Source organism: Salvelinus sp. IW2-2015, linkage group LG4q.1:29 (assembly GCF_002910315.2).
Source record: "Salvelinus sp. IW2-2015 linkage group LG4q.1:29, ASM291031v2, whole genome shotgun sequence".
Classification (NCBI taxonomy): domain Eukaryota; kingdom Metazoa; phylum Chordata; class Actinopteri; order Salmoniformes; family Salmonidae; genus Salvelinus; species Salvelinus sp. IW2-2015.
Genome location: NC_036842.1, coordinates 89,834,718 through 89,978,896, shown reverse-complemented (window position 1 = coordinate 89,978,896; position 144,179 = coordinate 89,834,718). Strand labels below are relative to the sequence as shown.

Here is a 144,179-nt window from a genome sequence, read left to right as displayed (position 1 = left end):
CTCTAGCTTGTCTGTGATCCCTATACATTGCGATGATAGGGAGGAACACGGATAGCCACAGCCGAAGTCCGGTCACTCAATCATTTCAATCTCAAGGGTATGTCCCGGCTTTTTTGGGTCCCCCTCGCCTGACCTCTTCGACCCATTACGTACTCCATGCGGATTACTCGGAGGGGAAAGGAAGCCCAGGGTAGGCGATCCTTCCCACATTCATTCATATTTTACGGCCACTTTCATAGAGGCTTATTAGTCTTATCACTGGCAACCGGTGTCCTTTGAATAAACCTACATGATGGTTACATTTATACAATGGAGAATGAGGGAGAAGGAATAGGGGAAGAGGAGGCCACGGATGCCACTAGTATTAGCTGCTTAGTGCTTGTTCCTGCCTTTGGACCTAAATGGTGTAAAATTGGGGAGGAAAAGGAAAAAAGGGCAGGACAGGCCGGATTTCTCTTTCGGATGGCGTTTTGCACTTTTGCTTAGCAGAAATCTTCTCTTAAACGGTAGCAGGCTCCCTAAAGCTAGGGGGAACGAGACCCTATATTTTTATTTATCAAAAATATGCTAAGGAGGCAAGTGGGAACAGCCAAGCGATACTGTGGAATACATACCTCCAGATGAACTGGTAACAGATTGGTTTCAAGGGGTCCAAGTCGGTCCCCGATTTCCACACGCCACCCCTCCCAACCCCCGTGCTAAACGTTGGTAGTTTGGGGTTAAAACCAGGTTTTACACTGGCCATAAAAAGCACTGGTGAGTCACTGGAATTGTCTAGAAAACAGCCCCAATGGGCGAACTAGTGGTTGGTTACACACAAAATCACAATCAAGGTAAAAAGACAGGCTTTGGCCACCCCCATAAATCACTTAAAACCATTGTTTGGTATTGGGAGTATATGGCTTGAAATATGTCTCTCAGGAGAGATTGGACGACACTCTTGCAACATAACACAAAATAATTTGTGATTCATATCAGGACCAGATATAAAGGATCGAGTAGATAGAAGCTAAACGTAGCGTGTGAATTACTTTGGGCCATATCACGTTTCAGCATGACAGCGGTAAGCAAGACTAGTTGGATTAAGCTTTTGTTCAGTGGCACGGGTTATACATAGAATAGTAAATATAGGGCGGCGATGCAAAGGATTATCGGATATATAAACAGAGGTTCTTCTTTGGTACTGTAGCGCCCAATTTTATTTTATATTCGTAATTGTAACGCTTAATAATTAATAATGAGACTACGCGCACAGTTCAGATCTAATTACTCTGGCGTATATAGTTGCTGCAGGGGGCATGTCATTGGAGTAGCCTATACACCCTATAATTCTGCACTGTTCTAAGCAAGCGCCACCTAAAATTGAACTGCTCTCTCCATTCTGTTATTAAATGTACATCATGATTAGGCTTCAGTATAAACGTCTAGATGGCTAAATGGATGGATACCGGGCATCTGTGTACTTAATGGTCAGACCAGTGTCTGCTAGTACTGCTGAATATAAGAGCACATTGTATGTCTTTGGTGTGAGGGATGATAGTTCAAAGCAGAGGAGCGCTCTCGCTTCTCGGCATAGGTAGTGTCAGCTGTGATGTCCCATTGACATGTTAATTTAATGGTAATTTATTCTAATAGATAATCTGGGTTGATCACAGCAGCCTTTGGCTCTGCTGACTTTGAGGTTTATTCTGAATAGGAGGATAGAGGTTCACAACTTTCTCTCGTTCTCTTCCCCTGCCCCCCCCGCGCTCTCTCTGTTCTCTAGTCAATTCAAAGGGTTTTATTGGCATTGGGAAACATATTGTTTCATTGCCAAAGCAAGTGAAATATATATATATTTTTTAAATGAACAGGTAACATTACACTTCCAAAGGGAATAGGGGGACCAGGATGAATATGTATGAACTTTCCAATTTGTAAGTCGCTCTGGATAAGAGCGTCTGCTAAATGACTTAAAAAAAAAAAAAAAAAAAGAATAGCCATTTCAAATGTCATATTATGGCTATTTATGGTCTGCTGCCCCTCTCTCTTCCCTCTTGCTCTCTCCCCTCTTCACAATCTCTTTCACCATCATAGCCTGGGGCCTTGGCCCAGTAGTCCTACCCCCTGTGGGTGAACTGGGGAGTTTCATCAAAGAGGTTTTGGTGACGCCCATGCTGCATTTTCCCCCCCCCCCCCCCCATGCCCTCCATCAGGCTTTTGTTTGAATAATCCTGGTTCTGGTTCTATATTGAGAAGTCAGGTTTGAAGTGCTGTGTTTATTTTAGGTCATGTTGACTCCAGGGTATCTTTATGAGATATCAGAAGGTAGAGATGGGTCTGTTTTTTATTTATTTAGCCTCATCAGAGTGAGTACTCTGCTGCCTTTGGAGAGAGGGAGCGTCTTACATCGAATGGCTCCAACGCATATAAAGAGTATCTCTCTCTCTCTCTACACAGCGCGGCCTGGTAGGAGAGAGAGCTTCCACACTACAGTAACGGCATAATACAGACACACAACACACACATCCTGTGAGGGAAAGGAGCTGCACTCTGCAGTAGCAGCATAAAACAACATTATGTAGGTCAGAGACGCTGCAGTGTTCCACTTCTGTGTGTTTTTGTGCGCTTGCTCTCTACCAAGCTCTGTGTGCTCCCAGCCCAGAGAAACTGACAGGATGGAACGCCACTGGCGGTCTACTGGGGCGGAAGGATGAGAATGTTCTCCTTCTCGTCTCTAATTTTCTCCCACCATCCCCCCTCCCTCTCGTTCCCTCTCTCGCCCCTCCCTCTCGTTCTCTCTCTCGCCCCCCCTCCCTCTCGTTCTCGTCTCCTCGCCCCCCCTCCTCTCGTTCTCTCTCTCGCCCCCCTCCTCTCGTTCTCTCTCTCGCCCCCCTCCCTCTCGTTCTCTCTCTCGCCCCCTTCCCTCTCGTTTCTCTCTCCGCCCTTCCCTCTCGTTCTCTCTCTCGCCCCTCCCTCTTGTTCTCTCTCTCGCCCCCTCCCTCTCGTTCTCTCTTGCCAACCCCTCTCTCGTTCTCCTCTCTCGCCCCACTCTCTTCGTTTATAATGCTTTTTATGAGTTTTGTTGACTGCACAATTTGGCGGGAACTGTATGGCCTGTCTCTTATACACATCTAGATGTGTATAAGAGACAGACAGGGATATTATTGAGAGGATGAAAGAGGGAACGAGAGGGAGGGGGGGGAGAGAGAGAACGAGAGAGAGGGGGGGGGGGGGGGGGAACGAGAGGGAGGGGGGGCGAGAGAGAGAACGAGAGGGAGGGGGGCGAGAGAGGGAACGAGAGGGAGGGGGGATGGTGGGAGAAAATTAGAGACGAGAAGGAGAACATTCTCATCCTTCCGCCCCAGTAGACCGCCAGTGGCGTTCCATCCTGTCAGTTTCTCTGGGCTGGGAGCACACAGAGCTTGGTAGAGAGCAAGCGCACAAAAACACACAGAAGTGGAACACTGCAGCGTCTCTGACCTACATAATGTTGTTTTATGCTGCTACTGCAGAGTGCAGCTCTCTTTCCCTCACAGGATGTGTGTGTGTGTGTCTGTATTATGCCGTTACTGTAGTGTGGAAGCTCCTCTCTCCTACCCAGGCCGCGCTGTGTAGAGAGAGAGAGAGATACTCTTTATATGCGTTGGAGCCATTCGATGTAAGACGCTCCCTCTCTCCAAAAGGCAGCAGAGTACTCACTCTGATGAGGCTAAATAAATAAAAACAGACCCATCTCTACCTTCTGATATCTCATAAAGATACCCTGGAGTCAACATGACCTAAAATAAACACAGCACTTCAAACCTGACTTCTCAATATAGAACCAGAACCAGGATTATTCAAACAAAAGCGTGAGGGAGGGCGGGGGGGGGGGGGGGGGGTTAAAAAGCAGCATGGGCGTCACCAAAACCTCTTGATGAAACTCCCCAGTTCACCCAACAGGGGGTAGGACTACTGGGCCAAGGCCCCCAGGCTATGATGGTGAAAGAGATTGTGAAGAGGGGGAGAGAGCAAGAGGGAAGAGAGAGGGGCAGCAGACCATAAATAGCCATAATATGACATTTGAAATGGCTATTCTTTTTTTTTTTTTTTTTTTAAGTCATTTAGCAGACGCTCTTATCCAGAGCGACTTACAAATTGGAAAGTTCATACATATTCATCCTGGTCCCCCCTATTCCCTTTGGAAGTGTAATGTTACCTGTTCATTTAAAAAATATATATATATTTCACTTGCTTTGGCAATGTAAACATATGTTTCCCAATGCCAATAAAACCCTTTGAATTGACTAGAGAACAGAGAGAGCGAGGGGGGGCAGGGGAAGAGAACGAGAGAAAGTGTGAACCTCTATCCTCCTATTCAGAATAAACCTCAAAGTCAGCAGAGCCAAAGGGCTGCTGTGATCAACCCAGATTATCTATTAGAATAAATTACCATTAAATTAACATGTCAATGGGACATCACAGCTGACACTACTCTATGCCGAGAAGCGAGAGCGCTCCTCTGCTTTGAACTATTCATCCTCTCACACCAAGACATACAATGTGCTCTATATTCAGCAGTACCTAGCAGACACTGGTCTGACCATTAAGTACACAGATGCCCGGGTATCCATCCATTTAGCCCATCTAGACGTTTATACTGAAGCCTAATCATGATGTACATTTAATAACAGAATGGAGAGAGCAGTTCAATTTTAGGTGGCGCTTGCTTAGAACAGTGCAGAAGACTATATTATTATAGCTCAGAGGTGGGACACAAGATACCTGTGAAAATTCCAGACTGCAACTGAGATTAGGCCTATCCTTACACCACCCCCCCCAGCTCTGAGGCACTGGCACTTCCAGATAGCCCACTCTTCAGACAAAATCCCATCACCAAAGCAGGTTCAACAAACCACATAAAAACCACTTGTTGGTAGATTATGGCTTTGAATCTCTCAGGATTGAGACATCTGGCCATAAAAAAAATATTTTTCACAGACCATAGATAGCAGATGAGCTGTCGTTGTTTTGTCACGTTCACCCGGAGGCTGGGTTACTTTCAGTGGCACATACTAGAATTGGGCGGCATGCAGATTATCATACCGTTTCTGTACTGTACCATTTTTTATTTATTTAACCTTTATTTAACTAGGCAAGTCAGTTACCTGCTTATGGCTGCAGGGGCAGTATTGAGTAGCTTGATGAAAGGTGCACAGAGGTGCCCAGAGTAAACGGCCTGCTCCTCAGTCATAGTTGCTAATATATGCATATTATTCGTATTGGATAGAAAACTTTGAAGTTTCTAAAACTGTTTGAATTATGTCTGCGAGTATAACAGAACTCATATGGCAGGCAAAAACCTGAGAAGAAATCCAACCAGGACAAAATGATTTTGGTCGACTTTCAACTCATCGCCTATTGAAAACACAGTAGGATATGGATCTGTTTGCACTTCCTACGGCTTCCACTATATGTCAACAGTCTGATGTGGAGCTGAATAAGAGGGGAATGAGTCAGTGGTCTGGCAGAGAGCCAGGTCCTGGTCACACGCATTCCACATGATATCGACTTGCGTTCCATTACTTCTATACACAAACGAATTCTCCGGTTGGAACGTTATTGAATATTTATGATAACAAAATCCTAAAGATTGATTCTATACTTAGTTTGACAAGTTTCTTCGACCTGTAATATAACTTTTTGAAGCTTTCGTCCGACGTTCGGCTGGACCTGCACGAGCATTTGGATTTGTGTACTAAACGCGCTAACAAAGGTAGCTACTTGGACATAAATGAATGGACATTACCGAGTGGGAGTCCTGGGAGTGCATTCCGACGAAGATCAGCAAAGGTAAGTGAAAATGTATAATGCTTTTTATGAGTTTTGTTGACTGCACAATTTGGCGGGTAACTGTATGGCTTCCTTTTGTGGCTGAACACTGTTCAAAGATTATTGAATATTGTGCTTTTGCCGTAAAGATTTTTGAAATCTGACACAGCGGTTGCATTAGAACAAGTGTATCTTTAATTCTATGTAAAACATGTATCTTTCATCAAAGTTTATGATGAGTATTTATGTTATTTGACGTGGCTCTCTGCAATTTCTCTGGATATTTTGGAGGCATTTCTGAACATGGCGCCAATGTAAACTGAGGTTTTTGGCTATAAATATGAACTTTATCGAACAAAACATATGTATTGTGTAACATGACGTCCTATGAGTGTCATCTGACGAAGATCATCAAAGGTTACTGATTAATTTTATCTCTATTTCTGCTTTTTGTGACTCCTGTCTTTGGCTGGGAAAATAGCTGGGTTTTTCTGTGACTTGGTGGTGACCTAACATAATCGTTTGTGGTGCTTTGGTGGGATTAACAACAAGATTACCTTTAAAATGGTATAAGATAAACATAAGACTATGTTTGAGGAATTTAATTATGAGATTTGTTTGAATTTGGCGCCCTGCACTTTCACTGGCTGTTGTCATATCATCCCGTTAACGGGATTGCAGCCATAAGAACAAATTCTTATTTACAATGACGGCCTACTAGGGAACAGTGGGTTAAATGCCTTGCTCAGGGGGCAGAATGCCAGATTTTTACCTTGTCAGCTCGGGGGTTTCAATCTAGCAACCTTTTGATACCCCGTATTACCGAAAGTGCAAGGGGCACTATTTAAAAAATATATATATATATTATAATGTAGGCCAACGGGATCTTGATCCAGGAAAGGGTTGACTGTCTCTGCTGTAACCAAGATGATGACCTTGACATCTAGCCACTTAGAAAACTAAATGCATAGCTGGAGGCCTGAACTGGAGATAATAATAATCTCAGATTTCTAATAGTTACACTTAAAAGCTGCAATATGTAACTTTTTGGGTGACCTGACCAAATACACATAGAAATGTGTGTTAGAGCCATTATTCTCATTGAAAGCAAGTCATAAAAGCAGAAGATCTGTTCTATTTTTATGCTTCCTGTTCTTAAGTTCCAGTTTTTGCAGTCTTTTACTTTCGGTTTTATACACACGCTTCAAATACAATATTTTTGGTTATGCAAAAGCCCTTTCAAAGCAGTTTAGATGGTACAATGATAGTCTACACTACTTGCTTGGGTCACAAACTGAAATTAAAAGCTCACTTAATTTTTGTAACCAGGAAATGGAAAATCACGATTTCTGCATAGTGTATCATCGCTGCGAAGGGAATGTATCAGGAGAAGAGAGGGGTGACTTGGAAGGGCTGCAAGCTATCCTTCTTTGCGATAGTCTGTGTGTGAGACACTATCCTATATAGAACTCACTGGCCAATATAGCTATGCCCTTATTTATGGTCCTCTTGAGTTTTTCTAAAGGAATTCCAGCGCCTTGCGATAGTCATCGAAGCTCGTTAGCTCGTAAAGCGTTAGCACAGCTAAGTAGGTGGGTGTGAAACGTACATCCAACTCATGAAGCCTCTTCCTTGTTGCGGAAAAATACCCCTTTTATTCGCCGGCTCCGTGGTCCTATCGGACAGAAACGGTGAGATGACAATTCGGCTAACTAATAGCTACAGTACTTAGCCATTTTAGACTGTATAGCTACAACGCTATTTTGGTCACTGGACTGTACCAAGTGACAGAGCAGCGATACACATATTAATGAGGGATGTGGGTGTGGAGACTTGTCAATCCTAAAGAAAGATGGAAAATATATTTTATTCGCATAACCATTAATCTTATTTCCAGGATAGATTACTTCCTAATTTACAAGAGTATGACTAAAGACGTGATAGATTGACTGACCACACAACATAATTATTTATAGCAGTGGAGGCTGATATGGCTAAGAAAAGCCTTAGATGGAATAAGGATGTATTCATTCCCCTTTTCAAACATTGGTTACACTGATACATTGAATAAATGGTGTGGGAGGCCCCTAAAGCTTATGTTAGAAGCAAAATAATAGCACACAAGTAGAAAGGAGAAAAAAAAGGTAGAGAAAGAGTCGAACAACTCAAATTAAAGAGCTGAAAAAAAGGAGTAATCAAGGAAAAATACACAATACACACTATTGAAACAAGTCTGATCTGAAGTTTCAATTACATGAGATCTAACCAAAAAAAAAGGTTAAATATGCAATGTTTCGGCCGAGGACAAACTTTAGAAAATTGTGAAAAAAGTAAATTGGCTAGACAAATGAAACAAAAAGATACCAGTTTTGTAATACCAGCCATAAAAAAATGGAAGTGAGTACAAAAGATATGAACAATGTGGTGTGACTTTTACTCAATGCTTTATTAATCTGAATGTAAAACTTAGACCTAGCTAAATGTAAAGCCCCCCCCCCCCCCCAAGATGGCGCTTCCGGGGGTGTCGTTCCCAGATCAAATACAGGATTTGGATGCTCCTATACTAGAATCTGAGATAACAGCCAGCTTTCCCGAAACGGACAACACAAACAACTGGATTCGTTCTCCCTTTCATGCCCTGCCTCCAGTCCTCTTACTGATCTCTGAACAAGAGAGCCTCATCGAACTTGCAACAAGCGGTTCTATGAAAATTGAATTTAAATCAGAAGCCACTGCCAGATTTCTGGATAGGGCTGCGCTCAGAGTTTCTTGCCTTGTAAAATCGCGCTGTTAAGACACTGATGAACTTTGCAACCACGTATCTATGCGAGAGTGGATTCTCGGCCCTCACTAGCATGAAAACTAAATACAGGCACAGACTGTATGTGGAAAATTATTTAAGACTGAGACTCTCTTATACAACCCAACATTGCAGAGTTATAGTGCTTATGTCCTATCAGGACCTGAAGGAATATCACAGTCCGCTTCAGTGTTTTATAAGAAGAGTCATGCACAACATGGGAACTGAGAATTGAAGTTTGATTTGGCAGATGGATCTTAAAATTGTGACATTGAGGAATATGTATGGGAAAATATATGTGTTTCCAATGTAGGGCGGTGTACCAGGGATACATTTATACATAAGATTGTTCAGATACTACTGGACCCCAGATAAAATGGCTTTATTGCTAAATACTTCATGCTGGAAATGCAAGGGTGAAGTACATTTCTGCATGCTATATGGGGATGTCCCATGGTGCTTGTTTTCTGGAAAGAGGTTCTTAAAAAGCTTGAAGAATGGGTGGCACAGCCTATCCCAAAGTCCCCACAGCTGTGCTTATTAGGGGATTAATCTATTATAACCACCACGTATTAGCAAAGTAGAGTTTGGTCTTGCCTCACCGGGTTTTCTTTCTGCGGCTAGACTTGTACTAACTACATAACTGGAAGAGAGCAGATTGTCCGAAAACAGATTAGTTTAAACTAATGGCGGAGACTGCATCTTATGAATCAATGATAGCAAAATGGTGTCTGATATGGGAACACTTTCTGAATTATATATAAGGGACCGGACGTGCGGGTGAGAAGCTAGAGCTTAAGTTAGAACAGTTGTGTAATGGGTGTTTTATTTTTTTATGTATTATTAGTTTGCCGTTTAATATTCCACTGATATATGGTTGAAAGGTGCTGTATTGTTAGGTGTTATGTAATGGTGTAATGTAATTTAGATGTTTAAAAAATAATAATAACTGCAGGCTTCCATGTCGCCGTCTTGTCTAATTGCGAGGCTAAACGAAACAGCTCAACTCAGGTACCCTTTTAGAAGGTGATAGTCTTAAATGGAAAATAATCTCTCCCTCTCACCAGAGGAAAGACAATATGTTTTCCATAATGCACAGGTGTAAGGAGGGTTGGTATTTAAACCTTAATAATATATTAGAACCTAATGTTGTATTTTAAGTAATAGACAACTGTGTGCACAAACAGCTTGCAGCGACCGGCTCAGAGGTATTTGCCGTCAACACTGACAATGAATGGTGTTGGCACCTTGTCTTTCTGTCTGTGTTTCGGTCCTCTTTGGCCTCTAGGGCCTGGGCTATTGTAAAGGTATTTATGCTGGTATAGAAAGGGCTTCATTAGAGACATTTTAAATGGATTATTTGCTCTGCGGGTGTCTGGGTGCAGTGTGTGTGTGTGTGTGTGTGTGTGTGTTCGCTCTGTGCCCGTCTCCCCCTTACCTTTGCTCTGGGGGGGTGTGGCGGTGCGGTCTCGGAGGATGTTGATCTGGTGCACGGCGCCGTAGGGCTCAAACAGCTCCTTGAGCTCGGTTTCTGTCCAGGAGCGAGGTATCTGGCCAACGAACATCTTGATGGAGTCATGGTCAGGTGTTTCCAGGTTCTCAATGGAACCGTTCATCTTGTTGCCGTTGCTGTGGGGGAGAAGTGAGGGATTATTAGAGACTGTACCAGAACCTGAAACATACTTCTGGGTCCACCAGTCAGTGTGGCTGGTACAGTTGCCTGGCACTTAAGCAGTTAAGTTGTGCTGCAGTATTAGCAGAATAATCGCCCCCTAGCAATAGTTTGTCACATCTGTACCACGTTTATTTCTATTTTAACATACATTTTAGAGCACATAACTAACAAGTCTGGCTGACAGGGGGAGGGGGGGGGAAAGAACAGACACTGATGAAAATAATCACACATCCTCTCCAAAATCACTGGACAATCCCCCATCTTTAATCATTGAATGTATGCTAAACGTGACTGAAAAACAGGTCCCATTTTTCAGTCATTGGCTGAAAAATTAGGTAGCCTAACTATTGGCCCCTCCCACCACTTGGAGTTGATTGGAAACTGGTGTATTAATTTGAGAGGCAGCGGCTAGTCACATGGATGAAGTGGGGAGTGTGTTTAATATTGAGCTAATAGTTTGTACTTTTAATCCTCGTTTTAACCTTTAGCATTCTAGTCCATTTTATTTACTTTTACCAGCCAATGAAATAGTACTTCAACTTGCACTGTTTTATAAACAAACAATTCAGCAAGATGGTAACACAAGCCACACACCCCTCCCTGCTCTCTTCTCTCAGGGTGTGTCAGCGCCAACGCAAGGCAGCTCGACGGGCCCTGAGAGGAGATCAGCATTCTCGGGGTGATTAAGTTAAGGCTAGACTTGGACTGATTAAGCTCAGTACTCTACACAGCACAGGAGCATACCTCACAGACCCCCACTAGAACTTAGAGACAGCATCGTGAGCGTACCAGTATCACACAGTCCACTACAACCCAGCAAAAGCCTCTCTCAGCACATGCCTCCACTGAGCTAGGCTGGGAAGCTGAGGGGGCAGCATCTCACAATCTGACCATAGCCTTCCTGACTCAGCCAGGCTGTAAGAGGGCCAGGAGGCCATGACTCTGGTCCTACATTTAGCTGGGAGGGAGGGGAGTTTGTTGTGATTATGGCCCTACAGCAGGGTTCCCCAACTGGCGGCCCGCAGCAAAAATATATATATATTTAAAAAATATTTAAAAAATGGAAATCAACCCGAAGTGATTTTAATTAAAGAAATCTGTTCAAGTATTCTCACGAGACGGGTGATCGTACACAAGATGTAAGCTAGATTTGAAATGACTGTTTTAGTCTTTTTGGGCTTCTTGCAGTCAATTTGCAGCCTACAAATTTGTTATTAAGCCCCCTCGCCACCGACCATCCATTTCAGAAAAACAATGAAAAATAAAAATGATCGGCCCGTGGCTGAATCTAGTTGATCCCCGCCCTACAGTCTCCCAGGTACAGGTAATGCCAACGAGAAGTTATCATTCACTCACAGCAGAGCACACATGAGCTTGAGGAACACGTGTGTGTGTGTGTGTGTGTGTGTGTGTGTGTGTGTGTGTGTGTGTGTGTGTGTGTGTGTGTGTGTGTGTGTACACAGCCAGATGAGCAGAGGGACTCCTGGTGGATAGCAAGCTGGCGACACACACCGATTAATTCTAATGGGATAGTAAGCAGAGGGCCTGAGGAAAACAAACACGGTTAAGGTGACTAGGCTAAATTTAAATGATAGAGGGGAAGTATACAGACCTTTGGACACGAGCCATCCATCTCTTACACACAGAGGCCAAACGCTCGGCCGACACACCAAGGGACGACCTAAACGACATGCTTACTGACAAGTCCCTTAGCGATTATTCCTTTGGAAATCCAACTCTTAGAAAACACCCAAATCCAATACTTGTTAACTAATCACACTCATTTTAGGGTGGAAAAATAGAGGCACAAACCATCCTACTGGAGTCAACTCATCCAAGCAGCTATACTCAGCATAACACACACACACACGACTGAAATTGGAAGCATAAGAAGACTCTTTACAATCCACACAAAGCCATGGGGCGACTTCCCTACCCCCGCCACCCATCCCGACAGCTAGCTACACAGAATCCTCTCAGCAGGAAGGCCCCAGCACAGTAGGGTCAGTCAGCACAAATTGAAAGATAGCAGGCCGAAACACAGGAAGGACTGAACTTGTCCAAAAAGAAGAAAAAATGTTTGTATTTTCGTTACATAATGTTTAACCCTCTAAAAACAGAGTTCAGTAAGCAGAGAATTGTTGCCTGTAAACCGCCACTCCTCAGGCATTGGTTTGGTTGGCGATGGAACAGGGAGTAACCTACCAGCATTCCATAGACATAGAATTCTTAGAATAGACATACCCCCATTCCAAGTCAACCTACTGTGATAGCAGGTTCCATTCTACAAATTATTTTTCTATGCCATCCCCAGCACAGCAGCAGGGGAAACAAGCGCATATTGTTCAGATGCTGGAGAGAACACTTCACAGATACCCTCTATGATAACAATGGGCCTTTAGTGAGTCAGAAGGACGCTTTGTAATCCTCCCACTTAACGCTACGTCTAACTAAACCAGCGGGCATTGTGTCGTGTGACACCATTATCTAGTAACCAGACAGCCTGACGCCATTTTGCTGAGTGACTTGCCTTCTGAACTCATACATGTACAGTGCATTAGAAAAGTACTCATACCCTTTGACCTTTTCCACATTTTGTTAACGTTACTGCTTTATTCTAAAATGGATAAAACAATTCTCAGCAATCTACACACAATACCCCATAATGACAAAGCAAAAACAGGTTTAGACATTTTTGATAATGTATAAAAAAAAAGGATATACATCTTATTTACATACAGTAACAGTGAAAAAGTTTACACCTACTGATTCCAGGGTTTCTTTATTTTTAAAATGTTCAACATTGTAGAATAGTGAAGACATCAAAACTATTAACACATAGAATCATGTAGTACTTTCAAGACGGTTGGAAAAGCATTCCAGGTGAAGCTGGTTGAGAGAATGCCAAGCTGTCAAGGCAAAGGGTGAATACTTTGAAGAAACACATCTTAGTTTCTTCAAACACATTTTTGGTTACTACATGATCCCATATGTGTTATTTCATAGTTTGTCTTCATTATTCTATAGTGAATGTTTTTTTAGTAAAAATAAAAACATTTAATGAATAGGTGCATCCAAACTTTTGACTGGTACTGTATTTCAGACCCTCTGCTATAAGACTCGAAATTGAGCTAAGGTGCATCCTGTTTCCATTGATCATCCTTGCAATGCTTTTACAACAATGCTTTTTTAATTGATTGGACATGACTCAGAAAGGCACACACACCTGTCTATATAAAAGTTCCCACAGTATACAGTGCATGCATGTCAGAGCATAAACCAAGACGAGGTCGAAGAAATTATCCGTAGTGCTCCGAAACAGGATCGTGTCAAGGCACAGGTCTGGGGAAGGGTACCAAAAATGTCTGCAGCATTGAAGGTCCCCAAGAACACAGTGGCCTCCATCATTCTTAAATGGAAGAAGTTTGGAACCACCAAGACTCTTCCTAGAGCTGGCTGCCCGGCCAAACTGAGCAAACGGGGGAGAAGGGCCTTGGTCAGGGAGATGACCAAGAACCCGATGGTCACTGACAGAGCTCCAGAGTTCCTCTGTGGAGATGGTTGGCCTTCTGGAAGGTTCTCCCATCTCTGCAGCACTCTACCAATCAGGCCTTTATGGTAGTGGCCAGACAGAAGCCACTCCTCAGTAAAAAGGCACATGACAGCCCACTTGGAGTTTTCCAAAAGGCACCTAAAGGACTCTGACCATGAGAAACAACATTCTCTGATCTGATGAAACTCTGACCTGAATGCCAACCATCACATCTGGAGGAAACCTGGCACCATCCCTACGGTTAAGCATGGTGGTGGCAGCATCATGCTGTGGGGATGTTTTTCAGCGACAGGAACTGGGAGACTAGTCAGGATCGAGGGAAAGATGAACGGAGCAAAGTACAGAAAGATCCTTGAAGGAAACCTGCTCCAGAGCACAGTCCCAACACAGCACCATTTTGCTGAGTGCCTTCATTCTCCTACATGTACAATCAAGAATTTTATTTAACTAGGCAATTCAGTTAAGAACAAATTCCTATTTACATTGACAGCCTGGCCAAACCCTCCCCTAATCCGGACGACGCGGGGCCAATTGTGCGCCGCCCTATAGGAACTAGGGTCTGTAATGACGCCTCTAGCACTGAGATGCAGTGCCTTAGACCGCTGCGCCACTCGATACAGACACAGTTAGTTGCCTGTCACATATGATTATCTTGATAACTATGCATGTGGTGTGAATTAGAGCTGGATGATACGGCCAAAGAGTCATCACAATATATTTTTTAAATAAAATAAATTACACTATATTTGGTTTTTCAACAATAAAAAAAGTTCAACATCTCACCCATCTTTCATTTTTTTTATTTTACCTTTATTTAACTAGGCAAGTCAGTTAAGAACAAATTCTTATTTTCAATGATGGCCTAGGAACAGTGGGTTAACTGCCTGTTCAGGGGCAGAACGACAGATTTGTACCTTGTCAGCTCGGGGATTTGAACTTGCAACCTTTCGGTTACTAGTCCAACGCTCTAACCACTAGGCTACCCTGCCGCCCCCTGCTGCACATCTACACACACACACACCTCATAAATGGCATGTTTAGATTTTTCTTCCACAACGTATTGAAAAGGAAATACAGAAATCTCATTTAAATAAGCATTCACACTCCAGTTAATACTTTATAGAAGCACATTTGGCGGCGATTAAATCTTTGAGTCGTCTTGGGTGTGTATCAGTTTTGCACATCTGCATTTGGGGTTTCTCCTATTCTTCCTTGCAGATTTTCTCCAGCTCTGTTCAGTTCGATTGGGAGCGGTGAACAGCAATCTTCAAGTCTATCCACAGATTTCCATTGGGATTCAAGTCTGGGCTTTTGCTGGGTCGGCTCAAAAGGGACATCCACATTCTTTTTCTTTAGCCATTTCCCAGGTTGCTTTGACTGTATTCTGGGGGTCATTGTCCTGCTGCAATGTAAATCGTCACCCTCATTCTAAGGTCGTTTGCACTCTGCAGCAGGTTCTCATCAAGGATTTGCCTGCATTTGGCCTTATGGTATAGTGTCTGCATTTGCCTTATGGTATAGTTTCTGCTTTGACATGCACTGTCAACTGTGGGGACCTTTTATATAGACAGGTATGTTTCTAAATCATGTTCAAACTATTGAATTGGCCACAGGTGGACAACAATCAAATTGTATTGACATCAAGGATGATCAAGAGGAATTGGATGCACCTGAGCTCAATTTGGAGTGTCATAGCATACCATTATTGGGTATTGTGTGTAGATAGGTGAGAAAAATAAATACATTTGACCCATTTTGAAATCAGTCTAAAACGTGAAATAAATCAAGCGGTATGAATACTTAAGGCACTAAATGCTACGTGATTTTTAAAAACATGGGGCCGTCCCCATTCTGATAGTTTTATACTGTTCAATTAGAACTTCAACAAAAAATAATTCCTTGAGGAAACTTAATGATTAGTCACTTGAGGGCGCTCTCCAAGTAAAGGGGGGAAGAGAAGGGGATACTCCATTTTTAAAACAGAAGGTCTCCAAAGTATCCAATAAGAAGAAAACACAAGTGCCCTTTTAAGTTGCAAAGCGGTTCGCTACATATGTTGTACCCCAATGATTACGACCCAGACCAGGGAAAGACTGAGGCCTGACGGCCCTAGGATGTGGCAGGTGACCTGTCCCAAAGACACCCGGGAGCAGCTGACGCCTGGGCTCCAGAGGACTCCAAGGCCCAAGTCTGAAATTAGCATACCTGCTGTTGCTCTTCCCATAAAATAACATGATTTACCGGGACCATATGCCTGGCCTGGCCGTTTGCTGTGGTCTGACCGCAGAAGCATGTCAGCTACACTGCTGCTGCATCTTTCCTAGTAGCTCCCATTATAGCGAGACTGTCATGGAGGCAGCACCAGTCACCAATATAAGGCTATATACTCTAGACTACATGTCAACCATCTTCTCAAAATGTGTCACCTGGCGTCGTTGGGTTCTGTATTAATGGAGCGTTAACACCAACCAGTTTAACTTAGAATACAAGCCTAAGGTTTTTCCTTGGCTTAGCTAGGATTGTTTGATCACTTGACTCTACCTAAAAAAAAAAAAAAGTTTAAAATATATATATTAAGTTTTAAAATTCATAGGCCCATCCACACCCTGTGATATCATGCAGCGTTGCTAAATAGCCATGTAAATAGCCATGTTAACAAGAGGCTCTCCCTCGTTGGGTTATAACTGATGCTCCCTTCCCTCAGGAGTCACTTGGCAGTAGGAGACGGTTAGGTCACAGGGCTGTGTCGCCTCAGACTGGTTAGATGCACAACCTCTCACTCCAGCAAGGCACATGACAACAAGCGACACAGAAATAGCAGCAGTTGGTTTCGTGTGTGTGTGTGTGTGTGTGTGTGTGTGTGTGTGTGTGTGTGTTAGCCCCAGCACGACAAGGCTGTAAACCACAACGATTACATTAAACGACGACACACAGGAAGGGCAGCCTGCACCTCGAGTCACTACACCAAGGCGCAACACACACATTCTTCAGTCTGTGATATCTCGTCTTAATTCCATACAAGGTGCTGCAGACTGCTGAAAGGACTGTTGTCCTGGTCTATAATCAGTACATCAGTGCTCTGATGAAGGCCCCATTAAGATGTTTCCATCCCAGCATTAACTCCAATTCTGCCACAATATGGCCTAATTTTCATTGTTGCATTTCCCCTGATGAAGACAGATGTGTCCAATCAGGCTGTGACTAGAGCCCCATGTTAACAGGCTGTGACTAGAGCCCCATGTTAACAGGCTGTGACTAGAGCCCCATGTTAACAGGCTGTGACTAGCATGTTAACAGGCTGTGACTAGCCCCATGTTAACAGGCTGTGACTAGAGCCCCATGAGCCCCATGTTAACAGGCTGTGACTAGAGCCCCATGTTAACAGGCTGTGACTAGAGCCCCATGTTAACAGGCTGTGACTAGAGCCCCATGTTAAACAACAAGCAGCCAGGACCTGACGACGAGACCTACCCCATTATCTTCTTAAATCTCATGGAGCGTCCCTGGTGACCGTGGTTATGGATTAAAATTAAAGAATGAATGGAATGAAAGTAAATGAATAAGCAAGTGTCCCCAGGTGACTGTGATTAAAGCCAGAGGAGGGGATGCAAATTAGAGGTGAGTCAGGGTGTGAATGGATGCATGAATTTAAAAAAAAATGGACACTCAAAATGTCTCGAGAATAAGGATTCAAAGTAAAGCAGGTGTGAATGAATGCTCTAGAATTTAATAGGAATCTGGCTGAGGATGATCCAAATCAACTGTGGTCTGGTCACACGTCATCCAGCTGTGCTAGCATACAAAATCCAGCATCAGGCCAAGAGAAGCTTGTTGGTAGGAGCAGCAACAGCGGGGTCGGAGCCTAGATCCAAACTGAATTATGAGATCCAGGCTAGCAGCGATGGGTCCTCAGGGGGAAAACTAGCAGCATATTAGAGACCCAAATACACTGAAGGTAGACCCAGGGAAAACAGGGGTTCCTAGTCTGGTGCTTAGAAAAGCACTCAATATAAAAAGTTAAATAAGATACTACTGTAGCTGTTAAGACCAGAGTAAACGGCGGTTTAATACTGCCCCTTAATAGCATGATTAAAAAAGGAAAAAGAACCCTACTCAGGGCCAGTTATTTTTATGCCGTTTTTAATGAAGTTTTTATGCACACCGGGAAAAAACTATACCGACACTTAATTTTAGCGGCCTTTTAAGCATTCTAGTACAGTTAAATAGTTAACACACACAACGATCTAAGGCACTGCATCTCAGTGTAAGAGGTGTCACTACAGTCCCTGGTTCGAATCCAGGCTGAATCACATTAGGGCCGTTCCTGGGAGTCCCATAGAGCGGCACACAATTGGCCCAGCATCGTCCGGGCCGTCATTGTAAATAAGAATATTCTTAACTGACTTGCCTAGTTAAATAAACGTCACACACACCAAAAAAGTTACTTTGTTGCCATTTACGCATGTCCCCATTACCAGTAAAACATAATCACAACCTATTTCTTTCACTTGCGGTGCTGTTTCGTTGTTAATTTGTTCAGTCGTTTCATTCTCAACCAGGATTTCTATGGAACGGCATTTGGGTCTTTGCGGGTCAAAAAAGATTCCAAATAACACTGACGTGTCAAATAAGCTTGTTGACCAATCAGGACCTGAATATGACTGCACGTCAAATAATTTAACACGTTCATTCATTTTTAAAAGTAATCATTACACCGTCACTCGTATTTCATATCACAACGATTCATCAATAACGTATGCTATGCTGGTAAAGTTGTCTCGCCCACCTACAGTGCTGTTCATAATAAAAAGCTAGCTAGCTCATGGATGCACACAATGTTCTTCCCCAAAAACATAGCAAAACAACAATCGGTTTCAGTAGTTATAGTTAGCTAACTATATAGCTAGGTATCATCATCTAAAATTCTTATCTAAGTTCTTATTTGATTAAATGGTGGTCGGACCCATCTATGTGAAGCTAGCCACAATAGCGGACTTGCGGTTAGCTTTCAAAATAGAAAGTATGGCATAACACTATTTGTATTCATTTGCATCACTGTCAATGACATACTTTTATTTTGAAGGCTAACCAAAGTCTAGCTTCACAACACATAACCCGGTCCGGTCGAGCCTCACTAGCCAGATGAAGCTAGCTGGCTGCTTATAACGTTAGCTTTAGCTTTTTTTAAGTAGCTGGCTAGCTATTTACATACATGAACTGAAGTTCAATTTCAATAGGCAAACAACAATACTTACAAGGATTCCTAAATCATTGCTAAGAATAATGAAAATGACTGCAGTTTCTACTGGTCATTATTTTCAGGCTGGTAGTATTGGTGCTAGCAAGGTACCAAGCTAAAGCTAGCTACCCGAGAAGTTGCGGTTGAACAAATGCTTCATTACCAACGCGGTACCGTAAACACATCGTTAGTGGCCAGTGTTTGCTGACTTAAAAAAAAAAAATTATAGCTTGGACAGTGCTACTATCTTTGACACCGAAAGACCCCAAACGTCACTCCATAGTATGCATGTTGTGAAGCTAATAGCAGTGACGCTATTACTGTGTAACTCCGGTAGGGCAATATCTGAAAAATAGCGCGCTTGGTAGTGTGTACCGGTGCTCGGCCAGTCGGCGAAAGCCAACATCGCCCACGACGGAGAGCGGTTGATTGTCAAGGGCAACGAATTCTATTATTTTGGCTTTAATGGATTTCGCCTTTAAGATAATTTCAGCGAGACAACTCTTTGTTGACTGCTCGATCCACACAGCAGACATTGTGGGCTAGGTTAGGAATGCTGTGTGGCACATGTAGCGCAAAATTTTGTGCGCCGTCATTACGTCCTGTACCTACGTTATATTAGGTATGCACGGTAGCTTTGACATCGGGGTTTTAACTGCGTTCAACTAGACATCGGACCGATACCGTTGGCATTTTTAGCTAATATCGTCCGACTCTGATATGTTCACCGATATATCATGCATCCCTAACAGTTATGCGCTCCTTCCAGCGCTTCTTGAAACTGTCAGTCACCAGCTAGCTAGCAGCTTTCTGCTCCACTTAGGCCACTGTCCAAGAGGGAAAGGTCAACCTGCCTACACACTCCCCTGGTTCCCGAAACTTATCCAACACAAATGCCTGAAACAGTGGGGGACTACACAGAGCTGTTAAAAAAAAAAAAAATACTAACAGGAAGGAACAAGGACTACCTGGGCTTGTCCAATAAGAAATTCTTATTTTCACTTTCCACTGGAAAACATTTTCCATTGTGTACACCCAATCATAAACAACTGGCCTGGCAGCCGATTTCACTCAACTTTGACAACAGACAGTGCTAACTCATCCTATGTGCTGTGTACCATGAGTCTATGGTCACCTGGTAGATCAAGTGCATGCCATTGCAATCTTCAAGATTTTATTAGCAAGGCTTAGCTTCCTATATCATAATGTGCCACTTGTGTGTGCCATAGGGGATGTTCCAACTTCCATACAAATGGGATTTTTCAATTTATCTTGGCACTGGTCGAATCCAAGACACCTTCCTGTCTCAATGTTTTCCATTTCCAAATCTAACACAGAGCATGTAATGTGAAAGTAGGCTCAATTTCCTGTCCCCATGCTCTATAGAGCACCAGCTAGGGCCAGGACACCACTAGCGCAATATTTTTCCCCACCAAAAATTAAGCATACAAAACTCAGGAGAGCGGTTTGAAGTCAATGTAGGCCACAGCATACACCGTTTTATCTAGGCCTACATCTTCAGTCAAACTGGTTTTGGACCAGAGCGGACAACTTTTTTTTATTTTTTTATTTAACCTCGATACAGGGTGCATATCCAACATCACAGCAGTAGCAGCAGAACAGGTGACAAGCCAGAATGGAGTCCTCTCAGCCGTCAACATCTGTCTGCACGGCTCCCCTTTCTCTCTCTTGAACACACACACTATGAGAACAGCTGGCCACCACCGTCAGCCCCAGGACTCCGTGCCAAGAGGCCACACTGACAAGATCAACAGACAGCCAGCTCTAATTTTTTTCCCGTCACATGCTTTGTAAACAGGTGTAGACTAAGAGTAAAATGCTTACGTACAGGCCCTTCCCAACAATGGAGAGAGAAAGAAAATAGAGAAATAAAGTAATAAATACAATGAGTAAAGATAATGTGGCTATATACAGTACCAGTCAAAAGTTGCCACCTACTCATTCAAGGGTTTCTTTATTTTTACGTTGTAGAGTAATAGTGAAGACATCAAAACTATAAAATAACACAATCATATAGTAACCAATTGTTAAACAAATCAAAATACATTTTATATTTGAGATTCTTCAGAGTAGCCACCCTTTGCCTTGACAGCTTTGCACACACTTGGCATTCTGTCAACCAGCTTCATGAGGTAGTCACCTGGAATTAGAGGTCGACCGATTATGATTTTTCAACGGCGATACCGATTGGAGGATCAAAAAAACAGATACTGATTATATAAAGTTTGGAATAAAGACTATTACAATACTGAATGAACACTTTTAATTAATAATACAAAAATAAAATCTATTTAGTCTCAAATAAATAATGAAACATGCTCAATTTGGTTGAAATAATGCAAAAACGGTGTTGGAGAAGAACGCAATATGTGCCATGTAAAAAAGCTAACGTTTAAGTTCCTTGCTCAGAACATGAGAACATATGAAAGCTGGTGGTTCGATATTCCCAGTTAAGAAGTTTTAGGTTGTAGTTATTATAGGAATTATGACGCGGCGACTATTTCTCTCTATACCATTTGTATTTCAGATACCTTTGACTGTTGGATGTTCTAATAGGCACTTTAGTATTGCCAGCCTAATCTCTGGAGTTGATATGCTTGAAGTCATAAACAGAGCTGTGCTTCAAGCATTGCTAAGAGCTGCTGGCAACGCAGTAAAGTGCTGTTTGAATGAATGCTTACGAACCTGCTGCTGCCTACCACCGCTCAGTCAGACTGCTCTATCAAATCATAGACTTAATTATAATAAACACAGAAATACAAGCCTTTGGCCATTAATATGGTCAAGTCGGGAAACTCTCTCAAACAAAATGTTTCTTCTTTCAGTGAAATACAGAAACGTTCTGTATTTTAATCAAATGGGTGGCAACCTTAAGTCTAAATATTGCTGTTACATTGCACAACCTTCAATGTTGTCATAATTGTAAAATTCTGGCAAATTAGTTCGCAACGAGCCAGGCGGCCCAATCTGCTGCATATACCCTGACTCTGTGTGCAATGAATGCAAGAGAAGTGACAATTTCCTTAAATAATATTGCCTGCTAACATGAATTTCTTTTAACTAAATATGCAGGTTTAAAAATATATACTTTGTGTATTGATTTTAAGAAAGGCATTGTTTGTTTAAGTACATTTGTGCAACGATTGTGCTTTTATCGTGAACGTGCTTTTGTTAAAACATCACCCGTTTGGCAAAGTAGGCTGTAATTCGATGATAAATTAACAGGCACCACATTGATTTTATGCAAAGCAGGACAAGGTAGTTAACCTAGTAATATTAAATCAACCATGTGTAGTTAACTAGTGATTATGTGAAGATTGATTGTTTTTTTGTAAGATAAGTTTAATGCTAGCTAGCAACTTACCATGGCTCCTTGCTGCACGCGTAACAGGTGGTCAGCCTGCCACGCAGTTTCCTCGTGGAATGCAATGTAAATCAGCATCCAAAAATGCCCTATTTGGTAAAATACCAAGTCCATATTATGGCAAGAACAACTCAAATAAGCAAAGAGAAACGACAGTCCATCATTACTTTAAGACATGAAGGTCAGTCAACATGGAAAATGTCAAGAACTTTTAAAGTTTCTTCAAGTGCAGTCGCAAAAACCATCAAGCGCTATGATGAAACTGGCTCTCATGAGCGCCACAGGACAGGACTGTCATTGCTCTTTCCTTATTTTGAGCTGTTCTTGCCATAAAATTAACTTTGTCTTTTACCAAATAGGGCTCTCTTCTGTATACCACCCCTACCTTTTACAACATAACTGATTGGCTCAAACGCATTAAAGAAAGACATTCCACAAATGAATTTAAATGCATTCCAGGTGACTACCTCATGAAGCTGATTGAGAGAATGCCAAGAGTGTGCAAAGCTGTCATCAAGGCAAAGTGTGGGTGGCTACTTTAAAGAATCTCAAATATATTTTGCTCAACACATTTTTTGGTTACTACATGATTCCATGTGTTATTTCATAGTTTAGGTCTTCACTATTATTCCACAATGTAGGAAATAGTAAAGAAAGAAAAACCCTTGAATTAGTAGGTGTCCAAACTTGGCTGGTACTGTACGCAGGGTACCAGTACCGAGTAGATGTGCAGGGGTACGAGGTAATTGACTAAAAAGGTACCAGGATAGATAAACAAGTGACAAGTCAAAACAGTTAGTGCAAAAAAAGGGTAAATGCAGATAGATAACCAAACACCTACCTGGGCTAACTACACCCGACAAAAATATAAATGCAACATGTAAAGTGTTGGGACCATGTTTTGTGAACTGAAATAAAATAGACATTTTTCATATGCACAAAAAGCTTATTTCTCTCAAATTTTGTGAACAAATCTGTTAGTGAGCATTTCTCCTTTGCCAAGATAATCCATCCACCTGACAGGTGTGGCATATCAAGAAGCTGATTAAACAGCATGGTCATTACACAGGTGCACCTTGTGCAGGGGACAATAAAAGTCCACTAAAATGTGCAGTTGTGTCACAACAAAATGCCACCGATGTTTCAAATTGCGGGAGCGTGCAATTGGCATTTGACTGAAGGGATATTCACCAGAGCTGTTGCTGGAGAATTTTATGTTAATTTCTCAATCATAAGCCGCCTACGTCGTTTTAGACTCCAATTGGCCTCACAACCCCAGACCATGTGTCCACGCCAACCCAGGACCTCTACATCCGGCTTCTTCACATGCAGGATTGTCTGAGGGGAGGGGGAGTGCTGAGGAGTATTTCTGTCTGTAAAAATGCCCCTTGGTGGAGAAAAACACATTCTGATTGGCTGGGCCTGGACCCCAGTGGGTGGGCGTACGCCCTCCTACGCCCACCCATGGCTGTAACCCTGCCCGGTCGTGAAATCCATAGATTATGGCTCAATTAATTTCAAATTGACCAATTTCCTTATATGAACTGTTCCTCAGTAATATCTTTGAAATTGTTAAGTTTATATTTTTGTTGGATGCCAAGCAGTTGCCATAAGAAGCTGTTCAGGTTCTGTTGGTTCCAGACTTGTTTAATAGGTACTGCTTGCCGTGTGGTAACAGAGAGAACAGTCGGATTTTGTTGGCTGGAACCTAGGCCAGTCCCCGGAAGAAAACAAATCTTTGTTGACCAAGAGTTGTGTGTTCTTTTGACCAATCTACAGGTAGAAATTTTACAATGTGTATTTTTCCACTATTAGGACACAGCCTGTGTTTTAAAGATATCAACTATTTGTAGGCTACTGGGCTTGTCTGACACTAAGCACACTGTGATTAAATAATTAAGACAAATAACTCAAGAGGGAGCTAGAGATCAAGATAGCCTAACAAGCAGGAAAAAACCTGTTCCCGAATCTCCTCCCGCTGCTGCTCACGAAGTTGCCGGTAATAGGATACACCAGGGGTCCGCAACCCTTTCCATTTGGAGTGCCAATTTGTATCACTGTTTTTAACCAACCTGCGTGCCAGTTATTAGCTTCATCTAAATAAAAATTATACAAATCTAAAAAGTACCTTCTATTGCCATCACCAAACATGTAAAAAATTGCCTACATAAAGCCAACAAATAAAAGCACTGCAGCTGGAAAATATCCTGATAAAAAAATTCATCACATTGGCAACTCATGGCGTGTCTGCAAGGAACTTGAAACATTGTATCAACAATCAACTTCATCCAGCCAGAAGCGTGCACTAACAAACTTGCAACATTAATATATATATATATATATATATATAAAATCCCCCTAGGCCTATTTTGGGAAGTTTCAACTGGATCAGCATTTTACTTCTTTTTTCTTCTTCACACTGAGTTGTTATCGAAAAGGAGAGGGCTGGAATGATCTTTTCAAATAAGCTACATTGAGGAAGTATTTTCAAAGGGCGTAAAAACAGACTTGGTTTACTTGCCATTTCAGGTGAAGAAAACATTTAGTTTGAGAAGCTACACAGCTCATTAGTGGTGGTGAGTTAAGACAATCAGCAATACTATCAGATCCCCAAATGGGCACGTTTATAAGCCAACATTTGCATGCAGGCCACTTCTATGCATAATCAGGCCAACATCCTTACTCAACATTGACAGGAATGCTCCAAACACAATAAATTGACAACTCGTAAATAGAACAAGTGTAGCCTAGGTTGTGTGTCCACTAAGACAACAAAAACTGTAAAAGACAAATAATATGAATGCATTAACAGAAATTACAGTAAACAAATTCTAGATTCAAAATTATGGGAATTAACGGTAAATGTACTACTGGTGAGGTGATGCTGTTGTGCCATCCAAGCGGCATTCACAATGGATTAGGCCACTGAGACAGGCGTCAATCAAGACGGGTCAAAACATTGACCCAACAAAATCGGTGAGTCGACTAAATGGAGTGAGCCCTACATCAAATGAAATTTGATTTGTCACATACACGTTTAGCAGATGTTATTGCGGGTGCAGCGAAATGCTTGCGTTTCTAGCTCCAAAAGTGCAGTAATATCTAGCAATAGACAAATCTAAAGTAAAGGAATTAAGAAATACAAATATTACGGCCTTGGTATAGACGTCCTGGATAGCAGGGAGCTTGGCCTCAGCGATGGACTGGGCCTCTGTAGCGCCTTGCTGTCAGATGCCAAGCAGTTGCCATTCCAAGCAGTGAAGCGGTCAATCAAGTTGCTCTCAAAATGGAGCAGCTGTAAAAATGTGAGGATCTGAGGGCCCTTGTCAAATCTTTTCTGCCTCTAGGAGGAGAAAGAGGCATTATCATATCCTCTTCCAACTGTCTTGGTGTGTCTGGATCATAATAGAACCATAGTGATGTGGACAAGAGCCTTAACCCAATCCACCACAGCCCCGTTGATGTGAATGGTGGCATGCTCGGCCCTCCGTTTCCTGTAGCCCACGATCAGCTCCATTTTGTCTTGCTGAAGTTGAGGGAGAGGTTGTCCAGGCACCACACTGCCAGGTCTCGGACTCCCTCCCTATAAGCTGTCTAATCATCGTAGGTGATCAGGCCTACCAACGTCTTGTCGTCAGAAAACGTAATGTTGGGAGTCAGCCGCAGCCACACAGTCGTGAGTGACCAGGGAGCACTGGAGGGGACTAACCACACACCCTTGAGGGGCCCCCGTGTTGATGGTCAGCATGGCGGATGTGTTGTTGACTTCCCTCCCCACCAAGGGGCAGCACGTCAGGAAGTCCAGGATCCAGTTGCAGCATTCTCACATAGGTGTTCCTCTTGTCCGGGTGGGAGATGGGCAATAGTCATATAGACAGGTTCCTTCGGCATTTTTGGTATGGTATAGAATGGAGCTGCAATGGATAGCTGTTGTTTTACGGGCTCCTGGCCAATTCTGGAATTTTGTGCGTTTATTTGTGCTGATAAACTTTTGTGCCTAATGTTTCCACCATCGTTTCCTATGACCGAAAAAAGCTTGTGAACATCAGAACAGAGACCACTAACCTGGATTTGGATGAAGATTCTACTTCAACGTTTCGGCAGCGCAGGACATACTGCTCACCCCGGACAAGGCCACAATTCCAGAGACTCTGAAGAGTCTGCTTAAGATGCCAACGCTGACTAAACTACATTGGAAAATAAATGATCTGCCTCTACCCTCTGGCCGAGACTATTCTAACAACGGGACCTGAAGAAATGGAATAGCCACGACTCTGTTCCTCGGAGTCGTGGCTGAACAAGGACAATATACATCTAGCTGTTTCTTATGCATCTTCAAGACCGCATGACAACGTCAAGAAAGGGGGCAGGGGTGTGTCTCTTTGCTAACTGGTGCTTGATCTCTAATATTAAAAGGAAGGCTCAAGGTTCTACTCGCCTGAGTTTAATACCTCATGACAAGCTGTAGACCATACTATTTACCTATTGAGTTTATGTATACTTTTCATAGCAGTCAACAAAAAAAAAATGGTTTAAATGGGTCAGAGTCCACAACAATGGGATCACAGCACCATCAAATGTAGCTTAGCCCAGATAACACACTGTGTCCCAAATGCCACTCTATTCCCTATATAGTGCACTACTTTTGGACCAGGACCCATAGTGTAAAAAGTAGTGCACTATATAGGGAAAATGGCACCATTTGTGATACTTCCCATGTCAGTGTTCGCTGCCAAAGGATCACACTTAAGCCCAGATATTCACCATATCACTGTCCTTTATCAGAGGCTCAATCAAATCACAAAACACAGATGAGTTGGGTTGAGATTGCATCACCTGTGTGTGGGTCCAAAGCCAAGAAATGAGATTCCTTTAATTTCTATAGTCCCAGACCACTGTTCTGCTAGGCTTTAGAGCCACAATCATGCAAGTGCCAGGTAACCATGACAACCATGATGATCTTTAACCTCACTTAATCATTTCTTGTTTAGGTCACCTTTTTTTCCTGTGTCTGTGTGTGTGTATTTCAAATGCATGTAGTTACTACAGCATACTTGCTGTATGATGTTGACCTAGTGAGTGATTGGCAGGGATGACAGTAACATCCTTCAGAAATCCATCATACAACAACAGATGTGCGCTGGACAGGTTAGAGGTCGAAAGAGTTCCCATGAGGATTATGACAAACCTATTTGTAGTAGATACAACAACAAAAAAATGGATTCCCTCTCTCGCTTAATGCTTCCAGTGTGTTCTCGTCTAGCAGGAAATCACAGGCTATTTGTCATTCACCGTGTTTTACTGCAAATCCATTTATCGGCCCATTTAATAATCAATATCGGGCTACGGGAGCTGCTGTAAACATGTTTAAGTATGTAGCTAGCTATGTAGCTAAATATGTTATGTTTCATGAACGTTACAGGGCCAAGCCCATTTCTAGAGCTAACTAGGGGAGGGGGGTTTCAGAGTGTACTCTCCCTGAGCAACGCACAACATTGTGCTGTATACCCTTTATATGGCTGAGAGTTGAAATCCAGTCATGGTAAGCCCAATTAGCCTCCGGGCATTTCTAAAACAACATGTATGTGTGCTGTTGACTGGCTTCCTTTGCTAACAATCTATTTCGGCAGTCACAAGATGTCCATTAAAATTGCTCAATAATGTACCACGTGTGTTCCGCAAGGCACCCAACATGAACCTCCATTACGGGAAATCGATTGCTAACGGGGAACTACGGTCGCTACTCGCTACAAAAGAAACGTAGTTAGTTGCCTGCCCCTCGTGAAACATCGAGTATAAATGCATTTACTGTCTCGTGAAAAATAAAGAATAACGTTACATTATAGCGAATTATGCAATACATCGACTTGATATCAAAATCGTTGCAATAGGGTAGAATTTCGTGTTTGTTTTGAGCCATTTTCTATCATGGCCTACCTGTTACTGAACAGAAGACTCCGTTGCTGCCCTCTGTTCCTCTCTATCCGCTCAAGCAAGCGGCATGAAAAAAAATCAAAAGGGCGGCTGCCGCGTGTGCTGGTTTTTCTCGCGCTCTCGCAGTAACGACACCGAAACACACAAGCAATTCTTTCTAACTGGCTATGTTAAAAACACTTTAGAATGACGACTACCTAGTCCGATAATGTCTGGAACATGTTAACTCCGGAAGCACATGTCACTTCACTAGCATTTCCTTAGCCAAGAAGTAAACATTTTTTTACAGCTAGCTGGCTAGCTAGCTACCCATTTCACTTGTTATGTTACTCAGATATGTCGGTGAATTCTCGTAAAATTAACAGTGCGTTGAATGCACTTTGTGGCGGTTAGTTTATTATAGGCAATTAATGCAACACGAAATATTTAAAATGTCGGTTATTAGAATCTAATAAACAGTTACTTACGTTGTATCTTCCGAGCTCATCATCAACCGGCTTTCTACCATCCTATCCGGATGAAAATCCAGACCACTGTATGTCGAAGTCATTTTCACGAGCTACAACCAGAACCCACCACGCTGTAGTCAACAATGAAAGTGAGTGAAATCGCCTCGAGATTCAACTCTGCGCGACCACAAAACGCAGCGGGACAGGTGCAGGGAGGGGGGCTTATTCTAGCCTTCTACTCAGAGCAGCAGCATGCGAATACTAATCATCAGTCGGTTGACATTCGTATTCTGCAATCCCCAGCTAATTTCTTCTGCAATCCCCCGTTGAAATAAACTACAGGCGCGCAACTGGGCGGATTTGATTATGTTGAACCGCGGGGCCCCGTTCTGTGGACCATGACGTGAACGGGCAAAAACGGCGATGGAGGAGCGCCCTCTCAAATCGAACAATATCAGAAACATACATCTCTTTACCATAAAATATGATAGAATTTTCTAACTAGTTTTCATTGGGAATCCAGACAAACCGTTTTTATTAAAAGTAATCACTTTTGCATGTGAACACACATAATCCTACGCATTACTCCACATGCTTATTTACTTCCCTTTTGTTTTAAGGGGACTTTGAAATGGAGGCAGCCCAGTTCCAAAACGAATGCAATCAATTTTCACCCGGTGCAAAACACGCTTACCCGGACCAGGTTAATCGAATTCCCTCACTGTCAAAGCGACTGCAGAAATGGATAGCTGGAGAGGCGTGGCTACTTCCATTCCATGTCAAGTATGTAAAAATAATGTAGGCTAGGCTAGTCCAGTCATCTTGGTTTACACTTTCACAGAATCCACAACGTGTTTGACTATTTTTTGTCAGTCTATTTAAATTAGGCTACACAAGTGTCTTCACTCACACCAACCAACCATGGCTCTCAATCTGACCTAAATTATGTGTTTGGGAAATATGGCAGGTGTTGATCCAAGGACATGAAGACCCCCACATTCCCTGGCTAGACTAGTACAGACCCAAGACAGATGATAGCAGAAAGTAATTTACATTTTGTAACAGAGGTAAAATATTATCAGAGAAAGGAAAAGTATATAGCAATCCAAACCCCTTCCTTGAACCTTGACTACAGACACAATACCATTTGTGAGAGAGGTTAGAGAGTATAGGCTATATGGTAAACCCATTCCCCGAGGAGTCCTTAGCCCAAGCACTTCGCTATTACTGAACCAATCAAGTAGCTATAGGAAATTCTCATTCTATAATCCTCTCGCCAATAATTCAAATGAATTGCTCCAGATTGTAGGTTGAGCCACTCGACTCCGAGTCCAGTCCTTTCCTATTAGTATCTGGGCCAGTATTCAGAGTAGAAGTGCTGATCTAGGATCAGGTCCCTCCCTGTCCAAAAATCATATTCATTATGATATGAAAGGCAAAACTGATCAGCGCTGCACTTCTACTCTGAGACTCTTTGTGAGTATAGGCCAGGAAGAAAACCAAGTGATTAAGATCATTAAAATTGTAAAAATGCCGGGCATCCTGAGTCTTTGGCTACATCCCAAATGGCACCCTATTCCCTACAAAATAGGGGCCCTGGTCAAAGTAGTGCACTACATAGGGAATAGGGTCTATGGGCCCTGGTCAAAAGTAGTGCACTACATAGGGAATAGGGTCTATGGGCCCTGGTCAAAAGTAGTGCACTACATAGGGAATATGGTGCCATTTAGGATGTACACTTTGCTTCTATAGAGGTCACAGTTCATGTTCCCCTTTTGTGATTTTGCTGGTGTTTTCCTGGGGGGGAGGAGCCTGTCTTTCTTTGTTGAACTGGACTTGCCAGGCGAGGTCTTCCTATATGAAACCCACTTCGAGGGGGGCTGAAACCACGGTTGTCAAGTACTGGGGTGTATTCTGTAGGCACCAAACGGAAGAAAATGTACTGAATCACAGATGGCGGGAGGGGCTACCTGAACTTGCCTAATAAGAAACACTCGTTTTGGTTTGCTGTTGCAAAATGTTTTGGTATGTTGTGGCCTAATGAATACAACCCGGAGCAGAGAGAGTTTGGTAGCCTCATCAACTGGACAGGAATTGTTCATTATAGCGTTCGCAGCAGCTTCACATTCACATCCCCCCTAAAATAATATTGGGAGTGACTCAGTCGCACTGATAAGGAATATCCCATTTATGAAACCCCAGTTAATTCTGTCGATAGCAATTTTCAAGGCAGACTACACTGCAGTTTGTGTTTATGTTAATGCAGAGTTTAAAAGAGCTTTGCTATGCATCGCCTACATACAGTTGAAGTCGAAAGTTTACATACACCTTAGCCAAATACATTTAAACTCAGTTTGTCACAATTCCTGACATTTAATCCTAGTTAAAATCCCCTGTCTTAGGTCAGTTAGGATCACCACTTTATTTTAATAATGTGAAATGTCAAAATAATAGTAGAGAGAATGATTTATTTCAGCTTTTATTTCTTTCATCACATTCCCAGTGGGTCAGAAGTTTACATACACTCAATTAGTATTTGGTAGCATTGCCTTTAAATTGTTTAACTTGGGTCAAACGTTTTGCCTAGCCTTCCACAAGCTTCCCACAATAAGTTGGGTGAATTTTGGCCCATTCCTCCTGACAGAGCTGGTAACTTAGTCAGGTTTGTAGGCCTCCTTGCTCTCACATGCTTTTTCAGTTCGGCCCACAAATCTTCTATAGGGTTGAGGTCAGGGCTTTGTGATGGCCACTCCAATACCATGACTTTGTTGTCCTTAAGACATTTTGCCACAACTTTGGAAGTATGCTTGGGGTCATTGTCCAATTGGAAGACCCATTTGTGACCAAGCTTTAACTTTGTGACTGATGTCTTGAGATGTTGCTTCAATACATCCACATCATTTTCCTTTCTCATGATGCCATCTATTTTGTGAAGTGCACCAGTCTGTCCTGCAGCAAAGCACCCCCCCAACATGATGTTGCCACCCCCGTGCTTCACGATTGGGATGGTGTTCTTCAGCTTGCAAGCATCCCACTTTTTCCTCCAAACATAACAATGGTCATTATGGCCAAACAGTTCTATTTTTGTTTCATCAGACCAGAGGACATTTCTCCAAAAAGTACAAACTCTGTCCCCATGTGCAGTTGCAAACCGTAGTCTGGCTTTTTTATGGTGGTTTTGGAGCAGTGGCTTCTTCCTTCCTGAGCGGCCTTTCAGGTTATGTCGATATTGGACTCATTTTACTGTGGATATAGATAATTTTGTACCTGTTTCCTCCAGCATCTTAACAAGGTCCTTTGCTGTTGTTCTGGGATTGATTTGCACTTTTCAAACCGAAGTACGTTAATCTCTAAGAAACAGTACGCGTCTCCTTCCTGAGCGGTATGACGGCTGTGTGGTCCCATGGTGTTTATATTTGCGTACTATTGCTTGTACAGATGAACGTGGTACTTTAAGGTGTTTGGAAATTGCTCCCAAGGATTAACCAGACTTGTGGATGTCTACAATTTTTTTCTGAGGTCTTGGCTGATTTCTTTAGATTTCCATGATGTCAAGCAAACAGGCACTGAGTTTTGAAGGTAGGCCTTGAAATACATCCACAGCTGCACCTCCAATTGACTCAAATGGTGTCAATTAGCCTATCAGAAGTTTCGAAAGCAATGACATCATTTTCTGACATTTTCCAAGCTGTTTAAAGGCACAGTCAACTTAGTGTATGTAAACTTCTGACCCACTGGAATTGTGATACAGTGAATTATAAGTGAAATAATCTGTCTGTAAACAATTGTTGGAAAATTATTTGTGTCATGCACGAAGTAGATGTCCTAACCGACTTGCCAAAACTATAGTTTGTTGACAAGAAATTTGTGGAGTGGTTGAAAAAAGAGTTTTAATGACTCCAACCTAAATGTATGTAAACTTCCGACTTCAACTGTACATATGACCATGTGACCTATTGTACCATATACTGTACGTTACATTCAGGCAGGCACATACACAGCCTATCGACCATTATCAAATACATCTAATCAAATTGTATTTGTCACATGCTTCATAAACAACATGTGTAAACTAACAGTGAAATGCTTACTTACGGGCTCTTCCCAACAATACAGAGAGAAAAAAGGGAGATGTTATAGAAAAATTATAACACGAGGAATAAATACACAATGAGTAACGATAACTTGGCTATGTACCCAATTACCTTGTACCCCTGCACATCGACTCAGTACTGGTAGCCTGAGGCAATTGAGTTAAATACTGTATGTACATAAAGGTAGGAATTAAGTGACTAGGCAACCGGATGGATTATAAATCAAATCAAATCAAATCAAATCAAATTTTATTAGTCACATACACATGGTTAGCAGATGTTAATGCGAGTGTAGCGAAATGCTTGTGCTTCTAGTTCCGACAATGCAGTAATAACCAACAAGTAATCTAACCTAACAATTCCACAACTACTACCTTACACACACACACAAGTGTAAAGGGATAAATAATATGTACATAAAGATATATGAATGAGTGGTGGTACAGAACGGATGCAGATGCAGTAGATGGTAAGAGTACGGTATATACATATGAGATGAGTACTGTAGGGTATGTAAACATAAAGTGGCATAGTTTAAAGTGGCTAGTGGTACATGTATTACATAAAGATGGCAAGATGCAGTAGATGATATAGAGTACAGTAATACATATGAGATGGGTAATGTAGGGTATGTAAACATTGTATTAAGTGGCATTGTTTAAAGTGGCTAGTGGTACATTTTTACATAATTTCCATCAATTCCCATTTTTAAAGTGGCTGGAGTTGAGTCAGTATGTTGGCAGCGCCGCTAAATGTTAGTGGTGGCTGTTTAACAGTCTGATGGCCTTGAGATAGAAGCTGTTTTTCAGTCTCTCGGTCCCTGCTTTGATGCACCTGTACTGACCTCGCCTTCTGGATGATAGCGGGTGAACAGGCAGTGGCTTGGTGGTTGTTGTCCTTGATGATCTTTATGGCCTTCCTGTGACATCGGGTGGTGTAGGTGTCCTGGAGGGCAGGTAGTTTGCCCCTGGTGATGCGTTCTGCAGACCTCACTACCCTCTGGAGAGCCTTACGGTTGTGGGCGGAGCAGTTGCCGTACCAGGCGGTGATACAGCCCGACAGGATGCTCTCGATGTTGCATCTGTAGAAGTTTGTGAGTGCTTTTGGTGACAAGCCGAATTTCTTCAGCCTCCTGAGGTTGAAGAGGCGCTGCTGCGCCTTTCTCTACAACGCTGTCTGTGTGGGTGGACCAATTCAGTTTGTCCGTGATGTGTACACCGAGGAACTTAAAACTTTCCACCTTCTCCACTATCTGACCCGTCGATGTGGATAGGGGGTGCTCCCTCTGCTGTTTCCTGAAGTCCACAATCATCTCCTTTGTTTGTTGACGTTGAGTGTGAGGTTATTTTCCTGACACCACACTCCGAGGGCCTCACCTCCTCCCTGTAGGCCGTCTCGTCGTTGTTGGTAATCAAGCCTACCACTGTAGTGTCATCCGCAAACTTGATGATTGAGTTGGAGGCGGGCATGGCCACGCAGTCGTGGGTGAACAGGGAGTACAGGAGAGGGCTCAGAACGCACCCTTGTGGGGCCCCAGTGTTGAGGATCAGCGGGGTGGAGATGTTGTTACCTACCCTCACCACCTGGGGGCGGCCCTCAGGAAGTCCAGGACCCAGTTGCACAGGGCGGGGTCGAGACCCAGGGTCTCGAGCTTGATGACGAGTTTGGAGGTACTATGTGTTTAAATGCTGAGCTGTAATCGATGAACAGCATTCTCACATGGGTATTCCTCTTGTCCAATGGGTAGGGCAGTGTGCAGTGTGGTTGCGATTGCGTCGTCTTGTGACCTATTGGGTCGGTAAGCAAATTGGAGTGGGTCTAGGGTGTCGGTAGGGTGGAGTGGATATGGTCCTTGACTAGTCTCTCAAAGCACTTCATGATGACGGAAGTGAGTGCTACGGGGCGTAGTCGTTTAGCTCAGTTACCTTAGCTTTCTTGGGAACAGGAACAATGGTGGCCCTCTTGAAGCATGTGGGAACAGCAGACTGGAATAAGGATTGATGAATATGCCGTAAACACACCAGCCAGCTGGTCTGCGCATGCTCTGAGGACGCGGCTGGGAATGCCGTCTGGGCCTGCAGCCTTGCGAGGGTTAACACGTTTAAATGTTTTACTCACCTCGGCTGCAGTGAAGGAGAGCCCGCAGGTTTGGTAGGGGGCCGTGTCAGTGGCACTGTATTGTCCTCAAAGCGGGCAAAAAAGTTGTTTAGCCTGTCTGGAGCAAGACATCCTGGTCCGCGACGGGGCTGGTTTCTTTTTGTAGTCCGTGATTGACTGTAGACCCTGCCACATACCTCTTGTGTCTGAGCTGTTGAATTGCGACTCGATTTTGTCTCTGTACTGAGACTTAGCCTGTTTGATTGCCTTGCGGAGAGAATAGCTACACTGTTTGTATTCGGTCATGCTTCCGGTCACCTTGCCCTGGTTAAAAGCAGTGGTTCGCGCTTTCAGTTTCACGCGAATGCTGCCGTCAATCCACGGTTTCTGGTTTGGAATGTTTTTATCGTTGCTGTGGGTACGACATCGTCAATGCACTTCCTAATGAACTCGCTCACCGAATCAGCATATTCGTCAATATTGTTGTTGGACGCGATGCGGAACATATTCCAATCCGCGTGATCGAAGCAGTCTTGAAGCGTGGATTCAGATTGTCGGACCAGCGTTGAACAGACCTGAGCGCGGGAGCTTGTTGTTTGAGTTTCTGTTTGTAGGCTGGAATCAACAAAATGGAGTCGTGGTCAGCTTTTCCGAAAGGGGGCGGGGGAGGGCCTTATAAGCGTCGCGGAAATTAGTATAACAATGGTCTAGGGTTTTTCCAGCCCTGGTAGCACAATCGATATGCTGATAGAATTTAGGGAGGTTTGTTTTTAGATTAGCCTTTTAAAATCCCCAGCTACGATGAATGCAGCCTCAGGGTGTGTGGTTTCCAGTTTACAAAGAGTCAGATAAAGTTCGTTCAGGGCCATCGATGTGTCTGCTTGGGGGGGAATATATACGGCTGTGATTATGGTTGAAGAGAATTCCCTTGGTAGATAATGCGGTCGACATTTGATTGTGAGGAGTTCTAGATCAGGTGAACAGAATGACTTGAGTTCCTGTGTGTTGTTATGATGATCACACCACTTCTCGTTAATCATAAGGCATACCCCCCGCCCCTCTTCTTACCGGAAAGATGTTTGTTTCTGTCGGCGCGATGCATGAAGAAACCAGCTGGCTGCACCGACTCCGTTAGCGTCCCTTGAGTTAGCCAGTTTCCGTGAAGCAGAGCACGTTGCAATCCCTGATGTCTCTCTGGAATGCTACCCGTGCTCGGATTTCATCAACCTTATTGTCAAGAGACTGGACATTGGCGAGTAGTATGCTAGGGAGTGGAGCGCGATGTGCCCGTCTCCGAAGCCTGACCACGAGACCGCCTCGTTTGCCCCTTTTTCGGCGTCGCACAGGGTCGCCGGTGGGATCAGATCCATTGTATTGGGTGGAAGGCAAAACACTGATCCGTTTCGCGGAAAAGTCATATTCCTGGTAGGAACGATGATGAGTTGACGTTAATCGTATATTCAGTAGTTCCTCCCGACTGTATGTAATGAAACCTAAGATTACCTGGGGTACCGATGTAAGAAATAACACGTAAAAAAACTAAATACTGCATATTTTCCAAGGAACGCGAAGCGAGGCGGCCATCTCTTTTCGGCGCCGGAAGTCGTTTGTAAACAGTAGCAGCAGCTTTAGTTAGTGCAAAAAGGGTCAATGCAGATAGTTAAATAGTTAACCAATAGCTACCTAGACTAACTATTTAGCAGTCATATGGCTTGGGGGTAGAAGCTGTTCAGGGTCCTGTTGGTTCCAGACTTGGTGCATCTGTACCACTTGCCGTGCGGTAGCAGAGGGATTAGTCTATGACTTCGGTGGCTGGAATCTTTGAAAAGTTTTTGTGCCTTCCTCTGACAGCTTCTGGTATAGAGGTCCTGGATAGCACGGAGCTTTGCCCCGGTGATGTACTGGACCATACGCACTACCCTCTGTAGCACCTTGCGGTTGGATGTCAAACAATTTCCATACTAAGCGGTGATGCAGCCAGTCAAGATGTACTTAATGGCGCAGCTGTAGAACATTTTGAGAATCTGAGGGCCCATGCTGAATATTTTCAGCCTTCTGAGGGGAAAGAGTTGTTGTCGTGCCCCCTGAGGGCCCCCCCGTGTTGAGGATCAGCGTGGCAGATGTGTTGTTGCCTACCCTCACCACCTGGGGGCAGCCCATCAGGAAGTAGAGGATCCAGCTGCAGAGGGAGGTGGTCAGTCCCAGGGTCCTGAGCTTAGTGATGAGCTTGGAGGGCACTATGATATTGAATGCTGAGCTGTAGTCAATGAACAACATTCTCACATAGGTGTTCCTCTTGTCCAGGTGGGAGACGGCAGTGTGGAGTGCAATAGAGATCTGTGGATCTGTTAGGGGGGTATGCGAGTTCAAGTTGGTCCAGGGTGTGCAGGATGATGGTGTTGATGTGAGCCATAACCAGCCTTTCAAAGCATTTTATGGCTACAGATGTGAGTGCTACAGCTCGATAGTCATTTAGACAGGTTACCTTGGCGTTCTTGGGCACAAGGACTATGGTGGTCTGCTTGAAACATGTAAGTATTACAGACTGGGTCAGGGAGAAGTTGAAAATGTCAGTGAAGACACTTGCCAGCTGGTCAGCGCATGTCCTGGTAATCCATCTTGCCCCGCGGCCTTGTGAATGTTGACATTGTTGCCCAGAACAGCTGGTACTCTTATGAATGGTTCCGTGTTGCTTGCCTCGAAGCGTGCATAGAAGGAATTTAGCTCGTCTGGTAGGCTCGCTTCATTGGGCAGCTCACGGCTGAGTTTCCCTTTGTAATCTGTGATAGTTTGCAAGCCCTACCACATCCGCCGAGCGTCAGAGCCGGCGTAGTAGGATTCAATCTTAGTCCTGTATTGACGTTTTGACTGTTGGTTGGCTCATCGGAGATCGTAGCGGGATTTCTTATAAGCATCCGGATTAGTGTTCCGCTCCTTGAAAGCGGCAGGTCAAGCCTTTAGCGCAGCTTTTAGTTGCCTGTAAACCATGGCTTCTGTTTGGGATATGTACATATGGTCACTGTGGGGACAACATCATTGATGTACTTATTAATGAAGCCGGTGACTGATGTGGTAAACTCCTCAATGTTATCTGATGAATCTCTGAACATATTCCAGTCTGTGCTAGCAAAACAGTCTTGTAGCGTAGCATTTGCTTCATTGGACCACTTCCGTATTGAACGCGATTATAAGGTGATCTAGAGGTTTTTCGCCTCTAATTGCACAGGTGACATGCTGGTAAAAATGAGGTAAGACCGATTTCAATTTCTCTGCAATAAAATCACTTGCCACTTGGAGCGCCACCTCTGGATGTGCATTTTCTTGTTTGCTTGTGGCCCTTTACAATTTGTTGAGTGCGGTCTTAGTGTCAGCATCGGTTTGTGGTGGTAAATAGACAGCTGTGAAAAATATAGATAACTCTCTTGGTAAATAGTATGGTTTGCAGCTTATCATGAGGTATTCTAACTCAGGTTAGCAAAACCTCGAGACTTCCTTAAAGGGATACTTTGGGATTTTGGTAATGAGGTAATTTATCTACTTCCCCAGAGTCAGATGAACTCGTGGATACCATTTTATGTCTCTGTGTGCAGTATGAAGGAAGTTAGAGGTAGCTTCGCAAGCCAACGCTAACTAGCGTTAGCGCAATGACTGGAAGTCTATGGGTATTTATATGCAGAAACCCATAGACTTCCAGTCATCGCGCTAACACTAGTTAGCATTGGCTCGTGAAACTAGCTCTAAATTCCTTCATACTGGACACAGATAATTGTGTGTAATACTATTAGATCTCCAAAAATCTCATTAAGAAAAGAAGATACATTTTAACAGTAGTCTCGTGGAATCCGACGAGTTAGTCTGAATATTGCAGCGGTTAAGAGAGTTGAGCCAGTAACCAAAAGGTCACTGCTTCGAATCCCTGAGCCGATGTGCCCTTGAGCAAGGCACTGAACTCGAATTGCTCCTGTAAGTCGTTCTGGATAAGAGTGTCTGCAAAATGACTAAAATGTACTAAATATAGTCAAGTCTGACATGGGAGATCTGCTGGGTAGCCTGCTGTGGGCATAAAGGGAACATATTGTGCAGAGATATTAAAATAAATACTGTTTTATTGTTGCAATGGAAGTATGTTGCCGCCTCTCTCAGTGCTAGCCTCCCATGTTTAATCCATCAGATGATTACTATGATAATCCTATTGTAATCCCTACACATACCATGCATTCCTTGTTTACATCTTTTCTATTGTATCCCTCTGTAATGTGGGACGATCCGGACTATTCCTAGCCCCTACGAATCAATTCATCCAGCATTTGATTTGCACCTCCTCTAAACCAATGGTGGAGCGGGTCAAGTAAAAATAGGCCAACTGCACAGAGCGACCCAAATGGGTTATGTCACGTCTGTTTGTATATGTCGCCATAAACTTACTGCCTGCCTGCCTGCATGACTGACATACTTTCTCTTAGCTCTGAAAGCATTTGCAGAATGGCAAACAACTGAAGCTGGCGCTCTCAAAATGGAGAAGGAGAGGATATGAGTATGACTCAATTTTGTAATCTAATCTGAAAAGAAATGCACAGCGTCGTAGCCTGGCTGTAACGTTGGTTAACACAAACCTTATCAGAGTAGTTTGAGTTTAGGTTTGTGGTACTGGCTTATGCAAATTCCTTATTGGCTAATGTAAATTGTCCTGTGCCTTGCAGAAGATAGCTCAGAGCTTATGCTGATTTTGACTAGAGGCGTTAGAGACAGGATGGATGAACTTGTTCTCAGAAACTATGCCCTGTACTTTCCAGTGGCCTCTGTCATTTTCAAGAGGTGGAATTCTGTTTGCGTCACCGACAGCCTGACTGACAGAGACCCATTTCTTCAGTTTTTAACTGTGAACGAGAGTCGCACCTATTTTTGTCTTCGACCCATTTATTTTTCTTCCATTTATTTTCATTTCTGGGTGACCGTTGACCTTCAGAAGGGACGTCCTTTAATTTAGATGCTGTTAATACATTAGTATTGAATACACAATTCTTTGGTTTTTAAATCAGATAATATGTTTTTTTTTACACAATTGATTTGATGATAACTTCAATCAATAGGACTAATTGATGCGTCCTGATCAGGTCTGTCTGTTTCTTAAAGATGGATTTTCGGGCAGGAGGGGAGATTTTCCCCCAGATCACAAGTTACATTGTGTCTCTTTTTCTTTCAGTGAAAAACATTCACATCATAAATCTACCCTAACCTACCATGGAATGGGAATGAATACTGCAAACAATGAATCCATCCTATAACAATAGCCATTATCCACCACCACAGGAACAAAGAAGCATTACAATCACTGACTATAGCTCCAACTACAACCACAGCTACAACAAAAGCCAGCCAGTTTAGATCCGATTCCTTCTGAATGAACTAGGGGCCAATCCAACATCCAACCAACCCGACGGACGTACCTCAGAGATCCTAGGTCCTCATTCCTGACGGGGACACCAGCGGCGGAGGCAGAGGGGGGACAGCGCATGCTGTTAACATACAAGCTCTGCACCAGGGCTAGATCCGACGAGTGTTCCAACATCGCACGGTGCTCTTCCAGAAAAATCCAACTTATTGTGTGTGTTTAAATGGCCACTTCTCTTCTTCTCACTCTTTCTCCCTCTCTCCGGGTAGCCTATTTCTCTCTCTCTCTCTCCCTCTCTCTGTCTCTCTCTCTGTGTCTCTCTCCCGCTCCCCCCACCCCCTCTCTTTCTCTCCTCCTCTGGTTTAGTGCAGTAGAGCACCCCCTTCGCTAACTGGCGTAGCTGAAATAATCCTTTTTGACAGCTCATCGTGGGCTAATGCATTGTGCCGCCCGCGGCAGCCTGGTTCGCAGGCTGCAAAGCTGCGGCCACAGTAGCACTCTTCCACTAATTGACACCCGTATTAGGAAGAGTCCAGGAAATTGGACAGGGTTGGTTTGTTCCTACTGGCACACTGGGATACATGGGGCAAAGAAGGGGAAACTTCTGAATAATTTACCAATGGATCCTTGGATCTGTTTTTCACTCAGGTCCTGGGGTTCAGGTTGTTGTGGCACGATCCCTGTTTCATGTTTTGCATGTATTTTGAATGATGCCTGGATACAGGAAAAATACAGTATAAATGTAGTTCAAACCCAGGTCAAATGTAGGTCAAACCCAGGTGTTGTTGTGATGAAGCACATACATGGAAGCTAAACCCCAGGTGCACTTGTGGCAGGAAGTTTGGTCCAACCACAGTCTCTGGGTCCAACAGGGGAATCAATACAAAAAGAAAAGCTCCACACTCTTTTGTAACAGATAAAGGAATTTCTATGTGTTKATAAACTGTATTCTGAAGTGTCAAACTTCAAATGTTGACATATTTCAATTTTCAAACTCCAATTTTCAAACATCAAACTACTAACTATGCAATTAAATGCGAGGCTTTTTGCCCAAGATTTAAGCTGTGAAAACACCAAATATTTAACACCGGTAAATATTTATTGGGGCCCGGCTCCTATCCCAAACCCCATCTCCAATCCAGTCATACCATCACTTCCTGAATAATCTCCTGTCTGACCGGAGGGGATGTGCATATGTCACATTCTCCAGATTCTCTCGACTGATGGATGATAAGCCACAGGAGGAGAAGAGAGAGAGAGAGGTACAGAGAGAGAGAGAGGAGAGACACAGAGAGTGTGATAGAGACATTGAGAGAATGGGGGAGAGAGAGAGAGAGACAGTGTCATTATTACACTAGAGTAGAGATGGGGGGGAAGGATAGTGTGCTGCCTATACCGTATATGTTTAGTCAGTAAGCCAACAATGTGGTGAGCATGAGTACCTTTTAATAAAGGAAGGATTATGCTTGTCTTTTGTTTGCCATCTCTGTCAGGCCGCATGTTGAGCCTGACCTGAACAGAAATTTCTGCAATACTTTTGCTAGATTAAATACTGTATATCCCCATTGAGACATGGTGTGCATCCTAAATGGACTCTAATCCCATAGGGCTCCGGCCAAAAGTAGTGCACTATAAAGGGAATATGGTGCCTTTTGGGACACACACGTGATCATATCCCATTGACAGTGTAGCATATTAGCTGTTTGACCATCTCTGTATGGTCATCAGATGTGCTTGTACTACAGACAACGTCTCTTCTACTGTAACGATTGTTCAGTTGGCATGAYAACGCGAGTTAGAGAAGTTGGCTATTAGCACACTCAGATCTGGCAACTTGGCCAGTCAAAATGCACTCTCATCAACTTCTTCAGATGAGATAAGCATGCACACAAAMACACTCACGCACACACGCACACACCAACACAATATGTTACCCAAACAGGTTCCAGAACTAAAATATTTACATAGTGTTGTCCCAGACCCTGGAGCCATTGGCCATCGCCCAACTGACAACAGGAAGTGACACATGAAGAGGCATACCCTAGTTTCAAATTACTTGTTTATTACTMTAATTTAGTTACTCATATCTCATCCGCCGTCATATTTATCAAAGTGAAGAGTATGGCAGGCAAGAAGTTCGATCATTTCCTGCTGATAGCCATATGTAGTTTCAAATTACAACTCKATTTCCTTAGTTTGCATAGCAACTCATCATTGCTCATCCACCTACACACTACATTGTTAAAAAAATATTATGACTATGACATGCAATCATATTAGTTCCTGTTGATGCGTTTAGCTCCTCCTTTCATTCCAGGTACACGATGGAACAACCTAGTGCTTTCGCCTAACCACAACATTAAGATGACATTTTGAATGAGATTTGCTCTGTGATATCCTTCTCTGACTCTGAGAGCCCAGGAGAAAATACATCTAGGCCTCCGACCCCCATAGGTCTCTCTCTCTAACATTAAGTAGGAAAGGGATTTGAATGCAGTGCAYGTGGATGTGTGTGTGCGTGCAGTTTGTGTGCACTTCATGCAGGCTGGGCGGGTATCATAGGGATAAGACTGACATGATGAAGGGGATCCTCTCTTCCTCTGATCTGAGCATAAATCCCTCCTGTTTCAGCACTACTCTTACAGTCTTAGTTTCCACATAAATCATTTAACGCTGATGTGGAAATACTAGCGAGTCTTTGTGATGTGTTGATGCTGTCTGTCTGCCTGTGTGTCTGCCTGCGTGTGTGCCTGTGTCTCTGCCTGTGTCTCTACCTGTGTCTCTGCCTGTGTGTCTGCCTGTCTCTCTACCTCTGACTCTGTCTGTGCTAGGGACAATTGCACATTCATATTCTGCACATCTACCATTCCAGTGTTTAATTGCTATATTGAAATTACTTCGCCACCAAGGCCTATTTATTGCCTTACCTCCGTTATCCTACCTCATTTGCACACACTGTATATAGACTTTTTCTACTGTATTATTGACTGTATGTTTGTTTATTCCATATGTAACTCTGTGTTGTTGTATGTGTCAAACTGCTTTGCTTTATCTTGGCCAGGTCGCAGTTGTAAATKAGAACTTGTTCTCAACTGGCCTACCTGGTTAAATAAAGGTGAAATAAAAAAWWWWMWAAAAAAATGTATGARGCAGAGAGCTAAAGTTCCYGGATTCTTGGCCTGCACTAAGTTAACTTACATTAGTATTTCCTGAAATACCTCTGATCCAAATGTTACATTCTAACACTGTAATATCTATAGTCTGATCCAAATGTTACATTCTAACACTGTAATATCTATAGTCTGTCCAAAATGTTACTTCTAACACTGTAAATATCTATAGTCTGATCCAAATGTTACATTCTAACACTGTAATATCTATAGTCCTGATCCAAATGTTACATTCTAACACTGTAATATCTATAGTCTGATCCAAATGTTACATTCTAACACTGTAATATCTATAGTCTGATCCAAATGTTACATTCTAACACTGTAATATCTATAGTCTGATCCAAGCGTCACGTTCAACASTAGGCTTGATTCTAATGGAAGGGATTTTGAAAGTAAAGCCGTATCTATTAAAGAAACAGTGAAATTATATCATTCAGGAAATAACATCATTTTTAAAGATAACACTTTTCAGAAGGTCAATATAATCTGAAAGTAAAGTCAACCACATCCGTTAGTCAACCACCACATCCGTTAGTCAACCACCACATTCGTTAGTCAACCACCACATCCGTTAGTAAACCACCACGTCCGTTAGTCAACCACCACATCCGTTAGTCAACCACATCCGTTAGTCAACCACCACATCCGTTAGTCAACCACCACATCCGTTAGTCAACCACCACATCCGTCAGTCAACACCACATCCGTTAGTCAACCACCACATCCGTTAGGTCAACCAACATCCGTTATCAACCCACCACATCCGTTAGTCAAGCACATCCGTAAGTCAACCACATCCTTAGTCAAACCACATCCGTTAGTCAACCCACCACACTCCGTTATCAACCACCACATCCGTTAGTCAACCACCACATCCACCACCACATCCGTTAGTCAACCACCACATCCGTTAGTCAACCACCCACATCCGTTAGTCAACCACACATCCGTTATCAACCACCACATCCGTTAGTCACACCACATCCGTTAGTCAAACAACCACATCCGCTAGTCAACACCACATCCGTTAGTCAACCACCACCATCCGTCTAGTCAACCACCACATCCGTTATCAACAACCACATCCGTTAGTCAATCACCACATCCACGTAGTCAACCAACACACACGTTAGTCAACCACACCGTTAGTCAACCACATCCGTGTTCAACCACCACATCCGTTAGTCAACCACCACATCCGTGTAGTCAACAACCCACATCCTTAGCAAACCACATCCGTTAGTCAACCACCACACTCCGTTTAGTCAACAACCACACCGTTAGTCAAACCACATCGTTAGGCAAACCACATCCGTTAGTCAACCAATCCGTTAGTCACCACACCTAGTAACCACACATCGTTAGTCAACACCACATCCTGAGCAACCACCACATCCGTTAGTCAACAACCACATCCGTTAGTCAACCACCACATCCGTTAGTCAACCACCACCATCCGTTAGTCAACAAACCACATCCGTTAGTCAACCACCACATCCGTTAGTCAACCACCACATCCGTAGTCAACAACACATCCTTAGTCAACCACCACATCCTTGAGTCAACCACCACATCCGTTAGTCAACCAACATCCGTTAGTCAACCACACCGTTAGTCAACCACCACATCCGTTAGTCAACACATCGTTAGTCAACCACAATCCGTTAGTCAACACCACATCCGTTAGTCAACCACCACATCCGTTAGTCAACACCACACCGTTATCAACCACCACATCCGTCAGTCAACACCCAATCCGTTAGTCAACCACCACATCCGTTAGTCAACCACCACATCCGTTAGCAACCACCACATCCGTTATCAACCACCAACATCCGTTAGTCAACCACATCCTTAGTCAACACCACATCCGTTAGTCAACCACCACATCCGTTAGTCAACCACCACATCCGTAGTCAACCACCACATCCGTTAGTCAACAACCACATCGTAGTCATCACCACATCCTTAGTCAAACCAAACCCACACCGTAGTCAACCACACCTAGTCAACCACATCGTTAGTCAACCACCACATCCGTTAGTCAACCACCACATCGTTAGTCAACAACCACATCCGTTAGTCAAACCACACCGTTAGTCAACCACCACATCCGTTAGTCAACAACCACATCCGTTAGTCAACCACATCCGTTAGTCAACCACATCCGTTAGTCAACCACATCCGTTATCAAACACATCCGTTAGTCAACCACCACATCCGTTAGTCAACACCACATCCGTTAGTCAACCACCACGATCCATCAACACAATCTATCAACCACCACATCCGTTAGTCAACCACCACATCCTTAGTCAAACAACACAACATCCGTTTAGTCAACCACCAATCCGTTAGTCAACCACCACATCCGTAGTCAACAACCACATCCGTTAGTCAACCACCACATCCGTTAGTCAACCAACACATCCTCAACCACCTCCTGTTAGTCAACCACACCGTTAGTCAACCACATCCGTTAGTCACACCACATCCGTTAGTCAACCACATCCGTTAGTCAAACCACATCCTTTAGTCAAACCACATCCGTTTATCAACCACCACATCCGTTATCAACCACCACATCCGACTCAGTCAACCACATCCGTTAGTCAACACATCCTAGTCAACCACCACATCATGTTAGTCAACCACACATATTTCAGTCTCTCTCTCCCCTCTCTCTCTCTCTCTCTCTCTCAATTCAATTTCAATTCAATTAACTTCATTGCAGGAAAACATATGTTGACACATGTTTATTTCACGTTCCTGACCTTATTCCTTTATTTTGCTCTTGTTTAGTATGGTCAGGACGTGAGCCGGTGGCATTCTAGTGTATGTGTTCTATGTTGGGTTCTTCAATTAGCCTGATATGGTTCTCAATCAGGGGCAGGTGTTTTACGTTTCTTCTGATTGGAACCATATTTAGGTAGTGTTCACACTGTTTGTTTGTGGTGATTGTTCCTGTGTCAGTGTTTGTGCCACACGGGACTGGTTTGTTGTTTGTGTTGTGTTTGTTGTGTGTGTTGTGTGTGTGTGTGTGTGTGTTGTGTGTGTGTGTGTGTGTGTGTGTGTGTGTGTGTGTGTGTGTGTGTGTGTGTGTGTGTGTGTGTGTGTGTGTGTTGTGTGGTGTGTGTGGTGGGTGTTTGTGGTTTGTTTGTTCCGGTTCGTGCGTTCTTCGTTGTCTGTAAGTTCTCATGTTCAGGTCTGTTTACGTTTGTGTTGTTAATTCATCAAGTGTGCTTCGTGTTCGTCTTTCTTTAAATAAATCATTATGTCTTCATACCTCGCTGCATATTGGTCCGATCCATGCTCCTCCTCAGACGAGGAGGAGAAGGAACGTTACAGTTTATTATCTATTTCACTTGCTTTGGCAAACGTGAAATACAGCAATAAAACATTTACAGTAAACATTACACTCACAAAAGTTCCAAAAGAATAAAGACATTTCAAATGTCATATTATGTCTATATACAGTGTTGTAATAATGTGCAAATAGGGAAAATAAATAMGCATAAATATGTGTTGTATTTACAATGGTGTTTGTTCTTCACTGGTCGCCCCTTTATTGTGGCAACAGGTCACAAATCTTGCACACTGTGGTATTTCACCCAACAGATATGKGAGTTTATCAAAATGTGATTTATTTTTGAATTCTTTGTGGGTCTGTGTAATCTGAGGGAAATATGTCTCTATTATGGTCATACATTTGGCAGGTTAGGATGTGCCTCTCAGCTTCCACTCATGTTGTGAGCAGTGTGCACATAGCCARTCTTCTCTTGAGAGCCAGGTCTGCCTTTCTCAATAGCAAGGCTATGCTCACTGAGTCTGTACACAGTCAAAGCTTTCATTCATTTTGGGTCAGTTACAGTTACACTGGGTAATCTCTGTTTAGGGCCAAATGTCATTCTTGTTTGCTCAGTTCTTTTGTTAATTCTTTCCAATGTGTCAAGTAATTATCTTTTTGTTTTCTCATGATTTGGTTGGGTCTAATTGTGTTGCTGTCCTGGGGCTCTGTGGGGTCTGTTTGTGTTTGTGAACAGAGCCCCAAGAACAGCTTGCTTAAAGGACACTTCTCCAGGTTCATCTCGCTGTAGGTTATGGCTTTGTTATGGAAGGTTTGGGAATCGCTTCCTTTTAGATGGTTCTAGAATTTAACGGCTCTTTTCTGGATTTTGATAATTAGCGGGTATCGGCCTAACTCTACTCTGCATGCATTATTTGGTGTTTTACGTTGTACACAGAGGATATTTTTGCAGAATTCTGCATGCAGAGTCCCATTTTGTGAATTCTTGGTTGGTGAGCGGACCTCAGACCTAATAACCATAAAGGGCAATGGGTTCTATAACTGATTGAAGTATTTTTAGCCAGATCCTAATTGGTATGTCAAATTTGATATTCCTTTTGATGGCGTAGGCCTTTCTTGCCTTGTCTCTCAGATCGTTCACAGCTTTGTGGAAGTTACCTGTGATGCTGATATTTAGATCGAGGTATGTATAGTTTTTGGTGTGCTCTAGGGCAACAATGTCTAGATGGAATTTGTATTTGTGGTCCTGGCGACTTCACCTTTTTTGGAACACCATTATTTTGGTGTCACTGAGATTTACTGTCAGGGCCCAGGTCTGTCAGAATCTGTGCAGAATATCTAGGTGCTGCTGTAGGCCCTCCTTGGTTGGTGACAGAAGAACCAGATCATCAGCAAACAGTAGACATTTGACTTCAGATTCTAGTAGGGTGAGGCCGGGTGCTGCAGCCTGTTCTAGTACCACTTTCCCTTTCTATTAGTGGATGCACTTTCACATGGGTCTGATTGTGAAAACGGATTCTGAAACTTCTGTCAGTCTGTGTCGTTATCCATTATTTTGTAGAAATGAAAGCTCCATCCGTAGGTATTGGTTCAGGTATTGGTTCTGAGTATTGGTTCAGGGTATTGGTCGTTTCTGGCCAGTGACTATGTCTATGAGAACCTCCAGTCCAARCCCTGTGATGACCAGCTTTAATTGGCTCATCTAAACACCCTCAGATAAACAATTTATGATGTAACAGATGACCTGGTAACAAGCTGTGAATGTATGAGACTTGACACCCAACAGCATGTGGGGGGGGGGGGAGAAAGAGAGAGAGAGACATCTTAACTACCCAACACCATCAGATGCGTTTGGCTAAGATGATCAACAGGACTAGACAGTCATGGTATTCACGAGAGGTCACAACCATTCCTATAACCTTGTTTCTGCTGACGTCGCCATCTCCCTGTAGGTCTCACACATCTCCAATATATCCCCTAAGGTCTCACATGTCACACAGGAGAGGAAACGGTTTGCTTGTAAGAAAGGATATGCTCGACATTGATATTATTCTTACGTTAGCAGGGAAGAGCTCGTATAAGTCCAGTTCAATTTCAAATGCCAAACTTGTTTACAAAATGTTTACACCACTTTCTCTCTCTCGGTCTCTCTCTCCCTCTGTTTACACTTTCTGTAACAGTGACTTGACTTAAACCCTGCACATACTGTATAATGCTTCCTGGCTTTTTATAAGCACATCTGAGCATACCACACTTTCTATAAAGAAAGGCATTTGAGGGAAATGTTTACACATTCAATGATCTATGTATTGTTCATTGAATGCATGGTGTTGTATAACCTGATGAAGTTGGCAGAGAGCCGCCATTAAAACACGTTTTTAGTTATCTGTACAAAGCACAGTTGGTAAATGAGCTTATCTTGCAAGAGAACACTTTTCACTTCTCTTTTTCCAAGGTCCTGTTTCACTTCCTCACATCAGAAGACTGTCTCCTTCCCATCAAGGGCCAGCTGTGGCACACACAAACACACACACACTTTCACTCTTTATCTCATAACATTCTCTATATGCCATTACATTTTTAGCACTCACCTACACTATCCACCCACCCAGCCACCACCCATACAACACAACACAGTCCAAGCATGACAGTATAGTGCATCAGTTCTGCTTTCTGCCTGGCCAAATATTTCAATTTACTGTGAAGATTTCAACAAGATTTGGAGCCCACATCATCTGACTCAAGCAGTCTAAAATAGACCAAAATGAAACCCCCAGCATGAGATGTACCGGGTTGTGACAGACAGGCAGGCATACAGACTGACAGAGAGACAGGAAGGCAGCCAAGCAGACAGACAGACCGACCGACAGACAGGCAGAGAGACAGACTGACAGAGAGACAGACAGGCAGAGAGAAAGACAGACAGACAGAGACAGACAAATAGGGAGATAGACAGAAGGAATAGTGTAGGTATCTCCTTAAAGGTGCAATCTGCAATGGTTACAGCTATTCAATGGTTGTTTCAATTAATAATATATTATAGACCCATTGGAGTACAGATGACAGATTCTGGTTTTAAATGTCATCACGATGCAAGTTACAAACCAATTGCCTCCTAACTCATGGAGAGACATGAGATAAAAAAATGCTGCCTGTTACTATGGTGATGATTTCGCTGCTTGCATGGTGTTGCTATTCCTATTATCGGCACAGGTACTGTTATATACTGTATATAAAAGGAGAGATCTGGAGAGCGAAATGTAACATTATCATGTATCCTATTAACGACGGCAAAACAAAAACCCAGTCCCTAGTCACTGGGTGGCCGTGTCTAGTTATTTGACCTCTGAAGTGAAGGACCATAGGATTTGGCAAGATAGCACAAATGTTTTTTTTTTTTTTTTCATTTTTCAAAATCAAACATTGCTAACAGYACATGCCATTTTTACCTACAGACAGATGGGTAGCAACAAAATAGTTCCCTGCATGATATAGGCCTCATTATGGTCCAATCAGAACACCTATTTACTCGTCTATTGTAATCCCATGGCACCTGTGGTTTGTTGCATCATGTGGGCTAGAAGACAGACACTACAAAAGCYACTGGACTTTAATTACAGTTCAAATTGCAGAAAGTGAAAGGGGGATACCTAGTCAGTTGTACAACTGAACGTATTCAACTGAAATGTGTCTTCCACATTTAACCCAACCCGTCTGAATCAGAGCGGTGCGGGGGGCTGCCTTAAATCGACATCCACGGCGCCCGGGGAACAGTGGGTAGAACGACAGATTTTTACCTTGTCAGCTCGGGGCCAAACTATTCCTCAGAGACGTTCCACATGGTTTCTACAGCATTCTGTGCACAAAATGAATTCCACTTCTTCACGCCCCAGAATCCAACATTGGATAAGAGCGCCACACTCAATGTCATGGCATGTGAAGAAGCCTGCCAGTACCTGCATTAAGAATGACACCATGTGGTCATACGRAGAAATGCAAAATTTGAAGAATTGCTGTGTAATGGAACATAACTGTGCTGCATAGTGCCTGACAGACCTTTAAATTGACTAAATACTGTGTATTACAACACCAGGAAGACATTACTTCTTAAACATTCTACCTACCCTTGGATTTTTTATATTTTTTATTTATCCTTTATTTTACCAGGTAAGTTGACTGAGAACACATTCTCATTTGCAGCAACAACCTGGGGAATAGTTACAGGGGAGAGGGATGAATTAGCCAATTGTAAACTGGGGTTTATTAGGTGACCGTGATGGTTTGAGGGCCAGATTGGGAATTTAGCCAGGACACCGGGGTTAACACCCCTACTCTTACAATAAGTGCCATGGGATCTTTAATGACCTCAGAGAGTCAGGACACCCGTTTAATGTCCCATCCGAAAGACGGCACCCTACACAGGGCAGTGTCCCCAATCACTGCCCCGGGGCATTGGGATATTTTTTTATTTTTTTAGACCAGAGGAAAGAGTGCCTCCTACTGGCCCTCCAACACCACTTCCAGCAGCATCCGGTCTCCCATCCAGGAACTGACCAGGACCAACCCTGCTTAGCTTCAGAAGAAAGCCAGCAGTGGTATGCAGGGTGGTATGCTGCTGATTTTTAAGTCTTATAAAGACATTATGAAGGATCATACATGTCTTCAGCAAATAATAAAGCATTTTACCTGTCAGCTTTAAGTAAAGTGTTACTGGAACGTTTACACTAGGCTTTAGACTAAGTAAACGCTCTGCGCTGGATTCTTGAACATTCTAGTAGGCTCCACTTGAGCATTCTACATGAGGTGTTTCTTGAATATTATCCACTAGACTTCTGGGTGCCAGTCTGTTAAATCTCTTGCCAACTCCTTATGGGAGAGGACTGTGGACATGGGAGAGGAAACTACTTATTTTGGGCTGTATGACTCCATACTCCTCAGACAATTCAAATCCAAATGACAGCAAAAAAAAAAAAAAAATGACACAATGCTTCTTTATCCAAACATTTCAGATTCATTTAACAAATTCAACTTCGGTTTTGTTAAAATATTTCCGCTGTATTTTCATGAATTAAATGCATCAAAACAAAATAAACTAAGACAAAAGTATCTTAGGGTAAAAGGGTGAGAATTGCACACAGAACAATCAATGTAAAAAACAAAAATGCACAATGGAAGATAGAAGTGGGATATGAACCTGAATCATGGAAACAAGGAGAGATGTGTACAGAGAACTTGGGTACAGATGATGACCAACTGCCATCCTAAAAAATGGAAAGAGTAATGACATTTATGTGTAGTTAACAGACTGTTAGGCTTTAATATATGAAATATCAGCAAAATTAGATACCTTYACAATGAGCACAGCTACTGTTTAACTGATTGGAAGACAATCTATATRAAAAATAAAAATACAAAAACTTATTTGAAAATATAACCATAAATTACAGAAAATCATTTAAGTTAAAAACCAATMATCTGGAAATGGATTTAACAAATTAGAATAAAAATCCTAAGAACAAAATGCATGTGGCTTGGTTGGAAGTTGGTATTTACACACAAAGGCAGTCACCTTTATATACAATCCCCTACGTATTTATTTGGACGGGGAAGCTAAAACTTTTCAATTTGGCGATATGCTCCAGCATTTTGGATCAAATATTTTATATGCGGTGACTACAGAATGTCCTATTTTATTCGAGGGTATTTTCATACATATCTGTTATACCGTTTAGAAATTAATGCACTTTATGCATTTAGTCCCCCCATTTGAAGTTGTCATTACAAGTACAGTATTTGGACAAATTAACTTAAGTGTGTTACATTTAGTCAAGTTTGGTATTTAGTACCATATTCCTAGCACACAATGACTACATCAAGTTTGTGACTCTACAAACATTTGCAGTTTGTGTTACAGATTATGTTGTGCCCAATAGAAATTAAATGAATGATAAACAACGTTGTGTAATTTTGGAGTCTCTTTTATTGTAAATAAGAATAGAATGTTTTCTGAGCTACATGAATGTGGATGCTACCATGATTACAGATAGTTCTGAATGAATCGTGAATAATGATGAGTGAGAAAGTTAGCGGCATAAATATCATAACACCTTATAAAAATGCTAACCTGTTTTTGTTAATGGTTAGAGGTTAGCATGTTTTAGGGGCATGATCTTTGTGAATATAACTTTCTCACTCATTATTCACGACTCAAGTCATGATTATCCGTAATCATGGTAGCATCCACATTAATCTAAAATATTCTATTCTTATTTACAATAAAAGTGACTCCAAATTGACACAATACATTATTTACCATAGCTTTCTATTGGACACAACATGATCAGAAACACAGCCAAAACAAACTGCAAATGCATCCAACTCGCTTGTAGAGTCACAAGCGTTATGTAGTCATTGTGTGCTAAAAATATGGGAACAAATAATCAACATTTGACTAAATGTAATACACTATAAGTGAATTTGTCGAAATTCAAATGGGCGGACTAGATACATAAAGTGCATTAATTTCTAAACGGTATAACAGATATGTATGAAAATACCCTCAAATAAAACAGGACATTGTGTAGTCACCGCATATAAAATATTTGATCTCAAATCCAAAATGCTAGAGCATAGAGCCACACTAAAAGTTTAAGCTTCACTTTCTCAATAAATACGTAGGGGATTATACATTACACATTTAAGGATACTGCAGCAGAAAGCCGAGRGGGGGAATTTTAAACAGGCAGAATCTGAATCTGTCATTCAGTTTGATATTATTGACCTTATTTTATGTGACAATACTAGCCTGGTTCCCAGATGTGTTGTCTTGCTGTCTCCAACTCAAGACAATAGCCATCGGAATTGGCAAGAGCACACACAGATCTGGGACCAGGCTATGACAATACTAAGGTAAACAACAATAATAATATGAGGATGGATGAATGTAGACTTCTCTCTATACCCTGTTCTCTTTGACAACATTGAACTCAACAATTATCTGTTTGAAGCCATGATGATTGAAAAGCATAATCTYCGTGACAACATCAGAGCACCTGAACATTCCTTCCTGAACGCTGGGCTCTCACATCAACAGAGGCTGCGTCCCGATTATCTACCCAAGTGTGCACTTGCAAGTGCACACTCCAAGAGATTGTTCAATCCATGAAAGGGACTGTGATGTGGAGTGCTAGTGCACACTGACARAAGGGTAGAAAACCAGGACGCAGACTTAAAAGCACCCCCCTCCCCAAAACACTTTACAGAAGGGAGGGGAAGGAAGCGTAGTAACCATGGAACCCACAGAATGGCGGTTGGACATGTGCTGGTTAAAGAGTCTGTATTTCTTTGTTTCCTACAGTCATACACGGGCGTTATCATATCATTGGCTCATCATGTCATTCACTAAAGTCATCAGGAGGTGTGAATGTCTCATCTGTCATGTTTTTACACTTTTCTTTCTTTCTTTCTTTGTTTGTTTACAGCAGTGCCAGGAGTGTCCCAAGAGGATGGCTTGAAGAARCAATCAGTCCAGCAAATGAACAGTCCTAAGTCCAAAGTGAGCTTTGTTTTGCATAGTCTCTCTCAATGCACTTTGTGTTTCCTCTTCTTGTGTTTTTTGTCCTTTTTCTTGCCGGCACACTTCACACAGAACCACTGCTGGTCCTCGGGAGGGGCCGAGACCATCCCGACACAAGGCCTGGGGGGAGAAAGACGGAATCAGTGAGTGATAAAAAGGAGGGAAGATGGAATGATCAAATAGAGATACATAGTAAGAGTAGATCAGCTTTCCACAGAGTAGCATAAGTTGTATTCTTTAGGTTACAACCTGTCAATGTTCCAACTAGTATAACAGCAATAACTGGTCAATGTTCCTCACTATGGTTCTACAGTAATAACTAGTCAATGTTCCTCACTATGGTTCTACAGTAATAACTAGTCAATGTTCCTCACTATGGTTCTACAGTAATAACTAGTCAATGTTCCTCACTATGGTTCTACAGTAATAACTAGTCAATGTTCCTCACTATGGTTCTACAGTAATAACTAGTCAATGTTCCTCATTATGGTTTCTACAGTAATAACTAGTCAATGTTCCTCACTATGGTTCTACAGTAATAACTAGTCAATGTTCCTCACTATGGTTCTACAGTAATAACTAGTCAATGTTCCTCACTTATGTTCTACAGTAATAACTAGTCAATGTTCCTCATATGGTTCTACAGTAATAACTAGTCAATGTTCCTCATATGGTTCTACCAGTAATAACTAGTCAATGTTCCTCATTATGGTTTACAGTAATAACTAGTCAATGTTCCTCATTATGGTTCTTACAGTAATAACTAGTCAATGTTCCTCACTATGGTTCTACAGTAATAAACTAGTCAATGTTCCTCATTATGGTTCTACAGTAATAACTAGTCAATGTTCCTCATTATGGTTTTACAGTAATAACTAGTCAATGTTCCTCATAATGGTTCTACAGTAATAACTAGTCAATGTTCCTCACTATGGTTCTACAGCGAATAACTAGTCAATGTTCCTCACTATGGTTCTTACAGTAATAACTAGTCAATGTTCCTCATTATGGTTTTACAGTAATAACTAAGTCAATGTTCCTTCCACTATGGTTTCTACAGTAATAAACTAGTCAATGTTCCTCATTATGGTTCTACAGTAATAACTAGTCAATGTTCCTCATTATGTTCCTCATTATGGTTCTACACGTAATAACTAGTCAATGTCCTCACTATGGTTTTACAGTAATAACTAGTCAATGTCCTCATTATGGTTCTACAGTAATAACTAGTCAAGTTCCTCATTATGTTTTACAGTAATAACTAGTCAATGTTCCTCACTATGGCTTTAACAGTAATAACTAGTCAATGTTCCTCATTATGGTCGTTACAGTAATAACTAGTCATGCGTCCACTATGGACAGCAATAACTATCAATGTTTCCTCACTATAGGCGTGATGGAGTTGTAGATCGAGCGAGCAGTCGATATATACTAAGCGAATGGTCCTCATTGATGGTTTTACAGATAACTAGTCAAGTTCCTTTCATATGTTCCTCATTATGGTTCTTACAGTAAATAACTAGTCAATGTTCCCTCACTATGGTTCTACGAAAAAGTCGCAATGGCTCACTATGGTTCTACAGTAATAACTAGTCAATGTTCCCATTAGTGGACATGAATAAATCATGCGAGATGTCCTCACTATGGTTCTACAGTAATAACTAGTCAATGTTCCTCACTATGGTTCTTACAGTAATAACTAGTCAATGTTCCTCACTATGGTTCTACAGTAATAACTAGTCAATGTTCCTCACTATGGTTCTACAGTAATAACTAGTCAATGTTCCTCACTATGGTTTACAGTAATAACTAGTCAATGTTCCTCCACTTATCGTTTACATAATAACTAGTCAATGTTCCTCACTATGGTCTACATAATAACTAGTCAATGTCCTCATTATGTTCTTACAGTAATAACTAGTCCAATGTTCCTCATTATGTTCTACAGTAAATAACTAGTCAATGTTCCTCATTATGGTTCTACAGTAATAAAGCTGTCAATGTTCCTCACTTATGTTCACAGTAATAACTAGTCAATGTTCCTCATATGTTTTACAGTAATAACTAGTCAATGTTCCCTCACTATGGTTTTACAGTAAAACTAGTCAATTCCTCATTTATGGGTTCTACAGTAATAACTAGTCAATGTTCCTCATTATGGTTCTACCAGTTAATAAACTATCACCTCAATGTTCCTCAAGTTTACAGTAATAACTAGTCAATGTTCCTCATTATGGTTTTACCAGTAATAACTAGTCAATGTCCTCAGAGTCAGCATAACTACAAGTTCCTCACTATGGTTCTACAAGTAATAACTAGTCAATGTTCCTCACTTCTGTCTACAGTAATAACAGATCAATGTTCCCACTTATGGTTCTCCAGTAAATAACTAGTCAATGTTCCTCACTTATGGTTTACAGTAATAACTAGTCAATGTTCCTTCACTAGTGTTCTACAGTAATAACTAGTCAATGTTCCTCATTATGGTTCTACAGTAATAAACTAGTCAATGTTCCTCATTATGGTTCTACAGTTAATAACTAGTCAATGTTCCTCATTATGGTTCTACAGTAATAACTAGTCAATGTTCCTCATTATGGTTCTGACAGTAATAACTAGTCAATGTTCCTCACTATGGTTCTACAGTAATAACTAGTCAATGTTCCTCATTATGGTTCTACAGTAATAACTAGTCAATGTTCCTCACTATGGTTTTACAGTAAATGAATGAATGAATAAACAAATATATGAATTAATCGATGGATGAACAAAATTAACAAATGAATAAATAAATTAATTAATGGTTGGATTAATGAATCCAAACCTCTCTCTTACCAGTGGTACCAGTCATCACAGTCATCACAGCCAATCATGGGACTACCGTCGTCAGGCTTGTTACAGCCAGGACAGATCCAGACCTTGTTTCCCCACTCATCACGGACCTACAGGGGAAACAACATTAGCAACAAGACAATCAGGAGTACAATAAGAATATGCATCACATAAAATAAACGTGTTTATTATGTATGCCTATGTACACCGAGTGTACAAAACATTAGGAACATCTGCTCTTTCCTAGGTGAAAGTTATGATCCCTTCTTGATGTCACTTCTTAAATCCAGTTCAATTCGTGTAGATGAAGGGGAGGAGACGGGTTAAGAACGATTTTTAAGCCTCGAGACAATTGAGACAAGGATTGTCTGTGTGCCATTTAGAGGGTGAATGGGCAAGACAACCGATTTAAGTGCCTTTGAATGGGGTATGGTAGTAAGTGCCAGGCAATTTGTGTCATGAACTGCAACGCTGCTCAACAGTTTCCAGTGTGTATCAAGAATGGTCCATCACCCAAAGGACATCCAGCCAACTTGACACAACTGTGGGAAGTATTGGAGTCAACTTGAGCCAGCATTGACGTGGAATACTTTTGACACCTTGTAGAGCCCCGATGAATTGAGGCTGTTCTGAGGGCTAAAGGAGGTTCAACTCGATATTAGTGAGGTGTTCCTAATGTTTGGTATACACAGTGTATATCCATTACCTGTTACTATCCGGAGCAATGGAGAACATGCTCAAGACTACGCATGCTGCAGTTGTGTTTCTTCAATAAAAACATATTTCAAAACACATAGGAGTAGAAAGACATGGAGCTGGAAACGTATATCTCCCTCACTGACTTTAAGCATCAGCTGTCAGAGCAGCTCACCGATCATTGCACCTGTACACAGCCCATCTGTAAATAGCCCAATAAAATACTTAATCCTAATATATACATACATATATTGCTCCTTTTCACCCTGGTATCTCTACTTGCACATTCATCTTCTACACATCTATCACTCCAGTGTTTTTATTGCTAAGTTTGAATTATTTCACCACTATGGCCTATTTATTGCCTTACCTCCCTAATCTTACTACATTTGCACACACTGTATGTAGATTTTTCTATTGTGTTATTGACTGTACGTTTGTTTATTCCATGTGTAACTTGTTTGTGTCGCACTGCTTTGCTTTATCTTGGGCCAGGTCGCAGTTGTAAATGAGAACTTTTTCTCAACTGGCCTACCTGGTTAAATAAAGGTGAAATAAAAATGTAAAAAATGAGATGTATATGAGTGATTAAGGGGGTCCCTCAGGAAGACAGAATAGTCAGGAGAGATACATGAGTACTAACGTGCGGTGGCACTCACCACATATGTCTTGACAGTTTCCGTGACCACGCTGCGTACACATGTTTTGCCGGAGGATGCGGGGGACAGCATGGCAGGGGGAGGGCTGTCAGGGGGAAGATGGGATGCAGGAGGTGCCAACGAGGGTATTGGAGGGAGGATTGGAGGTGGCGGCRGCAGCTGAAGGCGATTGCCGGGTCCAGATTTGGTGGCGGGGGTCTTGGGAGCTGGCATCTTAGGCGGTGGCAGCGGCTCGGAATTCACGACSACCTTGCTGATAACTCTGGAGATAGGCAGAAAGAGAGAAAAAGAGGGAAAGAGAGAGAGAGAGCGAGAGAAGAAGAGAAAGAGAGACATCAGAACAGAGCCAATGAGAAATGACTTCATGCGGGTCAAAATAAGAGTCCCTGAACCACATAGGACCAGCCACAGCACTTGTTTTGTACATCTATGTATAATTATTCCTGTGTCAGTGTGTGCTATACATGTTTGATGCAGCTGAATGCCACAGCCAAATTAAGTTAAAGGTRCAATATGTAGAAATTRCTCAGCATTTCCTGGTTACTAAWATTCGAATAGTTCGCTTAATTTCAATTTGTGACAAAACAAGCAATGTATAGTGTAGATAATCATTGTACCATCTAAACCGCTGTGAAATCTATTTTCAATCACCAAAAATATTGTATTTTCAAAAGTTTGAAGCTGGTGTACAAAATCAAAAGTAAAAGACACAAAAACGTAACTAAAGAACGGGCAGCATAGAAATTGTGCCACATAAAACAGATTTACCTACATACACCAGTCAATAGTTTGGACACACCTACTCATTCCAGGGTTTATCTTTACATTGTAGAATAATAGTGAAGACATCAAAACTATGAAATAACACATATGGAATCACGTAATAACCAAAAGTGTTAAACAAATCAAAATATATTTTTTATTTGAGATTCTTCAAAGTTTTCACCCTTTGCCTTGATGACAGCTTTGCACACACTTGGCATTCTCTCAAACAGCTTTATGAAGTAGTCACCTGGAATACATTTCAATTAACACGTGTGCCTTCTTAAAAGTTCATTTGTGGAATGTCTTTCCTTCTTAATGCGTTTGAGCCAATCAGTTGTGYTGTGACAAGGTAGGGATGGTATACAGAAGATAGSSCTATCTGGTAAAAGACCAAGTCCATATTATGGCAATAACAGCTCAAATAAGCAAAGAGAAACAACAGTCCATTATTACTTTAAGACATGAAGGTCAGTCAATACGGAAAATGTCAAGAACTTTGAAAGTTTCTTCAAGTRCAGTCGCAAAAACCATCAAGAGCCATGATGAAACTGGCCCTCATGAGGACCACCACAGGAAAGGAAGACCCAGAGTTTCCTCTGCGTTCATTAGAGTTACCAGCCTCAGATTTCACCCCAAATAAATGCTTCACAGAGTTCAAGTAACAGACACATCTCAATATCAACTGTTCAGAGGAGACTGCGTGAATCAGGCCTTCATGGTCAAACTGCTGCAAAGAAACCACTACTAAAGGACACCAATAAGAAGAAGAGACTTGCTTGGGCCAAGAAACACGAGCAATGGACATTAGACAGGTGGATATCTGTCCTTTGGTCTGAAGAGTCCAAATGTGAGATTTTTGGTTCCAACCGCTGTGTTTTTGTGAGACGCAGAGTAGGTGAACGCATGATCTCCGCATGTGTGGTTGCCACCGTGAAGCATGGAGGAGGAGGTGTGATCGTGTCACCAGCAAAGCACCGTCTGATTTATTTAGAATTCAAGGCACACTTAACAAGCATGGCTACCACAGCATTCTGCAGCGATGACCTGGCCTCCACAATCACCTGACTTTAACCCAATTGAGATGGTTTAGGATAAGTTGGACCGCAGAGTGAAGGAAAAGCAACCAACAAGTCCATGCGCCGAATACAACAGGTGGAGACCATGAAATACATACTTACAAGCCCTTAACCAACAATGCAGTTCAAGAAACAGAGCTAAGAAAATATTTACTAAATTAACAAAGTATTTTTGTAAAGTAAAAAAGTAACAAGAAAATAACATAACAATAATGAGGCTACCGGTACCGAGTCAATGTGCGGGTTTACAGGTTGGTCGAGGTAATTTCTAAAGTGACTATGCATAGATAATAAACAGCGAGTAGCAGCAGTGTAAAAACAAAGGGGAGAAAAAGAGAAACTATTTACATTGATAACAATGTAAATAGTCCAGGTGGCCATTTAATTAATTGTTCAGCAGTCTTATGGCTTGGGTGTAGAAGCTGTTAAGGAGCCTTATGGTTCCTAGACTTGGCAATCAGGTACCGCTTACCGTGCGGTAGCAAAGAGAACAGTCTATGACTTGGATGACTGGARTCTTGGACAATTTTTTGGGCCTTCCTCTGACGCCACCTATTATATAGGTCCTGGATGTCAGGAAGCTTGGCCCCAGTGATRTACTGGGCCATACGCACTACCCCTGAGCAGTTGCCATACCAGGCGTTGATGCAACCGGTCAGGATGCTCTCGATGGTGCAGCTGTAGAACCTTTTGAGGATCTGAGGACCCATGCCAAATCTTTTCAGTCTCCTGAGTGGGAAAAGGTGTTGTCGTGCCCTCTTCACAACTGTCTTGGTGTGTATGGACCATGATAGTTTGTTGGTGATGTGGACACCAAGGAACTTGAAACTCTCGACCCGCTCCACTTCAGCCCAGTCGATATTAAATGGGGGCCTGTTCGGCCCTCCTTTTCCTGTAGTCCACGATCAGCTCCTTTGTCTTGCCCACATTGAGGGAGAGGTTGTTGTCCTGGCACCACACTGCCATGTCTCGGACCATCTCCCTATAGGCTGTCTCATCGTTGTCGGTGATCAGGCCTACAACTGTTGTGTCGTCAGCAAACTTAATGGTGTTGGAGTTGTGCTTGGCCACATAGTCGTGGGTGAAAAGGGAGTACACGAGGGGACTATGCATGCACCCCCGAGGGGCCCCAGTGTTGAGGATCAGCGTGACAGATGTGTAGTTGCCTGCCCTTACCAGCTAGGGTCCTTAGCTTAGTGATGAACTTTGTGGGCACTATGGTGTCGAACGCTGATCTGTAGTCAATGAACAGAATTCTCACATGTGTTCCTTTTGTCCAGGTGGGAAAGGGCAGTGTGGAGTGCAATAGAGATTGCATCATCTGAGGATTAGTTGGGGCGGTATGTGAATTGGAGTGGGTCTAGGGTTTCTGGCATTATGGTGTTGATGTGAGCCATGACCAGCCTTTCAAAGCACTTCATGGCTACCGACGTAAATGGGGCGGCAGGTAGCCTAGTGGTTAGAGCGATGGACTAGTAATCGAAAGGTTGCAAGATCGAATCCCCGAGCTGACAAGGTAAAACAAATCKGTTGTTCTGCCCCTGAACAAGGCAGTTAACCCACTGTTCCCCAGTAGGCCGTTATTGAAAATAAGAATTTGTTCTTAACTGACGTGCCTAGTTAAATGAAGGTAAAATAGAAAAATGCTATGGGGCAGTAGTCAGTCTGCTACGAAAAGACTCTGCTATGGGGCAGTAATCATTTAAGCAGGTTACCTTCACCTTCTTGGGCATAGGGACTATGGTGGTCTGTTTGAAACATGTAGGTATTACAGACTCGGTCAGGGACAGGTTGAAAAWGTCAGTGTAGACACTTGCCAGTTTGTCCGCGCATGCTTTGAGTAGTGTCCGTCCTGGTAATCCGTCTGGCCCCGCGGTTTTGTGAATGTTGACCTGTTTAAAGGTCTCGCTCACATTGGCTACGGAGAGAGTGATCACATAGTCGTCCTGAACTGCTGGTGCCCTCATCCATACTTCAGTGTTGCTTGTCTCRAAGCGAGCATAAAAGGCMTTTAGCTCATCCGGTAGGCTTGCGTCACTGGGCAGCTCACGGCTGGGTTTCCCTTTGTAGTGCTCAGCATATGTGGGAACTCCTTCAAGACTGTTGGAAAAGCATTCCAGGTRAAGCTGGTTGAGAGAATGCCAAGAATGTGCAAAGCTGTCATCAAGGCAAAGGGTGGCTACTTTGAAGAATCTAAAATATATTTTGATTTGTTTAACACTTTTTTGGTTACTACATGATTCCATTTGTGTTATTTCATAGTTTTGATGTCTTCACTATTATTCTACAATGTAGAAAACAGTAAAAATAAAGAAAAACCCTTGAATGACTAGGTGTGTCCAAACTTTTGACTGGTACTGTCCAATGCCGCTCTGACATATATGTATATATATTCTTAATCCATTCATTACTTATATTTAGGTGTATTTTGGAGTATATGTTGTGAAACTGTTAGATATTACTTGTTGATATTACTGCACTGTCGGAGCTAGAAGCACAAGCATTTCGCTACAGTCGCAATAACATCTGCTAAACACGTGTATGACCAATAAATTTGAATTGATTGCCGTTTAAAAAAATATGTATTAAAAACCTGTTTTCACTTTGTCACTATGGGGTATTGTGTGTAGACTGATGAGGATATATTTTTATTCAATACATTTTAGAATAAGGCTGTAACGTAACAAAATGTGAAAAAGGTCAGGGGGTCTTAATACTTTCTGAATGAACTGTAAATCGACTTAAAGATGTATTGATTTGAATTGAGAAACTTACATTTTGTCCTGTCCAGCCCCCACCCTCAGGGTCAGCCTGGGGATGACAGGAGACGGGACGGTCACTGGAGTCTCCACCCTCACCTGGAACAGTGGGAAAAAGAAGGCGCAACGTGTTATTGTGTGTGTGTGTGTGTGTGTGCGTAAGATGCTTTACTAATGTTTTATAAAACGCTACACTACAAACCAATACTGGGAAAAGACAAGTTACCTTTTCTAGTCTGATCTTCTCTTTTTCCTTCTCTCGCTTCTCCTTCTCTTTCTTCTTCTCCTCTTTCTCTCTCTCCYTCTCCYTYTCYTTYTCYTTYTCCTTKTCYTTRTCTTTATCTTTCTTCTTCTTCTTCTCCTTCTTGTCTTTCTTCTTGTCCTTCTCTTTGCTCTTCACATCCTTTTCCTGGAGGATAGGCGGAAGAGGAGGCAGCATGGAGGGGATGCGGAGACACGTCGATGGGCTGAACAGGGCAGGCATGTCACCCAAACCGAACGGGGTGAGGGAGGATATCTTCTGCCGGTCCTTACCCTTGTCCCGCTTGTCTTTGCCCTTCTTGCTCTTCTCCTTGTCCTTTTTTTTGTCTTTGTGTTTGTCCTTCTCCTTCCTGCCACTGCCATCCCCTCCATCTCGCGACTTGATCTTGATCACGGAGCCCTCGGGTCCGCCGAACCCTGACCTCTGACCCAGGAAGTGTTCCCTGAGGTCATCGTCCTTGTTACCGAAGTCCTTCCATGGCATCTTGGCCTCCTTGGAGAAAGAATCTTTGCTCTTATCCCTGTTCTTATCCTTGTTCTTCTCTTTCATCTTCCCCCTGTCCTTATCCCTCTCTTTATCTTTCGGTTTCTCTCCTTTCTCCTTCTTCTTCATCTTTGTCTTCAGCTCCTTCTTCAGTTTCTTCTTGATGTCAGCCGAGGAGACAAGCTTGTTCTTCTCCTCGTACATCTTGAGGAGGGGCTCAGGGGTCGGGGGCGAGGCGGATGCTGAGGACAGGTATGACTCGCCTTGGGGGTGTCCCGCATTTGGACCGCCCTGGTTTACTTTACGTAGGACCTCGTTGATGGAGTCGTCCATGGTCCAGTTCCCGGGGCCACCGCCTGCGTTGACGTGAAGCGGTGTAGAAGTGTCTTTACCCAGGCTGTTGGCACCCAGTGAGAGCTTAGGCGTTCCGCCTGGCTCCATGATAGTAAGCCTCCGTGGAGAGGAGAAGCCATCACTCTCTGACTCGGAGCCTGATGAGAAGGCAAACGGGTCAGGCTCTCGCTCAGCGCATGCCCTAGCGATCACAGCGTCGATAGAATCGTCAATATCAGCGTTGTCGCCGCCAGGTTCGCAGAGTTTATCAGAGACGAAACCCGCCAGCTCGCGGTCCTCCAGGCTTTGCTGCACGTGGATGTTTTCCTTCCCCATCCTCTCGCTGAGGGCCGACAGGGGAAGTCTCTGTAGGGCCAGGGCCTGAGCCTCTGCTTTTCCCTGGGAGTGAGAACCAGACTTGACTCCAGAACCCATTTTGGGGCTCTTGGGACTTTTAGGGCTCTTGGTCCGGCCCGGGGACTTTTTCCGCTCCTTGGAAGATTTGGGCGAGCGGATGGGGCTGCCTGACATAGCCCCACCAGCATTGACCCCCTTTGGGGACTTAGTCCGTGGCCTACCAGGGGATGAGCCTTTGGGCCCTTTGCGGCCTTGACCGCCATGAGACTTATGATCAGAGTGTCTCCCTGGGGTCACCGGCTGGGGTCTGAACAATGTCGGAGGCCCAGGTGTCTCTGGAGACAGAGACATTGAACCCATGCTGTCGTGGGAATGGGAGGCCATCATGCCTGGAGGGACACGCTGAGGGTTGAGGGAGGTGAGGGGCTCCCTGGGCTCCATGCTCCAGTCGGGGCTGAAGCCGGGGTGCATGCGAGGCCTCTTGGAGGTGGGCATCATACCCATGGCGGCGTCTGGGCTGTCCAGGTGTCTCTTCACAGGGTGGTTCTCATCGTTCACCGCTTCGTCGTCATCCATATCCTCGTCGGTATTGTCCAGCGGGACCTGCATGGCCTCAGCAGAGGTGCCCATGTCAGCCAGGGCTTCCTCCTCTTCTGCAGTTGAGAGAGAGATAATACTGAGTTAAATCAAATCACTCAATCTTCCAGGGTCTGATTGGCATTGAATTAAAGGTCAAAGATAAAAACATGATCTGTTTGACAAAACCTCATAAACACACAAATACAGAAGCATACTCTCCCCATCACTCCCTATCTCACAACATTCTCCATGCACAGCTGTTCTCCATAGAGGTAAGTTGTGTAACACACACACAATGCTACAGCCTTACCTTCCTGTAGTGAGACCAAAGGTGGCATATAATCTGGAATGTAGTCCTTCCTCTCCTCTGCGTCCCCCCGGACCCCCACTCCAGGCTGAGGGAACTGCAGCATGTTGTTCTTGCTGAGGGGGAAGAGGGGCGTCTGCTGGGCGAACCCTACGGGCTCCAGGTTGTGGACATAGTCCTCCAGCTCAGATAGACTCACCCCCAGCAGCCTAAATGCCTGGCCTACGTCATCCAGCACTGGGTCTGTTCTCCCATCTAGGAACAGACAGGAGAATGCATGAGACATCACACCGAAAGGTCTYCTTTTACATGCATCTTCCTAAGGGTCAAACCCAAGGGGTGAGACTGAATGGACAACAAGGATCATATCATGCCAGGACTTGTCTGCATACAGTAYTTCCTTTGTCATACAGATCATCCTCTTTCTTAAATTATGGTTTGATTGAGCCAAAATGAAGATATCCTAAACCATTAGCTGTTAGGTCTTCAGCAAATAGTTGCTTTTCTGTAATTTCATCCTGTGCAATTATTGACAAACCTACTATATTTATAGGACAGTATTTTCTTAAAAGCCATTCTAACTGAGATACCACACTGTTTTCCTTCTCTGCCATGTTGAACACTCCCCTGTGTTGACATCTGCGCTAACCATGTCGGACACAGCATGACCGGTTTTAGAGAAACACAAATACACATGGCCAAAACATACACAATTAAGCTTACTAAACAGCTACATACATGCAATACTTAGAAAATGTATACTCGCAAACAYAACTAAGTCTGGTCATTGATTACATAATGTGGCTAAATAACATAGTTGGTTAGCAGCTTGGTTATCTTTACTGAAAAGGTATATTATTAGCACTAACGTTAGGCCTCGGTTGGAGGAGGCGCTTAGTCACAGAGCCGGGAATAAACAACGTGACTCAATACCTAGCCAGATCACTTTCACTTCAAGTAGACATTTCATGAAATACAGTACTTACAGAGCTCCGAATATCGATGACAACCCCTGGCCAACTGCTGGATATATCTGTGCATAACATCGGAAAGCAGGTCGCAGGCGGTGAGCTGCACCGCATCCCAGCCCAACGCTTGGCAGATCTGCGCCACCGACACACGCAGCAGCGAGCGGGCATAACTCTCGCACATCACGCTGACTTTAGTAACGGTCGTGGCTTCGTCAATCCCTACTATAGAACATCTTCCTGGTCTTCATGATGCATGAAATACATGCAGGTCGCGAACAAAACGCTCGATGAGGGTTAATTTTTACATCTATTCGAGTAAATATGTTGGCGGTCTTGTCAGAACCGCCATCTTGTTTCCACCGACAAACCCATCGATTAGACATGCGCAAAAACATGGGACAACCCACAGAAGGTACGTTCGTAGGGATCATTACCCGCGCTGCGCAGCCGGAAAACTTCTCAACTACCAAACAGCCATTCCATTTCCACTGACATAAATAACCGTAGGGATAAAGTAAAGAAGGACACTCAGCTATGGATGAAGAATATGATGTTATCGTTCTCGGTACCGGCTTAACGGTGAGAAAATGGACAAAGCAATAGTACGAACTTCCAATAGTCGAAGCATGCTCATGCATGACATAGTTAGGTGTGTAGGCTAATCTGTAGGCTAATGTCATAGCTAACTAACGTTAGTGCTAAATTGGCTTGCTTTTTCTTTTGTTAGATATCCATTTTAAGTTATTTTCAGAAATGTGTCTGCTTTGTTTTTCAGTCGTTATCTGTGTGTGGTGATACTTTCCACAGTCTGCAACAAGTGACAGCTCACGTACAATAACTAGTATTTCCTGTTATTTCCAACTAGAGTAAAATCACAGATAGAACAATGAGACAGATATTTCACAGGATGTATAAATGTGAAGCATCTGCTTGGCGTTTCCACTCACTACCAAATATGGTAGTGAGAGGAAGCCCACTGGCGGGCGGTGGGAGATGGATTTTGGCCGAGATTCTGCAAATTCTTATCGACAAAAACATTTGATCTCAATACAGTTTTCTGTAGCCAAAACTAAAATATGCTATTAACAGAGTGGACCAAGGTTCGTAGACTTTCCCCTTTGTGAACGTTTTTAAAAAGTATTGTTGTTTAGAAGGAACGCAAAGGCGAAATGAGCTATTGCACACGCGCACTTCACAGAATAGGCGTTCCCTAACGGAAACATGCAGATGATGCTAGAACGCGCCAATAGGATTTCGCTCACACGTGCCTGGCTCTTCACCCCTCCTTGCTTGTTCTGCCCACTATGGCTCACGTGTTCACATTGGAAACGACAGGCTGTGGTCTATCTTGGTTTAGTTATAAAAAATCATTGGTAAAATGTAGCTAACGTTAGCTAGTTGGCTACACTAGCTAAGTACTAGTAGCCAGTTTAGCTAGTTGTGATGTTAGCTGTTATACTGTTTACATTGTTATTTAAACATCTGTCTAAAACATAAAATACCACTTTTATACATMTATTTTTGTGTAACGAACTTACCTGTCTGACTTCTATCTATTTATTTCCAAAGGAATGCATTCTGTCTGGCATAATGTCAGTGAAGGGGAAGAAGGTGCTTCATATGGACAGGAACTCGTACTATGGAGCAGAGAGCGCTTCCATCACACCACTGGAAGACGTAAGCGAAGGCACACAAGATGACCATTTTTATGCTATCATGCCTGTCCTGTTTTCTTTTGGTCAAACCTTAACTAGGCCAGCCCAGTAATTGGCTCAACTCAGATCAGTAGTGTGGAAAGGGTATTAACCTGGGCTGTATTCATTATTCGAATTCCGTTGCAAAACGTTTCATCCTTTGCTAAACGTTTTGCAATGGATACCGTTTACCATTTACTCTAGAACCCAATCGGAACCAAACMGGGAGGGACCTACCTGAAGTTGTCCAATAGAAACTTGTTTCCGTTGCAAAACGTTTTCCGTTTGTAGTAAACCAAATGTTTTGTAACGGAATCCAACTAATGAATACACACCAGTGGTTCTAAAACAGCCCACATCATGTGGTGTTGTCACACAAGTATAGAGTTACATGTTCTGTTATCTATGTTGTCACACAGATATAGAGTTACATGTTCTGTTATCTATGTTGTCACACAAATACAGAGTTACATGTTCTGTTATCTATGTTGTCACACAAATACAGAGTTACATGTTCTTTATCTATGTTGTCCACACAAATACAGAGTACATTTCTGTTATCTATGTTGTCATACAGATATAGAGTAAGTAACATGTTATGTTATCTATGCTGTCACACCTCATTGTTATAGCTGAGGCACAACTGAGTTTGAGCTACTCAAAAACTGACAGCACTGTTTTACTGTCAAAGAAATTAAGTAATCAAATCAAAGTTTATTTGTCACGTGCGCCGAATACAACAGGTGTAGACCTTACAGTGAAATGCTTACTTACAGGCTCTAACCAATAGTGCAAAAAAGGTATTAGGTGAACAATAGGTAGATAAAGAAATAAAAACAACAAGTAATAAAAAAGTAATAACAAATAAAATGTTTAATCATTCCTGTTCTGTTTTTTTCTTGTCCCCCTCCAGTTGTACAAACGCTTCAGCCTTCCAGGTAAACCTCCGGAGTCCATGGGAAGAGGTCGGGACTGGAGCGTGGACCTCATCCCAAAGTTCCTGATGGCCAATGGTAGGAAAGCAATATGGCATTCTAGATATAATACTGAGTGCAGGGTTGTGTTTATTAGCCACCACACGGTGGGGGGGGGGGGACTGGAACAGGAAGGGACTGGAACAGGAAGGGACTAACTGGCCTTGTCCAATAAGAAATGTTTTCCTTTGCATGCCCTAATGACCAGGTCTCTTTTCCTCTCTGGGCTCTACCCAGGTCAGCTGGTGAGGATGTTGCTGATCACTCAGGTGACCCGTTACCTGGACTTCAAGGTGATCGAGGGCAGCTTCGTCTACAAGAAGGGAGCCATCTACAAAGTGCCTGTCACTGAGACAGAGGCACTGGCCTCCAGTGAGTATATATACACTAGGTGTACAAAACATTAAGAACACCTGCTCTTTCCATGACCGACTGACCAGGTGAAAGCTAAGATCCCTTCTTGATGTCACTTGTTAAATCCACTTCAATCAGTGTAGATGAAGGGGAGGAGACAGGTTAAAGAAGGATTTTTAAGCCTTGAGACAATTGAGACATGGATTGTCTATGTCTCAAGAGGGTGAATGGGCAAGACAAACGATTTTAAGTGCCTTTGAATGGGTTATGGTAGTAGGTGCCAGGCTCACCGGTTTGTGTCAAGGACTGTAATGCTACTGGGTTTTTCACACTCGAACAGTTTCCCATGTGTATCAAGAATGGTTCACGACCCAAAGAACATCCAGCCAACTTGACACAACTGTGATCAACATGGGCCAGCATCCCTGTGGAATGCTTTCAACACCTTGTGGAGTACATGCCCTGACAAATTGAGGCCGTTCTGAGCGCAATAGCGGGGGGTGCAGCGCAATATTAGGAAGGTGTTCTTAATGTTTTGTACACTCAGTGTATATCAATGGGATTCTCAGATGCTTATTTCTATAATATTATGCCATTAAGTACAAATAAACTTACAGTACAGTGAGTGCATACATTTGTTGGTATGTATATGCTATCTTCTCGGTTGATTATTTGTGGATGACCTATGCTCCTCAAGGAGAAAAAGTTAAGTCTAGTAAGTCGTATTCTATTAACTTATGCTATAGCTATACAACTTAACCAAGCTTTTATCCCAAGCGACTTACAGTATTTCTGAGCGCATCCATTTTTTTTGTATGTGTATGCGACCCCCACAGGAATTAAATCCACAATTGAATCCACAACCACACAGGACCACATTCTTAGTCTCATTTCAGACCAAAGCAGCTTTTTCTATTTCTGTCTGACTGACTTTTTCTGACACCTCAGGTTTGATGGGGATTTTCGAGAAAAGGCGGTTTAGGAACTTCTTGATCTTCGTTGCCAACTACGACTTGAACGATCCCAAAACCATGGAGGGTGTCGACCCCAACAAGTCGACGATGCGTGACCTGTACAAGAAGTTCAGCCTGGGCCAGGATGTGATGGACTTCACTGGTCACGCCCTCGCTCTCTACAGGACAGACGAGTAAGTGGCTTTGTCTGAAATAGGACAAATATAAGCACCCATATTATTATAATAATAATACAATTATAGGGAATTGGGTGCCATTTCTATATATACTATATGTGTGGATGTTTCTTGAGGTGTTATTTCATGTTTTATTTAGTATTATTTATTGTGAGGGCTCGGGTGAGTACGATTTTTGTCTTCTACACTATTAGAAACTTGAATGATGGGAATTAATAGGACGGGCGACTGTCCACTGTGTTCAGGCAGGTACAAATAATTCATGGAGTGTCAAATCTAAAATATGTMATATCTATAAACATTTATAAGCATTTTTGATGGCTTATTCATGAACATTTTAACAAAGTAACCGTGTTACAATCTAGTATTTGTGTGATCTCTCAGCTACCTGGATCAGCCCTGCATCAACACTATCAATAGGATCAAACTATACAGTGAGTCTCTGGCCAGATACGGCAAGAGTCCTTACCTCTACCCTCTCTACGGCCTGGGGGAGCTGCCACAAGGCTTTGCCAGGTAAGATTACTTAGTCTCCGCCCTGCTATTATGTAATTGTTCCTGATTAATCAAGAATTCCTGATTTTCTGACGCTATCGTTTTCAGTACATACTAGAGTTGAAGTTAACCTACTCCCAAACCAATATCCTACTGATTTCAGTTGTTCTGATCATATAAATAAAMTCTCATTCTAGTTCTGTGGTTCTGATCACATCCCTGATTTGACAGTTTTTTGCCTTTTGCTTAACTAACCCATCCCATGCTCCACTATTCACCAGTGTCTTTGACTTCTCTCCCTCTAGGTTGAGCGCTATCTATGGTGGGACATACATGCTGAACAAGCCCATAGAGGAGATTGTTATGGAGAATGGAAAGGTGGTGGGGGTCAAGTCAGAGGGAGAGGTGAGTTTTTGTCACATTTTTGCCTCATGTTATAATTAAGCAATAAGACCCGAGGGGGGTGTGATATATGGCCAATATACTACGGCTAAGGGCTGATCTTATGTATGACGCAACTCGGAGTGCCTGGACACAGCCCTTAGCCGTGGTATATTGGCCATATATCACAAACCCCCGAGGTGCCTTATTGCTATTATAAACTGGTTACCAACTTAGTTAGAGCAGTACAAATATCTTTGGGATTCATACCCGTGGTATAGGGTCTGATATATTTTTGGTCATGTAGTGTATGCGGACACCTGCTCGTCGGCATTAATATGGAGTTGGTCCCCYTTTGATGCTATAACAGCTTCCACTCTTCTGGGAAGGCTTTCCACTAGATGTTGGAACATTGCTGCGGGGACTTGCTTACATTCAGCCACGAGCATTAGTGAGGTCGGGCACTGATATTGGGCAATTAGTCCTGGCTCACAGTCAGCGTTCCAATTCATCCCAAAGGTGTTCGATGGGGTTGAGGTCAGGGCTCTGTGCAGGTCAGTTTTTCCACACCGATCTCGACAAACCATTTCTGTATGGACGTCGCTTTGTGCATGGGGGCATTGTCATGCTGAAAAATGAAAGGGCCTTCCCCAAACTGTTGCCACAACGGTGGAAGCACAGAATCATCTAGAATGTCATTGTCTGCTGTAGCGTTAAGATTTCCTTTCACTGGAACTAAGGGGTCTAGCCCGAACCATCAAAAACAGCCCCAGACCATTATTCCTCCCCCACCAAAATGTACAGTTGGCACTATGCTTTCGGACAGGTAGCTTTCTCCTTTACACCACTCCAGCCGATGCTTGGCATTGTGCATGGTGATCTTAGGCTTGTGTGCTGCTGCTCGGCCATGGAAATTTCATTCATGRAGCTTCCGACGAACAGTTATTGTGCTGACGTTGCTTCCAGAGGCAGTTTGGAACTCGGTAGTGATTGTTGCAACCGAGGACAGACGATTTTAACACACTACGCGCTTCAACACTCAGCGGTCCCGTTCTGTGAGCTTGTGTGGCCTACCACTTTGCGGCTGAGCCGTTGTTGCTCCTAGACGTTTCCACTTCACAATAACAGCACTTACAGTTGACTGGGGCAGCTCTAGCAGGGCAGACATTTGACGAACTGACTTGTTGGAAAGGTGGCATCCTATGACGGTGGCACGTTGAAAGTGACTGAGCTCTTCARTAAGGCCATTTTACTGCCAATGTTTGTCTATGGAGGTTGCATGGCTGTGTGCTCAATTTTATATACCTGTCAGCAACAAGTGTGGCTGAAATAGCCAAATCCACACATTGGAAGGGGGTCCAGATACTTTTGGCTGATAGCCGTGGTACACTATATATACAATCAGCATTCAGGGCTCGAACCACCCAGTTTATAATTATTGTTTTATATTAGTTCCTCATGGTGAATGTCTTTTGGCAGTGTATACAACTGACAAAATTTGAATGGTTCCAGATGGCGGTTCGCTAACTCTCACATGGTGCTGACAGAGATGGTCGCTTCGCGTTCTTAGGAAACTATGCAGTATTTCGATTTTTAATGTATTATTTCTTACACTGTTACCCCAGGAAATCTTAAGTCTTATTACATACAGCCGGGGAGAACTATTGGATATAAGAGCAACGTCAACTTACCAACATTACCACCAGGAATACGGCTTTCCCGAAGCGGATCCTCTGTTTGGACCACCACCCAGGACAATGGATCGGATCCCAGTAGGCGACAGAGCGGTCTTCTGGTCAGGCTCCGTAGACGGGCACATCGCTCACTGCTCCCGTGTATACTACTCGCCAATGTTCAGTCTCTTGACAACAAGGTAGACTAAATTCGAGYAAGGGTTGCCTTCCAGAGATACATCAGAGATTGTAACATTCTCTGTTTCACGGAAACATGGCTCAGTCGGGATACGTTATCAGAGTCGGTACAGCCACCCGGTTTCTTTACGCATCGCGCTGACAGAAACAAACATCTCTCTGGTAAGAAGAAGGGCGGGGGTGTATGCCTTATGATTAACGAGTYGTGGTGTGATCATACCAACATACAGGAACTCAAATCCTTGTTCACCTGACCTAGAATTCCTTACAATCAAATGCCGACCGCATTATTTATCAAGAGAATTGTCTTCGATTTTAATCACAGCCGTGTATATCCCCCCCAAGCAGACACCTCGACGGCCCTGAAAGAACTTAATTGGAAACTGGAAACCATATATCCYGAGCCTGCATTTATTGTAGCTGGGGATTTTAACAAAGCTAATCTGAAAACAAGGCTCCCTAATTTTTATCAGCATATTGAATGCACGACCCGGGCTGGCAGCATTCTGGATCATTGTTACTCTAACTTCYGCRACGCATACAAAGCCCTCCCTCGCCCTCCTTTCGTCAAATCTGACCACGACTCGATTTTGTTGCTCCCAGCCTATAGACAGAAACTAAAACAGGAAACGTCAGTGCTCAGGTCTGTTCAACGCTGGTCCGACCAATCTGATTCCACGCTTCAAGATTGCTTCGATCACAAGGACTGGGATATGTTCCGGATAGCCTCAGATAACAACATTGATGTATACGGTGAGCAAGTTTATTAGCAACTGCATCGRTGATGTTGTACCCACGGTAACTATTAAAACCTCCCCCAACCAGAAACTGTGGATTGATGGCAGCATTCGTGCAAAACTGAAAGCGTGAACCACTGCTTTTAATCATGGCAAGGCGACCGGAAACATGACCGAATACAAACAGTGTAGCTATTCCCTCCGCAAGGCAATCAAACAAGCTAAGCATCAGTATAGAGACAAAGTAGAGTCGCAATTCAACGGCTCAGACACAAGACGTATGTGGCAGGGTCTACAGTCAATCACGGATTACAAAAAGAAAACCAGCCCTGTTACGGACACCGAAGTCTTGCTCCCAGACAAACTAAACAACTGCTTTGCTCACTTTGAGGACAATACAGTGCCACTGACAGGCCCGCTACCAAAACCTGCAGGCTCTCCTCCACCGCAGCCAATGTGAGTAAAACATTTAAACGTGTTAACTTCTCTGGGATATGTGGGNCTGACAGGCCCGCTACCAAAACCTGCAGGCTCTCCTCCACCGCAGCCAATGTGAGTAAAACATTTAAACGTGTTAACTTCTCTGGGATATGTGGGGCGGTAGCGTCCCACCTAACCAACAGCCAGTGAAATTGCAGGGCGCCAAATTCAAAACAACAGAAATCTCATAATTAAAATTCCTTAAACATACAAGTATTATATACCATTTTAAAGATAAACTTCTCGTTAATCCAGCCAAAGTGTCTGATTTCAAAAAGGATTCACGGCAAAAGCACACCTTGCGATTATGTTAGCTCAGTACATAGCCACAGAAAAACACAGCCATTTTTCCAGCCAAAAAGAGGAGTAACAAAAAGCAGATATAGAGTTAAAATTAATCACTGACCTTTGAGGATCTTCATCAGATGACACTCATAGGACTTCATGTTACACAATACATGTATGTTTTGTTCGGTAAAGTTCATATTTATATCCAAAAATCTGAGTTTAGGCGGGACGCTACTGTCTCACTTGGCCAAAAGCCAGAGAAAATGCAGCGCGCCAAATTCAAATAAAATACTATAAAAATCWAACTTTCATTAAATCACACATGAAAKATACCAAATTAAAGCTACACATGTTGTGAATCCAGCCAACATGTCTGATTTCAAATAGGCTTTTCGGCAAAAGCACACCAAACGATTATGTTAGGTCAGTACATAGCCACAGAATAACACAGCCATTTTCCCAGCCAAAGATAGGAGTCACAAAAAGCAGAAATAGAGATAAAATTAATCACTAACCTTTGATGATCTTCATCAGATGACACTCATAGGACATCATGTTACACAATACATGTATGTGTTGTTCGATAATGTGCATATTTATATCCACAAATCTCGGTTTACATTGGCGCCATGTTCAGAAATGCCTCCAAAATATCTGGAGAAATTGCAGAGAGACACGTCAAATAACAGAAATACTCATCATAAACTTTGATGAAAGATACATATTTTTTCATAGAATTAAAGATACACTTGTTCTTAATGCAACCGCTGTGTCAGATTTCAAAAAAACTTTACGGAAAAAGCACACCATGCAATAATCTGAGACGGCGCTCAGAAATACACAACATTTCTCCGCCATGTTGGAGTCAACAGAAATACGAAATTACATCATAAATATTCCCTTTGATGATCTTTCATCAGAATGCAGTGCCAGGAATCCTAGTTCCACAATAAATCGTTGTTTTGTTCGATAATGTCCATTACTAGTGTCCAATTAGCTACTTTTGCTAGCACGTTTAGTTCACATGTCCAAACGCTGGCGCYGGTCCAGGCGAACTSGGACGAAAACTTTTTGAAGTTATATTCCAGGTCGAATAAACTGGTCGAATTAAGTAGAGAATCAATCTTCAGGATGTTGTTATCATATATATCCAATAACGTTCCAACCGGAGCATACGTTTTTGTCTACAGAGTAATGGAACACATGGCCATATCATGACTAGTGCGYGTGACCAGGAACTAGCATTCTGCCAGACCACTGACTCAAATAGCTGCCCTCCGGCCCCACATCACACTAGAGGCTTCATTCCACGTTCTACTGACTGTTGACATCTAGTGGAAGGTGTAGGAAGTGCGAACAGATCCATATCTTACTGGGAATTGAATAGGCGATGAAAAACCTTTTAAAAAAATCAAACCAGGGGCCCCCCCAGAAAAAAAAATTTCACTTCCTGTTTGGAAGTTTGCGCCATATGAGTTCTGTTTATACTCACAGACATATTCAAACAGTTTTAGAAACTTCAGAGTGTTTTCTATCCAATAGTATAATAATAATATGCATATATTAGCATCTGGGACAGAGTAGGAGGCAGTTCACTATGGGCACCAATTCACCAAAAGTGAAAATGTGCCCCCTATCCCTAAAAAGTTACACCATAGTACCTCCAAACTCGTCATTAAGCTCGAGACCTGGGTCTCGACCCCCCTGTGCAGCTGGGTCCTGGACTTTCTGATGGGCCACCCCAGGTGTGAGGGTAGGAAACAACATCTCCACCCGCTGATCCTCAACACTGGGGCCCACAAGGGTGCGTTTTCAGCCTCTCCTGTTCACCCGTGACTGCGTGGCCATGCACGCTCCAACTCAATCATCAAGTTTGCAGATGACACTACAGTGGTAAGCTTGATTACCGACAACGACGAGACGGCCTACAGGGAGGAGTGAGGGCCCTCGGAGTGTGGTGTCAGGAAAATACCTAACACTCAATGTCAACAAACAAAAGGAGATTAGTGGACTTCAGGAAAGCAGAGAGAGCACCCCATATCCACATCGACGGGACAGTAGTGGAGAAGTGTAAAGTTTTTTTAGTTCCTCGGCGTACACATCACAGACAAAGTGAAATGGGCCAACCAACAGAGAGCGTGGTGAGAGGCACAACAGCGCTCCTTCAACCTCAGGAGGTGAAGAAATTGTCTTTCTGAAAACATCAAAACTTTTACAGTTGCACAATCGAGAGCATCTGTCGGGTTGTATCACCGTGGTACGGCAACTGCTCCGCCCTCAACCGTAAGGCTCTCCAGAGGGTAGTGAGGTCTGCAAACGCATCGCCGGGGCAAACTACTTGCCCTCCAGGACACCTACATCACCCGATGTCACAGGAGGCCAAAAAATCATCAAGGACAACAACCACCGACACTGTCTGTTCACCCCGCTATCATCCGAAGGCGAGGTCAGTACAGGTGCATCAAAGCTGGGACCAAGAGACTGAAAAACAGCTTCTATCTCAAGGCATCGGACTGTTAAACAGCCATCATACATTGAGTGGCTGCTGCCAACATACTGACTCAAATCTCTTGCCACTTTAATAATAAAAATTTGATGTAATAATGTACACTAGCCATTTAAACAATGCACTTTATATAATGTTTACATACCCTACATTACTCATCTATATGTATATACTGTACTCTATAACATCTACTGCATCTTGCCTATGCCGCACGGCTATCGCTCATCCATATATTTATATGTACATATCTTATTCATTCCTTTACACTGTGTGTATAAGGTAGTTGCTGTGAAATTGTTAGATTACTTGTTAGCTATTACTGCACGGTCGGACCTAAAGCACAAGCATTTCGTACACTCGCATTAACATCTGCTAACCATGTGTATGTGACAATAAATTTGATTTGATTTGATGAACTTAACCCTGAACCTATCCTTACCCACCCTCACCTGAATTATAACCCCTAAACCTACCATCTCTCTTTCCTCTCCAGATAGCCCGCTGTAAGCAGCTGAATCTGTGACCCCAGCTACGTCATGGCAGAGTCAGCAAGGTTGGCCAAGTGGTCCGTACATCTGTGTCATGAGCCACCATCAAGAACACCGGCGATGTCAACTCCTGCCAGATATCATCCTCAATCGTCAACGGAAAGGTTGAAGACCCCTGGATACTAGGGTACTTCGTAACACATTTATAACCCATACATAACACATTCATAAGCAGTACATGAGCATTTCATCAATTCTTGTGTGTGTGAAATTAAGTTGCCACTTGTTGTGACTTTTTTGAATGGCATCGCCTGTGTTCATTCGGGACCAAACGGAAGAAAACAGAAACAGGGAGGGTCTACCTGGAAGAAACGCAGATGTTTTTGCTTTTTTTCTGTTTTCAAAACGTTTTGCTACTTGTTACACCCTATTGAACACAAGGCAGTGGAGCTTAGTTGAGGGTGTATGATATGTCACTGGTCTCTTGTGTTTTTTGTGGCAGACATCTACGTGTGTATGATCTCCTCGGCCCACAACGTGGCAGCGCAGGGCAAGTACATTGCCATCGCCAGCAGCGTAGTGGAGACTAACGACCCAGAGAAGGAACTCAAGCCAGCCCTGGATCTCCTGGAGCCCATTGAACAGAAGTAGGCTTTTKATTCTATGTTGCTATACTRTACTGTACTCTACTATAAGATACACTGTTATACTACTGTACTGTTACACTAGTGTCTAGTAAAGGGTCTTCACTGACATTTTCAACCTATCCCTGACCCGGTCTGTAATACCAACTTGTTTTGAGTAGACCACCATAGTCCATGTGTCCAAGAACGCCAAGGTAACCTACCTAAATGACTATCGCCCTGTAACACTCATATACACAGTAAGAATATGTACAGTTGAAGTCGGAAGTTTACATAGACCGTAGCCAAATACATTTAAACTCAGTTTTTCACAATTCCTGACATTTAATCCTCGTAARAATTCCTTGTTTTAGGTCAGTTAGGATCACCACTTTATTTTAAGAACGTGAAATGTCAGAATAATAGTAGAGAGAAGGATTTATTTCAGCTTTTATTTCTTTCATCACATTTCCAGTGGGTCAGAAGTTTACATACACTCAATTAGTATTTGGTAGCATTGCCTTAAACAATTTAAACTTGGGTCAAACGTTTTGGGTAGCCTTCCACAAGCTTCCCACATTAAGTTGGGTGAATTTTGGCCCATTCCTCCTGACAGGGCTGGTGTAACTGAGTCGGGTTTGTAGGCCTCCTTGCTCGCACACAATTAGGGTTCTGCCCACAAATTTTCTACAGGATTGAGGTCAGCTCCCTGCCATCCAGGACCTTTATACCAGGCGGTGTCAGAGGAACGCCCCCAAAATGTTCMGACTCCAGTCACCCAAGCCATAGACCGTAATCTCTGCTAMCGCACGGCAAGTGGTAGCACCAAGTGCACCAAGTCTGGAAACAACTGCTTAATAAGACAGCTAAATAGCTAATSAAATGTCTAACTGGACATTTTATTTGTTTACTAACTCTTGCACTGACTMTAAGCACACATACTGGACTCTACCCACACACTCGCACATACTTACACTCACACAGCAACACACACATACTGAAAGTATTCATTCCCCTTGACTTATTCCACATCTTGTTGTTACAACCTGAATTCTAAATGGATTCGTTTTTTTTGTTGACCCATCTAGACACAATACCCCATGATGATAAAGTGAAAACATGCTTTTAGAAATGTTTGCAAATTTATTGAACATGAAATATAGATATCTAATTTACTTAAGTATTCATACCCCTGAGTCAGTACTTTGTAGAATCACTTTTGGCAGCGATTACAGCTGTGAGGCTTTCTGGGTAAGTCTCTTAAGAGCTTTCCACACCTCGATTGTGAAAAATGTGCCTATTATTATTTTCAAAATTCTTCAAGMTCTTTCAAATTAGTTGAATACCTCCCAGTATCTGGTGGAAAGCATACTGAACCAGATTTTGCAAGTACAAAATTCTGTTTACTTGTTATATCCTGAAACTCCCTAGTCCTTAATGATTACAAGCATATCCATAACATGATTCATCAACCACTATGCTTGAAAATATGGAGAGTGATACTCAGTAATGTGTTGTATTGGATTTGCCCCAAACATCACTTTTTTGTCCTGAATACAAAGTGTTAACTGCTTTGCCATATTTTTTTGCAGTATTACTTTAGTGCCTTGTTGCAAACAGGATGCATGTTTTGGAATAGTTTTATCCTGTACACGCTTCCTTTTCACTCTGTAATTCCGGTTAGTATTGTGGAGTAACTACCCTGTTGATCCATCCTCAGTTTTCGCCTGTCACAGCCATTAAACTCTAACTGTTTTAAAGTCACCATTGGCCTCATGGTGAAATCCCTTAACTACCAGTAGAGTTGAACATGTGATGGAAACACATTGAACTTTACATTTTTATTCGGTAAATGAATATGTAGAGCCACTGAACACGCCGATTTGGCACGTGTTTTTCTGTTGCTCATTAGAACAATTGTATTTCATAGTCACGGAGGTGTGTTTCATGAACGATTTCCACGTTCGGTTAATGATGTTTGTCCCCCATGAGACACTAGATGTGGAAGCCAATTTAACTTCCTCAAAATCCCCAGAATGAATCTAAGATAACTCAAGAAATCAGTAATGTTAGTTTTTTTTCATCAAACTAATGTGTCTGGTGCAGTAAGAAAATGTACGCCGTGTTGTATTATATAAACAAAATCAGAGCTGCTGGGTAGGTCTGTCTCACTGAACAAGTCCGTTTGGTGGAAACACCACTGTTGGAAAATGCTAATATTTTATTTATGCAGATCTTTGAATATTCGCATGAAAATCTGTCACCAATTGGACGGAAACCTAGCTACTGTTARTCTACASCTGTTGTTTACGAAGCATGTGACAAATACAATTCGATTTTTGGTTTACTACTGTAACTATTATACTGTTATGTAAGGGATAATCATTTTGAGGAAGTTAAATTGGCTTCCACATCTAGTGTCTCATGGGGGACAAACATCATTAACCGAACGTGGAAATCGTTCAGGAAACACACCACCGTGACTATGAAATACAATTGTTCTAATGAGCAACAGAAAAACACGTGCCAATCGGCGTGTTCAGTGGCTCTACATTTTCATTTACCGAATAAAAATGTAAAGTTCAATGTGTTTCCATCACATGTTCAACTCTACTGGTAGTAATCAAAAGGGGCTATGCAATGTAAGGAAAAGTGTGTTCCACGAAGCGCTAGTGAAGTGGAACTGACCTTCCAGAGTTGCATTGATTTCCGTAGAACGCATATAAATGTGTTCAACGTCTACTGAAGTAGCTAGCTAGCAAGTTTACTCGATAGCTACAGTAGTTACCATGGTAACTAAACAGCCTTACTAGTTTAGCTAACCAAACCATCAGTTCTAGTTTGCTATTATGAAAGTAGAATTCAACAATAACACTGTTTTCAATTCCACGTTTGCTTCCAAAAGCAGCTCAAACAAAACATGTAAAAATGAACTATTGAATTGTACCGTGCGTTATTTAAGTGATAATGCCCGAGAAGCCAGTGTTTGGAGGATTTATCAAACGTTGGGACAGACCTACTCATTCAAGGGTTTTGCTTTATTTATATTATTTTCCACATTGTTGAATAATAGTGAAGACATCAAAACTATGAAGTAACACACATGGAATCATGTAGTAACCAAAAAAGTGTTAAACAAATCAAAATATATTTTATATTCATCAAAGTAGCCACCCTTTGCCTTGATGACAGCTTTGCACACACTTGGCATTGTCTTCACTATTATTCTACAATGTACAAAATAGTAAAAATAAAGAAAAACCCTGGAATGAGTAGGTGTCAACTTTTAACTAATACTGTATWTTCATAAAAGACGTTATTGTGATGAATTCCACAAGATATAGTCCAGACACAAATCTAGGGTTGCTACCCAAGCCGGCTGATCGTTCGTTCTATCGGTTCGGTTGCTAGAKACGTGTTCCAGTCGTTCAGTCTTTTTGTTCTGCATCTAAGAACACTTCCTATGGAACACCGTTTGGGTCTTTGCGTCAAAAAAGATATGTCATATAACACAATTTGACGTGTCAAATAAGATTGTTGACCAATCAGGACCTGAATATGACTGCACGTCACATAATAATTTAACAAGTTCATAAATTTTTTACGTAGTTATTACACATTGATTACACTATCACTCTTTTTCATATGTCACAACGATTCATCGATACGTATGCTATGATGCTAGTAAAGTTATCTCGCGCACATACAGTGCTGGTCATTTAAAAAAAAAAAGTAGCTAGCTCATGGATGCAAACAATGTTCTTTCCCAAAAACATAGAAAACGACTGTTTCAGTAGCTATAGTTAGCATGCTATCTATATAGCTAGGTGCCATCRTCTAAAATAACCCTAATTTATAAGACAGTTCTTAGTTGATTAATGGTGGTCGGAGCCATCTATGTGAAGCTAGCCACAATAGTGGACTTTGTGGTTAGCCTTCAAAATAAACGTATGTCATTGACAGTGATGCAAATAAATATAAATAGTAGAATTATGCCATAATTAAATAGATCATGCTTAACGAGGTTGGAATGTTGTTATATAAAATCAACAAAAGACCATTTGTTAATTTCACAAAATTCTGTTGAAATCACACTGAATGTATTATACTTTAGAATTGCATTGGGGGCATACTTATTTCACTGTACAGCATTACCTATGGATTGTGGATCAATGACATGGGGTATCAATCTAGTCAGTGTCACCCAGAGAACATTACCGTTCTATTATTGCGGGACTCTGAAACAACTGGGAATTGAGCCACGTTTATTGTCAACCTATGTGTATTGAACACTGTTCCCGAGGAAAATCAATACTGCGTGGATGTTTTGGAGTCTGATAACTCTGAGGAGGATGTTGGGGGGGGGATATATTGGGTATTGAGTAGACCGATACCCCATTTCATTGATCCCCAATCCTTAGGTAAAGCTGTACAGTGCAATATGAATGTCAATACACACAATAGGSTGACTGGGGAGGTGATTTCACACAGTCACAGTCCTGCGACAACGCTAATATTTGCATAAACTCTTCACAGTTGTGTTCTGTGGGTGTCAGAGTAGACTCACATTCTAACCTTGTTTAACATTATCTAGTCTAAATATGGCATAATTCCACCAATTGTAACCTTCTGCATCACTTTCAAATAGGTACTTTTACTTTGAAGGCAAACCGCAAATTCCACTATTGTGCCTATGTAACCGATGTGAAATGGCTAGCTAGTTAGCGGTGGTGCGCGCTAAWAGCGTTTCAATCGGTGACGTCACTTGTTGTTCCCCTTGACCTGCAAGGGCCGCGGGCTTCTACACCTGTTTGGGGTTTTAGGCTGGGTTTCTGTACAGCACTTTGGGATATCAGCTGATGTAAGAAGGGCTATATAAATAAATGTGATTTTGTGGCGTGATGGGTAACGATGCTTCCTGGGTGACTGTTGTCTGTGTGCAGAGGGTCCCTGGTTCGAACTCAGGCGAGGAGAGGGACGGAAGCAATACTGTTACACTTATTGTGGCTAGCTTCACAACACAGKCCGGTCGAGCCTCACTAGCCAAATTAACCAAGCTGGCTGCTTATCATGTTAGCTTTGGGCAACAGGGTTAAGTAACTGGCTAGCTAGTTATATTTAAATAGGCGAACAACAACTGACTACCTAGCTAATACTTACTCACAAGGATTCCAAAATCATTGCTACGAATAATGAAAATGACTGCAGTTTCTACTGGTCATTGTTTTCAGGCTGGTTGTATTGGTGCTAGCTGGGTACCAAGCTAAAGCTAACTACCCCAGAAGTTGCGTTCGAACAAATAATGCCTTATTACCAACGCGTATTGTAAACACATCGTTCATGGCCGGTTTTTGCTTGTTTGCAGACTTTTTTTTTTTGTACAGCATTGACAGTGCTACTAATAGTAGTGGCGCTTGGCTTGCACATTCAGTACACACAACGTTCAATAATATAACGGTGTTATTTGACGTGTCAAATTAATAGCTTATTTAACTTTTTTGACACGCAAAGACCCAAACGGCGTTCCATAGCAACCCGGTCATTCATTCTAAATGTTCCATTGCTATACTGCTAGCTAGCCAACTACGGCTAACTCAGTCACGTCAAAAAGTGCAGCCAGAATAACAGCAAAGTAGCCGCATTTGTTCAAGCTGTTTTCTAGTGACATTTATTTGCACACATCCATAACAATGAGCTAATGAGGTGCGATTTCGCCTGGCTTAGAAAACGTGCTCACTTGTCAGAACACTGTTGTTCAGAGGAGCTAGCCAACAACACAGCTGACACAATCACTTCAAACTGAAGCTGGATAGACTGCTAACTAGCTGCACTTCGTMTCGTTGTAACTTTTTTCAATTAACATTTATTTGTAAAAATAAGGCCAGCTGATTCATGATTTGACTGGCTGAAAAACGCTGCCTGACTGTCTCGTCCGACTCCCAACACGTTCATTACTATGGGACAGCTGGAGATCCAATTTTAATATTGAAACAATGTTGTAAATGTCAGAGACAGACAGCAATATTTATACAAATCTCCGCTGGTCTAAAAGGTATGTGATATAATGTCTTTTTTATAGTGGAGATCAAGTTTATAAATTGCTTGACTGGGCTGATGAGACAGTGGATCATGCAGGTGTAACAGTTTAGCTTCCTCTCCTCGCCCCGAACCCTAGGCACACATCAACAACTGGCTCCCACGAAGCATCGTTACAAATCGCGCCACAAAAGCCGCGGCCCTTGCAGAGCAAGGGGAACAACTACTTCAGGTCTCAGAGCGAGTGACGTCACCGATTGAAACGCTATTAGCGCGCACCACCGCTAACTAGCTAGCCATTTCACATCGTTTACACAGGCAGATGGAACAGAGTAAATGGGCATTTTCATGTCATAGATTTAGCCGGTGGTAACTTGTGGAATAGACACCGGCTGGAATGCGGTTTAAATCAATCAGCATTCAGGAATAGACCCACCCGTTGTATAAAGAGAATTATAAACTGGGTGGTTCGAGCCCTGAATGCTGATTGGCTGCCAGCCATGGTATATCAGACCATATACCAAGGGTACAACAAAACATTTTTACTACTCTTATTACATTGGTAACCAGTTTATAATAGCAATAAGGCACCTCAGGGTTTGTGGTGTATGTGGCCAATATACCACGGCTAAGGGCTGTGTCCAGGCACTCCACATTACGTTGTGACTAAGAACAGCCCTTAGCCGTGGTATATTRGCCATATACCACACCACCTCGGGCCTTATTGCTTAAATAATGCATGCTCTAGAATGCCCTTCAAGCCAATGAGAAACGAGTATTCAACAATGCCATGGTATGAACTGTTTTACTACTAACACAGGGGCTCACATCACTGGAACACAATGCTGTAAATACCGTTTTCACACTACTGAGATGTACTGCACTGGCCTGGTAACATATCCTCCATTCGTTGATGTTTGACCCTGTTCAAACCTTCTCTCCTCACAGGTTTGTGAGCATCAGTGATCAATATGCACCAACTGACATGGGAAAAGACAGCCAGGTGAGTGAATTAGTCCTAATCCTCATGTTGGCCTTCATTTTATTTATTATATTTCTTTTAAATACATGGGCATAATTTATCTTTCCCCTCTATGCTTCTGSGATATCTATGCAGATATTTATTTCACGTACATATGATGCAACGACCCACTTTGAGACCACCTGTGACGACATCAAGGACATCTACGAGCGTGCGATGGGCACTGAGTTTGACTTTGCAGAGATGGAGCGCACGAAGAACGACATCTTTGGAGACGCTGGTGATCAGTGATCGTATAACCAACATGTCCAGACAACTCCAAATCTTAACAAACTGGTTTATAATCCAAATGTATTGTTGGAATCTGTATCAATGACCCTTTAAAACAATGGAAATACATTTGTAGAAAAAGAAGAATGAAATGTTTTACTAATAAGCGAACAATTTGTGGTGGCTGCGTTTTGTTTGACAGTTGGTTAAAAACATGCAATGATCACATTGTGTGACATCATGAAGGTTTCTTCACTTTCTGACAAATGTGAATGTCGCCAAATAATTGGTTTTATTCGGGTTTATACGTAGACAATATAAATGTGATATAAATTGTATTTTTTACATAAGGCACTATTCTGTGTTAAAGTGAAATAAAGATGTATTTTATCTGGAATAGAGAAAAGAACCATGGTCACTTTCGTTTTTTTGTTGCATGTATGTGGTTGAAAAGAAAAGATGAACACTACTTCAATTTCTTTATATCGCAAAAGTACAATAAATGTCTTTACAAACATACATATAAATACACAATTGAAGAAATATAATGCTGAAGCAGATGTTAATCTATACACAATCTACCTGTTATAAAAAAAATATTACGAATAAATATATCTACATGAAATTAAAGGCAATTTACACAAAGGAACCAAAACGTTGATCTAAGTAAATGTTTTTAGCCTTGATATAAACAACAACAAAAAAAGTATTATTTGGGTATCTGTCCAGGACGATTATTTAGATCTGGGTTAGATCGTCAGTATGTATTAAACTTCTGAGAGAACGCCCAAGAATTCCCTAAAAAGTTGATTTTGGAATACAAATGTTTATTTCTTAAAGGGGCCTCCTCCTYCTGAGTGGTTCCTCTCGAGGTTTGAAGGTTTCCTTAGAGTATTTCTTTGCCGCTGCTCATTGGCCTCTTGGTCGGGTTGATTTAAATCACTTTGACAACTTTGTGACAACTAAAAAAAGGGCTTTATAAATATAATGTTATTGCATTTTGATGTACTGAGGACTTCTGTGGACAGCTTCCCCATCAGCTTAAGAAATAGTGCATGTGTCACTCTGAGAAATCAGCAGGAAAGAGTTAATATTCATTGTGAAGATCCCATGTTTTGCAAACGCTTTGTCTGCCGTTGTGTCTGCAAAATAAATAAAGAATTATGTCAGAAACAAGCATTCTTGCGACTAAGAATCCTCATGTACATTGAACAAAAATATAAATACAACATGCAAAGTGTTGGTCCCATGATTCATGAGCTGAAATAAAAGATCCCAGAAATGTCCTATACGCACAAAAAGCTTATTTCTCTMAAATTTTGTAAAAAAATATATAATAATTTACATCCCTGTTAGTGAGTATTTCTCCTTTGCCAAGATAATCCATCTACCTAACAGGTGTGGCATATCAAGAAGCTGATTAAACAGCATGATCATTACACAGGTGCACCTTGTCCTGGGGACAATAAAAGGCCACTCTAAAATGTGCAGCTTTGTCATACAACACAATGCCACAGATTTCTCAAGATGAGGGAGCGTGCAATTGGCATGCTGACTGCAGGAATGTCCATCAGAGGTGTTGCCAGATAATTTAATATTAATTTCTCTACCATAAGCCGCCTCAACCTTGTTTTTAAAGAATTTGGCAGTACATCCAACCTGCCTCACAACTGCAAACCACGTGTATGGCGTTGTGTGGGCGAGCGGTTTGCTGATGTCAACATTGTAAACAGAGTGCCCCATGGTGGAGTTATGGTATGGGCAGGCATAAGCTATGGACAATGAACACAACTGCATTTTATCAATGGAAATTTGAATGCAGAGATACCGTGASAAGATCCTGAGGCCCATTGTCGCCATTACCKTATATTTCAGCATGATAATGCACTGCCTCATGTCGCAAGGATCTGTACACAATTCTTGGAAGCTGAAAATGTCTCAGTTCTTCCATGGCCTGCCTACTCACCAGACATGTCACCCATTAAGCATGTTTGGGATGCTCTGGGATCAACGTGTACGACAGCGTGTTTCAGGTCTCGCCAATATACAGCAACTTTCCACAGCCATTGAAGAGGAGTGGGACAACATTCCACAGGCCACAATCAACAGCCTGATCAAGTCTATGCGAAGGAGATGTGTCGCACTGCATGAGGCAAATGGTGGTCACACCAGAAACTGACTGKTTTTTTGATCCACGCCCCTACTTTTTTCCTTMTTTTTTAAAGGTATCTGTGACCAACAGATGCAAATCTGTATTCCCAGTTGTGATATCTAGCCTAATGAATATATTTCAACTGACTCAGTAAAATCTTAGAAATTGCGTTTTATATTTTTGTTCAGTATATTTWTYAGCTACACACGTARACTTAACGAATTCTGTATAGGAAATTCTGATATCTCACCAGTTATAAATACAGGTAAACGAGCCGATACATTCTGGACCTGTAGGCGAACTAGACAGTGGAGGTAGTTGGGTCGTTCCCTTGAAATGACATCACATTCATGGTAGGGTAAGACCTCCACCATTCCAGCCTCCTGGCAGACATCCATGAAGATTTTTTTGCCCTGTGCTTCCACACTAGACCTGTAGAGGGAGGTACGAACAGTTATGGCARTTAGGATTTTACGGGATCATTAGTTACCTTGAAATATAACATTTACTTTGTCCAAGATTCAAATCAAATGCATTGTCTTTGACTACCTGCCCTAGACCTGTATCAAATAAAATCTAACTTAATTTTRAAGTGCATTTAAAATCGCAACACACTACAGTAAAACAATAACATTTTGCAAACAGAAGAATAAAAAGTGTAATGAACAATTATGGTGGTTAGTAAGGATCTTTTACGGGATGATTAGTTCCCTTTAAAATATAAAAATGTACTTTGGCCGACATTAAATGAAACGCAGTGTCTTTGATGACTAGTGCACTGCAATCGACTTTAAAAGTGGATTTCTGCTTGAGCTGACATCTGTGGCATTTACAGAATTAATTCTCTAAAATATCAAGTCATCACTAGGGCTGTGGCGGTCATTACATTTTGTCAGCCGTGATTGTTAAGCAAATAACTGCCGGTCTCAAGGTAATTGACCTTTAATTAACAAACACATTTKTAGCATCTCCTGGCTTCCACACTGATGCAGACCTTTGGAACATCTACATTTTTAGAAAGTCTATTAAATCCATTTAATATAGCCGACACCATCACAATAATTCCATTATTTATTTTAGACAGGTCTAAAAAAACATGATATGAAGAAAATGAAGTCTATTTCAGAAGAACAGAAGAGCATACTCAATTGTCGTTATGGGAGTGCGCACATGCGGCTATTCTGTGTTGAGCGGTTTAACAAAGAAACATATCCTCCTATATGCTTCATTTAGAGTTACAGTTGAAGTCGGAAGTTTACATACACCTTAGCCAAATACATTTAATCTCAGTTTTTCCACAATTCCTGACATTTAATCCTAGTAAAAATTCCCTGTCTTAGGTCAGTTAGGATCACCACTTTATTTTAAGAATGTGAAATGTCAGAATAATAGTAGGGAGAAGGATTTATTTCAGCTTTTATTTCTTTCATCACATTCCCAGTGGGTCAGAAGTTTACATATACTCAATTAGTATTTGGTAGCGTTGCCTTTAAATTGCTTAACTTGGGTCAAACGTTTCGGGTAGCTTTCCACAAGCTTCCCACAATAAATTGGGTGAATTTTGGCCCATTCCTCCTGACAGAGCTGGTGTAACTGAGTCAGGTTTGTAGGCCTCCTTGCTCGCACATGCTTTTTCAGTTCTGCCCACAAATTTTCTATAGGATTGAGGTCAGGGCTTTGTGATGGCCACTCCAATAGCTTGACCTTTGTTGTCCTTAAGCCATTTTGCCACAACTTTAGAAGTATGCTTGGGGACATTGTCCATTTGGAAGACGCATTTGCGACCAATCTTTAACTTCCTGAGACTGATGTCTTGAGATGTTCCTTCAATATATCCACATAATTTCCCCTCCCATCTATTTTGTGAAGTGCACCAGTCCCTCCTGCAGCAAAGCACCCCCACAACATGATGCTGCCACCCCTGTGCTTCATGGTTGGGATGGTGTTCTTTGGCTTGCAAGCCTCCCCCTTTTTCCTCCAAACATAACGATGGTCATTATGGCCAAACAGTTCTATTTGGCCAATTAGTCTATCAGAAGCTTCTAAAGCCGTGACATAATTTTCTGGAATTTTCCAAGCTGTTTAAAGGCACAGTCAACTTAGTGTATGTAAACTTCTGACCCACTGGAATTGTGATTAAGTGAAATAATCTGTCTGTAAACAATTGTTGGAAAAATGACTTGTGTCATGCACAAAGTAGATGTCCTAACTGACTTGCCMAAACTATAGTTTGTTAACAAGAAATTTGTGGAGTGGTTGAAAAACAAGTTTTAATGACTCCAACCTAAGTGTATGTAAACTTCCGACTTCAACTGTATTTATGCAACTTTAGTTGTGATACAAACGTTGGGYTATATGTTTTGATGCGACTTGCATGAAAGGCATGAGCTCTTTGTTTTTTAAGCAGGCTGTTAACACTTCATCAGTCTCTCATTCACAATTGAACAAGCACTTGATAATGCCTCGAATTTCCCGGTGGCATCCCCCTAGTGTGGCCGTAATGCCCCGTAATAAAATTTAAATAAAAACATGCATTTTGTGGCCGTTGTGCCCTTGGGCTGAATATAATAATTATAATTCCCTTCTCCCGGCTGCATGTTCCGACGCACCTCTRTCACGATCGTCATAATAACTGGACCAAAGCGCAGCGTAATCTGGGTTCCACATCTTTATTGCTATGTGAACCTCAAAGCAAAACAAAAACAATAAACGAACAAAACGAAACGTGAAGCTACAATAGTACTCACAGGCAACTATACATAGTCAAGATCCCACAAAGCACAATGGGGAAATGGCTGCCTAAATATGATCCCCAATCAGAGACAACGATAAACAGCTGCCTCTGATTGGGAACCATACCAGGCCAACATAAATCATTAATCACCTAGATAACCCACCCTAGTCACTGTCACCCCCCAACCAACATAGAGAATAAACAGCTCTCTATGGTCAGGGCGTGACAACCTCTCACTCACATGGTTCTCAGATATCTMAATTYTTATTAGCCAATGCCCGTAACGTGATCGGGCTCTTCTTACAGTCATCTATCGCAGCTCTGAAGTAAGCTACAAGTGAAGACAAGACACATCGAGGACGCAACTGCGCTAATCAATCTTATCAAATTCCGAGGCGCATATTAAAGATGCTAGAACTGTCCACGTTTACTTTTCGTCAGCAATCAAGATGAGTAGGCCTAACGAAGACCAAAAGCACTAGGCTATGTCAATCTACAATTTTTTTCATTTTACCTTTTTATTTAACTAGGCAAGTCAGTTAATAACACATTCTTATTTTAAATGACAATCTACCAGGGAACAGTGGGTTAACTGCCTTGTTCAGAGGCAGAACAACAGATTTTTACCTTGTCAGCTCGGGGATTCGATCTTGCAACCTTTAGGTTACAAGTTCAACGCTCTAACCACTAGGTTATCTGCCGCCCCACTATCCCCCATAGTTATAAAGTTGACCTATTCTATTGGTCCGAGAGAGAAATATTCCAAACATAGTCTGGGACAGTTGTGGGATGCGATTAAATACCAAATTAATACAACTACTTGCATMAAAAAAAAMWTTCAAAARCAATGAGGCTGAARCAACAGATCAGAACATTTTGCTTAAAATGTTGATAAACTATTAGGCTATTTCTTCACCTTTATAAGCGCAGCAATGTGCACACAGGCAGCAGGCTATAAGCGCGAATATTCCAAAATGCAATCAATTAGCGGGAAAACACCATTCTCTAAAGTGACCACATGCGATTATACATGTAATGCTTTATTATAAAGGTGCATTTTTATGGTGAAAATGATCTTCCCCAGACTTGAAAATCACACMCCGCCTATGTATGCCACTGGTTACAAAGCGGATTAATGTGCTTAATTTTAAGAAGTTATTTGGCCACTTTAGTTGTGATACAACCCTTATCAAAACATATAGGCCTATGGGCTAGACTACATGAGGCGTGCGACTATGATTTGAAAAAGTMGCCAAAAAAAAAGGCACGCGCTGTTTCTTGCCTTACGCTGTGCATCAAGTGATAGGCTAATATTGTCACTTATCAGACTATTCTTGATTTAATCTGGTCTTTACATATACTAAATAATATGTGTGACATTTGTTTTGATTTAGAATGGACCATTAACATGCACCTGTCTCGGGGCAGGGGAAAATACATGTCATCTATGCAATTAAATAGCGAATGGAGGACGCTTTTCCCCTTGGTTCATTTTCATGCCAGCCAGGTAGGTTATACTCCTGTTGTAAAGCGAAGCAATGTGCTTAATATTAGGAAAGTTGAGAAATATAATATGCCTAGCCTTTAGAAAGCTGATGAGATCCTCTTTTTAAGAGGTTTTCAAAACTGTTATCTCACGCAATTGCATAGCCTATAGAATTGTTGCACAACATGAGCTCATGTGCAATCATGAAGTGTTTGATTTGATTTTCAAATACATTTGCATTGATGTCAGAGTGATTAGGGGGACAATAGAGTGCTGGGTACCAGGCAGTTAGTACGTTTGGTAGGCTACTAATGACCATCAGCAGCATCAGAGCTGGAAGAAGCCTAGTTACCGTGACTAAACAGCCCCGTGGAATTTGACTGTGGTCATGACTCGTGACTGCCGGTGTGGCAGTAATATGGTCACCGCCCTAACAGCCCTAGTCGTCACCACACATCTAAAGAAGCCATCGTAAAGCTTCTTACAAGAGCAAGAATAAGCTTACCGTGCGTTCTCTTTCAGTTTCCGGCTGTCTCTGTAGTGCAACAGCCATTTCCACTTCCCTTTTTTACTCAGTCCCTCCAGGAAACCAGACATTTTCTTCATGTTGCCTGAGAGAGAGCGAGAGTTACTCAGCGACTCACACATTCCATGCAATGTTGGGAGGGGACATAGCCTGGCCCCAGATCTGTTTCTTGCCAAACATCAGCCATAGGAGTTGGCAAGATGACACAAACTGATCTGGGACCAGGCTAGGGACATCCTAGTTGCTTGTAGAGATAACTGCTGTGAAAACATAATAACATGTAGAAAATGCACTTTTTTATATGTTCTCTTGCAAATAGAGAAGCGTCCATACTGAGACTGAGTGTGTGCAGAGCTGCTCCCTCAAACACCACAAAACCGCCTTTGCCGAAGAGTTCTTGGTGGGTCAGGTTCACGATGTCATCAGGACGGTCAATACCAGCAAACAACACATTCTGAGACTTCTTTAACTCAAGCAAGTGAGGGACCTRAGGGTAGAACAGAAATCTCAAAACGACGATGTAATGACAAAGTATACCGATTCAAAAGGTTGGATTTCGAATCTGGATTGATGATTATTTTCCGGGAGTTTGAAATACTTTTTATAAGTCTACAATGGTATAACAGTCTTACCTCACAAATGTGTTCAGCAATATCTTCGTTCCTTAAGATGATGTGTAGAGGGCAGGATGGACTTTCCTTTCCAAGGCAGAATTGAGACTGTTCTACCGCAATGTGGCCCTCTGCTTCTAACAGCTCCTACAAAATTAAAATGCTTGTTTTTAAACATGGCGGAATAATAAATGTTGGCTTTCATTATTGTACTAATGGTTTTCATAGACTAGTCCCAGATCTGTTTGCATTGCATAGGCTAACATTTTTACATTCATCTTACCTTCGTCTCTCTGAAGAATGGGTCAGATGATGTCACCAGAATGTAGAACCTGAATTTGTTCTTACATGACTGTCTCACAACAGAGTTCAGATTATCATGCAGGCTGTCATACATGTCCTCTTTCATCTGCCCACAGAAGTCTTTGCTTGGAGCTCGAGACTTTGGCGAACTGTTTCTCTTTGCTTCTTCCCTCTTGAGTCTCTCAGTTCTGGATGGGTATTTTTTGCCTGCGCAGACCTCGGTCATCATAGCATGGTACGCCTTGAAACTATCCACAACCAGATCTGAAACTTTTACATGCGTCATCTCACTGCCCTTTGTACAGGACAATTTCTTAAGATGCTGAGGTTCTCCATCTGTTTCTTCAGGCATAGCCATCCTTTCAGGCATCTCCACTCKGATCTTTTGTCCTGCAAGTGACGGTATCGCCTCCCAGTGCTCCTCGGAGCCGTCCTGATCCTCCTGTAGACTGGAAAAGTGCACTGTCACAGCCGGGCTACTGGTGGAAGCTCTTTCTTCTACGTTTGACCTGCGGTGTCTCGATCGGATGTACCTGCTGCTGCTACTACTCTTACGTTTTAGCATCTGGTTCATTCTCTCTGAGAAGATGAGGGTCTCCAGATCCATAGATGACTGTGTAAGATCAGATTCATCAGCGTTATGTGTATCATCCCACCTCTTGGAGAACTCCAGAAAACTGCTCAAGCCCTGTCTGTTTGAGTCAGGAACTGTCCGTGTGTGCATGCTTGCTGTAGGTTTCAAAACGGGATAGTTTTCATAGGTGATTCTGTTTCCTTTGTGATCCAAAACGGTAACTAAGCGTGGCTTTGCCACTGAGGAGTCTTCTTCCTTGGTCMTATCCATCTGGCTGCCACTCCTTGTAGCCCTACAATACTTTAACCACTCCTGTTGGTTCTCTTCCATACGGGAAAGTATTTTGYCTGATTCTTCAGACTGGAAGGTGACCGACGAGGAAATGCCTTGCTTGCTGAAGTCCAAAACCCCATCAAATTCCCTTTGCTCCCATTCCTGAGACTGGCGTAAAGAGTTGATGAAGTCAAGTCTTGTTTTATTCAACCGGAATTTACTTCTTAAATGTTTGTCATCTGATATCCAATTGGTCTCTAAACTGGATTCAATTTTGTCTTTATCTACAGAAGGCGCCTCATTTTCACCCATAACATCCTCATCAGCCATAACATCCTCATAATCTTGCAAAACTGCAATCTGTCTCATCTCTCTGGCATACTCTGTGTTATAAGGGTGAGCATTAGTGTTTGAGCGGACAGGGGTATCGGTTTGTTTGCTTTTTAGGACATCTGAAGACATAGGATCGATATCTGTTTGTCCTTCTTCCCAGTTGTACTGTCCTCTGCTGTCCTCACTCTTGGAGAGATTCACAATCATGGCAGGTTGCTGGCTGTTTGGCTGGGGCTGAGTAAAACTGTGCACTGAAAGGTTCTGAGAAGCTGCTGTAGGTCCACTGCCCGCTGGAATACTCAGACGGGTGGACTGTAGGATGAGCTCACTTAAGGCAGGACGCAAACAAGTCTCTCTTTCTAARGCGATTTCACTAAAGTTCCCAGTTAATGTTATTTCATTGGACAGAACTTCCGGGTGGATTGATGGCACAGAGAAGGCAGCTTTCTCTGTTAAGGAACAGTGGGTGTTGGGAAAGGAGTAAGAGAAACTATGCAGCAAATGGCGACTTGAATGAGCATGCAGGTCTGGTTCAACAGCGGCAAGTCGCATATTTGAATATGGATCGTAATCGCTTCTTTCCTTTAAAGAAGATGAGGGAGTGTTGAGAGGTGTGCTAGTGGCGATTGGGTTCTTGCGAGGATCAGCCAATATTTGAGAGAACTGATTATCAATGGCTTCCAGATTATTTGGTTTGTTATTGTTGCTGGATTCATGCAGCTTGTGCAACCCAGTAGCAGCCCTAGCTTTATAGAGACTAAGACTTGGTTCATGATGATCCTTTTCATTTTCAATGAGCGCAAGACCACTATCGAGGTTGGRACTGTTGGTGTCTTTCGCATTGGGCAACAAAACAGTGTTTGGTGTGTGATGGACATAAGAAAATCCTGGAACGAAAGGTGGCTCGTATTCTGTAGGAGTTGGGCATCTGCTGTAACCTTCCCCAGTGCTGAGGGGTTTGCTGACCCCATCGGCATCGCAGATGGCCAAGGAGGCGCTGCAGATGTCAGGAATGGGGATGTAACCATACAGCACCTCATCCACAGTTGGGCATCGACTGACTGATTCTGTTCCCTTTGAAACTATTTTTGCTAGCATTTCAGCTGATAACACATTAGCACTATCACAGACTGTGATCAGTGTCTCTTTCTGACTTGRGTGAGTATCATGCACCTCTGTGTGATTAATATCCTGGCTATCCTTCTCTACTCCAATGAATGGTATTTCTACTCCAATAAATGGAATTTCTACCTGACCTTGCGCCATCTCTGATGCCTCACCTATTGAATGTAGAACATCTGTGTGTGCGATGTCTTCCCTGGGAATCGGTGGTATTTCCACCTGACCTGTCAGTCTTTCTGATGTCTCGTCTTGAGAATGTTGGGACCCTGGCGGGAATGTTGTGGAACTTTGAGTTGTGACATCATCAGATTTACTCTGACCCTGCATCAATTCTTTTTCCTGTTSTTTAGTTTCTACATCAGCCTCATCTATTTCATGTTTAGCCACTCCTAAAACATTATTGGGCTGAATGAGTGTGTCAAACTCGCCTACAAAAGGCATATTCCCATCGCATACTGKAAATACTTGCGTGGGCAGTTCATCATCTTTACATTTAATCTCACCATGCATTTCTGGCAGTACCCTGCTAGTCCCAGCAGAAACATCCCCAACCTGCCCCATTGGTAGTTCCTCATCCGTGGAACCATTTATATCATGCACTACAGTGGGTTCTACGTCTATGTACAGCTTGCCATTACATTTCACAGGTAGTGTCGTATCTCTCGGATCATTTCCACCATGCACCACTGACAGTGTTGCTTTTTGGGAATCAATGTCAGTATGTGATATCTCTGGTAGTGCCTCAGCCACAGACGTATTCCCATCACACACCACAGGTGGTGCTTTATCTCCTGAATCTTCTCCACAAATCATCGCTGGTAGGGTCTCATCTCTAGTATCATTCCCATCCTGCATTGCAGTTTGCACCTGGTCTTTGGTGTTTCCATAATCTCTGGGAACATTTTCACTGTGCACTGCTTTGAGTGCCTTATCTTTATCAATGAAATCCTTCCCAACATGCACAGCAGTTTGTGCTTTAGTGATTTCCTTGTTTGTGGTATCTTTCCCAGTATGCACTGCTTCTGGTTTTGCGGCTTCAACAGAATCCTTCACGTTGTGATCTACTTTGTGCATCTCCTCTTTTGACTCACTGCCATCACAGATGACAACGTGAGCCCCATCTCTGGCTTCATTTGCATTACTCTCAACTGTGTCAGCCATATTGACAGCATCACCATCCATCTGCACTTCTGTGTATGGCATTGTTTTGACTGAATCGTTATCTTTAAGTTGTTGCTCCTTATTGACATCTTTAGAGCCCATGGTTTTAAGACACGCTGCATTTGGTTCTCCATCACCCGTCATCTCCTCCTCCTTTTGGATGAGCTTTTTGTTGTTGCCCTCCAAAACCTGAGCAGTTTCAGTCTCCAGGAGCTTTTCTTGATGAATGTACACACTTGCTGCCTGTTCACACAGAAGTATGTACGATCGATCACTTTCCAAAGTTCTTTCGTAAGGGGACACACCATTTTGGAGGGTACCCTTGCTGTCATTCTCATGGTTGTTGGTTTCATAGTCTTCATCATCACCCAGGTCACTTGATTTTTCTGACATCATGCTGTCCACACGGTCTCTGTAAACCTGTAGAGAAAGAGAACAAGAAGATAAACAATTAATCATTGCAACAAAAAAAACAAGTCTACAAATGTATTGGAAAACATATGTGGTTTAAATATATAATATATTTGTTTTCCAACCTTTAACTCAACACCTGTACTTCGTTTCGGACAAGAGATGGTTTCCTTGTGCAGGCCAGTTGCTTTTCGGTATAATGGTTGATTTTTACAATCTATTCTCTGCTTAGACTCTGTGTCTAGAGAGACTAGCACAGCTGAGGTTGTTTTCATTGAAAGGTCCAATACCTCAGCTTCCAGGCTTAATGGTTGTGCTTCTTTTTTACCCATGTTACTAAGGTCCAAAACTTCAGGTTCTGGTATCCTGGAGAGGGCTATATAAGCAGGGGAACTTGTCTTGGTCTCAGGTGGAACCTGGGCTGGTACCGTTCCATGACCCACTTCTGTAGAATCCTTTTTTTCCAAACATGTTAGAGTCGAGTCTGCCTGGCAGAACCTCGCAGTGGACCTGCTGTAGAAAAGACCTATCCACATGTGGATAATGAGCTGAACCTGTTCCTTTGTGTCCTTAATGTCAAAATCCCATGGGCTGTACAGAGAGGGAGTGCAGAGGGATGAAGGGAAAGGACAGAGAAAAATCAGAGTTTTAATTTGCAATTCCAGTCAAACAATTAGTCGACCACTGTGAGTAATATAGTATCAGCTTTAGGTCTCTAGCAAACTCTTCAGTTATCCTTTCTTCTAGCTACTGTATGCATAACTAATCAAACTGAAGACATTAGTATTTAAGTTAGTGATTGTAAGTACATACCCATGTAGGGCTCTAATAACTGTTTTATCCTTAGGGTCGTTGGTAAACTTGCTGTCTGAATTAAAGTTGTAGTTTTCCTTCCACAGCCTTGTCACTTGAACTGAGCCATCTTTTTCAATGAACTGCCGGAAGCGATGGAACTTCTGCTTGCACCCGATTCCTTTGCTCAGGGATTCCGGAGCCAATCCGGGTTCCTTCCTGTTCTGGTCCTTCTGCTGACACAGGAAGGCCCGTAGTGTTTGAGATCCGTCAGCAAAGATATCCTTGCGATGCTGCTGAAGTCCCTCCGAAATTGGGACTTGAAGGATTGAACCTGACAAACCCAATAGTAGAGAGGATGGCGGCAGTGAGTATGAATGTTCGTGTGAGACTAACACAACCCGCTCCCCACTCCCCACTACCAGCCCCTTGGGTGACGGAGACTGAGGGAGGAGTTTAAGCCTAGCAGTAGAAGGGTGCTTCAGCAGAGCAGGAAGGACAAACTCTGGCTCACCATCTGGATCATGAGGAGAGACGCCATCTTTGACACTGTTGTCACTTATCACCAAACTTGGGTGGTCATCTTGTTTCTCAAGAGCCTTTGGGTCTGACTGTTGTTCCAGTACTTTGTCATTACTGGTACTGCGAGCCAAATTAACCAATAGGGTCAGAGAATCTGCAGGTGGGCATGATACAGTGCTGGCACAGGTCCTACCCCTACTAACAACACGGCTGTCATCCGGGTCAAGTGTCACTAGTTGGGAGGATATAGCTACTTTCTCACTTTCTAAAGAAGCTGGTGAGCGATAATGCAACCACCCTGTAGAAACAAAAGACACAAAGGAGACAGAAGAAACAGCATGAAAACAGTAGCGCATGGTGATGATTAATACCTACATGGCTGTAAAGCAGTCCCCTGCATGCAAATTAGTTAGTAAAGATCTTTATTTTATTTATTTTTGTACTTTTTGAAGCTGATAATGTATTTCTTGCAATAGTAAGAAATATCCTCGCCAACCCACTGAACCTAATTTAAACATGATCTGTAATAGATGTAACTTTATGTTCAACAGGGGGACCGCAGCAATAGGGGATCTAGCCAAACAACACACAGCAAGATGAGGCAGAGGCGGCAGCAAGAGGTCCCAGATCTGTTTGTGCCGTCTTACCACGTGCGTTACAATGACCATAGGATGGCACAAACTGATCTGGGACCAGGCAAGTAAGAGGCCATTAGCACATTACTTCAGAATGCTGCTTTGCAGTTCAGATGAAAAAGGAAATATAGAAACGGAATCGTCAGGAATTCAAGACAACCGGATTATTTCGGTATATTTCAACATTTCAGCACATATATTAACTGTAATCACAACTCAATGATGAAGAACATTGCTATCTAATTAAGCATTTGGTTTAATGAGAACAAAAGAAAATCCATCTGCATGGTCTGTTATTTGCATGACATGTGAAGTTCACAACAACCACGAACTTCCCCAAAAGGAACTTACATTTTTTCCTAATGGAGTCTGCATGCTCGTGTTTCTTTTTGAATGGTCTCCTCTCACTCGCCGAGATGATTGTTGTTGAAGGTGAGCTAGGCAAAGCCTCAGATGTTTGGTCAGATGTGGCTTGAGGTGGGACCAGGTCCAGTCTGTCCTGAATATCTTTCTTTAACGGAATATCACTTTTTTCTGGAGATTTGTGTGCGTCATTATGCAACTCCGTAGGAGTCAAGCCTAATGCTAGTGCAAACTTTGGGTCTAGGCCAAATGTCTGTTCCTTTGCAACTTCAACAGCACCTGTGGTTCTGTCCGGGTTGGCTTTGTTGATATTATCATTTTCCATTTTATCCATGCCAGGAGTATCAGCCTTGCTTTTCTTGTTCAAGGGTGATGTTTGATCTTCTGGAGCAGGATTGATGGATGTATTCCGCTTTCCCCCTCTTGAAAGAACTGTCTTTAGTTGACTGAGGGATATTGCGACATATTGACGCTTCTTTTTGTGTTTTCCTGAGGAAGGAGAATCCGTGTCTTTGTTCAGGACCAGTTCTGAGGGATTCAGAGAGGCCATCTTGCCTACATCAGCCATTTTGACCTCATGCAGACTGTCTTTACTGTCTAACATCCCTATGGGCAAATCTTTGTTCTCATCTGACTTGTTCAACTCTAGGTTAGGTCCATCTCCTGTTTCTATGGGTTGGGGGACTTTGATACAAGCTTCAACCATCATCTCGTCAGCACATTGTTTGTGATCTAACACTTTCCCCTTAATTTTCAATGATTCTATATCCTTGGCGATAACTTCTGAACCATGAGGGACAAAGATTCTACCGCATTCGGAGATGATTGCCTTCAAGTCCCACCGTTCTGTCTTCTTTTTCAATGGATGGTCGTCATGAATCAAATCCATACTTTCTTTATTTCTCAATGGGTGATAGTGGATTAAATCCTTGCTTTTCATTTTCAATGGGGGATCTTGGATCAAATTCCTCAATTCTCTTGGCATTTTCAATGGGTGAACTTGGGTCACATCCACCTTTTCCTTCTTTTTCAATGGGGGATCTTGGATCAAATTCATCAGTTCTCTTGGCATTTTCAATGGGTGAACTTGGGTTACATCCATCCTTTCCTCCTTTTGCAATGGGTTAACTTGAATTAAATCCATCCGTTCCTTCCTCTTTTTCAATAGGTAGACTTCACTTGAATCCATACTTTCCATGTCCTCTTTTTCTTTCGCTTCAAAGTCAGCCACTGTAGACCTCAAGATCCTTTTACCCAATCCGCTAAATCTATGACGTTTCCTTGGCCGTTTCCTCCAATCAGATATAGAGGAATGACTGACCTCTGTGGGTTTTGAAGGCTGATTGGCCTTGCCACGTTGCCCATTGAGAGCACTTCCGCCCTTATCCTGTACTTTGGCACAAGGCAAACTGGAGGAGTTATTTGTGGTGGACTCTGTGTTGATCAAGTCAAGGTTCTCATTGTGAGGTAAAACGGTTGCAGTTCTTTCAGTGGCAGTGATGACTAACACTGTTGGGAGGTTACCTGATGCAGGTGAGGTTGAAACCTCTGTCACCTCTGTGGCCTTTTTCATCACTCTCATACTGGCTATCCCAAAAGCCTTTGCCGACACTGCAAGCTGGGAAAGATCAGAGGGAACCTCCTCTTGCACCTCCTTCTGAGGCAAAGTTCTCACATTATCCTCTACGCCTGCCTCTGGTGCCTTGCTATTGGGCTTGGTCGCCAGGGCCGGACTAGGTTTCCTCAAGACCTCTGCAGAGACTGGAGGCTGTGAAACACCAGAGGGCATATCCTTTTGCACCTCCTTCAGGTACAAGTTAGTCTCTTCATTCGCTACTCCTACCTCTGATGCGTTGCAGTCTGCCTTGCCCAATGCTGCCAGGTCAGCTTTCCCCAAGTCCTCTGCAGAGACTGCAGGCTGTAAAAGATCAGAATGCACCTTTTCTTGTACATCAACTTCAACCTCCTCTGGGATCAAACTTGTCCCTTCATCCTCTGTTCTTACCCCTGGTGCATTACAGTCAGCCTTGGTCTTCCCAGGTTTTTCAGAGTCATCTGCCGACACAGAAGGCTGAAAAAGATCAGAGGGGAGCTCCTCCTGCACCTCTTTTGGAGGCAAAGTTATCCCTGGTGCATTACTGTGTGCCTTGTTCAAGCCAGGTTTCCCAAAATCGTCTGCAGGGATTAGAGGCTTGCTAAGATCCGAGGGCAACCTTTCTTGCACTTCCTTCGAAAGCAAGTTATTCCCTTCCTTTACTGCTTTGTCTGATGCATTACTGTCTTCCATAGTCTTACCAGGTTTCTCAAAGTCCTCCATTGACACTACAAGTGCTTTACTAAAGTCTGCTGCTGTGTCAGCTGTGTCTCCTGGGGCCTTTCCCCCTGACTGCTGCTCCTCTGGGCCACCCAGACTAGCAGGACTCATGGGGGACCCCTCTGGAGATGACAGACAGTAGTAGACATCATCATCCGGCTCATCTCCTCGCTCCTCTCGCCCTGCCACCAGAAGCTCCGTGGCTCTGGACACCGACAGCTCAAAGGAGCCTGGCTGGTGGAAATAAGATCTGAGACGTTTCCATCCCATCTCAGTCCACTTGGGGGCGGAGTAGAGGTATTTGAGGGCGTCGGGAACATCAAACTGATCTGGGAAGATGCTGGCCTCCCTGGATGGACTGATGGTAAGCCCAGGGTGGATGAGGGAAGCGTAGCTCTGGATATGCTGCTCTAGTAAACCACGTAGCTCCCCACTTGGTGAAGGGAGGCACTTTTCCACCTCTGTCTCTGCGTAGTTCAGTGCAGGCACCACCTGGAGGACCTCTGGTGAGAGGGAGGGCTTCTTCCAGCAGACCTTGGTGTCTGTGGTAAAAAAATAATAATAATAAAAAATGGCATTACATAAAGATACATCACAAAAGATTAGATAAAAATCACTACTGTATACAAGGGCATAAGTGTTCACAAATTAAAGTTGGCCACACACACCTCTATGTATAGCTCTGGAGTCTGGAAACACAAACATCCCCTGCAATACCTCTGGCTTACTGGACCCAGTATCTGGAAATATACAATTATAATGTCACGTTAGAAGCTAAATATCTATCTACAATATCTAAATACAGTATGTTGTGTATACAGGTTCTGTCTTACCTTCATATGTGAGGAAGTGAGATGAATGTAACAGTATAAGAAAACCATTATCATTCAGTTGTATTGTGAGGGCCTGTTAGTAAGAAAAATATAATTTATTTGAATCAAAGTCTGACAAGGCAACAATGTACTGCATTCCGTTCTTTCAATAGTCTGTGAGCCAAATTTAAAAACAATGAARGCTCACCAGGTCTTTCTCCTTGAGGTCCTGTGTGAGCTGAGAGAGAGAGGTGTCTTCAGCCTCACTGGGTGCAAGCTCATACAGACTGCAACCCATTCCTTCCAGAGACACTGAAAAACAGTACAACTCAATATAATAAAGTACTCCTAGTGTGTAAAGTTAGTTATTGCAAGAAAATACAAAATACAGAAAAAAAGGTGATCATTTAGACATTCAGCATTACATGGTAAAGAACGAAAAATAAATCTGTGTAAAGCTAATATAATAAAATATGCCATTTAGCAGAAGCTTTTATCCAAAGTGACTTACAGTCATGCGTGCATACATTTCATGTATGGGTGGCCCCGGGAATCAAACCCATAATCCTGAGGTTGCAAGCGTCATGCTCTACCAMTGAGCCATACACACTCAATAAAGACTGTTATCAAAGCTRAATAAATAAACAGTTTCATCTTTATTCAGATAAGCAACACCTAAAAATTTCCTGAGAAGGTTTTGTTTGTGGTGACACTGCTCAAACAAAATGCTATCTATCAAAATGAAACCTCTTTTTGAGTACATTTACAAACATGACTTTACCTTCACCAGAGAAGCAGGTTTCAAATATAGCCTTCGGTAATTTCTGCCTCAGATCTGACATTTGAATTGCTCCGTCAACTGACATCATTGTTGGACTGCAATCAACCAAAAGGAAGGACGTGTAATTCATGTGACATTCTCAAGTTATGTTACCACATGAAAACAGAATAAAATGGGGAGGTACTGAAATGTGTTTTTAGATTTTCCGTTGCTTAATGTTTTTCCATGGTGTGCCCTACTGAACACGACCCACATCAAGTCAATTGGAGATAGATTTAGAATATATTTTTTTAAAGTCGTATCATAGGGAGAGACAGTACAMCTTCACAGGGTTGCGTTGAACTTACAGTTTAGCTGGGATTAGGGGTCCTGTGCTGGACTTCAGACCCACATGGTAGATCTGAGAGCTGATTTGGAGCTGGCCCCTCCACGGATAGTAGTGAAAGACTGTAATCGTATTCCATTACCATTATCATAACATTATCCAAAAGCACCAGTGCAGTGTTACAATACACACAAAAAGTCAAATTCATATGGATAACACACTAGACATAGACACATTGATAAGTAGCCATCAGTTCATTGCTCACCTGTTTTTTCTTCCTCACTAAAAAGACAGGGAGACATTTTTATTTTTATTAATCATAACAATAACAGTTTAATTCCTTTTTTCACCTAGTATTTTCTATTGAGCATAATGTCATTTGTTACAAACCCCCATGAGGGGAAAGAGGGAAGTGTACCTTTTCTCCTGCTCCTCTGATGCGGATGTCTTGGTATCCCAATAGGAGAAAGCCACGATAGCGAATGGGCAGACATGGCTGGGAGGCTGGACTGCCCCTCCAACAGGCAGCTCATACATGTAGTACTGCAAAGACCAACACAAATCTCGTCAGCTTTGCTATTGTGTTCTATTTACCCCTACTGTATCTGCAGGTGTATTTCATCAACTTTGCTAAATGCCTGTGGCAAAAAGACGAATAATACCTAATTACATTTTTTCGTTAGAGGTAGCTTACTAAATAACATTTTTGTTTTATTGCTTTGACACACTGAGTGCATATTTGACAATTGAAGGCAACTTAACACACCATGTGAGAGGGAGGGATGATGGTGGAAGGAGGGAGGAGTCTCACCTGTGTTCTCTCGAAGGCCAGGAAGGAGCTGGTGTTGGCTGACACAGAACTGAGCTGCTCTGATACATGACAGTCAAACTCATTAGAGGGAGAGGTGTAGTTTACTGTGTAGTTCTCAGTCACCTCTCTGACCCTGCCCTGTAGAACCCCACAAAAAGAGAGAGAATTAAATTGCAGGCCCTTTCAACTAATCAATCAAATATATTTATAAAGCAGTTGACCCAAATATATTCATCAGCAGTAGTCCCAAATTGCTTTACAGTAACCCGGCCTAGACCGCAAACAGAAGCAGAAGCACAGTGGCCAGGAGGCAGAAACCTCAAGACAAACCTTTGGGTGAAAGGAGGTTACCCAACTTTGAGGTTACCCAACATTATGACCCGGTGGCCGGTTCTGACTAGAGGGAGTACAGCTACGACCGGAAGTGKTTTTTTTTGTAGCAGGTTAGGAGAATTAACGTGGCAGGTTAGGAGACTTAGGTTAAGGTTAGGAAAAGAGAAACGGTTTAAAATGCTCTCATAACCTGCTATAAAAAAGTTACTTCCGGTCGTAGCTGTACTTCCTCTAGTCAGCACCCCTATTGCCCTGCTACTGTGTACATACCTTGGTGAGCTTGATGATGGCGATGTACCCAGACTTCCCGTGGTACCAGCGGTTTAAGTCCAGGCAGTCCGAGTACTTGGACACGTACACACCTGAGTTACCAAGAAAAGACACACGTTCACACCTGAGTTAAACAAGAACATTCACAACACTGATAAGTCTGTTTCCACAGCAAGAACATGGGGTGGTGAGTGTTCCATTATCCCCCCTCCTCTTTCTGATAAAACCAAAACAACAAGAACATGGGGTGGTGAGTGTTCCAGTATCCCCCCTCCTCTTTCTGATAAAACCAAAAACAACAAGAACATGGGTGGTGAGTGTTCCATATCCCCCCTCCTCTTTCTGATAAAACCAACACAACAAGAACATGGGGTGGTGAGTGTTCCACTTTGAAGAATCTCAAATATAAAAAATATATTTTTACAGATTAACACTTTTTTGGGGTTACTACATAATTCCATTTGTGTTATTTCATAGTTTTGACATCTTCACTATTATTCTACAATGTAGAAAATAGTAAAATAAAGAAAAAACCCTTGAAACAAGTAGGAGTGTCCAAACTTTTGACTGGTACTGTATATCTGAATGTAAGCATACGTTTAAGATCTATGTGAGAACAATTAAGTGAGAAATTTAGAAGAGGCTGTGAAACTTCACACTTTAAACATTTTTTTTTTTTTTTTTTAGGTTTAGTGGTTTACAGTTCCAACACTGCATAATGTAACTGAGGTGGTTTGGCAGAATTGGCGCCACACGCACATAATAAACTTGTTGGCTCCCTAAGCTAATGCCTAGGCTTTAGCACAGCAGGCGAACACTGTCTTGTGGCACACAGGTACATGCTATGGATATGTGATTAGATGTTCTCTTTCCTTATAATTTCATCTAACCAAAGAAACCTGTTTCACGTTGATTAACCTACAAGTGACAAAACAGGAAAAACTAGTTGAAGGACATAAGAAGTGACAAGTGAAGAAACAATACATGAATGAAAAGGGCTGACAAAAAAGTACTATTATACAGCTACAGACTGGAAAAAAACACTTCAACTCTTACAGGGCTTCTATGGTGATCTCATAAACATCTAGAACTGTAAACTTGGAACATGACGAAACAGAACACTAGACTACACAAGGACTTTGACCACGGTTTCCTTCCTCCATAACGACGGCAGTTATCGCAATCTGAGCCTAGTAGATAAAAAAAAAAAAACTAGCAGACTTTGTCCAACTGTAGATAATCTTCCACCACCCTCCCCCTTTTCCACTAGGGCCTGCAACCGAACACAGCCTGGCTCACTATTGTAACCCGAAGTAACAGAGATTTCATTTGAGGAATTCTAACTTCAAACAAAGAAAGATATTTACCAGAGTTTCATTGTATGTATGTTCAGAGCTAAACTCTCATAACATAATATTCTGTTGATAAAGTAGAATCCTCTCTCATTCCTCACTTTCATTCCAATGAGGTAAAATCTCATTTCTACATCACTCAAACATTTTTACTGCAGGCCCCTAAGTATAGACTAATGTTAATAGCTGGTCCTAGCAAACACTACTGGTTTCTCCTTCCACTTTCTCTTTACACGATCATGTACTTAAAGCAGTTTCACTTTTAAAAGCAGAAGGACAATTGACTAAACATGTACTGAAACCAAACATCTGAAACAGTACACCATTATCCTAGTAAGAAAACTTATTTAAATCTCACTACTTATGTTTTGACATGTCTTTAGCCATATAGTCCACACTCAAATAGAATTAGTTTAGGTTCGTGGCTAGAGACTACTCCGTGTCATGTAGTGTGTGAGTTGCCTCTATATTTAACATGTAAAAGCTTAGAAATGCTACATTGTTTAGGTGAGGCCTTGTTCGATGATATGAAAAAGGTTTCAGTAGAAATAGTTCAAACCAGTTTTTCTCATATTTCCTTAACCCAAGACAGGTTGTTCTTGTTAATATCGAGGCGTTATTGTCCAAGTGTATTTAACTTCCGTGCTGTGGAAACCCAGGCGTCTTGTCTGATATCTCGTTATTTACACAATATGGCGCAGCTCATTTACCCTTTGAAGGATCTCCAAGTGTGGTACATGTGCTGTGTCCAGGGACAACACCAGTTTCTCCCACTTTATTTGCCTTTAAAATAGAAGAATAGTGATCATTAGCGATTGGTAACTTGATTACAATGTTTTGAGGTCGTTTTCTATAACACAAAGTTAGATATGGGTTTCTCCATACAATTTTTGGGGGGGAGAATACATTGTGTGTGTGACTTTACGTTTTCTACAGAAATAGAGATGTATGAATGACTATAAACATTATTGTGAGATATACATTGAAATATTTATTTTGTTACCTTATTTTCGTCGTCAAACAGCAAGAAGCCATAGGACTCCTCCATTTCTTCCTCTGAGTATCCCATGTCTCTCCTCTTTGTTCGGAAAGCCTCATACTGTCAAACAACAAGCAATAGTTTAGCCTATCTCAAATATAATAAAATGTGTATTTGTCACATGCACCGAATAAAACAGGTAAAAACTTTAACATGAAATGCTTACTTACGAGCCCTTTCCCAACAATGCAGAGTTAAAAAATAAGAAAAATAAAAACTGATAACACAAATTAAAATAGTAACACAAGAGGAATAAAATACACAAGAATGGAGCTATATACAGGAAGTACCAGATCAATGTGGAGCTATATACAGGAAGTACCAGATCAATGTGGAGCTATATACAGGAAGTACCAGATCAATNAGCTATATACAGGAAGTACCAGATCAATGTGGAGTTATATACAGGAAGTACCAGATCAATGTGGAGCTATCTACAGGGAGTAGCAGGACCAGATCAATGTGCAGGGGTACAAGGTATTAAGGTAGATATGTACATAGGTAGGGGTAAAATGACTAGGCACCAGGATAGATAATAATAAGAGTAAAACATTTAAATAAAAACAACATCCTACTGATATTAAGTAAAATTAATTTATGTTGTAAATATGTACTTAACGACTGAAGGGGCAGCACAAAATGTCTTAAGTAATACACAAATATACTATCAAGTATTACACAGAAATGTAACAGTACATATACTAACATGTACTATCAAGTATTACACAGATATTATCATGAAATAGTACATATACTATCCTGTACTAAGTATTGCACAGATACTATAAACTGGACTCTATGGGCAGAGTCAGGGCTGGGTTACCGTACACCAAGGAGTAAGCCAGGGTTGGCCAAGTTTACCATGTACTGTAGTGAAATACTGACCCGTTCCTGCAGAGTAGCATTGTTTATCAAGAAAGCAGAGTTGTATCTAAAAGACTGCTTAGACTCCTTGTACATGTACGAGTTTTGCAGTGGAGGCCGAATGCTGTTGTCGAAGTTTTTCGAACCTGGTAGCACAGGTACCAACACACCTGGAGGTTGCAATAGGAACATGGTTAAAAAGTGACTACTGTAGAGTTGCAAACTCGTTCTGTTTTTACCAAAAGGTGCCATRCATTGTATTTTCTATTCTATGCATCTTGTATTTATAACTACCATACTGATATATTCTATTCTATGCATATTGCATTTGTAAATAACATATTGATATATTCAATTATTGTTTTCTATTCCATTCTATTTAATTATATACTAGGTGTCTTGCATTTTTAACAACCTTATTGATTAAGGTCTAACATTGGTGAACATATTGTTAAAAAAACAATATAAAAAGATTTATGCAACAACAAAGAAATGTCTCGCCCATGTGAACACATTATTCTCGTTGCTAACGAATTACAATGGCAGTCAACTTCTTTCGACCAGTATGCGCACTTTATAAAATACTTCAAACTGTAAATACTGTAATCCTTTAGGCTAAACTAAAACAAATGATGTATGACTAAAACCAACATTGTCGAGATGTTAACATGTTAAATTATGAATAGTAACCATAATAGAAAAGTGATATAACATTGTGATTGACCAAAAAAACATTACTCGACGTCACCTTCTCTCACSGCACCATTATCGATTTCCATGGTTGGAAATGTATAAAATCAGTTTGTCTCTATTTCTCTGGACTTTTGCAGACCACCTCTGTCTTCCATTGACATTTCGACACTTAATTTCTCTATTCCAAGGAAAATGTTGCCAATCCATATGAGCGATTTGGCGTAATCTTCGTGCCAAAATCAAATCTCAACATTGTCGGTGAGTTTGGTAGACTGAGGAAAAATATGTTGCAACCAGGAAGTAAGAAAGAGCACAAGGAAAAACTTCGCCATTAGAACACATTTCGATAGTTAGTGATTTTTTTCTGGGTTTATGCTCAGATATGTTTTACATATATCTTATATATAATGACAAAACAATGTAATCCTAACTAAACGTGAAGTATTGCTTCCAAAAAAGAAACAGAAACTTAGCTATAACTACCTGCATCCATTTCGAGACTGCTTCGCTTTCATTTCTTCACTCGCCTACCGCTAGTAGACGCAGTTATGGAAGCCCGTTCCCGCCACCCCCACAAAAAATATCTGACTACGAGTTATGAGATAGTAAGTCATAATTATAAAATAGTAACTCATAATAATAATATACTAMGTAATAATTATGAGATAGTAAGTCATTATTTAGAAATCTGTATCACATTAATCCAATGTGCACTTTGCATCAGGCCCTTCTCAACTTTCAAGGGTAACCTTATGTAAATCCTATTGTTGATCACACGTGTGTGTCTCTGTGTGTGTGTGTGTGTGTGTGWGWGAGAGAGAGAGAGAGTTTGTGGTGATATTTTTCCATATTAATGTATCAGAGTTTTATGTTGAAGTGAGTTGGTGCCTGCTTGGTGACTGACATCTGGTTGACATCAGATTTAAAGACAATATTCACAATTTAGGACCCTGATCAGTATTTTTGATGTAAATTGCATGTTATAGGTTTCAGACACTTCTTTTAATTTGTTTTTGAGAAACTTGCCCCAACAGCAATTTACTTCCTGGGCCTCATTCAGGAGATCCAGGGCATCCAAAAATAATTAACAAAGGCTCCAAAAACACCCAAATACATATTTTTTCAGACTGCAAAGCTCTCTGTATCATGATGCAGGTCTTTAGATGTTKTACACATGAARTTGTGTCATGCCAAACTTTATCCAYAACGTTATAATCCATTTTGTTGAATTCGAAGCGATAATTCTTGGCATGTATGCGTGTACTTCCTTGTTATTCTCGCTACTGCGCACATGTCAGTAGGTGGCGTGCTACTGGTACTGGTACTAGTTAGTTAGTTAGATAGTTAGCTAGCTCTTTGTTGAGTGTTGCAGGTGTTGAGTCATCCGCATACATAGAAACTCTAGATTTACTCAAAGTCAGTGTCTTGTCGTTAGTAAAAATAGAAAAAAAGCAAGGGGCCTAAACAACTACACTGGGGAATGTTGGTGCATGTTGGTGCATGTTGGTGCATGTGTCTGTGCCAATGTTGGTGAAGTAGGGGCCTGAGGGCACACAGTGTGTTGTGAAATCTGTGAATGTATTGTAATGTTTTAAAATTGTATAAACTGCCTTAATTTTGCTGGACCCCAGGAAGAGTAGCTGCTGCTTTGGCAGCAACTAATGGGGATCCATAATAAATACAAATACAAATGCAAGCCCTTACACAGCCTGGAGGTGTTTTGAGTTATTGTCCTGTTGAAAAACAAATTATAGTCCCACTAAGTGCAAACCAGATGGGATGGCGTATCGTTACAGAATGCTGTGGTAGCCATGCTGGTTAGGTGTGCCTTGAATTCTAAAGAAATCACTGACAGTGTCACCAGCAAAGCAACCCCACACCATCACACCTCCTCCTTCATGCTTCACTGTGGGAACCACACATGCGGAGATCATCCGTTAACCTACTCTCCGTCTCACAAAGACATGGCGGTTGGAACCAAAAGTCTAAAATTTGCGCTCATCAGACTAAAGGACAGATTTCCACCGGTCTAATGTCCCAATCAAATCAAATCAAAGTTTATTTGTCACGTGCGCCGAATACAACAGGTAGACCTTACAGTGAAATGCTTACTTACAGGCTCTAACCAATAGTGCAAAAAAAAGTATTAGGTGAACAATAGGTAGGTAAAGAAATAAAAACAACAGTAAAAAAGACAGGCTATATACAGTAGCGAGGCTATAAAAGTAGCGAGGCTACATACAGACACTGGTTAGTCAGGCTGATCGAGGTAGTATGTACATGTAGATATGGTTAAAGTGACTATGTGTATATGATGAACAGAGAGTAGCAGTAGCGTAAAAGAGGGATTGGTGGGTGGTGGGTGGGACACGATGCAGATAGCCCGGTTAGCCAATGTGCGGGAGCAGTAGTTGGTCAGCCCAATTGAGGTAGTATGTAAAGGAGTGTATAGTTATAGTGACTATGCATATATGATAAACAGAGAGTAGCAGCAGCGTAAAACAAGGGGTGGGGGGACACACAATGCAAATAGTCAGGGTAGCCATTTGATTACCTGTTCAGGAGTCTTATGGCTTGGGGGTAAAAACTGTTGAGAAGCCTTTTTGTCCAAGACTTGGCACTCCAGTACCGCTTGCCATGCGATAGTAGAGAGAACAGTCTATGACTGGGGTCTTTGACAATTTAGGGCCTTCCTCTGACACTGCCTGGTGTAGAGGTCCTGGAGGGCAGGCAGCTTAGCCCCAGTGATGTACTGGGCCGTACGCACTACCCTTTGTAGTGCCTTACAGTCAGAGGCCGAGCAATTGCCGTACCAGGCAGTGATGCAACCAGTCAGGATGCTCTCGATGTTGCAGCTGTAGAACCTTTTGAGGATCTCAGGACCCATGTCAAATCTTTTTAGTTACCTGAGGGGGAATAGGCTTTGTTGTGCCCTCTTCACGACTGTCTTGGTGTGTTTGGACCATTCTAGTTTGTTGTTGATGTGGACACCAAGGAATGAGAATGGGGGCGTGCTCGGTCCTCCTTTTCCTGTAGTCCACAATCATCTCCTTAGTCTTGGTTATGTTGAGGGATAGGTTGTTATTCTGGCACCACCCGGCAAGGGTTCTGACCTCCTCCCTATAGGCTGTCTCATCGCTGTCGGTGATCAGGCCTACCACTGTTGTGTCGTCTGCAAACTTAATGATGGTGTTGGAGTCGTGCCCGGCCATGCAGTCGTGGGTGAACAGGGAGTACAGTAGGGGACTGAGCACGTACCCCTGGGGAGCTCCAGTGTTGAGGATCAGCGTGGCAGATGTGTTGCTACCTACCCTCATCACCTGGGGGCGGCCCGTCAGGAAGTCCAGGATCCAGTTGCACAGGGAGATGTTTAGTCCCAGGATCCTTAGCTTAGTGATGAGCTTTGAGGGTACTATGGTGTTGAACGCTGAGGTGTAGTCAATGAATAGCATTCTCACATAAGTGTTCCTTTTGTCCAGGTGGGAAAGGGCAGTGTGGAGTGCAATATAGATTGCATCATCTGTGGATCTGTTTGTGCGGTATGCAAATTGGAGTGGGTTTAGGGTTTCTGGGATAATGGTGTTGATGTGAGCCATTACCAACCTTTCAAAGCACTTCATGGCCACGGACATGAGTGCTACGGGTCTGTAGTCATTTAGGCAGGTTTGCTTTGTGTTCTTGGGCACAGGGACTATGGTGGTCTGCTTGAAACATGTTGGTATTACAGACTCAATCAGGGACATGTTTAAAATGTCAGTGAAGACACCTGCCAGTTGGTCAGCACATGCCCGGAGCACACGTCCTGGTAATCGGTCTGGCCCCGCAGCCTTGTGTATGTTGACCTGTTTAAAGGTCTTACTCACATCGGCTATGGAGAACATGATCACACAGTCGTCCGGAACAGCTGATGCTCTCATGCATGCCTCAGTGTTGCTTGTCTCGAAGCGAGCATAGAAGTGATTTAGCTCGTCTGTTAGGCTCGTGTCACTGGGCAGCTCACAGCTGTGCTTCCCTTTGTAGTCTGTAATAGTTTGCAAGCCCTGCCACATAAGACGAGCGTCGGAGCCGGTGTAGTATAATTCAATCTTAGCCCTGTATTGACGCTTTGCCTGTTTGATGGTTCGTCGCAGGACATAGCAGGATTTCTTGTAAGCTTCCGGGTTAGAGTCCCGCACCTTGAAAGCGGCAGCTCTACCCTTTAGCTCAGTGCAAATGTTGCCTGTAATCCATGGCTTCTGGTTGGGGTATGTACGTACAGTCACTGTGGGGACGACATCCTCGATGCACTTATTGATAAAGCCAGTGACTGGTGTGGTGTACTCCTCAATGCCATCGAAGAATTCCGGGAAATGTTCCATTGCTCTGTGTCTTGGCCCAAGCAGTCTGTTCTTATTATTGGTGTCCTTTAGTAGTGTTTCTTTGCGGCAATTCGACCATGAAGGCCTGATTCACGCAGGCTCTCTGAACAGTTGATGTTGAGATGTGTCTCTTACTGAACTTGTGTGAAGCATTTATTTGGGGTGAAATTGTCACGCCTGACTTTGAGATCTTTTATTTCTCAACTTGGTTAGGTCAGGGTGTGATTAGGGTGGGGCTTTCTAGTTTTTCGTTTTCTAATGTTGGCCTGGTATGGTTCCAATCAGAGGCAGCTGTCTATCTTTGTCTCTGATTGGGATCATATTTAGGCAGCCTTTTCCACTGTTGTTTGTGGGATCTTGTTTTTGTGTAGTGCCTGTGAACACTGATTTACTTCAAGTTTCGTTTGCGCTTTATTGTTTTTTGGTGAGTTTCATTATAAAATGTGGAACTCTACGCACGCTGCGCCTTGGTCCATTTATTCACACACGAAGTGACAGAAATCTGTCACAGCCGTTGTCTAGGTGGAAATGACCGGACAAGGTGCAGCGTGGTGAGCTTACATTTTCTTTTATTTAGAATGTCGCCAACAAAACAGGAACAAAGAAATGACCGTGAAGCTTACTAGGGCTATAGTGCCACTAACAAAGTCAACTACCCACAAACACCAAAGGAAAAAAGGCTGCCTAAGTATGATTCCCATCAGAGACAACGACTAGACAGCTGTCCTGAGTTGAGAACCACACCCGGCCAAAACATAGAAATACAAACATAGAAATAAAGAAACTAGAATGCCCACCCTAGTCACACCCTGGCCTAACCAAAATAGAGAATAAAACCTCTCTAATGGCCAGGGCGTGACAGTACCCCCCCCCCCCCCCCCCCCCACCAAAGGTGCAAAAACCTGACTCTATAGGGGAGGGTCCGGGTGGGCATCTATTCACGGCGGCGGCTCCGGTGCAGGACGTAGACCCTGTTCCACCCCTGGCTCCCCCACTTTGGTGGCGCCTCTGGTGCGGGGACTCTCGTCGCCGACCCCGGACTGGGAACCCTCGCGAGGCCCCGGACTGGGGACCTCGCCGCCGCCAGGCCCCGGACTGGGGACCCTCGTAGCAGGCCCGGACTGGAGGAACCTCGTTGCAGGCCCGGACTGGGACCTCGCTGCAGGCCCGGACTGGGACTCGTTGCGACCCGGAATGGGACCCTCGCTGCAGGCCCGGACTGGGACCCTCGTTGCCGACCCCGGACTGGGGACCCTCGCTGCAGGCGCCGGACTGGGGACCCTCGTTGCCGACCCCGGACTTGGGACCTCGCTGCAGGCCCCGGACTGGGGACCGTCGCTGGAGGCTCCGGACTGGGGACGTCGCTGCAGCGCCGGACTGGAGACCGTCGTTGGAGGCTCCGGACTGGCCCGTGGAGCAGGCACAGGTCGAACCGGGCTGTGGGGGAGCACTGGAGATCTGGTGCTTAGACCTTGCACTGCTCCTCTTGGCTGAATGCCCGGCACGTACGGAGCGCAGGCATAGGACAAACCGGGCTGTCACTGCGCACCGGAGACACAGTGCGCAGAGCCGGCGCAGGACTCACCGGGCTGTGGAGGCGCACTGGAGGTCTGGAGCGTAGAGCTGGCACAAGACGTGCAGGGCTGGGGAGGCGCACAGGAGGCCTGGTCCGTGGGGCTGACACAGTCTTCACCAGATGGCTAGCACGCACCTCAGGACGAGTATGGAGAGTTGACTCAGGTGACATTAATCTGAGGACACGCTCCGTAGGGCGAATGTCGTGCCTCATGCACCAACACAGCAGCTCTCTCCTAACTCTCTTCTCCAATCTCCCCATCAACTCCTTAACTGTCTCTGCTTCACTCCCCTCCAAGTTCACCTTCTTCTCCCCGACTGGCTCTGGTTCCAACCTCGGCTCCGCCGACCGTCCCGTGTGCTCCCGCCTCTCCTGGCCACGCTGCTTAGTCCTTTGGTGGTGGGTAGTTCTGTCATGGCCGTCGTCTAGGTGGAAATGACCGGACCAAGGTGCAGCGTTGTGAGCGTACATTTTCTTTTGATTGAGAACCACACCCGGCCAAAACATAGAAATACAAAACATAGAAATAAAGAAACTAGAATGCCCACCCTAGTCACAAAATCTGAGGCTGGTAGCTCTAATGAACTTATCCTCTGCAGCAGAGGTAACTCTGGGTCTTCCTTTCCTGTGGTGGTCCTCATGAGATCCAGTTTCATTATAGCGCTTGATGGTTTTTGCGACTGCACTTGAAGAAAATTTCAAAGGACTTGAAAAGTTCCGTATTGACTGAGCTTCACGTCTTAAAGTAATGATGGACTGTCGTTTCTCTTTGCTTATTTGAGCTGTTATTGCCATAATATGGACTTGGTCTTTTACWAAATAGGGCTATCTTCTGTGTACCACCCATACCTTGTCAAAATACAACTGATTGGCTCAAACGCATTAAGAAGGAAAGAAATTCCACAAATTAACTTTTAACAAGGCACACCTGTTAATTGAAATGCATTCCAGGTGACTACCYCATGAAGGACGTCGCCGCGCCTGTCAAGGACCAGCAGAAATTGAAATCCAGGTAAGATATATGCTATAATGTTAGCTAGCTAGCTAATAAAGTAACATCACTGATGAAAGGGGGAACACTGAGTCTGTTGCTATTTAGCGCTAAAAGTTTGCTACGTAGCCAGCCTTGCAAGTGTGTGTTTCAGAATAAGGTAAACAACTAGCTAGCTATTTTCAGGTTGTTTTGTGCTTCACTATTGTTATATAATTCTACAAAACATGTATTTTGCTAACATTAGATGGCTTAGGGCGCTTTCACATATGCCCTGTATGATTTGGATCCTGTAGCTTTTGTTTAGGTACCCTGATTGGCTAGGTATAGCTATAGTTATGTCTATATTTGTATTTGTGTTTATTAAGGATCCCCATTAGCTGCTGTCAAGGCTTCCTGGGGTCAAGCAACATTAAGGCAGTCATAAAGCATGAATGAAACGCAGTATCGCACCCAGGCGAGTCGCGTGGACATTTTTGTCCGTTGTAAACAAACTAGCTAGCTAACATTGTGTAGAATGCGTGTCTCGTAAATCTGATCCTGAAACGGTTATGTCCAGGTCTTGTAAAAGCAAAACGTGTTTTGTATAATTCTCACAAATGCTACCGGGAACTGAATTTCATATGGGAAAACGCCCCCTAAATTGAACATCATAAGCTGGAGGTAGGATGACAGTGGATTACGGATAACCATGGTTCTATTATTGGGTAGGCTAATGTGTTGAATACTTAGTGTGAGACCCTGGCCAGGCTGGATCCAGTTGTGTTTTACACTTTTCTATTTATCTATGTTATGCAGGCTGATGTCGGTGGCAGCACAGAAATGTGTGGATTGCCCATGGCTGTTGAGATTTCCAGTGTACCACAATCTACCCCACACCAACTGTAACTCCAAGCAAAAGTCAACCTGCAACCCATGGAACAACTGCATCATTGGAGTCTGTAGATATCACAGAACTGAAATTGCTGCTCTCCAGTCCACAGCAGGCATACCCACGTACAAAGCATTTGTGTTCATTTCTCTACCATAAGCCGCTTCCAACATYGTTTTAGAGAATTTGGCAGTACGTCTAACCGGCCTCACAACCGCAGACCACGTGTAACCACGCCAGCCCTGGATCTTCACATCTGGCTTCTTCACCTGCGAAATCGTCCGAGACCAGCCACCCAGACAGCTGATGAAACTGTGGGTTTGCACACCCAAAGAATTTATGCACMARYWGTCAGAAACCGTCTCAGGGAAGCTCATCTGCGTGCTCGTCGTCCTCAACAGGGTCTTGACCTGACTGCAGTTCCAGGTCGTAACTGACTTCAGTGGGAAAATACTCACCTTCGATGGCCACTAGCATGCCGGAGAAGTGTGCTCTTCACAGATGAACCCCGGTTTCAACTGTACAGGGCAGATGCATGGCGTTGTGTGGGCGAGTGGCTTGCTGATGTCAATGTTGTGAACAGAGTGCCCCATGGTGGAGGTGGGGTAATGGTATCGGCAGGCATAAGCTACGGACAACAAACACAGAGATACCGTGACGAGATCCTAAGGCCCATTGTCGTGTCATTTATCCGCCACCATSACCTCATGTTTCAGCATGATAATGTACAGCCCATGTCGCAAGGATCTGTACACAATTTCTGGAAGCTGAAAATGTCCCAGTTCTTCCATGGCCTGCATACTCATCATGGCCTGCATGTTTGGGATGCTCTGGATTGACACATACGACAGCGTGTTCCRGTTCCYACCAATATCCAGTAACTTCGCACAGCCATTGAAGAGGAGTGGGACAACATTCCACAGCCCACAATCAACAGCATGATCAAGTCTATGTGTAGCAGTGTGATGTTGTTCCCCTAGATTATCACCAAGTTGCACACAAGGACCAATTAAAATAGGCCAGGTCAAGAGAGATGTTAATAATTTGATAATAATAATAATAATCCAGTGTATTTTTTATTTAATTACAGCTGCATAGCTAATGTTTTTCTTTGGTGTAGAAACACTTTTTCATATCAATATTGTACATACATGTGATTGTAAAAGTTGTGTATATTTTGGTTTGGCCCATCGCGGGTTATCTGTATTTCCGTACCCCCTTATTGTTCTCTTTTGCCTGACCTTCGGCTAGCAAGGTATGTTGTCCTTGGCTCCGAAATTGTTTAATATAAAACCGTCATAATGTTACACAATGTACTGTTATGCTACCATAAGTTTGTTACAATGTGGATAATATAAAGATTTATGTTAACAAGTTTCACAAAGCTCGCTAACTAGGGTATCTATTGTAACTTGTGAGTACTTGGCAAGTGTTTGAGTGAGTGTCCATGTGCTTGCGCAGGTGCCTGAGAGCTAGGACGGCGCCAAGGGTTAACATAATGTGTTTTTGCTCTTCGTGTGCAGGGCAAATAAAAATAATTCAACTAGCAGACCTTCAGTTGTGGCAGCGTCCTAATTAAAAGTACACAACGCAGAATGAACCACGCTACATATGCGAAGGAGATTTGTCGTGCTTAAGGCAAATGGTGGTCAGACTAGATACTGACTGGTTTTCTGATCCACGACCCCACCTTTTTTTTAAGGTATCTGTGACCAACAGAATGCATATCTGTATTCCCACTCATGTGGCTAGAGATTTGAGTCAGTATGTTGGCAGCAGCCATTCAATGTTAGTGATGGCTGTTTAACAGTCCGATGGCCTTGAGATAGAAGCTGTTTTTCAGTCTCTTGGTCCCAGCTTTGATGCACCTGTACTGACCTCACCTTCTGGATGATAGTGGGGTGATCAGGTAGTGGCTCGGGTGTTGTTGTCCTTGATGATCTTTTCGGCTTCCTGTGACATCGGGTGATGTAGGTGTCCTGGAGGGCAAGTAGTTTGCCCCCGGTGATGCGTTGTGCAGACCACACTACCTCTGGAGAGCCTTGCGGTTGTGGTGGAGCAGTTACCGTACCAGGCGGTGATACAGCCCGACAGGATGCTGAACACCTGACAGGCAACCACTGCTACAGTAACAACTGACAGGCAACCACTGCTGCAGGTGAACACCTGACAAGCAACCACTGCTACAGGTGAACACCTGACAGGCAACCACTGCTACAGGTGAACACCTGACAGGCAACCACTTGCTGCAGGTGAACACCTGACAGGCAACCACTGCTGCAGGTGAACACCTGACAGGCACCACTGCTGCAGGTGAACACACTGACAGGCAACCACTGCTGCAGGTAAACACCTGACAGGCAACCACGGCTGCAGGTAAACACCTGACAGGCAACCACTGCTGCAGGTGAAACACTGACAGGCAACCACTGCTGCAGGTAAACACCTGACAGCAACCACTGCTGCAGTGAACACTGACAGGCAACCACTGCTGCAGGTGAACACCTGACAGGCAACCACTGCTGCAGGTAAACACCTGACAGGCAACCACTGCTGCAGGTAAACACTGACAGGCAACCACTGCTGCAGGTAAACACTGACAGGCAAACACTGCTGCAGGTGACACACTGACAGGCAACCACTGCTGCAGGTAAACACCTGACAGGCAACACTGCTGCAGGTGAACAGCTTGACAGGCAACCACTGCTGCAGGTAAACACCTGACAGGCAACCACTGCTGCAGGTAAAATGGGATGGTTTTGCAATGACAGGTCATGGATTCTATACAGGGCCTTGGTGACTGGAGACATATGGTCTAGGGTTAGGAAGAAGCTAATCACATTGTTTTCAAATCTTTGTAGGCTTGGTAAAAGTTACACAATTTCACTTTTTTCCCAGTAATGCTTGTCACTGTCATTGTGCATACTTTGTAATCATAGTTTTAGGAAAGGTAGACACCAGGCAGACTTGGTGTGTAAATCTTATGTGGAAGTGAAAGAAATGCTAATTGTTGTTTAATATCTCCTCAGGCAGAGGTTTTCCCAAAACAGTATGGTTTTCCTCAGGTACAGTATGGTTTTCCCAAAACAAACCAAAGCCTGAGTTGCTAAGAAAATGTACAAGCCAACAAAACAGACCTTCCGGTTGGACCTGGTAGTGCGTGTGCTGAAAAGACAGGAGAACAAGAACTCAATCTCCCATGTACAACTTTCAAGATGACCACCCAAGAACATAGCCAGTGTTCCCAGACCAGATGAGGCCGAGACTGTAGCTGCACACCGGTCCAGATTCGGACTCCTGCCCCTTACCTATGTAGCTCAAAAAGGACAAAATGAATGTTCCCACTCTGGTGCCGACACCCCACTGAGAGTTCCTGCTCCCTAATCACAGCCACCACACAAATGGTAATCAAAACCGATTTAGGCCAACTTGGATGATTTTTTTTGATTTACAGATTAGTAGTAAATTACTCAAATCAATGTGGGACCCATATTTTTTCCCCCCCATTTTTTTTCTGCCCAATCGGTAGTTACAGTCTTGTCCCATCGCTGCAACTCCCATACGGACTCGGGAGAGGCGAAGGTCGAGAGCCATGCATCCTCCGAAACACTGCCTTGCCAAGTCGCACTGCTTCTTGACACACTGCTCAACCAGCAGCACCAATGTGTCAGAGGAAACACTGAACAACTAGCGACCGAAGTCAGTATGCATGCGCCCGGCCCGCCACAGGAGTCGCTAGAGTGCGATGGGACAAGGAAATCCCGGCCGGYCAAACCTTCCCCTAACCCGGACGACACTGGGCCAATTGTGCGATGCCTCATGGGTCTCCCGGTCGCAGCCAGCTGCAACACAGCCGGGCTCCTAACCAACTGTACTATTTTGTTAGTTTTTTCGCGTTGTTTGTAACTTATTTTTTTATAATGTTGCTGCTACCGTCTCTTATGACMTAAAATTACTTCTGGACATCAGAATAGAGCTTACTCACCTCGAACCGGACAAAGATTTTCTCTTTAACAAGTCCAACACGAAGGATATACTGCTTTCTCAGGAACGGGCCCAAATCCCCATCATTTGTGTGAAGGAAAGATAAAGAAAAAGGGGGCGAAAGTCGGCCTGCATTCGGAGAATTTGTAGGCGAGTGAGTAAACCTCCACTACCATCCGTTCTATTGGCCAACGTGCAATCATTGGAAAACAAAATGGATGATATACGATCAAGACTATCCTACAACCTGGACATTAGGGTTAGGGTTAGTAATATCTTATGTTTCATCGAGTCGTGGCTGAACAACGACACAGATAATATAGAGCTGGCAGGATTTTCCATGCATCGGCGGGACAGAGAAGCTAYGTCTGGTAAGACAAAGGGTTGGGGTGTGTGTCTATTTGTCAATAACAGCTTGTGCGCGATGTCTAATATTAAAGAAGTCTTGAGGTATTGCTTGCCTGAGGTAGAGTACCTTATGATAAGCTGTAGACGACACTATCTACCAAGATAAGATGAGATCTACCTATATTATTTGTAGTCGTCTATTTACCACCACAGACCGATGCTGGCACYAAGACCACACTCAACSAGCTGTATAAGGYCATAAGCAAACAAGAAAATGATCATCCAGAAGCGGCACTACTAGTGGCCGTGGACTAATGCAGGCAAACTTAAATCTGTTTTACCTAATTTCAACATGTGCATGCAGAGGGAAAAAAACTCTAGACCATCTTTACTCCACACACAGAGATGCATTCAAAGCTCTCCCTCGCCCTCCATTTGGAAAATCTGACCATAGTTCTATCCTCCTGATTCCTGCTTACAAGCAAAAACTAAAGAARTACCATTGACTCGCTCAATACGGAAGTGGTCAGATGACCCGGATGCTACGCTACAGGACTGTTTTGCTAGCACAGACTGGAATATGTTCTGGGATTCATCCAATGGCATTGAGGAGTATACCACCTCAGTCATCAGCTTCATCAATAAGTGCATCGACGACATCGTCCCCACAGTGACCGTACGTACATAATCCAACCAGAAGCCATGGGTTACAGACAACATCCGCATCGAGCTAAAGGCTAGAGCTGCCGATTTCAAGGAGTGGGACTCCAATCCGGATGCTTATAAGAAATCCCGCTACGCCCTCAGACGAACCATCGAACAGGCAAAGCGTCAATACAGGATTAAGATTGAATCTTACTACACCGGCTCTGACGCTCGTTGGATGTGGCAGAGCTTGAAAACTATTAAGGATTACAAAAGGAAACCCAGCTGCGAGCTGCCCAGTGACGTGAGCCTACCGGACAAGCGAAATGCCTTTTATGCTCGCTTCAAGGCAAGCAACACTGAAGCATGCATGAGAGCACCAGCTGCTCCAGACGACTGTGTGATAACACCCTCGGTAGCCAATGTGAGCAAGACCTTTAAACAGGTCAACATCCACAAATCCGCGGGGCCAGACGGATTACCAGGACTTGTACTCAAACCATGCGCGGACCAACTGGCAAGTGTCTTCACTGACATTTTCAACCTCTCCCTGACCGAGTCTGTAATACCTACATGTTTCAAGCAGACCACCATAGTCCCTGTGCCCAAGGAAGCGAAGGTAACCTGCCTAAATGATTACCGCCCCGTAGCACTCACGTCGGTAGCCATGAAATGCTTTGAAAGGCTGGTCATGGCTCACATCAACAGCATCATCCCGGATACCCTAGACCAACTCCAATTCGCATACCGCTCCAACAGATCCACAGATGACGTAATCTCAATCGCACTCCACACTGCCCTTTCCCACCTGCACAAAAGGAACACCTATGTGAGAATGCTGTTCATTGACTAYAGCTCAGAGTTCAACACCATAGTGCCCACAAAGCTCATCACTAAGATAAGAACCCTGGGACTAAACACCTCCCTCTGCAACTGAATCCTGGACTTCCTGACGAACCGATAGGCAACAACACGTCTCCACACTTGATCCTCAACACTGGGGCCCCTCAGGAGTGGATGCTCAGTCCCCTCCTGTACTCCCTGTTCGACCAAGACTGTGTGGCCAAACACGACTCCAACACCATCAATAAGTTTGCTGATAACACAACAGTACGATGCAGTGCCTTAGAACGATGCAGTGCCTTAGACCGTTGCGCCACTCGGGAGGCCCCAAGTTTCACGTTTTTAATGTCACATGCACAATTACAGTGAAAATCCTTTATTGCAAGCTCTTATCCCAACAATGCAGTAATCAATATCAATGTAGTACTATAAAATAAAGTAAGGTAGAACAAAAACACGAGAAATAGAAATAAGAACATGAGAAAGTAGGTAAGCTATATACAGGGTCAGTTCCAATACCATATTTACAATGTGCAAGGATACTGGAGTGACAGAGGTAGATATGTATAGTGGTAAGGTGACTAGGCATTAGGATTTATGATAAACAGAGTAGCAGCAGCGTAAATTATGATTGTATGTGAGTGTGCGTGTTATATGTGTGTGAGCAAAAGTGAGTGTGTAGCATGATGTTCACAGGACTTGGTAATAAAATATTGCCTTTTGTCGAGATTGAAGCTATCTTTTTCCTTACATCACACACACACAACTAATTTGTAAGTCGCTCTGGATAAGAGCGTCTGCTAAATGACTTAAATGTAAATGTAACTGTTGCTACTGCGCAACTACCTATGCCACATTATACAACGGGTGGGTCTAATGCTCAATGCTGATTGGTTAAAACTGCATTCCAGCTGGTGTCTATTCCACAAGTACCACCGGCTAAATCTAAGATGTTTAAATGTCTGTTTACTCTGTTCCATCTGACTGCACAATCCACTGTCTCATCAGCCCAGCCACGCAATTTATAAACATGATCYCCACTATAAAATGCCTCTAGAAATGATCTCACATTTCTTTTATACTAACATTTAGTTGTCAATTGAACAAAGTTCAAACTAAACGAAGTGCAGCTAGTTTGCAGTCTTTCCAGCTTCAGTTTGAAGTGATTGTGTTAGCTGTGTTGTTGGCTAGCTCCTCTGAACAACAGTGTCCTGACGAGTGAGAAAATGTTCTATGCCAGGCGAAATTGCACCTCATTATTTCATTACTATGAATGAATCCAAATAAATGTCACTAAAAAACAGCTTAAACAAATGCAAATGCGACTACTTTGCTGTTATTCTGGCTGCACTTTTTGAAGTGACTGTAAGTTAACCGTAGTTGGCTAGCTAGCTAGCAGGCAAGGGATAAGAACGTTGCCAGCCAGTATGGAAATGGAACATTTAGAACGAACAACTGTCCATAGATATAGAACAAAAAGACTGAACGACTGGGTTGTATCTCTAGCAACCGAACCGATAGAATGAATGACCAGTCAGCTTGGGTCCCGACACAACCCTTGATTTGTGTCGGGACTGTATCTTGTGGAAGGATGAAATAGTATAAATAAATAYATCAACATAAAGTTTTTTAAATTAAAATATGTCAATCATTATTTGAATATGTTGGTAACCCGTTGTATAAAAGTGAAAGTGCCCTCGAAGCCGGTGTTTGCAGGTTATACTGTATTGGCACGGTTTGCTGGCCAWCGACTTCGTCTCGGGCCTAACAACACCCATGCCAGTATATCCTCCAAAAACCGGCTTCGAGGGCATTATGACTTAAACAACTACCTCTTACTTGACTCAACTGCAATGTACCCACCCAACCTACTCTAAGCATTATTACTATATATTTTACTGTTCAAATCCAGTCATTTTATCCTACCAACCACCATCTAGCTAACTGGAGCAGGAGCGGTAGAGATACTCTTAATGATCGGCTATGAAAAGCCAACTGACATTTACTCCTGATTATTATTTGACCATGCTGGTCATTTATGAACATTTGAACATCTGTTATAATCTCCACCCGGCACAGCCAGAAGAGGACTGGCCACCCCTCATAGCCTGGTTCCTCTCTAGGTTTCTTCCTAGGTTTTGGCCTTTCTAGGGAGTTTTTCCTAGCCGCCGTGCTTCTACACCTGCATTGCTTGCTGTTTGGGGTTTTAGGCTGGGTTTCTGTACAGCACTTCAAGATATTAGCTGATGTACGAAGGGCTATATAAAATAAACTTGATTTGAAACTTGATTTGATTTGATGCTACTGTATTGCACTGATAGTGTAGAGAATCCCCTCTGAACCCTCTCTCTTTGACCCAGGGAGTAAGGGAGCGTTTGTGATTATCTCTGGAACTCTCACAGAAGGCTCCCTAGTAACCTCCATAACAACGGCATTGTGAATTGCCCTCTATTGCAAAACAATAGTCAGGCTCTGGTTGGGGGATGGTAAGCTACTTGATGCAGCCTGTTAATGATAAAACTCCCAGGGTTCAGAGGGGATTTTCTACAGATACTGTCAATATATTATTATGTATTTCATCTGTGAAATAAAACTCTTATACATGTTCATTCCTCAATTGGAAATGTAAAAGTTGACAATGTATTATTTTCCCTCAGAAAACAATTCGAAGTGATTATACTGTTTTTGGTGTTCTTATACATCCATAGCACAGGTGTCAATTGGGATTTTTCAAGGCATGTATAGTAAGGAGTATTTGATCTTGTACACATTGGCAGTAGAATTGCAGTATACAAACAAAACATTTATGAATGAGAAAATGAGATAGAAACTAAGGGAAGGGAAAGGTGACGGGCCATCTGTGGAAGGTTGTTCAAAGGATTCTGAAGGCGTCATCTGCCTCCTTGACTTCAGTGTAGACACCGGTGGATGAGGGGTACTTGTTGCGGATGGTTCTGACGACATAACTGGGTAACACTTTTCTCTGACCGCTGCCATTCTGTACCCTTTTCAATCCTCATTCMAAGACCACTCTGTGAGCCACAAGTCTATACTGCCCGAGAAAAGTATTGAAGGAAAAAGAACAAGTCAGCTGTGTGAAAGCAGAATAGCAATAGGTAGCGGGTGCAGCGAAATGGAATTCAGAATGTTGAAGATGTCACGCCCTTACTGGTCGCGTACACAGACTGTTAAACAGCCATCACTAACACTGAGTGGCTGCTGCCAACATACTTACTCAAATCTCTAGCCACTTTAATAATAAAAAATTGGATGTAATAAATGTATCACTAGTCACTTTAAACAATGCCACTTTCTATAATGTTTACATACCCTACATTACCCTACATTAAACTTGTGTGCTAGCCAGCTAGCTAAGAGGCTAAGTTCAGGGCAGGGCACTAGGTGGAGGCCGGCTAGTGATGGCTACCACCCGGTTACTCATCCCTGCACCTTAGAGGCTGCTCAGCCCTATGTACATAGACATGGAACACTGGCCACTTTAATAATGTTTACATACTGTTTAACCCACTTCATATGTATATACTGTATTCTAGTCAAGTCCATCCAAGTCCATCCAGCCTTGCGATAGAAGCTGTTTTTCAGCTTCTATCGCTTCTATTTTTTTTTTTGATGCACCTGTACTGACCTTGCCTTCTGCATGACAGCGGGGTGAACAGGCCGTGGCTCGGGTGACTGAATACCTATATAAGAATGCTGTTCATTGCCTACAGCTCAGCATTTAACACCATAGTACCCTCCAAACCCTCCAAACTCATAGTACCCTCCAAACGCGCCAGAGGGTAGTGCGGTCTGCACAACGCATCACCGGTGGCAAACCACCTGCCCTCCAGGACACCTACAGCACCCGATGTCACAGGAAGGCCAAAGAGATCATCAAGGACAACAACAACCTGAGCCACTGCCTGTTTACCCCGCTATCATCCAGAAGGTGAGGTCAGTATAGTTGCATCAAAGCTGGGACAGAGAGACTGAAAAACAGCTTCTATCTCAAGGCCATCAGACTGTTAAACAGCCATCACTAACATWGARTGGCTGCTGCCAACATACAGACTCMAATCTCTTGCCACTTTAATGCATTTAATAAATGGATTTAATAAAGGTATCACTAGTCACTTTAAAGAATGCCACTTTAATAATGTCTACATATCCTACATTACTCATCTCGTATGTATATACTGTATTCTATACCATCTACTGCATCTTGCCTATGCCGTACGGCCATCGCYCATCCATATATTTATATGTACATATTCTTATTCATCCCTTTATATTTGTGTGTGTAAGGTCGTCGTTGGGAATTTGTTAGATTACTTGTTAGATATTACTGCACTGTTACTGCACTGGTAGGAAAAAGGCTAATAAAAGAACTTACTTAGAGAGACGTGTCGCTTTTATTAAAGCGGTGTGTGTGAAAARCAATGGAGATGGAAGAGACTGAGGAGAGTCAACCCAGTGTCTGAAGGCGAGGAGGAGAATCCTTGAAGAAGATGATGAGGAGAATCCTTGAAGAAGATGAGGAGGAGAATCCTTGAAGAAGTTGAGGAGGAGAATCCCTGGCTGCATTTCAGTGACCAGTTCTCCTTCAAGCACAGGAGAGGAGACAGTGTAATCATGCAATGCAAGCTGCTTACACACAATGGTAAAAAAAAACTCTGCCTTGAACTTGAGGAAATGTGTAGAGCTAAGATAACTAGATATTAATGCTTACTTTTTTTCTATGGATGGCTTTAGCAGCTAGTAGCCTAGTTATATWGCATGTTAGCATGCTAACTTTAGCTAGCTTTCCTTGCAGTTAAGTTAGCTTGCTGGCTACATGGCTAACCATCACCCGATGATAATAGCATTTATTGTGTCTAGCACGTCATTGTCACTATGTGTGGTGGTGGCTGGCCATGTAAGTTATCTGGGCTAGCTAACAACATTAGCTAGGCTAATATCAGCAAGTGAACTACCATCAWCCCAGACACCCTAGACCMACTCCAATTTGCATACCACCCCAACAGATCCACAGATGAGGCTATCTCTATTGCACKCCACASTGCCMTTTCCCACCTGGACAAAAGGAACACCTATGTGATAATGCTGTTCATTGAMTACAGCTCAGTGTTCAACACCATAGTGCCCTCCAAGCTCATCACTAAGCTAAGGACCCTGRGACTGAACACCTCCCTCTGCAACTGGAWCCYGAACTTCGTGAAGTTCCTCGGTGTCCACATTTCWAATTTTATTACATTTTTATTTAACCTTTAACTAGGCAAGTCAGTTAAGAACACATTTTTATTTACAATGACGGCCTACCAAAAGGCAAAGGCCCCATCCCCGCGGATGGGGGCTGGGATTAAAAATAACAAATAAAATAAAAATATAGGACAAAACACACATCACGACAAGAGAGACACAACAACACTACACAAAGAGAGACCTAAGACAATAGCATAGCAGGGCAGCAACACATGAAAACACAGCATGGTAGCAACACAACATGACAACAACATGGTAGCAACACAACGTGGCAGCAGCACAACATGGTAGCAGTACAAAACATGGTACAAACATTATTGTGCACAGACAACAGCACAAGGGCAAGAAGGTAGAGAAAACAATACATCATGCGAAGTAGCCACAACTGTCACTAAGGTTCTATCATGATCCAAATACACCAACACAGTCATGTAGAGGGCACGACAACGCCTCTTCCCCCTCAGCAGGCTAAAACGTTTCTGCATGGACCCTCAGATCCTCAAAGAGTTATACATCTGCACCAGCGAGAGCATCTTCACTGGCTGCATAACCGCTTGGTATGGCAACTGCTTAGCATCCRACCGCAAGGCGCTACAGAGGGTAGTGCGTATGGCCCAGTACATTGCTCGGGCCGAGCTCCCTRCCATCCAGAACCTCTATACCAGGCGGTGTCAGAGGAGACCCCAAAAATTGTCAAAGACTCCAGCCACCCAAACCCCAGACTGTTCTCTCTGCTATCGTACGGCAAGCAGTACCAATGCACCAAGTCTGGAACCAACATTACCCTGAACAGCTTCCACCCCAAAGCCATAAGGCTTCTAAACAATACTGCTAAATAGCCAATCAAATGGCTACCCAGACAACCTGCATTTGCTTTTTTTTCRCACTAACTCTCTTGCACTGACTCTATGCACACACACTGGACTCTTTACACACACACACACACACACACACACACACACACACACACACACACACACACACACACACACACACACACACACACACACACACACACACACACACACACACACACACACACACACATGACATGCACTCACATGCATTCTGACCACACACACTTTCACACTCCCAACATACGCTGCTGCTACTGTCTGTTATCTATCCTGTTGCCTACTTTACCTATATAGTGCCTTCAGAAAGTATTCACACCCCTTGACTTAACTTTTTTTTTGTTGCCTGAATTTAAAATGGATTAAATGGAGATTATTTGTCACTGGCCTACACACAATACTCCATAATGTCAAAGTGGAATAATGTTGTTCAATTTCTTTTTTAAACAAATAAATTAAAAATGAAAAGTTGCAATGTCTTGAGTTAATATGTATTCAACCTCTTTGTTATAAAAAGCCTAAATAAGTTTAGGAGTCAATATTTGCTTAATAATAAAGTCACATTGACAAGAGTAGTAGATTAAGGCCTATCTCTCTGTGTGACATTTTAAAAACACAACTTGCATACGCCCACGCACACACACTCATGAAGAAGTTTCACTTTCACACACACACATGGAGCACAAAGAAGAATGAACACTGAGAGGGAATTGGTATTGATTAAAGAAAATAAGAAAAATATCAAAAATGAATGAATCGGGAGTGGCATTTATTAAAATAAAGATTAAAGGTTAAATATGTTAAATGTTAAAAGWTGAAAACAGGGGAAAATATACAGTGGAAGATATTCAAGGGTGATTAGAGGAATGCAGTAAATGGTTAACAGTTTAATAGTGTTGTTTAGCTTAGAGGAACAAGACCGTCGGGCCCATAGGAGGGTAATAATGAAATGTTATAATGTKGTTTGCTTTAAGGTACGATGCATATAGACTATGTTTGTTAAGCTTAGGCCATCATTGTAAATAAGAATGTGTTCTTATCTGACTTGCCAAGTTAAATAAAGGTTAAAAAAGGGGGAAAAAGATGAACAAGGCCTTAGGAGGTTGATAATGAAATGTTATAATGATGAAATGGTGTAATGATGAAATGTTTAAGTTGATGGATGTTTAAGATGTAATGGGGGGGGTAATACGTTTATTTGGAGTAAGATTAGAATTGAGTGGAGTAAGGAAGGTTCATGATAAAAAATTACTGTTTTAAAAGTTAAAGGTAATTAAGTATGATAAGGGAGTCAGTTGGATTTGGAAATCCCTAGGTTTAGAGCAGTTAAGGGGTTGAAGCAGACATCCTGCTTAGGTGAGAAAAAGGTGGGAGTTAAGGGGGCTGAAAAAGCACCTCTTTGAACGATGGCCTCATTAGGTGTTTGTTCACCACTGGATGCGTCATTGGGGTAGGTGTTAGCCACAATGAGTTCGCAGAAAGAAAAATGGAGGGTATTAAGGAGGCATGATTTTGGACGAGGACTCTTTTTTTGAGCTTGCTAGAAGAACCTGTCAACTGCTGGAAGATGATTTTAGCTTAAAATGCGTTTAGATTTTTATTATACTTGGTTTTTACTCTTAAAGTAAAGTAAGTGTTAGGGCAAAACCCAAAATGTTCCCCTTGGTATGGGGCAGGGACAGTGGTGGAAGCTCTACTGTTAGCAGCAGGGGGTGGCAGGTGGCCTAATGGTTAGAGTGTTGGGCCAGTAACCGAAAGGTTGCTAGATCGAATCTCCGAGCTGACAAGGTAAAAATCTGTTGTTCTGCCCCTGAACAAGGCAGCTAACCAGCCAGCTGTTCCTAGGCCATCATTGTAAATAAGAATCTGTTCTTAACTGACTTTCCTAGTGAAATGTTAAAAAGCACGGCTTGACGGCTGGTGTCGCTGTGGAGTGAGTTTAGAGGGGGTGAATGTAACGGAGTTAAGAGCTTACCGTAAGCTTACTCCACAGCTAKCTTGAAATATTGCAGATGGATCTATCCTTTTGTATAGCTCAATCGCTTTGTACACTGTCAAGCGGAATGTCACGTATGTTGACGAGGTAGAGGACCCTGGTTTAAGCACAGTCAGAGGCAAGTTGAGGGAGGCAGCGCTATATGCTAAGCTAGCACACTGACTCTGGTTATACAACCACATGTTTGATTTCGTATGGATGCTGGGAGCCGAACCTCTCGCATAAACACGGCTTCGCTTCGGCACCGAACGTTTAAGAATGTTCAACTTTTCTGAGCGACACCACTTATGTTAGCCAATCTCATTTGAGTACGAGGTACTAAAACAAGTGCCATGTCCGGGTACCCATATAAATAGTAGGCTAATTGGGTACCCGAAAATAGATTTTATAGTAGGCCTTTGTGAAATGTTGAACATTTTGTTTGCTTTAGAGGCCAGGATTCAAACTCATTTATACTTTTCATCTAGAATTCACTGCACATTATTGAGTCTTTTCAGACTCACATGTGTTTGGCAACAGCTGATACATAGCTGATAATTAGATATGAACGAATGGCGGGGGACGGGGGACGGGGGGGGGGGGGAAGCAATGGCGGGAAACAACGCAATTTCGCATTAGATGACACATTCTCAGTATGGGAGCCCAGCATGTTGATTTGTTGCTTACTGGATGCATTTATATTAAACAGTACGTAATAAATAGTATGTTGTATGATTAGTACACAGTGTGTAGTTTTAGTAAGTAGTAGGCAAGACTAAGGTTGCAAAGGGAGGGTATATTACTAGAAACTTTCAAAGTTTACCATTAAACTACAAAAATGTTGGTATCTTTCAAGGATTTTATATCTTCTATCACAAGACATCTAGTGGCCAACTTTCTTACTCCACCCAACGTTTGGGCTTTATAGCATTCCCAAAAGTCATGAATCATTAAGTCAAATCAAATCAAATCAAATGTATTTATATAGCCCTTCTTACATCAGCTGATATCTCAAAGTGCTGTACAGAAACCCAGCCTAAAACCCCAAACAGCAAGCAATGCAGGTGTAGAAGCACGGTGGCTAGGAAAAACTCCCTAGAAAGGCCAAAACCTAGGAAGAAACCTAGAGAGGAACCAGGCTATGAGGGGTGGCCAGTCCTCTTCTGGCTGTGCCGGGTGGAGATTATAACAGAACATGGCCAAGATGTTCAAATGTTCATAAATGACCAGCATGGTCAAATAATAATAATCACAGTAGTTGTTGAGGGTGCAGCAAGTCAGAACCTCAGGAGTAAATGTCAGTTGGCTTTTCATAGTCGATCATTAAGAATATCTCTACCGCTCCTGCTCTCTAGAGAGTTGAAAACAGCAGGTCTGGGACAGGTAGCACGTCCGGTGAACAGGTCAGGGTTCCATAGCCGCAGGCAGAACAGTTGAAACTGGAGCAGCAGCACAGCCAGGTGGACTGGGGACAGCAAGGAATCATCATGCCAGGTAGTCCTGAGGCATGGTCCTAGGGCTCAGGTCCTCCAAGAGAGAGAAAGAAAGAGAGAAAGAGAGAAATAGAGAGCATACTTAAATTCACACAGGACACCGGATAAGACAGGAGAAGTACTCCAGATAAGTCACTGTTAGTTTTACATTTAAGACAGTATCTAGCATTGTGGTGTAGAATTTGTGAATTTTGTTTTTTCTATAAGAAATTCTGTACATATATTTATACTGGATTAAGCAAACATTTTCGTTAACTGTAATTCCATTAGTTTTGTTCCAACACTCCCTCCATCTTGTGCCAATATCAGTTTTTTAGGTCTTGGTTTCATTAGTTTTCCGTTTTTTTCTAAGAGATTGACAGTTGGATATGCTTTCTGCAAGGTTTTTTATATCTTACCTATCATATGAGTATCCTTTTCTGACTCAAATATAATTCCCCCAACATTACTCTGATTTCCAAAGATTTCAGATCGAAATGTCTTGATATTTTAAGTTGCATGTATTTGAAAATGTCTACCATGGTCAGTCCAAGTTGCTTTTTAATTCTGTAAAGTAAATAAATGTATTTCCTGTGACCAAGTAATTTATGGTTTCTATGCCTTTAGTTTTCCATGTGGACCAATTTATCAGTGAATTCTTGAATAGTTATCCAAGGATTGTTCCATAGGGGTGTGTTTTTAGGGAGTAATATTGGTTCTTGTAGAATCCGTTTCATTTTCTTACATATCGTCATAATGTTTTTAACTATGAAGTTGTTCATGTTCTCAGTGCCATCCTTTGAACACAGACATGTGAAAAGATTCTGGGGATGAACATGCGCATCTTCAATATGTACCCATTGTTCCTCTTTAGTGCATTTAACTATATTTTAAAGAATGTCTTCGGCTGGGTAATTGGTATTACCTGAAGAAGAAAAAAAAAAAAACGTTGGGAGCCATGCCATTCTGAAGAGGTTTATTCTACCTGTAAGATTTATGGCAAGATTGTTCCATTTCATTAGATCAACTTTCATGTTGTTGAGTAATGGGATAAAGTTATCTTAATATATTTGTTGTTTGTTGTCCCTTATTAAGCATCCTAAGTAAAAAAAAAAAAAATTGTGGTCCACTTAAAGTATTGCTGAGTGATTCTTTTTCTTTTTCCTATTGACATTATTTCAGTTTTTCCACTTATATTTTATATCCTGAGATTTTTTTGTATTTTAAAAATATTTTTTACAAAGCGGGGCATTGAGTTTTCAATATTAGTCAGGTATGTCAAGAGATCGTCGGTATTCATGCTTACCAATACTTTCAGCAAGCGATTCAATTGCCAGTGCAAACAGGAGGGGGGACAAAGTACATCCATGTCTTGTGCCCCTTTCTAAAGCAATTTCATCAGATAATGTAGTATTTTATTAAATGTATTGTCTCAGTTGGAAAGTTGAAAGCTTCCAAAAATKTTACTAGAAAAGGCCATTGAAGACAGTTGAAAGCCTTTTCGGCATCAACAACCATTATTGTTAAATCAACATCTTGTTTTTTTAGCATATTGTATTATATTGAAACATATTCTTGTATTTGTTTGTAAGTGTCTATTTTTAATAAACCCAGTTTGATATGTATCAAGACTGTCATTCTGTTGCTTATGAGTTTTGTTATTATTTTATTGTCTCAATTTATTAAACTTATGGGTCTATAATCCTCAGTGGACTCCAGATTTTCCTCGTTATAATATAGCTGAAATAACAGTTAACTTGCAAATGTATATCAACCTACTGAAATAAAAACATAGAAATTCCTCTACTTTATCATGGAACTCGAAAACACTGAATTGAGAGTCATTTGAGTAAATAGGGGGAAAGCCGGTATTGACATTTCGGCATGAAGTAGCGTAGTTGTGCAGTGTCTTGTATTTCTTTTTGGGTTATTTCAATTATTTTTTTGTCTGCTGATAGTTGCTTCAGGGTTATTGAGTCTAAGAAGGCTGTAGGACCAATCCAACTGTTATTTAATTCTGATTTATATACATTTTCATAGTAACTATATATATTTTATTAATAGCTTTGTTGTTTCTAATTAAAGCATTTATATCCTTATCTTTTTAAATTATAACTGGTTTGGCGTGTATTATTTTTGGGATGGCTGCGWGGTGGCTGCGAGGTTTATTTGCCATTAAATAGTATACGTTATTTGAGTTGCACCTGTAGTTGTTAGCTCTCTTCAAAGGTAGAAGATCATATTCCTGGTTAATTTCACAAATTGCATTTTCTTCTTTACCTCGTAAAGATTTTTTTTTGGCTAAGATGGTGATTTATTTATATTTTTCTATAAATTGAATTTCCAACTCAGATGTAATTTTAGCAGAGTATGAGATTATCATTTCCATAATGTACGCATTAAAAACATCCCAAATTATGTTGGGGGTCGGCTTTTCTCTGTCCTGTATGTCTACATTTGTAAATGGTAAAGGTTTTAATTATATAATTTATATTTTAAATACATTTCGGGTYTTGAAGATGCGCTTTGTTCATTCTCCATAATATTCTATTGTTAGGTGCATTTTCTGTTTGTATATTTAAGCATGGTACAGGAGAATGATCCAATATCACTTTATCATGGATTTTTGAACCCAGTATATTGTTGAGTGCATTTTTGGAAATAAAAATGTAGTCAATTCTTGAATAGCTTTTCTTACTTTGAGAAAAAAATGAGTAGTATTTTGTAGTTGGGTATCTCCAGGGGTCCTGTAAAATATTTGTAGAGATTCACTTTTTCTGCCTCTTAGGAGGCTCCTTGAATTTCCAGTTTTTATTGCTATGTCTGTCTAACTTGCTGAATGTCTGATTTATGTCGCTTGCTAAAATAAGAATTAATGTCTGGGTTTGATTTAATATAGCTTGAATTCTATCTAAAAACACCACATACAATGAAATCAATGTGTATTTTTCACCATGTAAGGTACAGTTGTGGCCAAAACTTTTGAGAAAGACACAAATATTAATTTTCACAAAGTCTGCTGCCTCAGTTTGTATGATGGCAATTTGCATATACTCCAGAATGTTATTAAGAGTGATCAGATGAATTGCAATTAATTGCAAAGTCCCTCTATGCCATGAAAATGAACTGAATCCCCCCAAAAACATTTCTACTGCATTTCAGCCCTGCCACAAAAGGACCAGCTGACATCATGTCAGTGATTCTCTCGTTAACACAGGTGTGAGTGTTGACGAGGACAAGGCTGGAGATCACTCTGTCATGCTGATTGAGTTCGAATAACAGACTGGAAGCTTCAAAAGGAGGGTGGTGCTTGGAATCATTGTTCTTCCTCTGTCARCCATGGTTACCTGCAAGGAAACAYGTGCCGTCATCATTGCTTKGCAYAAAAAGGGCTTCACAGGCAAGGATATTGCTGCCAGTAASATTGCACCTAAATCAACCATTTATCGGATCATCAAGAACTTCAAGGAGAGCGGTTCAATTGTTGTGAATAAGGCTTCAGGGCGCTCAAGAAAGTCTAGCAAGGGGCCTCCCGGGTGGCGCAGTGGTCTAGGGCACTGCATCGCAGTGCTAGCTGCGCCACCAGAGTCTCTGGGTTCGCGCCCAGGCTCTGTCGCAGCCGGCCGCGACCGGGGGGTCCGTGGGGCGACGCACAATTGGGCTAGCGTCGTCCGGGTTAGGGAGGGTTTGGCCGGTAGGGATATCCTTGTCTCATCGCGCCTGCGACTCCTGTGGCGGGCCGGGCGCAGTGTGCGCTAGCCAAGGGGGCCAGGTGCACGGTGTTTCCTCCGACACATTGGTGCGGCTGGCTTCCGGGTTGGAGGCGCTCTGTGTTAAGAAGCAGTGCGGCTTGGTTGGGTTGTGCTTCGGAGGACGCGTGGCTTTCGACCTTCGTCTCTCCCGAGCCCGTACGGGAGTTGTAGCGATGAGACAAGATAGTAATTACTAGCGATTGGATACCACGAAAATTGGGGAGAAGAGGGGGTCAAATTTAAAAAGAAAAAAAAGAAAGAAAAAAAGAAAGTCCAGCAAGCGCCAGGACCGTCTCCTAAAGTTGATTCAGCTGCGGGATTGGGGCACCACCAGTACAGAGCTTGCTCAGGAATGGCAGCAGGCAGGTGTGAGTGCATCTGCACGCACAGTGAGGCGAAGACTTTTGGAGGATGGGGTCAAGAAGGGCAGCAAAGAAGCCACTTCTCTCCAGGAAAAACATCAGGGACATACTGATATTCTGCAAAAGGTACAGGGATTGGACTGCTGAGGACTGGGGTAAAGTTATTTTTTCTGGTGAATCCCGTTTCCGATTGTTTGGGGCATCCGGAAAAAAGCTTGTCCGGAGAAGACAAGTTGAGCGCTACCATCAGTCCTGTGTCATGCCAACAGTAAAGCATCCTGAGACCATTCAATGTATGGGGTTGCTTCTCAGCCAAGGGAGTGGGCTCACTCACAGTTTGCCTAAGAACACAGCAAGGAATAAAGAATGGTACCAACACATCCTCCGAGAGCAACTTCTCCCAACCATCCAGGAACAGTTTGGTGACGAACAATGCCTTTTCCAGCATGATGGAGCACCTTGCCATAAGGCAAAAGTGATAACTAAGTGGCCCAGACCTTAATCCCATTGAGAACTTGTGGTCAATCCTCAAGAGGCGGGTGGACAAACAAAACCCCACAAATTCTGACAAACTCCAAGCCTTGATTATGCAAGCATGGGCTGCCATCAGTCAGGATGTAGCCCAGAAGTTAATTGACAGCATGCCAGGGCGGATTGCAGAGGTCTTGAAAAAGAAGGGTCAACACTGCAAATATTGACTCTTTGCATCAATTTCATGTAATTGTCAATAAAAGCCTTTGACACTTATGAAATGCTTGTAATTATACTTCAGTATTCCATAGTAACATCTGACAAAAATATCAAAAGACACTGAGGCAGCAGACTTTGTGAAAATTAATATTTGTGTCATTCTCAAAACTTTTGACCACGACTGTACAATTCAAAAGTAGAAAATGTCCTTCTTGGTCCATGTGCTGGGACATAAGGGAAAAGGGTGTCTKCTTATTTATCAGGATGCCTATACCTCTGTTGTTACCACAGTAGGTAGAAGCATAGACCTCTCCAACCCAGCTCCTCTTTAAATATGACATTTCTCCTTTTTGGAAGTGTAACTCTTGCAGGAAACCACATCTGCTGACAATCTCTTTAAATGTTCAAGAACCTTATGGTTTTTTTTCCCCATCATGAAGCCTGTGCACAATGTAATCAGTTGGATTTTGTTGGCTTTTACTTGTATAGAATAAAAGTTAACCTTGTCTTTCATTGAAGAACCAGATAAAACATTTGAGCAGACATGTCATATGAGCGTGTTAGACATCCCGTGGGTATGGAAGAATCATAGTATGAGTACATAGTTATTSTATACATTACATATAGGGAACGTGTGAACATGTAGGCTGAGCAAACATTTAACAGGGAACAGACAAAAAACATAAAGAAAGGACTTCTTATGAATTATACCTTATGAATTAAATTAAAGTATAGTGGCTGGTGGGGCTCTACGTGTGGCGAGTGCTTCTACACCTTCTACACCGTGCTTCTACACCTGCATTACTAGCTGTTTGGGGTTTTAGGCTGGGTGTCTGTACAGCACTTCGAGATATTAGCTGATGTACGAAGGGCTATATAAAATAAAATTGATTGATTGATTGATTGAGTGGGTCCACCGAAAGAACAAAGTGAGGTGAGTGGAGGCCCCACTCATACTTCAGGGAAGAGTCTGATGCACCAGATTCCAGGTGACAACCTCATGAAGCTGGTTGAGAGAATGCCAAGAGTGTGCAAAGCTGTCATCAAGGCAAAGGATGGCTACTTTGAAGAATCTCAAATATAAAATATATTTTGATTTATTCAACACTTTATTGGTTACTACATGATTCCATGTGTTATTTCATAGTTTTGATGTCTTCACTATTATTCTACAAATGTAGAAAATAGTACAAATAAATAAAAACTCTGGAATGAGTAGGTATGTCCAAACTTTTGACTGGTACTGTAAATAGAGAAGAACAGTTTGGGGAAAGTAGAGTATAGATTGTATTGGGGGAGGGGGAAATAATATTTTCACAACATACGATAAGCAGGTCTTAGGTATCACTGTATGTAACCTACAGTGCCTTCATGGCTTTTTCCCACTCCATCTTCTTCTCAGTGCAGAGAACTCCACTCTGTCCACTGAGGTCCCCATTATGCAGAATGTTTGTAGGCCTTCGACTGGAAAGGTTTCTTGCAGCTTGATTAAAGCTTCATCAGCGCTTGTGAATTCCATCCTTTGCGTTCCCTTCCTTACCCACAGCACTGCCGGGAAGCGGAGTTGAGATTTTATCCCATTTTCCTCAAGAGGCTGTCTGATTGGCAGGTATTCCTTTACGTTTCTTTCTCAGCTTAGCAGACAGGTCCTGGAAAAATCGAATGTTCTGGCCTTGGATTTTGATCTCCTTTCCCCCTTGCGCCTTCAGAATGTTGCCTTTGGCCTGATAGTTCCATAGTGTGAACATTATTATTCGTGGGTATATAGAATTCTTCTGTTTCACGCAGATCCTATGGCTTCAATCCAAATCCTCTGGTGATATACCCACATTAAGTTCCTCTATCAGTTTGACCACGTAACTGGAAAGTTCTGGTAAGGACAATATTGTCATGTTGTTACGTCTCATTCTGTTTTCTTGCTGATCCAATTCCTCTTCTAAAGTTTGTTTCCAAAAGACACATTTTGTTGTCTTATTCGTTCAAGCGTACGTTTTGTTTGTGCGTGCCTCTCTCAAAGACTGCAGTGTATAAAGTCAGAAAATCTGCTGTCTCACCCACTGTCACCAAGGGAGTACCCCAAGGCTCGATCCTAGGCCCCAATCTCTTCTCAATTTACATCAACAACACAGCTCAGGCAGTAGGAATCTCTCTCATCCATTTATATGCAGATGATAGTCTTATACTCAGCTGGCCCCTCCCCGGATTGAGTGTTAAATGCTCTACAACAAAGCTTTCTTAGTGTCCAACAGGCTTTCTCTACCCTTAACCTTGTTCTGAACACCTCCAAAACAAAGGTCATGTGGTTTGGTAAGAAGAATGTCCCTCTCCCCACAGGTGTGAGGGTTTACTACCTCTGAGGGTTTAGAGCTTGAGGTAGTCACCTCATCCAAGTACTTGGGAGTATGGCTAGACGGTACACTGTCCTTCTCTCAGCACATAGCCTGCAGCTTTGACGTAATCGCTCCTCTTTCACCCCAGCTGCTAAACTAACTCTGATTCAGATGACCATCCTACCCATGCTAGATTATGGAGACATAATTTATAGATCGGCAGGTAAGGGTGCTCTCGAGCGGCTAGATGTTCTTTACCTTTCGGCCATCAGATTTGCCACCAATGCTCCTTATAGGATACATCACTGCACTCTATACTCCTCTGTAAACTGGTCATCTCTGTATACCCGGCGCAAGACCCACTGGTTGATGCTTATTTATAAAACCCTCTTAGGCCTCACTCCCCCCTATCTGAGATGCCTACTGAAGCCCTCATCCTCCACATACAACACCCAYTCTGCCAGTCACATTCTCTTAAAGTTCCCCAAAGCACACACATCCCTGGGTTGCTCCTCTTTTCAGTTCGCTGCAGCTAGAGACTGGAACGAGCTGCATCTAACGGCTTTAATGAAGTGGCAGCTGTATGCGTGTCAATGATGTTGCCATATTCTAGGACCGGTAGGAACATTGACYGCTTTCTACTATTAAGTGAGAAGCATTACCCTTTTCTATAGAAGAAGCTATAGAAAGATAGAAGATTTTCATTCACATCTTCTTACTTAAATTAATCTATGTTTTTTAAAGGACAACTTATCATCTATCTAAATGCCAAGATATTTGTAAGTAGGGACACGATCAATATGGGCACCATCTAAGGTACAGATGCTTAAATATTTTAAGTCATTTTTATGCTCTCTAGAAAACAACACATACTTGCTTTTTCCCACGTTCAATACTAATTTAAGATCAATAAGGGTATTTTGTAAAACAATCAAAGCAGACTGTAGGTCAGATAGAGCCTGGTCGACAGTAGGGGCAATAGAATACACAACAGTATTGTCCACACACAGGTGCAGTTTAAAGAAAATCCCAGACAAAAAAATATTGTTCATGTATTTGGTATTTTATTTGGATCCCCATTAGCTGTTGCAAAAGCAGCAGCTACTCTTCCTGGGGTCCACACAAAACACGAAACATGACATAATACAGAACATCAATAGACAACAACAGCTCAAGGACAGGCACATGTAGCCTACATATCAATGCATACACACAAACTATCTAGGTCAGATAAGGAGAGGCGTGCCGTGAGGTGTTGCTGTTATCTGTTTTTTGAAACCAGGTTTGCTGTTTATTTGAGCAATATAAGATGGAAAGAAGTTAAATGCACTAAGGGCTCTATATAATACTGTACACTTTCTTGAATTTGTTCTGGATTTGAGGACTGTGAAAAGACCCCTGGTGGCATGTCTGGTGGGGTAAGTGTGAGTGTCAGAGCTGTGTGTAAAAATAGAAGTACACAGTAAAAAGTACTGTACCCAGACTATACCATTGAGGGAGACTTTTTGTTATATTTAGGAAGCTTGACTGAACACCATCAATAGATAGGCTATACATTGGCTTCTGTCAAGTAGTTTTTAACCAATTACATGCTGCCTGATCTAAGCCAATTGAAGATAGCCTCTGAACTAACAGTGAATGATCAACCGTGTCGAATGCCTTGGAAAGGTCAATAAAGAAGGCACCGCAATATTGTCTCATATCCATACAGTTTACTACATCATTTACTACGAGGGATGCAGCCGAGATAGTGCTATGACCTGGTCTAAAACCAGACTAATGAACATTCAGAATACATTTCATAGATAATTAAAGATCTTAGCTGATAATTGAAGGATTCTAATTTGTTTGCAAGGAAAGAAAGTTTTTAAATAGTTATCATAGAACGAATCAGAATGTTTAGCTTACCATTTTGCTAAACTATCATTTCTTCACATTTTAAATGCAGCAATGTGCACATGGCGGTAAGTCTATGTGCAAATGTTCCAAAATACAATTTGCGGGAAAATACTGTTTTAAAAGCGCACCGGACATGCAAGCGGTTTCATGAACAGAGATGGAAATATCCAGTAGAAATTTAGAACGAGGGGAGATCTAAAGATGCAACAAATAACATGGGTTGCTAATATGACTAGCCTTTGGCTGCTAGACAATGAAATAAAGTTTTTTTGAAAACCAATAGAACAGGAGAGCGCATATGAGGAAGTCTTTATAAAATAATTGCCTCCACGTTTCTATGCTGGGATTTTGGCTATAGGCTACTTTGAAGCAAGGTAAAACATGCCTCATAATATGAAGTAAAATGTCCAGGTTTCAAACAATTAAAGAACAGGAAAAATATAACGATGCTAATGATTGACCTAACCATCTTCTGGTAGATGGAAAGGCTTTCCCAAAAATCTTCTCAATTAAATATTAACCAGCTACAACGTAGCCTATGCCTACCTGGCAGAATGATATCATGATTATTTGCATCAATCCAGTTGCTACAGAAACACTACAGAAACCAAACAACAGTGCTAGGTGCCTGCACACTTGAATTAAAGGGTAACTACAATCCAAAATCAAAATGTTGTACATTTTCTCCAGGCCTCCAATGTGGTCTGATGTGGTTTAAGCATTGTTATGGACATCCTAATTGATCTCTTTTAATAGTAGGCCTACTATTAGCCTACTTGCACAGTACAGTTTTGATTAGCTGACTTTGAAAGACCAATATTGGATTTATAATTTTCGGTCATTCAAAGTGGCATATTTTGTCATAGAATTTTTCACACAGGGCGTCTTTCCGTGGCTGGGCAGGCTGTTTGTAAAATGTTTGGCAAACTTAGAAGACCACTTCTCAAGCCACCACTACATCAATGGTTATTTTGGTCACGACCGGGAGGAGTAGGGAGTAGACTACGTGAGCCGCCTTCCAAAGTTACACTGTATATGCAAAAGTATGTGTACACCTCTTCAAATTAGTAGATTCGACTATTTCAGCCACACCCGTTGCTGACAAGCATTTAAAACCATGCTGACACATCCCTAGGAGGGGTGCGTCACTTGAGTGGGTTGAGTCGCTGACGTGATCTTCCTGTCTGGGTTGGCTCCACCCCTTGGGTTGTGCCGTGGCGGAGATCTTTGTGGGCTATACTCGGCCTTGTCTCAGGATGGTAAATTGGTGGTTGAAGATATCCCTCTAGTGGTGTGGGTGCTGTGCTTTGGCAAAGTGGGTGGGGTTATATCCTGCCTGTTTGGCCCTGTCCGGGAGTATCGTCGGATGGGGCCACAGTGTCTCCCGACCCCTCCTGTCTCAGCCTCCAGTATTTATGCTGCAGTAGTTTATGTGTTGGGGGCTAGGGTCAGTCTGTTATATCTGGAGTATTTCTCCTGTCTTATCCGGTCCTGTGAGAATTTAAGCATGCTCTCTCTAAATCTCTCTTTCTTTCTTTCTTTCTCTCTCTTAGAGGACCTGAGCCCTTGGACCATGCCTTAGGACTACCTGGCCTGATGACTCCTTGCTGTCCCCAGTCCACCTGGCGTGCTGCTGCTCCAGTTTCAACTGTTCTGCCTGCGGCTATGGAACCCTGACTTGTTCACCGGACGTGCTACCTGTCCCAGACCTGCTGTTTTCAACTCTCTAGAGACAGCAGGAGCGGTGGAGATACTCTGAATGATCGGCGATGAAAAGCCAACTGACATTTACTCCTGAGGTACTGACCTGTTGCACCCTCTACAACCACTGTGATTATTATTATTTGACCCTGCTGGTCATCTATGAACATTTGAACATCTTGGCCATGTTCTGTTATAATCTCCACCCGGCACAGCCAGAAGAGGACTGGCCACCCCTCATAGCCTGGTTCCTCTCTAGGTTTCTTCCTAGGTTCTGGCCTTTCTAGGGAGTTTTTCCTAGACACCGTGCTTCTACACCTGCATTGCTTGCTGTTTGGGTTATTAGGCTGGGTTTCTGTACAGCACTTTGAGATATCAGCTGATGTAAGAAGGGCTTCATGAATAAATTTGATTTGATTTGATTCTACACATTTTGGATTTACACAGGTTAGTGTGATGTCTTTATTAATATTACCTGGATCTGGGTCTTCTTCCAATTAAGTTACTGCAGAAGCATGGATGTTCAACTTTCTTTCAAGTTGGTCCATGTTGGAACCAGAACCGAATATTAAGAAAAATATATTTCTGGCTGGAACCATCATTCGTTGCAACCTGGTCTCAGAGCATTTCATATGATTTTGTATGCAAATCTGGACACTCCTTTTAGCATGATATGTTACATTTCATATGGTTACATGAAACAGATGGTTACTTAAGACGCAAGCAGGGTGGTTGGTCGGGGTGGATGGGTAGGAGTATAATGCAAATGTCTAGCAACCCAAAGGTTGCGAGTTTGAAT

The 144,179-nt window shown here is 42.6% G+C and overlaps 3 protein-coding genes, 1 long non-coding RNA gene and 1 pseudogene across 19 annotated transcripts in view; 2 read left to right on the top strand and 3 right to left on the bottom strand.

The window, feature by feature from the left end:
• The window catches only part of LOC111962788 (CUGBP Elav-like family member 2), a 58,298-nt gene extending 17,572 nt beyond the window's left edge, over positions 1–40,726 (bottom strand). For 4 of the 10 annotated variants that reach the window (XM_023986106.2, XM_070443236.1, XM_070443238.1 and 1 more), the window contains exons 1-2: positions 40,467–40,726; positions 10,032–10,222 (exon numbers count right to left, since the gene is read on the bottom strand). In XM_023986106.2, the coding sequence (XP_023841874.1) occupies positions 10,032–10,222; positions 40,467–40,588 (313 nt within the window). In that variant the 5' untranslated portion in view covers positions 40,589–40,726. Of the gene's footprint in view, positions 1–10,031; positions 10,223–28,382; positions 28,605–28,846; positions 29,167–40,466 lie in introns of those variants that run through there. The other 6 variants (XM_070443237.1, XM_023986113.2, XM_070443240.1 and 3 more) reach the window with 4 other exon arrangements.
• A 9,759-nt stretch (positions 40,727–50,485) lies between these two features.
• Positions 50,486–68,172, bottom strand: LOC111962786 (transcription initiation factor TFIID subunit 3). Of its 4 annotated transcripts, none has more exons than XM_023986103.2 (7): positions 68,085–68,172; positions 65,579–65,830; positions 63,481–65,342; positions 63,271–63,353; positions 58,655–58,916; positions 57,303–57,409; positions 50,486–54,587 (listed from the first exon to the last, which is right to left on the bottom strand). In XM_023986103.2, exons 2-7 carry the CDS (start codon positions 65,679–65,681, stop codon positions 54,473–54,475), a joined length of 2,532 nt encoding a protein of 843 aa, XP_023841871.1. In that variant the 5' UTR covers positions 65,682–65,830; positions 68,085–68,172; the 3' UTR covers positions 50,486–54,472. The 4 variants fall into 4 exon arrangements, with proteins under 4 accessions (XP_023841871.1, XP_023841870.1, XP_070299335.1 ...); XM_023986102.2 differs by lacking the exon at positions 68,085–68,172 and adding an exon at positions 66,562–66,924; XM_070443234.1 differs by lacking the exons at positions 50,486–54,587; positions 57,303–57,409; positions 58,655–58,916; positions 68,085–68,172 and adding exons at positions 59,551–62,595; positions 66,562–66,924.
• LOC139027610 (uncharacterized) lies at positions 54,521–58,568 on the top strand. Its single transcript, XR_011479744.1, has 2 exons — positions 54,521–54,610; positions 57,306–58,568. It is a non-coding gene; the product is annotated as an uncharacterized lncRNA (long non-coding RNA).
• On the top strand, positions 66,976–86,284 carry LOC111962787 (rab GDP dissociation inhibitor beta-like; annotated as a pseudogene).
• A 57-nt stretch (positions 86,285–86,341) lies between these two features.
• LOC111962785 (protein TASOR 2) lies at positions 86,342–110,015 on the bottom strand. Of its 4 annotated transcripts, XM_023986100.1 has the most exons (24): positions 109,951–110,004; positions 109,523–109,739; positions 108,796–108,944; positions 107,875–107,970; positions 107,582–107,654; positions 105,520–105,611; positions 104,917–105,054; positions 104,524–104,648; positions 104,371–104,387; positions 104,128–104,227; positions 103,781–103,875; positions 103,208–103,311; positions 103,021–103,093; positions 102,856–102,927; positions 99,862–102,729; positions 98,868–99,173; positions 98,375–98,687; positions 97,687–98,152; positions 93,668–97,570; positions 93,406–93,531; positions 93,107–93,260; positions 92,753–92,858; positions 88,278–88,459; positions 86,342–87,017 (listed from the first exon to the last, which is right to left on the bottom strand). In XM_023986100.1, the coding sequence occupies exons 2-24, from the start codon at positions 109,551–109,553 to the stop codon at positions 86,917–86,919; spliced, it is 9,690 nt and encodes a 3,229-aa protein (XP_023841868.1). In that variant the 5' UTR covers positions 109,554–109,739; positions 109,951–110,004; the 3' UTR covers positions 86,342–86,916. The 4 variants fall into 4 exon arrangements, with proteins under 4 accessions (XP_023841868.1, XP_023841866.1, XP_023841869.1 ...); XM_023986098.1 differs by having other exon boundaries at positions 98,375–99,173; XM_023986101.1 differs by lacking the exon at positions 98,868–99,173.
• Positions 110,016–144,179: the final 34,164 nt, after the last annotated feature.